At 49.6% G+C, this 142,205-nt stretch overlaps 4 protein-coding genes and 1 long non-coding RNA gene across 11 annotated transcripts in view; 3 read left to right on the top strand and 2 right to left on the bottom strand.

The window, feature by feature from the left end:
- Positions 1-1,290, bottom strand: part of Lyzl4 (lysozyme like 4) — a 13,187-nt gene extending 11,897 nt beyond the window's left edge. For 2 of the 3 annotated variants that reach the window (XM_085689063.2, XM_048424142.3), the window contains exon 1: positions 356-1,290. The gene's annotated coding sequence lies outside the window, so the exon portion shown is untranslated. Of the gene's footprint in view, positions 288-355 lie in introns of those variants that run through there. The other variant, XM_048424141.3, reaches the window with a different exon arrangement.
- A 58,256-nt stretch (positions 1,291-59,546) lies between these two features.
- Positions 59,547-90,610, top strand: Vipr1 (vasoactive intestinal peptide receptor 1). Its single transcript, XM_087905127.1, has 13 exons — positions 59,547-59,726; positions 70,655-70,760; positions 74,676-74,783; positions 76,924-77,030; positions 77,593-77,699; positions 78,056-78,188; positions 82,190-82,343; positions 82,792-82,852; positions 83,096-83,162; positions 83,436-83,527; positions 86,049-86,178; positions 86,341-86,382; positions 86,976-90,610. Exons 1-13 carry the CDS (start codon positions 59,649-59,651, stop codon positions 87,165-87,167), a joined length of 1,377 nt encoding a protein of 458 aa, XP_087761253.1. The 5' UTR covers positions 59,547-59,648; the 3' UTR covers positions 87,168-90,610.
- A 4,749-nt stretch (positions 90,611-95,359) lies between these two features.
- Sec22c (SEC22 homolog C, vesicle trafficking protein) lies at positions 95,360-126,044 on the bottom strand. 5 transcript variants are annotated; one of them, XR_015737644.1, is made up of 8 exons: positions 125,272-125,409; positions 118,097-118,305; positions 115,359-115,522; positions 111,780-111,959; positions 109,893-110,011; positions 100,572-100,637; positions 98,709-99,863; positions 95,360-98,658 (listed from the first exon to the last, which is right to left on the bottom strand). XR_015737644.1 is itself a non-coding variant. In XM_048423350.3 (8 exons), the coding sequence occupies exons 3-8, from the start codon at positions 118,276-118,278 to the stop codon at positions 99,663-99,665; spliced, it is 912 nt and encodes a 303-aa protein (XP_048279307.3). In that variant the 5' UTR covers positions 118,279-118,305; positions 119,460-119,642; positions 124,986-125,056; the 3' UTR covers positions 95,360-99,662. The 5 variants fall into 5 exon arrangements, 4 of the variants coding, with proteins under 4 accessions (XP_048279307.3, XP_085545192.2, XP_048279305.3 ...); XM_048423350.3 differs by lacking the exon at positions 125,272-125,409 and adding exons at positions 119,460-119,642; positions 124,986-125,056 and having other exon boundaries at positions 95,360-99,863; XM_085689066.2 differs by lacking the exon at positions 125,272-125,409 and adding an exon at positions 125,545-126,044 and having other exon boundaries at positions 95,360-99,863.
- On the top strand, positions 125,241-126,354 carry LOC125393158 (uncharacterized). The gene is made up of 2 exons (XR_007229716.2): positions 125,241-125,381; positions 126,038-126,354. It is a non-coding gene; the product is annotated as an uncharacterized LOC125393158 (long non-coding RNA).
- Positions 126,355-135,582: 9,228 nt separating this feature from the next.
- Ss18l2 (SS18 like 2) lies at positions 135,583-140,648 on the top strand. The gene is made up of 3 exons (XM_048423698.3): positions 135,583-135,741; positions 135,902-135,978; positions 138,661-140,648. Exons 1-3 carry the CDS (start codon positions 135,673-135,675, stop codon positions 138,746-138,748), a joined length of 234 nt encoding a protein of 77 aa, XP_048279655.1. The 5' UTR covers positions 135,583-135,672; the 3' UTR covers positions 138,749-140,648.
- Positions 140,649-142,205: the final 1,557 nt, after the last annotated feature.

Here is a 142,205-nt window from a genome sequence, read left to right as displayed (position 1 = left end):
CAAAAGAAAACAGAGGTTTTATACAGGACATGTGTGGGACCTCAGCTTGGGGCCTGGGGGGCATTTGTTGGCAAGGTTCTGTTCTTGCTCTTAAGAGCCCAGTCCAGGTGTTTAGGAACAAAATGTCACAACATCTGTGGTCAATTTTCAGAGGGTCTGTCTAGTGGTGCGGGTAGTAGGGGACTCAAAGCAGGAATGTTAAGTAAGCCCCAAGGCCTTTCCAGAAGTCAAGGACATAGAAACTAGACCTGGTTGCTGACCAAGCTGGGGATGAGGACCCAGCTCCAAATCCCCCAGCGACAGTTGCTGTTAGAGAGTAGAGGCCCCTTGGTGTGTCCCAGCACTGGGCACTCACCAGATATCTTCAGAATCTTCACTGGCAGATGGCCTGTATTGCTGAACTGATATTCTCAGGAACCACGGACTGTCATTATGGCTGTATCTGGGCTGATATCTGCATCCATATCTGTACAGTATCAACACAAGCCTGGAAAATGTCTAGGGAGTTAGCCAATCCCTCTCTGAGACAGAAGAGCACAGACGAAAATAAAGCAGAACATTCTGCGTTACCTGTTTGCAAAGTCATTTGCTTCTGTGACACACCCTTCACCGGAAGCTCATACCGCTGCTTTTCCCGTGACCCACGGCAAATGTATACCACACATGTAAAAAAGACTGTGACAGGCCTCAAGCCAGAACTCAGAGTTCCGAATCCTAAAGGAAGAAGGTTGGGCATACAGCTGAAACCATCTTAAATGAGCCCCGATGTTCAGTGTAGGACAAAGATCATGTCAAAGAAGATGGGACCTTCCCTTTGCTGGTGTCCAGACCTGCTCTGACAGGAGAATTGAGAAGAGCAGCCTTATGGGGCCTCCTCATGAGAGAGGCAAAGGAGGGGCCCCCTGCTAAGCCACCTTACTTCTTCCTTAAGCCTAACTGCTGCGGTGCTGATTGGGGAGGAAGGGCAGAGGGCAAAGGACAGCAACAGCCACATTGGAGTCTGACATCACTGGCCCCAGAGTCAATGCAGCAGCCACCACTTCCAGACTACGGCACACAAACCCCATTTGGCTGAAGGCTCCCAACAGCTCTGAGAGATTCGTGTGGCTGCCACATGCTCCTCTTCAAATAGAAATGTTCTTAGCCGTGGTGCTGTTTCTGAGCTGAGAATACCGAGCCAGCATCAGGACACCGCTGCTTCTTAGCACTCGTTAAGGGTTGTCTGCAGGAAAGCGTGTTCGCAGGCTGAAGAAAGGTAGAGGGAGGTGGACATGCCCTCTTTTATGAATACTCTTCTTGCTACCCATGTGGGGACAAAGCTTCCCTCAGCTCCCCACAATGCAGTGCGAGGATGGAGAAGGACCTCAGGCTGTGCCAAGAGAAATGCTGCCCAGGGAAGAGGCAGGAGACCTGGCACGATTTGGCATGGTGGGAGGTCGAAGTGTCATTCTGATCCCTTAAGCCTTGTAAGCCTACATCACAAAGGGGATGAGAAGAAAAACAAATGGCCACCTCACCTGGAGAGCCCTCCAAGGTGCATTGATCGGTACATTGGAAGGCGTGAGGAGTCGGGAAACAGGAAGACAGGACGTGCCTTGGTTGTGGTGTCTCTGAAAAGGAGTCCTGTATCCACATGAGATGGACTGGAGGTGGAGCCCTGACTCCTCAAATCTTACAGCCCTCTCATGGAAGAAATAAACGATAGGCAGGGAGTTTTCAATTTCCCATACGCCCTAAAACAGATGATGTATAAATGCATAAATGAATGAACTAGCTCTCGATGAGCAATGGCTTGACTCTTGTTTGTTTGGTTTTTGGATTTGGTTACTTTTTTGCCTCTTTGCTCTTGGGGGGCCTACCATCCAGCTCACAAATAAATCATACACAGAGGCTTTTTATTACATAAACGCCTGTCCTAAGCTTGGCTTGTTTCTTGCCAGTGTTTCTTAACTTAAATTATCCACCTACCTTTTGCCTCTGGGCTTTTACCTTTCTTTATTACTTTTTTCCTTTTTTTATTGTTTTTATTGAGCTATACAATTTTCTCACTCCCCTCCCTTCCTCTCCCCTCCCCTTCCATTATCTCCCCTGTTCCCCATGCCCCAAATTTACTCAGGAGATCTTGTCTTTTTCTCCTTCCTAGGGGGATCCATGTTTGTCTCTCTTAGGGTCCTCTTTGTTGTCTAGGTTCTCTGGGGTTGTGGGCTGTAGGCTGGTTATCCTTTGCCTTATGTCTAATATCCATTTATTAGTGAGTAATTCTATATTTGTCTTTCTGTGACTGGGTTACCTCACTCCATATGGTCTTTTCTAGTTCTGTCCAATTTGTATCCCTTTGATTTCCCTTTGCTGTCTCTGCTCTAGCTAGAACTTCAAGTGCTATATTGAAGCCATGTCTTGATCCTAATTTCAGTGAGATTGCTTTGAGTTTCTCTGATGTGGGATGTCCTTCTGTATATGTGTTGCTTTTATTGGCAAATGAATGAAACTGCTTTGGCCTATGACAGGGCAGAATGTAGCCAGGCTGGAAGTAATAGAGACAGAGAATAGGCCGAGTCAGGAGATACCAGGTAACTTCTGAAGGAGACAGATGCTGGGCCTTTACCAATAAGCCATGACCTCGTGTCAATATACAAATTAATAAAAATGGGTTAATTCAAGATGTAAGAACTAGATAAAAGGGGTACCTGAGTCATTGGCCAAGCAGTGTTGTAATTAATATAGTTTCCATGTGATTATTTGCATCTGGGTGGCCAGGAAATGAATGAACATTTCTCTCCATTTAGTTTGATGTTGGCTGTTGGCTTGCTGTATATTGCCTTTATTATGTTTGGGTGTGTTCCTTGTATCCCTGTTCTCCCCAAGACCTTGATCATGAAGGGATGTTGTGTTTTGTCAAAGACTTTTTCAGCATCTAATGAGATGATCATGTGGGATTTTTTCTGTCAGTTTGTTTATATGGTAGATTACATTGACAGATTTCCGTATGTTGAACCATGTCTGCATGCCTGGGTTGAAACCTACTTGGTCATGATAGATAATTTTTCTGATATATTCTTGGATTCTATTTGCCAGTATTTTATTGGGCATTTCTGCATTAATGTTCATGAGTGAGATTGGCCTGTAATTCTCTTTCCTAGTAGGTGTCTTTGTATGGTTTGGGTATCAGAGTAATTTGTAGTCTCATAAAAAGAGTTTGGCAATGCTCCTTCAGTTTCTAGTGTCTCTATTGTGTGGAACAATTTGAGGAGTATTGGTATTAGTTCTTCTTTGAAATTCTGGTAAAATTCTGCACTGAAACCACCTGATCCTGAACTTTTTTGGTTGGGAGACATTCAATGATCGTTTCTTTTTCCTTGGTGGTTATAGGTCTATTAAATTTGCTTATCTGGTCTTGATTTAATTTTGGTTTTGGTGTTTATCTGGAAAATTGTCCATTTCCTTTAAGTTTTTCAGTTTTGTGGAGTATAGGTTTTTGCCTTTCTCTATTTCTATATATCTTTTCTTTTCTTCTTATTCTGTGTCTGGCTGTGTGGCTGGGTGGTTGATTCTTTTCTCACCCCTTGATCTCCTTTTCTCTCTTTTTCTCCTCTTAGTCATTCTCCCTGCTGATCCTTTATTTTTTCTTACTATTGGTTGTTCAACTTTTTTATTAGACCAATAAGGTATTTTAGACAAGTAAAATAACACAGCTTCACAGAGTTAAACAAATGCAACATAAAAAATGCAGCACATCTTTGCATCATTAAGCAAATGTTCCACGCATAAACAATGCAATACATCTTAGAATAATATTCTACAACTCTTGACTTGACCTGATGTCTATATTCTAACAGAATCTTCCAATGACTAAAGCATAAATTCAGTTAACTGACCAACACATGAATCCAATACCTCCCATGGTGACACCCCACAAGAGGAAAGAAACCGCTGGCCATAAGGCCATGAGTCAAAAAAAGTCACATTTAGGACTGAGGAGATGGCTCAGTCAGTCCAGCACTTACCTTTCAAACATGAGGAAGGGAGTTTAAGGACAAAGAAGGTCAGGGCACACCTCTCATTCCAACTCTCCAAGGTGGGAGACACAGCTCTCTGGAAGCTCGTGGGCCAATGAGACTGGCTTACATGGTGAGGTCCAAGCCGATGAGAGACCTGTCTCAAGCAAGGGGTGGGAGGATCTTGAAGACCAACACCGAGATTGTCTTCTGATCTCTGTGTAAGCACCCACACCACTCAAATATAAAATAATTTTAGAAATCACATTTACACCATTTCATGTTTGCATCTTGGCATCTGAAAAGCTGATATCTCGGGGCATGCTGCACGGCACTGGGATGGTGACCATCTTTCCTGAGGGTCCTCCCTCTACCCTGTTTTATAGGGAACATAATACTTGCAGGATCCAGTCACCCACCCAGGTCACCCAGACAGCGGTGAGGCCTTCCTCCTGAACCCAGAGGGTATCCCCTTAAATACACACCTAGTGATGCTTTATGCTTACTCAGTAAAATGCTCATCTTGAAAACATGAGGACATGATTTGGGATCTCCAGTACTATGCAATAGCTGGGCATAGTATCACCTATCCAAAACCCCGTGCCAGAGATGAAGACGGGCAGTCCTAGAGCTCTCTGACTGAGCTGATGAGCTCCAGGATCAGTGACGGACCTTGTCTCAAAAAATAGTTAAGTTAATATCTCTCTCTCTCTCTCTCTCTCTCTCTCTCACACACACACACACACACACACACACACACACACACACACACACACACTTGCGAGCACACACGAATGATCAGAGTGATTTGTGTGCACACAGAATTCTAAGCAACCCTGGACGAGCCTTTGAGCCCTATAGATGAGGAAAAGGAGCAAAGTGCCAAGCCAGTTTTGGACCCTATTAAAATCCGCAGTGCAGGCTGAAGGGGAAATGAGGGGTGGCTGATTACCACCATGGATCAGGCATCACCTCATCTCCCAGCACATGCAAAGGGCATCGGTCTCCTCATGTTTCAACTTCCGTGCATCTCTGATTGTGGATGCTCAGGAAGTCGGAGGTTCAACCACCTGTGTTTACTCACCGGTCACCGCAGCAGCCAGACTGACATTATCTGGTGTCAACAGTGCCCACACTCTGGACCCTGGCTGGGGATTAGCAGGAAGATATCAGCCTGTACGAGGAGGCCTCAGAGTCACTGCGAGGAAGCAGCTCCCAAAGGGCCTTGCCTTGCCTACGGTGTGGCCAGAACAGGGCTGCCGGATAGGTGAGAACTGAGCCAGGAGCCAGGCAGACATGCAGCCCTTTGTGGTCAAATCAGGAAGCTGTGGGACACAGAGGGATGCTGACTCCACACTGTGTGGAGTTCTGGAGACCCTTAAGAACCAGCACAAATACAACCCTAGTGTGGTGGTACATGTCTATCCATAAGCCCAGCACTGAGCAGGTAGAGGCGGGGTTGGGGGTGGCATTTAAACAGCATATCCTACATTCTGTATGGAAAACACCAAGAATGATAATAGGAGATTTCAGTTTTGAGGAAAGTAATTTAGTTTACTCTCTCTGCCATTATCTCAGAACAAGCAGTTCCTTGGGTCGTGGCTCTGGATCTGCTGGAAGACACGGATCTTCTTTGGAGATGGATATGAATGTGAGAACCTGTGTCTTCACCCATTCCTTGATGAGACTGAGATGGAATTTTGTTGGCCTGGCTTCTCGTGGGCCCCTCATTCTTCCCCCGGTGACATAGCCATCATTTCTTCACAATTTGCCCTCTTTTAGCCTCTGTGCTCAAAGTTGGAGCATGTGACCTTGAGCTGAGCCACTCAGCACACTGCATTACCTTAGTTACAGGGGCTGGTTTTCAAACAGGGACACATCTACCTGGAACCAATAAGCCTCAGTGACAATTCCGTGAAAGCTCTCTGTTCTGCTCCTACCACCCTGTCATGCTATAGCTGTGGAATTAAGAAGTGGGACTTGCCATCTTGGGATGAGTCTGTGAGATTGTATTTAACACAAAATATAGGCAGAGACTACTCTTTCGTTTCCTGGCTGTCCAGACCTGAATAATAACACCGAAACTATATTAATTACAACACTGTTTGGCCAATAGCTTTGGCATATTCCTGGCTAACTCTTATATCTTAAATTAACCTACTTCTATCAATCTGTGTATTGCCATGAGACTGTGGCCTACCAGTAAGGTTCCTAAAGTTCCTGCATTCCTTCTCCTTTGGCAGCTACATGGTATCTCCTTGACTCCGCCAACTCTCTCTATATATATATCTCTGTTCGGATTTCCAGCCTGCCTTACCCTACCAGCCACCGGCCAAAACAGCCTCTTTAATAGCCATTGGTAATAAAACATATTCAAAGCATACAGAGGGGAATCCCACATCATATCAACAAAATAAGCAGAGCCCAGAAGTGAGAGGAACCAGGCCTGATAGTCTGGGAAGGTCTAGCTGCTGCTTTCAAGGATGTCTGACCACAGCTCCTTCAGCATCTCCCTGATGCATCTCCCATGATTTGATCTATAGCTTTAACTCTTTGGGTTTCACTGTGCTGGGCCCAGAGGACCTGCATTCAGCACTTTTTCTGTTGCTATGAGAGAATAGCCTGCAAAGGCATCGTAAGGAAGGAAGGGTCATGTGACTCACAGTTTGAGAAGTGGAGACCTGAGATGGTCATACTCATACCTTTCCTCATCCTTCCCCTCCCCTGCAATCCAGAACCCCAGCACAGAGAACAGTACTGCTCAATTTTAGGGTGAGCATTTCCACTTCAATTAACCCAGCTGGGAAAACCCCTCACAGGCAAGCCCAGAAGTTTCTCTCTTCCGTGACTCTAGAGACGGTAAAGTTGGCATTAACCACCGCAAGAACGCTATTGCCTGGTGCAATGGCCTGGCTTCACTGTCCATGTGAACCCGTTAAGAAGCATCTGTGGTGTTATGGATGAACACGAGAGGATTAACTGGGATGCAGTGGAGGATCCCAGGCTATGGGGTGGGGGTCCCTGCAAAGTAAAGGGAATAAGGAAGAGTGGAAGATACTGAGCTGAGCCCTGGCTCTCCCCTCTCAGCTGCGTTGTCTAACTAAGCTGCACCACACAGTCCAGCAGTCCAGTTACAAAGCCTCCAACACCTTCAATCTAATCGGGAGTCGTGTCTATGAGAAGAAATCACTGAAGAGCAGGATTTGATGATGTGGATGGAAGTCCTCTCCTTGCTGTGGATGCTAGCTGCCCCCAACAGGTTGATGGCAAACAATGATGTCACATACCAGCTATGGCTTTGATAAATTTATCACGAAATGCCCAGCAGAAGCCCAGCCCTGTGAGTGCTTGGGGCAACTGTGATCACAGCTGGAACTATGCTGAAGGTTCTGGGTTTAGGAACATCAATCACCTCAGAGATTGTATATGTGCATGTGTGTATATGTTGTATTGCATATGTGTGAAAACACATGTGTATGTGCATGTGTATCCTGTGTTTGTGCATGCACATGTATGTGTTTTGTGTGCATGTGTGTGCATGTGTTGGTACATGCAAGTGTATGTACATGTTTGTGTGCAGGCACTGTGTGTGTTTGTGCATGTGTGTATGTGTGTGTATGTGCACTGTTTGTGCATATGTATGTATGTATTTGTGCATGTGTGTATGTGTGCGCATGTGTATGTGTGTGTGCATATGTGTACATGACAGGGATAAAGAGTCAAACTCTTTACACAGTAGACTTTTTAGAAATAGGCCTTTCTAGGGACTGTGAGTTAACAAAACATCCCTTTTAAATTCTGCTTGTTTTTCCTCCCTACAGGCCCTGGGCACATTAGACAAGTCCACCAGACCCATCTTTGTGGATTTGCAGGCTACTAGTCAGGTTGTGGACAGACCTGTAATCCCAGACACCTGGGCACAGGAAGACAGAAAGTCCAAGGGCAGCCTGGGCAATTGAGTGTGACTATGTTTCAAAAATTTAAAAAAATAAAAACCTGAAAAGATGGCTGGGGTTACAGCTCAGTGACAACCAGCAGCCGGGCATGCACAAGGTCTTGGTTCAGTCCCCAGGAGTACTAAATAGACACACACACAGAGGCAGCAGGTAAGCGGGGAGAGAAAAAGCAAGAGAGGAGGGAGGGAAGAGGAGGGGTAGCTTCTAGCCCAGGCGTACACCGGGTATGGGTAACAGAGAAACCAGATCTCGGTTCTAGCCATAAGCCTCGACCCCAGAGGCAGCTGAGACATGACTTCCCTCTGCCAGCCTCTAGCTCTGTGGGCACTCCTCAAACACAGAAAGCATCTTTGATAATAAGTTGAAGGACTGGGAAGCCAGAAGTCACTGAGGACAGTCAGGGCTAGGCCCCTACTGTGCACGACTGTGGTGACTGACACGTTTGTGAGTTCAAGGCAGAGCTGTGGCAGAAAGAGGAAAATCCAGCTGTTAGGACAGATGCTCAGATCAGGTCCAAACTGTTAGGATAGATGCTCAGATGCAGGTCCTAGCTGTTAGGACAGATGCTCAGATCAGGTCCTAACTGTTAGGATAGATGCTCAGATGCAGGTTCCAGCTGTTAGGATAGATGTTCAGATGCTGCTGTGCAGGGTTGACAGGCATGCCCTTCTGCAACCTTCCTTGGTCTTGGCTTTCATGAACAGCAAGTCTTCACCACTCCTGACATCTGGGAATTGCAGTCCTGTGGCACAGGTCACGTGTTCACTAAGACAGCTCCTTTCAGGGGTGCAGGACACTAGCTTCCCTTGGGAATCTCTAAGAGTATATATACCAGAGGCTTGGGGAGATGGGTCAGTGGATTCCAGGCTTGTTCCAAATGCCTGAGGACCTGAATCCAGGTTCCTAGAACTCATCTAAAGCCAGACATAATCACACACACACACACACACACACACACACACACACACACACACACACACACCTGTAATCACAACATTCTCAGAGAAAGATGGGAGACAGAGAAACAGGCCAACTTGTCTGGTCCACACAGCAGTATCAACAAGATGGAAGATGAGGACCCAAATCTGAGACTGCTCTGACCACACATGCATACCATGGCACATGTGCACCCACAGAACACACATAAAGATGCACACACAGAGACACACACATACAGATACATCTGTTATTGTTGTTGTTGTTTAAAGAGCAGACATTGTCTTGCAGCTTCTTCCTTCAGCCCCTGTGACACTGACCGAGGTGACTTTCACAAAGCTCTGAACTGAAGGATGTAGAACCAGGAGTTCCTCACTACACCCTGCATGCTCTCCCTCCCCGAGCCTAACACCTAACCAAACACTGTTTCCACAGCCAGTGCACACCAAAGACCTCAGCATCTGACTGTACTCAGAGCAGGGGAAACAGCAGTGAGGGTCCATCAAGTCCAGAGAAGACCTGCACCCAGGCAAACACGGCAGGGCTCAGGCAGCTGCAGACTCTGGAGCAAAGCTCGGACGTGCTGCTCACGTGGCTTTTTAGTAGGATTTGCTCTGCTCTGACAGCCCTCGAGGCTCACGCCACGCCTCCAAACCCACTCTGGTCCCCAGACTGTGAGCTCCATGTTGGGGTGAACGTGGCAGGCAGAGTGTCATTGTTCTTTCCCAGTTCAACCTTACTGACTTGACGCTAAGCTAGCCCCTTCCCCCGCCCCACGCTCCCACCGCCTCCAGCGAAAGCGATCTTCCCAGAAAAATGCCTTCCATCTAGTTGAGATTTATGCTAATGGGTCTCGAGTCTCTCTGATTCAGTTCAGCTCTTTTTAAACGCCTTAATTAAATTTGGATTTTCCAAAAATGTCAGTGACTTTGAATCAGGAAGTGCAAATTCATCGCGAGTTTGCCAAGTGTGGGACGCTCCTCTCCGTCACTCCTTCACTTTCTTTCGTGACTAAGACCCATGTTTTGGACAAATTGGTACATTTTTAGCCTGATGGCTGAGGGGAAGCACTTGCCTCTCAGGCTCGAGGTACCTTGGAGGTGATGGCATCCTTGGGACTCTGCAGTCCCCTGACCATGTCTGCACAGACCAGGCTGTGAGTTCCAAGTTAACTCCGTAGCTGCTCCCTTAGGAAGATGCAGGCACATTGCAGCACAATTTACCAGAAGTGAGCCAGCTGGAGCAAAGCAAGCTTCCCAGCTCCAGCATCTCAGTCACATCTCAGTTCTGATCACCAGCATTTGGACGACAGACTGGGATTCTCCAATGCCCACACTTGGCATGGACAGGTGGAGCTGACAGGATGACAGGCCCCCTTCTGGGAAGCCAAGTTTCTGGCAGATGATGGAGGAGGGAGCCATGAGTGGTCCAGGTTCCCCCGTCCTTTGCAGTCTGACAGCGGTGACAAGCAATGCCCCAGTGGCCATGGAAACAAAGCTGGGACAGGAAGAAGGACGAGTGCTGGCGATGTTACAGAACTGTGCCGTGGGCAGCTGGGAAACATGCTGGGACATGTTTGGGACATTTTCTCCTCTATCTGAGTTCTCCCTCAGCTCCAACAGTTGGGAAACCCTGTGGAGAATCTGAACAGGACCAGGAGCCAAAGCCTGAGATGGAATAACTTTAATTAAATAATTTTGAATTATTTTATTCTGCCAGTATCTCATGAAGCCCAGGCTGGCCTCAAACTTGGTATGTAGCCAAGTAGGGTCTTAAATTTCTGATCCTCCCTAGTCTATCTCCCAAGCACTGAGATCAGAGATTTGTATCAGCACGCCCAGTTTTACTTGGTACTGAGGATCAAACCCAGGTGCTCCGTGTGTGCTAGGCAATCACTGAATCTATACTCAGAATCCCCAGCCTATACTTGCAGGATATGTCTGTAAGCAATAGAAAACCCCAGTTAGTGACTGAGACAGATGAATGTTTTAATTTTGAGGCAAGCCAGCCAGGGCTGATGTGCCAGCTCCAGAATGCCTCATCATTGCAAAGCAAGCTTCTACTAGGTTCACTGAAGCAATCCTTCCATTGGGCTTTTCATGGGTAGAGCCAGCAAAGGAATAAGCATGGCTTCTCAAGGATTCCTCAAAAAGCCAACTCGGGGACTGGAGATGTGGCCCAACTAACTGGTAGATAGCTTGCTTAACGCACACAGGGCCCCTGGGTTTGATCCTTAGTATGAAGTAAAATCAGGTGTGATGGCCCAAGTCTATCATCCCAGCATCCAAGAGCTAAAGCTGAGGATGAGGGGTTCAAGGTTTCAAGGTTATCTTTGGCTAATGTAAAAAGTTCGAAGGCCATCCTGGGCTCTGTGAGACTCTGTCTGAAAGAAGTAGGGAGGGAATGAAGGAGGGAGAGAGGGAGGAAGGGAGAGAGGGAGGAAGGGAGAGAGGGAGGAAGGGAGAGAGGGAGGAAGGGAGAGAGGGAGGGAGGGAGGGAAGGAGGGAAGGAGAAAAGGAGGGGGGAAGGAAGAAGGGAGGGAGGGAGGAAGGGAGAGAGGAAGGGAGGGGAGAAGGGAGGTGGTGTGGGAGAATTGTCTGTATTCTGTCAATCATGTTTTAAATAAATGCTGATTGGCCAGGCAGGAGGTGTAGGTGGGAAAAACGGACAGGAAGTGGAAATGAAGCAAAAAGAGCAGGAGAATTCTGGGGAGGAGGAAGTTGATTCCTCCCATTCCTGCCCAGATCACCGAAGCAGCAGGATGTGATCTGCCAGCTGGAAAAGGTACAGAGCCATATGGCTAAAATAGATCAGAAAAATGGGTTAATCAAGATATGAGAGTTAGCCAGTAAGAGGCTAGACCTAATGGGCCAATCAGCTTTATAACTTACGGAGTCCTTTGTGTGATTTTCTTTTTGAGGCTAAACAGCTGTGGGAACTGGGCAGGACAGAAAACACAAGCAAGCAGGCCCTTCATGTTACATATGGCACCCAGCGTGGATAACTGCATCCACATAAAGCCTGAGACAGCTTGGGAAGTAATTCTAGAACAAAATGACAGCATTGTGCATGGTTTCTTGGTAGCAGCACTCTCTTGGGTGGGCTCTGCTCACTAGAGGCAAGTGCTCTCATCTAAGAGAGGCTTCCTGACTCAGCTTTAGCTGCAAAACCTTGCAGCTCATTAAGAGGTCCTGCCACGAAACACTTAAATGGTGTTGGTGAAAAGCTGAATGCATGCTTTTCGGTTTTCAGCCATAGCAGGAAAAAAGCTGTGCTGTTTTAAAATGCCGGCTGTCCTGCCAGGGCAAACTCTGACTCTTTCAGGCAGGCAGTCGGACTGAGTGTGGTCTGTGAGCAGAATGCTGCAGCTTGCTTGCTGGCAAGGACCTTGAAACACCATAGAGTTGTGGCAGTGAACACAGCTCTGGCTGGTATCTCAGCCATGAGGCTGGAAAGCTAAGGAATGGCCTGGATCTAGCCGTCAAAGCCATGGCTCTCCATATTGCTTAGTAAATTAAAGGCTCATGTGGTCAGAAAAAGAGAGATATACAGTAAAGAGAGATTCAAAGAGGAAGAAAACCTCTAAATGGTTTACAATGTGTTAAAAATATATGCAGGTTAAAGGTTAAAGTCATTAAAAATAAAAAAGAAAGAAAGAGAGAAGTAGGGTGTGGTGGTACACACCTTTAATCCCAATGCCTGGGAGGCAGAGGTAGATTGACCTCTGAGACTTCAAGGGGCAGAGGTAGATTGACCTCTGTGACTTCAAGGTGTTGTAGCACACACCTTTAATCCCAGCACTAGGGTGGCAGAGACAGAAGGATCTCTGTGAGTTCAAGAACAGCCTGGTCTACGTAATTATTCCAAGACAAAGGTATACAGAGAAACTATCTCAAAAAGTAAAAGTAAAAATAAGAGAAATAGAGGTTAAAATAAAGCCACGTAAAGATGAAAAATACGTGGAGAATCTTGATACTGTATGCTATTATGTTCTCTTTGAATTGGTTGAATGCTGAGCAAGCAGTAATAGTTGCTAAAAGACTTTTGTTTATAAATGCTGCTGAACTAATCCAAGATAGGTATTTTGAAAATACCTTGGCTTTAAAACTGAAGTCAAAAGGTGTGATACTTCGGAGAATAGATTTTGCTTTTGCTTCCACAGAAAATGAGAGGCTGTGGATTCATTCTGAGTTAAGAAAAATCAGGTTCGATAAAGGAAGACCACCTGAGAAATCTCCGATAGGAACAGATGGCCCAGATGACAGAGTTCTTCATTCAGAACAGGTTCAAGACTGCTGCCTGAGATAATCGAGACTCACAGGATACTCCAGTCAGGACTTGACGATAATTCTAAATTTTCTTTAGGTCCCTATAAGATTATCAGCGCCCCAAACCAGCAGGAAGTAGCCTGAAATACTACGCCCACATTCCCAACAAATGGACTATGGGTATTTTCCTTTGTTTAAAAAATAAAGAGGGAAATGATGTGGGAGAATTGTCTGTATTCTGTCAATCATATTTTAATAAAACGTTGATTGGCCAGGCAGGAAGTATAGGCGGGAAAGCCAGACAGGAAGAGGGGTGGAGCAAAGAGACTGGGAATATTCTGGGAAGCAGGAAGCTCCCTCCGCCATTCCTGCCCAGACCACCAAAGAGGCAACATGTGAGCTGACAGCTGAAAAAGGTACCAAGCCGTATGGCTAACATAGATCAGAATAGTGGGTTAAGATAAGTCTTAAGAACTAATAAGTAGCCTGACCTAATAGACTAATCAGCTTTATAACTTATAGAGATCTCTGTGTGGTTGATTTTCTCTGGGACTTGCCGGTTGTGGGGTACCGGGCGGGACAGATACCCCAACAAGCCGGCCCCTCATGTTACAAGGAGGGGAGAAAGGGAGGGAGGAAAAAAGGAGGGAAGGAGGGAGTGGGGGGGGAGGGAGGAAGGGAGGGAGAGAAGAAGGGAGGGAGGAAGGAATGGAAGGAGAGAGGGAGAGAAGGAGGGAGGGAGGGATGGAGGGACGGAGGGTCGAAGGGAGAGGGATGTCAGGCACCCCGACAGGGAGGGAGGGAGACAGACAAAACAGTGGGAGGCTAAGGTTGAGGTATAGTTGAATTGTCAGGAGCCAGATGCCAAGTGCATGCCTCTAATCCCAGCAGGTAGGAATCTGAGGCAGGAGAATCTTGATTTTAAAAGTCTGAGTCAGTCTGAGTTATACAGTGAAAACCTTCTCGGGGAAGGGGGGCTGCAAATCTCCTTCCACCGCTTCTCCCCACTTTGAAGCAACTGCTAAATGATTTTTTGCATTTACTTATTGTGGGTGGGGACACAAGTGAGCCATGGCGCACACACAGACGTGGAGGCAACTTGCAGGGGTCTGGTTCTCTTCCACCACATACATCTGGGATTGAACTTGTGTTCTCAAGTTTGGGGACAAGTGCCTTTACCCAGTGGCCCATCGTGTGGCTTCTATCAGCATAGATTGGGTTTGCTGTGTTCTAGGACTACAAAGGAACGGTCCTCCCCCTCAGGGTTCAGTCCCTGTGCCTGCAGCCTGCTGCCTGTCGCCCCTAAGCCCCCATTTGCAGATCCCCTCATCCCCTGAGGGGTCCTGCGCCCTCTCCAACTCAGACTATTCTTGCGTGGTACCCATGGCTCTTCACCTCTCCTGTTGAAGTCACAACTAGAGCCACAGGACAGACAGACCCGAGTCATGAAGCACAGAGACGGTCAACTGTCTGCGTCATCGCAAAGCCATTTTCTAAAGTGGCTCTGCATTTCTCATCCCCAAAGGCGATACCCAGATGTGTCACTGCTCACATGGGGAGCTCTGGGATAGGCCTGTCCTCCTCTGGACCTGGGGGGCCCAGGCCTGGAAAGATGAGGAAGTGGAACTCCAGTCTATATGTGAAAGGCTCTGCGAGGTGGGGGAGCCCACGGGGTACCACTCAAGTTCTGGGTAGGAGCCCGCGGGTGGCACCATATCCTCCTATACCTGTTGGTCAACTTTACCCAACCCAGAATCACCTGGGAAGGAGCCTCCATTTAAAAAATTGCTTCCATTGGATTGTCTGTAGGGCATTTTCTTGATTAATGACTGGTGTGGAGGGCCCTGACTACTGTGGGCAGTATCACCCCTAGGCAGGTAGTCCTGGACTACATCTGAGAAGGAACCTGGGGGCGGGGTGGGAGGCGGGTGAGGGGAAATCCAGTAAGCATTCCTCTGTGGTTTCTTCTGCAAGCTCCTGCCTTGCGTTTCTACCTTGGTTTCACTGACAATGGACTGTAACCTATAGGCTAAGATAAACCCTTTCCTCTCCAGATTGCCTGGTTGCTTTGAGTCATGGTGTTTATCACAGAAACAGAAGAGAAAACGAGGCACATCTCCTGTGCCTCGAGAGACCAGGCCTTGGCAAGATCAGCGGCCTCAGAACCCGCAGAGATGCAGAGCAGTGTAGAACAGGCCCGGGTTGGGAAGTGCTGAAGATACCAGGACTCTGCACCTACACACAGCACTAGCTGACACCGGAGGCAGGAACACACCAGAAGGCACTACATTGTAGGCACTCAGTATGGGAACAAAGAGAAAAAATAACCTCAGAAGAGAGTCAACCATGCTGATCATAAGTCCTCATACCCCAGGACGAGAGGCAATAGGAACCCCCTCTGTCTGGAGTAGAAGTACCCTACAGAGGGGTAGGAACCACTTCTCCCAGGTGTAACCTGCAAGGGTGGAGGGAACCACTTCTCTCAGGTGTATCCTGCAGGGGTGGAGGGAGCCAGTTCTCTCAGGTGAAACCTGCAAGGGTGGAGGGAGCCAGTTTCCCCAAATGTACCCTGCAGCGGTGGAGGGAGCTAGTTCGCGCAGGTGTACCCTGCAGGGGTGATGGGAACAAGTTCTCCCAGGTGTAGCCTGCAGAAGTGATGGGAGCCACATCTCCCAGGTGTAGCCTACAGGGACGATGGCTACTAAGCATACCCTGCAGGGCGATGAGAGCCACTTTTCCCAGGTGCAAGACAGCAAGGTTTCACAGAAGCCTGCCTGTAGACATTAAATCTCTATGTCAGGGACTGTGGAAAGATGACAGCCTGTTTGTGGGGGGCCTGAGGAAGAAATATCTGTCCTTGTGTTTTTTCTGAATTTGTGGTCTTGTCCTCAGAAAGGGGCCTCTGCCATCGGTTGTTGCTAATGACATCAGCAGCCTGGAGACAGCGTCACTCCCATGGATGTCACCAATGCTTAGAAGAGAGGGGTTCTGAAGCCAGCCCACCTGATTCAAATTCCAGCTCTGCTTATCTGTGTGATGTTGAACATGGTTCTGAAATTCTCTGTGGCTCCGTCTCCCCATCTGGAATATTGGGATGATCACAAGAGCCGTTCACAGAGCTTTCTGAATTCAGTGTAAAGATTTTGGAGCAATTAAAAAATGTGCATATGTGTGGATACATATGTGTGTATAGGTGCTCATGTATGTGTGTGTGCACCCATGTGGAGGACAGAGGTCATGCTCGGGTGCTTGTGGGGAGCAGAGGAAGCCCTGAGTGAATGGGCACAGCCGTGACAAGAACATCAATGCTTCAGGCTCACGGGAAAAAACAAAGCCTTCCTCTGGGTGAGGCTCACTGACATGGAACAGCCTTCCCCTGGTCCAAGCGCAAGTGTTTACTAACATTTAACCAATGTGTAAAAATTAGCAAGTGCAGCTTTGCCCTCCCAGGACTACTGCAGCCCGAGACTGTTTCCTAGGAGAGACCTCAGAGACTAGCTAATCCATCCTTCTCAATAAATGCAATAAATGCACTGAGGTCCCAGGTGTTCTGTGTATTCTATAGGTGATACTGTGCACTGAGGTCCAGGGTGTTCTGTGATATTCTGTAGTGAGTGCTGTGCACTGAGGTCCCAGGTGTTCTGTGTATTCTATAGGTATGCTGCGCACTGAGGTCCTGGGTGTTCTGTGGTATCTGTAGTGGGTGCTGTGCACTGAGGTCCTGGGTGTTCTGTAGTGGGTGCTGTGCACTGAGGTCCTGGGTGTTCTGTAGTGTGTGCTGTGCACTGAGGACTGAGGTGTTCTGTAGTGGGTGCTGTGCACTGAGGTCCCAGGTGGTCTGTGGTACTCTGTAGTGGGTACTGTGCACTGAGGTCCTGGGTGTGCTGTGGTATCTGTAGTGGGTGCTGTGCACTGAGGTCCTGGGTGTGCTGTAGTGGGTGCTGTGCACTGAGGTCCCGGGTGTTCTGTGGTATCTGTAGTGGGTGCTGTGCACCAAGGTCCCAGGTGTTCTGTGTATTCTATAGGTGATACTGTGCACTGAGGTCCAGGGTGTTCTGTGGTATCTGTAATGGGTGCTGTGCACTGAGGTCCCGGATGTTCTGTGGTATTTTGTAGTGGGTGCTGTGCACTGAGGTCCCTGGTGTTCTGTAGTGGGTGCTGTGTACTGAGGTCCCGGGTGTTCCGTGGTACTCTGTAGTGGGTGCTGCTCCATCAAGACAGGCACGGCCCACTGATCCTAGCTTCTCTGCACACGTCTGTGCATTTGTCCTTTCTTCAGTTACTCATTACCCCTGGCAAGTTTCCAGGGCCAAGCTGTTCAGGACAAGGAAGGTGCTGTTCCACTGGAGCCACCGCCTTGTTTTATGAGACAGTCTCTCCCCGACCTGCCTGGCCCCAGCGCTGGGATTAAAAGTGTGCACCATCACACCCAGATTCTTATGTGGCTTCTGGGGGGTCAAACTCAGATCTTCATTGTTGGGTCTGAAAGAAGCCTGGGGCAAATGGCTAACTGTGGTGCCTATTAGCACACCAAAGAGCACGCTGGCCTCCAGGCTCACCCAGTACCCTGCCATTTTGGCCATGCATTCTGTTTTTGCGCTCTTTGCTCTCATGGTTCTGTACTCTTGGTCCTGTTTCTCTGGTCCACTTGCCCTCCTCTCTTGCCTCTCTCTTTCTGTCTTTTGCTCTCACTCCCCACCCCTCATGCCATGGCCCCGTTCTGTCTACCGGCCATGTTTTTTAGTCTACTACTTCCTCTCCCTGCTCTGAACTCTTTCAAATGCCTCTGGCTGTGCACATCCTCAACCATACCCTGGAGAGATTATGTCCTCATTCAGCCATGCTTCTGTGTCAAGTTCTTTACTGGCTGAGCTGTCTTCTGAGTCCTTAGTACAACCTAGACAGGCTGGAAAGGTGGCTCAGTGGTTAAAAACTCACATTGTCCTTGTAGAGGACCCCAGTTCAGTTTCCAGCATCCACACTGCGTGGCTCACAACCACCTGTAACTCCAGTTCTGTGTTATCCAACACTCTCCTCTGGACTCTTCGGGCATGGCTGCCACATGCACAAACCCACACACACATACACACAATTTAAAAATCTTTGGAATAAATCTAAACCATAACAAGCCCTCAATAAAGTATGAACCTGAATATGTAATTTATACACACACGTATATAAATATAATATACACATAATGTGTGTATCTACGTGAGCGAATGTGCACATGGGTGCAGATAATGTAAAGAGGAATATTAGGTGCTGAGAGGCGGCTGCAGGCGATGGGTACTTAGTCACAGAACACGATATGGAGCTAATGGTTTCCTAGTTTTAACTCTGCACTGGAATGTTCATTGTCTGGTTGTGGATAAGTGCAAAAGAACAGAATTGATAGCGGACACATGAAATACGACGACATGAAGCTCCATACCTCCCACACGGCCACTCTAACTTTCGAGGGAGTTGTTGACATATATAAAGTTTGGACCTGGCTGATCTTGCTGTGCGACATTTTTCCTTTGTAAGTTCTTAACAAAATCTTAATTTTAAAGAAATGTAAAGAAAAACACAATATGACCCCCAAGGGTACCAGGTGGTTTGGCTGCTATAGTGGTAACCCAATTAGTTTTGTATTTGGAGACCCACCAGAGACACAGCTCCATTGTACAGGAGGAAATCCACAACGCCAGTGCTTGCCCCAGGCCCAGAGTCACTGAGTGACCAAATAGTCAATAACACTCCCTGGTGGCTGAGAGCTTGGCTTTTCTGTGTTCAGATGAACCAGTGGAGTGGCTTCCTGGGGATTTAAGCAAGGTGACACTGCCACCTGGTGGGGATTTCGTCAAACAGCCCAGGGCTTCCAGTGCCTTGCAGAACACTGGACCACCATAGGACAGACACACTAAGAGAATGCCGAAAGTTCCCCAATCCTCTCTGGAAACCTTGTGCCCAGAGAGCTCAGAATGGTGTTCCCCTTAAAGAGAAGACCCTTGAGAGCAACATTTGCAAACTTTGTACATGTCGCAGGCCCATCAGCGTGTAGCTGTTCATCAAGAGCTCCCGTGTAGGAGCCGGGGATGAGACGCAGGACGGGCGAGTGTGGAGGAGATGGACCAGAGGGACTTGAGATACAGCGCCTGTATTAATCACTTTGTTCACGGTTGTGACAAAAATGCCTGGCAAAAACTGAAGGAAAGATGGGTTTGTTTGGCTCATGGTTGGGTGTAAAGTCTGTCTTGGTGGGGAAGCCACGGAGGCAGGCCTGTGAGGCAGCGGTCATACTGTGTCCACTGTTGGGAAGTGGACAGGTGAGCATTGGTATCCCGCCAGATTCTGCTTTTTACCCAGGCCCTTACCCAGGGATGGTGCCACCCACATACAGGATGAATCTCCTTTCTCAGCCAAACACCTTCATAAGACGCATCTCCTAGGTGAGTCCAAATCCAGCCCAGTTAGTAATGAAGAGTAGCTATGTCAGGGCACTGACGTGACAGCCCCTTTGTCATGTTGCCACCTCTGGCTCCTCTGTGCCAACCCTCCGACCCGTGATAAAGTGGGAGAGAGCTTGTAAGGGAGGACATGACCCTCTGGATCCTGCCACAGACTTAGACTCCTAGCTCCCATGCCCACCTCAGACTTAGGGCAGTGCCACACTGGGGGTGCATATTGTCGCTTGGTTTTCATCTCACAACCCTTTACCCTCTTCTTGTCCCTGTGGTACCTGCTACAGACAAGCTTCTAGTCCAGCCCGTGTATGGATGGCATCCCTGGGGCACGGCCTGCAGATGGCTGCTGGATGGTGCCCTGGAGGGTTGTACAACTCAGCAAAACACCTACTTTTTCATCTGTCACCACGTAATTGGCAGGTGGACCTGGCCTCCAGGCCAAAGTTGACAAGACTGATTTAGATTTAAAATTGCACACAGCTAATTAGTTTCCACCCTCCAGAGATGAAGCTGAATTAAACAATTTTAAGCCAGATGAGAAGGCTGATCATGTACAAGGTTCAGGATCAGGGTCATATCTGTGGGTGCCCTGGCCTGATCCCCTTGCAGGATGGGTGTGTCAATCCCCCAGGCTCTATGCTACTACGCCCAGGCTGCCCCTTCCCTGGAAAATCTACAGCACAGTCCCTTTCAGTCAACCCAGCTCTCACATGTTTTGTTCACTGTCACTGAGGGACCTAAAACCCGTCCTCAAGACAGCTCAGAAGCAATTCACACTCCACAGCCCCTCCACCAGCCCAAGGAAGAGCTGATGACAATAAATATTGGCCAGCACTTGACAGCCCTAGAATCAGCTGAGAGATAGTCTTCTGAGCATGCCCATGTTGGATTATCTAGACGAAGCTAGCCTCTGTGTGTGCCTGCGGGGATTATCGTGATTAGGTTAAGTGAGCTGGAAAGATTCAAAGTAACAGCGAGTGGTCCTATCCCCCGGGTCGGGACCCTGGGCTGTTGAGAAGGGGGATGCTGGGCAACTGTGGACATCATCATCCTCACCGAGTGTGGCCACAACGTGACCGCCCAGCCACCTCACAGTCCTGTCACCATGCCTCTCTCACGTGCAAGGCTGTGCTTTGAACTGTGCTGTTATTGGTTTTTTGTTGCCTTGACACAAACCTAGACACACCTTAAAAGAGAGACTTCAAGTGCGAAACTGCCTCCGTCAGGTTGGCCTGCAGGCATGTCTATGGGGCATTTTCTTAATTGCTAATTGAGAGGGTCCAGCCCACTATGTGTCCCCAGGAAGTCACACAATAAATGTGTGTAAGCTGTTACTCTGAATAGGAGTGAGGTAAAATGTGCAGAGCCAGGCACAGTAGGACAGTGGGGAGCAGAGTGTTGATTTTTCTGCCTTGGGTTGGACGGATGACTGAAAATGCTCAAGGAAGCACCGTGGCATTGCGAAACTGGCTGTCAGTGAAGGCTGACAGGTTCTTTGTGAATTGTCCGAGAGGACCTGAGACCTCCACTGCGGTCTCCACCCTGGCTAAGCCAGGTCACCTCCCCCATACACTCACAACGACTTCTCAGTCTCCCTGTGCCATGAGCCCTTCTTGGAACCAGGAAAGTCCCCAGGGCTGCTAGGGGTAATCAATGCATATGGCAAATAAGAGTGGAGTCCTAGTGTGTGTGTGGGGGGGGGGTGTGCGCGTGTGCATGTGCGTGTGTGTGTGTGTGTGTGTGTGTGTGTGTGTGTATGTATTTGGTTTTTGTATGTTTTGGTTTTGTCAACCTGACACAAGCTAGAGTTATCTGGGAAGAGGAACCTCAGTTGAGAAAATACCTTCATCAGATTACCCGTAGACAAATCTGTAGGAGTTTTCTTGAGTAAATGATTGGTGTGGGAGGGGCCCAGCCAACTTTGGGCAGGGTCTCCAGGTGGTCCTGGGGATAAAAAAACAAGTTGAACATGCCATGGATAGGTAGCAAGCCAGTAGCCATGGCCTGTTTCAGTTCCTGTTTCCGGGTTCCTGCCTTGAGCTCCTGCCCTGACTTCTCTGGATGATAAACAATGATTTGTAACTGTATCAGGAAATGTATGTATATGTATAAATATATATGTATATGATAAATATATGTATATGTAACTGTATCGGGAAAACCAAACCAAGCCCTTTTCGCCCCAGGTTGCCTTTGGTTATGATCACAGCAACAGAAGCCTTAGCTAAGACAGCGGTACACGTATGTACTGTCCATGTCAGCCAGGTCCAGGGCCGCAGCTCCTCTCCTGGGTACTGACGACATCTTGGGATAACAGCTAAGTACACGCATGGCGGCACCAGATCGGACAGCAAAGTCGGGCAAACGCACGAGGTAAAGTGATGCCCACTTCCTTGCCGAGGGCTGTGGCGGTGCTGCTTCTCCACCCAAGGCTGCTGCGTGCTTCCTTGTGTTTGACGGCGAGCTGGGCACAAACTGTCTTAGATGTGACTGGAGCTTGCCCTGGTGTACACAAACAAGTCACACAGAGGATGTTATAGACGCTGGGAACATGCCTCAGTCTGTATTTCTATGACTGTGTTAAACACTGTGACCATAAAGGCTGGGGAGGAAAGGGTTTTATATCACCACACAGCCTGTAGTCAATCCAGGGAAGTCGGGCAGGAACTCGGGCACTGAGGGAACCTGGAAGCAGGAGCTGATTACCTACTGGTCTGTTCCTCATGGCTTGCTCAGCCTGCTTTTTTAGAGCACCCAGGACCACCAGCCCATGGATGGCACCGCCCACAGAAAGCTAGGCCCTCCCCTGTCAGCCATCAATCAAGACAATCTGCGACAATCTGCCCACAAGCCAATCTGGTGGAGGCGGTTTGCTCCGTTGAGGTTCCCTGTTCCCAAACAACTCCAGCTTATGTCAAGCTGAACAGCATGCCAAGCAAGGGTCAGCTTTGCCCAAAGAGGGAGCTGGCCCTCTGTCTCCATCTTCTGGAAGGTTCCCTTGGAGACTTTGGAAGGTCCCGCCTGAGTGTCTTTGTTCCTGGGATCTTTCGATCGCCACATTGTCTGGCTCCCTAAGTGACTGATCCGGGAAGCCTTGGGTCACACAGTATCTGCTGGTTGAGTGGCTGAAACTTAAGTTGGTGACCAATGCTAGCTGCCACGCCATGGCGAGGCGGGTGGTCAGATTGCTTCTTGTGTGTTATTGTGGTAGTTGTAGGACAGCTTTGAGGATCCTCCCACCCAGTGATTGTGCTGGGAAGCTACCTGGTGGTGTAGCTTGATCACATCCACCTGTGACTCCCTCCACCCACTCCCCCCAACCTCAGCAAGCCTTCTCCTGCTGCCATTGCTCCTATTCATTCATTCATTTTGGTAACCCACGGAGTCCACTCAGTGCTGCCTGTCGGAATGCTCACTGGTCTTGCTGGCTTGCTTGTGTGCAGCTAACCACAGCTGCTGGTGAGTTCACGCGTGTGATAGCCATGTCAGGTCCAAAACACAGCAACTCACAGGCCTGCTCCCCATCCTCCAGCTCCTATGTTCTTTCTGCCCCACCTTCCACAGTGTGAGCTGAGCCTTGGAGGGGGTTCACCACCCTTTCTGACCAGTTCTGAGTCTCTGCTTTGAGGAGCTTCTCTTGCCAAGGTTGAGAAAGCTGCTTCGTTTGCAAACAGCTGCGCGGCTTTCTAATTCCACCTGATGGAGTTGTCATCGCCTCTCCAGGCTTTGATGCATTTAATTATATTCATGTGCATGGGTGTTTTGCCTGCGTGTTTGTCTGTGTACCACATGCATGCCTGGTATCCATGGAAGCCAGAAGAAGGGACTGGAGTTAGTTAGAGACAACCGTGGACCACCTTATGGATGCTGGGATCAAACTCAGGGTCCCTGGAAAAGCCCCCAGTGCTCTTAACTGCTGAGCCATCTCTCCAGCCCTGTAGTCTTCTCTTTAATGATAGAAAACCTGAACAGAAAACAAGACTAGGAAGAGCCCAGAAGGTGAACTTGAGGAACACACCCCCACAGTAAGCCCTCTGGTGCCTCTCATTGCCTTTTAGATCTCCTGGGCAGAGAACTACAGAAATTTCCAACCAAAGCTGTTAACAGGAACAGGCAGACAATTCTAAGAAAAGCCTGTCCCTGTGGCCTAAGGAGCAGGGGGCAAATGGCCTAACAACAGAGAACGTTAGCAACCTTCTTCTTACTCCAACCAAACACAGCCTGCCCTTGGCAGTTTCTGCAGAACCACTTAGTGTTGAGAGGAGCGCTCTACCCACCCTCTCCTTTCACAGAAGCCAGGCTCAGTCGGGTCATCGTGCCACGTGAGATTGGTAAGACGGAGCAGGGAGCTAGCAGTCCTCAGCTGCCACGCAGCCACAGCTTACCCCAGAGAGTTCTGCTTCCTCTTCTGATGTCAGCTGGGTGCAGAGGGGCACTGAACCTCCAGTCCCAGCCAGCATCACTGAAACCCAAAAAGGCATTGCAAGATGGGAGTAGTCACCATTCGGTTTCTCTTCCATCTCTGGTGAGAGTGAGGCCTCACTGAGAAAGGAATGTCCGCTTGTGCCTAGCAGCAATGAGACCACTGAGGCTGTGAGGAGAGCAAGTGAAGTATCTTGTCACTGTTGGCGTCATTGAGCCCAGTGAAGAGTGAGCTTCACCCTAATATCACCAGTGGGGTCAGGGTCTAGTTCAGTGCTAGGATGCCCATTTCACATTGTAAGGTCCTGGGTTCAACTGGGCTCCTTATAATCTCTTTTTTTATAATACTATAATAACCACACACATGCACGTGAACACGCACATGGTAATGAAGCATGAAGAGAGACAAGAGGAAGAGAGAGAAAATCGGCCTGTTCTGTTATCAATGGGGAGTTGAGCTCAAACTCTCACTCTGAGCTACACAGTGTGCCATGGCACCTGTACTGATTACTTAACTCTTGCTGGTGTAAAACACCATGACCAAGGCAACTTATAAAAAAGTGTCTGTTTCAGCTTTTGGTCCCGGGGGATAAGTAGTCATGACGGCCAGGTGAGGTGGCAGAGACATGGCAGCTGGAGCAGAATACTGAGAGCTCACATCCTGGAGGCAGAGGGAAAGCCATTGGGAATGGCGGGAATCTTTTAGCTCAGAAATCCTTTCCCTGGTGACAGGCTTCCTCCAGCAAGGCCACACCCAAATGTCCCCCGAGCTACACTCACTGTCTTGGTCACTGTGCTGTTGCTGTGACACCATGACCAAGGCAACTCGTGCCAAAGAAAGCATTTAACTGGGGGCTGGCTCACAGTTTCAGAGGGCTCGCCCGTTATCATCATGGTGGAAAACAGACATCCTGATCCTCAAGCAGGAGAGAGAGAGAGGAGAGAGGAAAGAGAAAGGAGAGAAGAGGAGAGGGGAGGAAAGGGGAGGGGAGGGGAGGGGAGAGGGAGAGAGAGAGGAGAGGGAAGAGAGAGATTGGGCCTGGCATAGGCTTTCAAACTCTCAAAGCCCAGTGACACACCTCCTCCAACAAGGCCACACCTCCTAATCCTTCCCAAAACCTTTCACTAACTGGGGACCATGTGTGCAAACATATGAGCCTATGGGATCCATTATCCTCCAAATCACCCCAAGTGCTAGTAACTGGGGACATGTTTAGATGCATGCGCCTCTGGAGGACAACACTCACTCAAATCACAACACCAAACCTTCTCTTGGCTAGGGGCCAGGGGCTAGTGTGGGGATGTGGTTCGCCTGTGTTTCCCCCAAAGATTTGTGTGACTCTCCATACAGTAATACCAAGGAAGTAGGGCACAGGGGATTGAGAAAGTTCTCTCAGGCCTGGGTTAGCTCTCACAAGACTGAGTTTATACAAAGGAAGGCCACTCACAGGCACCGACCCTCCTCCACACGGCTGTTTCCTCCTCACCCCCCTCCACGTTACACCAGATGCCAGTCCCAGGCTGTTTGGCTACTCCAGCCAACAAAATTATGAGCTAACTGAACTTCTTCTTTCATTATTGTGCAAAACAAAATCAACTACAACTCCATCTCTATATAAAAAGTCAGTGCTCTCCTGTTCCCAGGGGGGTACGCTGAGACCCAGCAGGAAGCTAAATAGACAAACTCATACAGGCTACATTCAAACACAGGAACTGCTGCTGAGAGACAGAGAGACCACAAACACACACACACACACACACACACACACACAGAGAGAGAGAGAGAGAGAGAGAGAGAGAGAGAGAGAGAGAGAGAGAGAATGCATGTATTCATAGTCTCAGGGCCAGACAGATGGCTCAGATATAAGCGCTTGCCACCAGATCTGAGTTCAGTAGGGGAGCTGGAGAGATGGCTCAGCAGTTACAAGCACCGGTTGCCCTAGCAGTGAGCCTGTCTTTGGCTTCCAGCATCCACACAGCAGTCCAGTTTGCTCTGAGCCAAAAAATGAGTGAGTGAAACCTGGGGATGCGCTCTAGGGCTGCCCAAAATGACAGGCACGGTTCAGCACAGAATGGATCGCACTGGCTTTTATAGTCACAGCACAAAAGTCGTAAATCACGGCATTTTAACAAATATGTCGGTGGGGACATGAAGTAAGTGAGCCACAGCACAGTGGGAAATGGTTCAGGTTTCAGATGAGGTCTGCTGGTGGCATTCTAAGCTTTGGGGTTGGTGACAGCCAGCTTCCTGCTAATATGTTCCAAAGGTTTTACATGGTAGTCAAGGGGATGTCAGGTTCCCACTGTCTTGTCTGCTGGGATTCTGGTTTGCAAAGTTAAAGTCTGAATGCTGGAAGACAGGTGCTCTCGGCTGTAGATCACCGATATACACTCCCTAACACTTAACGGAGCTCTAGACTGACTCCATCTGGTCCCAAAGCCTTGCTGACACTGACAATGACTTCGGGCTCTATATTATCTCTTTTTTATAATATTATAATGTTCACACACAAATACACACACACACACACACACACACACACACACACACACACACGCATGCATGGCGTAACTGTCCTAGCTGAAGGAAAGATAATCTAAGGAGAGATATGTGTGCCCCTGCCTTTGGCTACCAGACCTTTGAAGCAATGAACCCCAAGAAATTAATCTTCCCAAGAATCTCTTGCTGGGGGTAGAATAGGCCTGGGAACTGTGTGACGGCCAGAGAAGGGTGTGTCTCCCAGGAGAGACCTCACATGGTTCTGACGTCTGACAAACTCACCGAGATGGATCAGTGAGTGATGGGAACACACTCTGACCTGGTCTGAATTATGTTTGCCTTTTGCCTTCTACTTAAACATGAACCTTCTATCAGAACCTCAAAGATGGACTGTGGAGGATCATCCACTGGCCCTCGATGTGTTCCTCTTCTCAGTATGACCACACAAATATCCTCTGCTTTCACAGTTATCTGTCTAACTGGCCTGTTGAGGAAGGTGGCTGAGCCTGGCATGTTCAGGTTCCCAGGGTCCATGCTCTGATTCTGACATCTATGGTAACATCAGTGGTCCCATGATAGATACAACTGTGGAAATCAGAGCGGGGAGGCAGCCCCTGGAGATGCCTACAATAACATGCACAGCACAAATGCCCATGATCCAGCCCCAGTGGAAACCGGGCCCCAGGCCTGCCGGGTAGAAGGTGTCTTTCGACTGTGAGCTCTGGTTCTCTCCCGCAGTCCTTGAATAAAATCTTCCACCTGCTCTGGATCTGGCTGGTTGTTGGGAACTGTGTTGCAAACTCTGAGCTGCCTCAGACTCAGGAGTTCAACTGGGAATCTGGTCCATTAACTTGCTCCCCAACTCTCAGAACAGGGCTCGACCCTCTCTGCCCCTAGACAAACCACTGTCATCCTGTTTCTACAAGGAACCTGTTACAGGCGTCCGGGGCAGCCAGCCCCACCAGGCATCATCCTCTCTCCCATTGTGGAATACAAAGAGGCTGTTGACTCCTCCCTGGCAGTGAGGAGCATTCTGACCTTGGGAGCATTCTGCTCCTGGAGGGTAGGTCTACCTCTCCCTCCTCTCAGACAGGTCTTTGGCAGCAAGGCACCGTCCCTCATCCCATGACACACCTGAATCATACCAGCCAGCTCCCTCAGGCTCCAAGGAAAGTCCATTATGCAACACCAAGCATTGTGTTCTTATGTAGGTGACAAAGCTGGGACACTGATCAGCAAGGCCAAATATGGATGTCCTTTGTCCCCAACCCCAGAGGTGACGATCTGCGTCTGCCCCAACATGTCGTCCAGATGCCTAATTGTGGGATCCCAGGTGCCATGGGGACCCTCACCCTCTCACAGAGTCCAGCCCTCCTCCAGGGCCACAGGGTGGTGTGGGTGTGCCTCTAGCTGCAACTTAAGCAATGGTCTCTGTTAATGAGGCCTCGGCTACCAAGAAGACCCTCTGGCTTCTGCAGGGAGCATCTTCTAAGGAAGGCAGGGCTTGTGGGTTTGTCCTGGATCCCTGCACTTCTGAAGAGAACATCAGAAGTAGAGAAGGACCCCACATGCTAGCCTAGTCACACTCTAAGTATTGTCTGGCTCTGGAATCTCCTCAAGATTTGAAGATCTACGGAGGAGGGTTCCTCTTCCCAATGTGTTTACACAGAAGGAATCTCTCTCAGCTTTTGACTAGTACATTAACCAGCCTTTGGAGAATGAAAGGCTGGGCTTAATCGGGTTCCCAGAGCCCGGGCTCTGACCTAACCTATCACAGGGACTGGCTGTCTCTTGTTTTTAACTAGAATGTCAGCTGGTAGCTCCCACACATCGCCCCACTGCATCATCGGCATCCACCTCCACTAGGTACCCCAAGTCCCAGCCTGCCCCAAGCAGACACCTAGCAATTCCAGAAGGCGACTGAACTAAGGGCTGCCCCCACCCCAGCCCTTTCAGCTTCATCTCATTTCCCAAGGACGATGTAAAACCAGGAATCATACATTGCAGAACCTTAAGATGGCGATACAGCAGCACGAGAGAGAGGCAGACTCCGAGGACCATCTACCCCGTTTACCGTGTGACTTCCCCAGCTCCCTTGCTCTTCCAGACATGATTCCCCCTTCAACATGATGAGCACACGCGTGGGCCCAGCAGAGTCCAGACCTAACACCTGCTTGGGCCTGTCCCCTGCCTGCACGTCATTCTTCTGCCTTTTTTCCCTTACTGTCACACAGCAAGGAAGTCCCGGTCCACATCCCCTCCCTTCCTTCAGGGAAATCATGCTGTCTCATGTTAGATCTGTCTGTCCAGTCACCCCACTTCAGGCCCAGAGGCAGCCTAGCCAGTGGAGGCCCAGCCCAAGGGAACGGGATGCCTCCCTCTGGACCAAAAGGGAAGTGGGGCTGAGCAGCTGCAGATGGCAATTCCAGACTCTGAGTGGGAAAAGAAAACCCTGCTGTCGACGGTTGCTTCTTGGCACCCAGGAAAAACCATCCTGTCACAGAGAGAAGCAGGGCCTAGTCACTTGGATTCATTGTGGCTCCTAAAGCCCTGTGCCTGCTTCTGAAAACAAATTGATCATTCCTAACTGATGAACAAACAAACAAACAAACAAAAAAAACAAAAGAAAAGAAAACGAAAACAGTCCAGTTTGGACCCAGCAGGTAGTCAGAGTTCTGTTCTCCTGCCTAGACTCAAAGCAAGTGCTGACCTTGACCCAGAATTACCTGGCGCTGTGGAGGCTGGGATCCCATTGAGACAGAAGTGTTTATACAAACAGTGCTTTGTGGGGACAACAGAAGGAGGTGTCCTGTTATACAGACAGCTAAAGCTCTTTGGAGGGAGACGTTGACTTGGCAGACTGGGCTGCGCTGTTCATTTTAGTAACCCCAGAGCCCAACGCAGGACTGGGGTGCAACAAGCTCCAGAAGCGTGAGGGGCCATGCAAAATGGAACCTGAATGCTGAGCATGTAATCCCAGTACTGGGGAGGCTCGAGAGGACGGTCTAGCCCAGGCTACAAAGTAAGACAGTGTTTCCAAAACACAAAAAGAACAAAGAAGAGGATGAGGGGGGTAAGAAGGGAGGAGGAGATGGAAGAGAAGAGGGGAGAGGAGGGGAAGAAGAGGCAGAAAGAGAAACCAGAAGAAGAGGAAAAGGAAGAGGATGAAGAGAGAGGAGAAGGGGGAAGAAAATGAGGAGGAGAGAGAAGAGGAGGAAGAGGGGAGATCTTGGAACACAGAGAGCCTCCCAGGCAGAAATAGAGAGCTGGGGCAGTCACCCACCAGCCCTGCTACCTCGTGTGGCCCAACCCTTCAGTGTGATCTGAGCCCTCATTTGGTCCATCCTCCTGAGCTTGGGCAGTGTCTGCCCCTTGTTTCTGAGGAACAGGATACAGAAAGGTGAGCAGGTAAACGAGCGTGTGCAAAAGTGACTGTGTGCTTATTGTGCAAGACTGGTATCCTCCGGCTAGCGACTCCCGCCCTCCCTGGCCGTGAAGAAGCATGCAGCCATGTTGGGGAACCCCACATAGCAAGGAGCTCAGGAGCCCCCAGCTGTCAGTCTGCAGCTGGCACCAAAATGAGGCCCTGAGTTCTCAGCCACACAGAAATTAACCGCCTGCAGCCGTGGGAGCCCTGAGCCTGCCCTTCCCCAGGGGAGCTTCAGGCTGAGCTTGCTGGACACCTTAGTTCTCTGCCAAGGAGTAGAAAAAGTCTGTTGGCGTGGTGATGGGCTCCGAGCCGCAGGAACTGGTTCAGAATTTGGCATGGTGATGGGCTCCGAGCCGCAGGAACTGGTTCAGAATTTGGCATGGTGATGGGCTCTGAGCTGCAGGAACTGGTTCAGAATTTGGCGTGGTGATGGGCTCTGAGCTGCAGGAACTGGTTCAGAACAGACAACTGTTTCAGGCAGGAAAGTTCCAGGTCATTTGATTTGTTACCTAACCGTGGACAGACAATATAGGGTGCTGAGACGTTTTGATGGAACTTCGGGACACTGGAAATAGTTAAGGGTGCTTGTTAAGATGTCAAAATATTGGGCCCAGCTGGCAGAGGCAGGGTGCAGAGAGGGGAATGTCAAACAGACGCCGCTGTGTGTTGCCGGGCAATTACTAGGAGGGTGGATCGGTCTCCCAGTCTTTCCTGACCAATCTCTGAGGGGTAAAGAAGCACCATGCCAAGCACCCAATCACTGTGCTAAGCACCCTCCACAACTATCTCATTTAACCTTCAGTCACAAGGATTTGGAGGCTATTATTGCATTCTCTCCCCCTCCCCCTCCTCCTCCCCATCCTTCTCCCCATCTTGATTCCCTCCTCCCCATCCTCATCCTCTCCCTTCTCCTCCCCATCCTGATTACTCTCCTCTTTCTCCTCCGCCTCAGAGACAGGGTCTCATGTAGCACAGGCTGGCCTTAAATTCACTAAGTAGCCTAGGCTGACTTTGAACTATAGATTTTCCTGTCTCTAACTCCCAAATACTGAGATTGCCAATGTGAACCCCCACACTCAGATTTACTCCTATTTTATAGACAGGGAAACTGAGTACAGAGAAGCCCCTCACCCAAGGCCAGCCGGCCAGCAGGTGACGGCGCTGACACTGGGGCTGGAGTCCTCCCACCCTGCTCTGCCTCAGGCGCTGGAGGCGCCGTGGTCGTCAGCCCGTGGGGGGGGGGGGGCGCAGAGGGTGGCTCAGAGGCTGCGAGAGCCTGTGTGGTGCAGGGATCAGGAGAGATACCTGGGAGGCTGGGGAGGGCTCGATCAGCAGTGTGCTCAGTGTGCAGGCGTGAGGAATGGGGCTGAGTGAAGCAGTACCTGGGGAAGCTGCCAGACAACGCCTGAAGCTTGCTGGCCAGTCAGCTTCCCAAATCAGTGAGGCTCAGTGGAAGAACAAAAACCAAGCACGGAGTGATTGACACCTGATGTCAGCCCCTGGCCTCCGAGAATACACTACACATAGACACACATACCACATGCGCGCACACACACCACATGCACACCACACACATACACACACCACACACATGCACACACACACCATACACACACTACACACATACACATATACACACACCACACACACATGCATATGTACTATACATACAAATATACCACACATGCACATACCACATGCACACACATCACACACTACACACACACATACCACACACATATACACACTATACACACACATACCACACACACATACACACTATATACACACCACATACATAAACACACATGCACACACACCACACCACACACATACACACTATATATACACCACACATACACATGCACACACCACACACACACACACACACACTACACAAATACAACACACATACACACATGCACATACACCACATGCCCACATACTACAGACATGTACCACATATGCACACACAAACAACCCACATGTACACCGGCATGCATGCACACAACACCTATATGAATAAGCATCTCATAAGCTAGAGTTACATTAAAGTCATCTGATGTCTCCTTTCTGTCTCTGCACCGTAGCCCAGTGGTCTCCTCCTCCTCCTCCTCCTCCCCCAAGACACACTAGGGGCAATGGAGACTAAGCAGCCAGTCCGTTAACAGTTGGTTTTGCCCTCAGATCTTATTCTGTCCTCCAAACCCTGGAAGTGCACTCAGTAGTGAATGTGATTGGTTGTCTAGCACACAGGAACCAGGTGGGCACCGCCATGGTGAGAATCAAATCTTTAAGCTCTCAGGGCAGAACACGCCCCCCCCTGCTCTGCCAACCTTGAGGCTCAGGCTTGCCCAGGGTCCCACTAAGCCTGTCTGTAGTTTCCACACTCTCCAGCAGAATTAAACAAAGCCAGGCATTGAGCAGGATGAGCCAGGCTCAGGACAAACACTGCAATTAGGGTTTTTGGTGGTGGTGGTGATGGTGGTGATAGTGGTGATGGTGGTGATAGTGGTGATGGTGATGATGGTGGTGATGGTGGTGATGGTGGTGATGGCGGTGATGGTGATGGTGGCGGTGATGGCGGTGATGACAGTGATGGTGCTGATGGTGATGGTGGTGATGGTGGGGATGGTGATGGGATGATGGCCGTGATGGCGGTGATGGCGGTGATGGCGGTGATGGCGGTGATGGCGGTGATGGCAGTGATGGTGATGATGGCGATGATGATGATGGTGATGATGGTGGTGATGGTGATAGTGGTGATGGTGGTGATAGCGGTGATGGTGGTGATGGTGGTGCATTTTGTTTGTTTGTTTTTTGTTCTGGGGTGGTTTTCTCTTGGTTTTGGTTTTTCGAGACAGGGTTTCTCTGTGTAGCCCTAACTGTCCTGGAACTAATTCTATAGACCAGGCTGGCCTTGAACTCAGAACTCTGCCTGCCTCTGTCCCCTGAGTGCTAGGATTAAAGGCGTGTGCCACCACCACCAGGCTTGCAGTTAGGTTTTTATATCCGGTGACTTTCAAACCAGACTCTGAGCCTCAGAGCAGCTGACCCCACTTGAATAAAGTGAAGACCATGGCTTCTTGTTGGAGTGCCCGGCGGCTGGCTCACTTCTCACTAAGATGCCCCAGAGCCAGGACTGCTGGCTGGACTGGCTCTCCCGGTGGCCTCCACAAGAGCAAGGGCCTCATGCTTCAGGGGAGCAGTGCTAGGCCGAGCCAGCCTGCCCGAGCTTATGCCTCTGCTCCTGTCTCCGAGTCCTCCCTGACTGTGACCTCCTCTGCATTGTGCCCTACCTGGCTTGTCCAGACACAGGGCCTCCCTCTTCCTGTGCCACCCACGGGACATCCTCACTAACCTCCCTCATGCCAGTCAGCCGTGCATGTTACCGTAGTCCTGTCAGAGCCTGGTTCCCTTCTCTCCTGCTCTCCAGCACCTACAGAAGCTGCTCATAGCAGCTTGCCTCACTTTCCTTTCTTCGTTGACTGAACCACCTGTGTTCAGGGCCAAGTCCTGTACCTTGACCTCCCCACAAAGATGGACTTGTGGATCCTTCAAAAGTACAGGCATGGGAACACAGCAAGGGATCGCTGGCAGGTAATGAGGCTGTGCCCCCACCCCGGGTGCCTATGCACTCACCACGCCTATCAAGACAGCCCTGTAACTTTTTACTGCAAGCACCTTCACTTCTGTCCGAGGACTTTCTTGGCCCTGAGACAAGCAAACACCATGCACAGAACAGACCATGGAACTGGGGAGGCTCCCAGTTCATGAAAAGAAAACCCAGTTTCCTCGACCTGTACACGAGACAACACAGCCACGCTCTGGGCCATCTCCCAAAGGGAGTTCTCATGCCTAGAACAAGGAGTCCAAGGCATGGTGCTAGAACTTACCAGACCAGAGTGGATCTAAACATTTCAATAAAGCATTGAAACTGCAGGCGTCTGAGGAAGGGGCTCAGTGGATACGGCGCTTGCCACATATGCATGAGGACCTGAGTCTACAGCCCCAGATCCCACATAGAACCTGATGAGATGGCGCGCATCCATGGTCTTAGGGATCCAACAGAGAACTGGAAAGTGGAGGCAGGAGATTCCTAGGAGTCTGTGGGTCAGCTAGATTAGGGTGCTCAGCTGTCAACAACAGACCACGTCTCAAAGTGCAAGGTGACCAACATCAGAGTGTCATTGACCACCATTTGTGTACCGTGGCAGGCACTGTTGTGGCTCTCTGTGGTGCCTATTGGCATGTGAAAGTGCATACTGGCCTCCAGACCCCTTTAGTGCCACAAGTACCTACTGAATATTTCAAAGTGCATGCTGGCATCCTGGCCCTCCCCTACCCTGAACTTCTCCAGCTCATGAGCTTTCCTCCCTTGAGCTTAGAATTCTCCTTATAGCACCACTATTTTGGCTGTTATCTATCTATTCATCCATCTATTCATCCATCCATCTATCTATCTATCTATCTATCTATCTATCTATCTATCTATCTATCCATCTATCCATCTGTCTGCCCATCTATCTGTCCGTCTGTCTGTCTATCTATCCATCTACCCGTCCATCCATCCATCTATCTATCTATCTATCTATCTATCTATCTATCTATCTATCTATCTATCTATCTCTACCCCCCACTCTCCTCTTTCTCCCTCTTTCTCCCTCCCAGCTCCACTCCTGCCTCTCCCGTGGCTGGGTTCAGTCTGCTGGCCATGTCCAGCCTACCACTTTCTCCCTCTGCTCTGACTCTTCCAGATGCCTCCGGCTGTTCTCTCTCATAGAGCGGTGAGGTCATCATCGGTTTATACAGGTGTGAGCTGCCTTGCGGGTGCTAGACACTGAACCCAGGTCCTCTGGAAGATCAGCAAATGTGCTATTATCTCATATCAGCCTCCACTTATAGGCAGAGTTTCATGTAGCCCAGGCTGGCCTTGAACTCAAGGTGCATCCAAGGATAATCATTTATGCCTAACCTTCCTGCCTCCACCTACCCAGAGTTGGGATTACAAGCATGCACTTTTGTGCCCAGTTTATGCCGTGCCAAGGATCAAACCCAGGACTCCAAGCAGTCTGGGCAAGCACTCTGCCCACTGAGCCTCACCCCAGCCCCCAAGGGGCTGTTAATAGTCATAGCCATATGGGGGTTCCTGTGGGTAGTCCCTAAATCTCTGACTTTCAAATAGCAGTACCGCATCATTCCTGAAGATAAGAGTTCAGGACACCCTCCACGCCTGGCATCAGCCCTCAGAGATGTGATCCAGTCCACCACTGGCATCGGGCCTAGGAAACCACCAGGATTTCGTACTCTGCAGTCGGCAAAGGCCCAGAACCAACAGTGCAGGTTCTGGAAGTCGCGTCCTGTGAAGCTGAGGTAAGGGCCGGTCTTAGCAACTGAATGACATCTTCTCCTTTCCTCTTTCAAGTCATTGCCGGGCTGCCTAGGACTGCGGCAACAGGATAGGGCAAAGAGACCAAGAGGCTTCCCACGGGTGGCCTTGCGAAACTAGCCTACCAGGAAAGTAAGCTGACAATGAGAAAGGGTGGAACACCCCTACCCCCTCCTCTGAGAACAGTGTGGGAGCAGAGGCTGGGGCTTCAGCTGCAGCTACCTCTGGAGTGCTCTGAAAACCTGGACATCAGCTCCCATGTCCTACCTGGGTGACCCCACCTTCGGTCAGCACAACCCCTTCCGTTTTGTTCTCTACTTGGGGTGCAGAGCTTCTGCCAACCATTCTCAAGGCTTCCAGGGCAAGGTCACCACTCTCCATCTTTCAAGATAAGAGCCCTGCTGCAGGCAGAGTTAGAGAACTCCCAGTCCCTGCCTAGGAGACAGTCCCTCCCACCTCCACCCTGCCTTTCCCCTAAAGCCACAGTGCTCACGTGTTAAGGCTGGAGCCCTGTGTTTTTCTCCAACAACACAGAATGCATGTAGACCAACTCCGTGTGCTGGCAGGTCCTCAACCCTCTTGACTGGCAGGAGAAGGATCTGTCACCAGGACCATGAAGCCCGAGAAGGCAGAACCACTGTAGGGATAGAGTCCCGCAGATAAGATCTTAGGCCTGGGTCCACCAACTTCATGAAACACCCAGATAAGATGTAAGGGGTTCCTATATTTGAGTGAATTCCATTTTATTTAGCATTTCCTCCTACATGAGAGGAGATGACAGAGCAGAGGTCGTCAGACAGAGCTGCGACTTTGTCACCAATGGAGAGCTCTGAAGGCTTTACCTTGTCATTGTTGGTGAAGGCATCTGAGTCATTTGCTGTCACCCATAAACACATAAAGTACATCAATTTCATTGGCTGAAACTGACCGAGGAGTCCAGATTTCCCTCCATGGCTGGCCACTGGCAACCACGTTTTCTTTTGTTCCTGTCTTCGTTGCTAATGCAAGCTCTTAAATCATACCTTAACACAGTCTTAACACGTTTAGACTGCAAAATAACTACAGACGGGTTAAAGAGGCCTGTGGAGGCACGGTTGCAGGTTGCAGCAGGCAGTTGAACAAGAATGAGGAGCCCAGTGGGAGAGCTGAGAACAGCCAAGCTGCGGGGTTGAGCTGAGCAACAAAGTCACAAGGGCAGTTGGGAGTTCTCGGCCTGTTGGTCCTTGACATGCACACTGTGAGGTCAGATGGCCGGCCATGGGGCCATTCCCATCACAGAGGAGAGGCTCTGCAGTCCTGACGGTCTGGTGTGCCGGGTGAACCCTCAGGCTGCTTTCCTGGTATGGATCTAAGCCATCGCTGTGCTCACCACGTCCACTTTGATGGATTTGTGAGTGTCACCTTTTCATTGTTAGGAATAAGTTATCAGCCTGAGCCCCCTGGGTGCTGCTGCCCAGGTGGCGGTGTCAGCACGCACAGCAGGTGCAGAATCGTCTACTTCCCCCATGACACTCAACACCTGGTCCAGGGGAGTCACTGGAAACCAGCACGTCACACAACGTGGAATGACTTAGAGCCAGGCACAGCCCGATCTCCTCACACATTGACGGTAGAGTTTAATCTATAAATTAAGCACAGTAAGATATCAACCATACTAATAGAACGATGAGTTGCAATAAAATTATCTGACTCTGTCTATCGCCTGTCTATCTTCAGTCTATCATCTGTCTATTGCCTGTCTATCACCTGTCTATCGCCTGTCTATCACCTGTCTATCGCCTGTCTATCATCGGTCTATCGCCTGTCTATCATCTGTCTATCGCCTGTCTATCATCTGTCTATCACCTGTCTATCATCTGTCTATCGCCTGTCTATCATCTGTCTATCGCCTGTCTATCATCTGTCTATCGCCTGTCTATCGTCTGTATATCACCTGTCTATCGTCTGTCTATCGTCTGTCTATCGCCTGTCTATCGTCTGTATATCACCTGTCTATCGTCTGTCTATCGTCTGTCTATCGCCTGTCTATCGTCTGTCTATCGCCTGTCTATTGCCTGTCTATCACCTGTCTATCGTCTATCTATTGCCTGTCTATCATCTGTCTATCGCTTATCATCTGTCTATCGCCTGTCTATTGCCTATCACCTGTCTATCATCTGTCTATTGCCTGTCTATCACCTATCCTCTGTCTATCACCTGTCTATCTTCTGTCTGTCACCTGTCTATCACCTGTCTATCGCCTGTCTCTCGTCTGTCTATTGCCTGTCTATCACCTGTCTATTGCCTATCACCTGTCTATCATCTGTCTATCACCTGTCTATCATCTGTCTATCGCCTGTCTATCACCTGTTTATCATCTGTCTATCGTCTGTCTATCGTCTGTCTATCATCTGTCTATCACCTGTCTATCATCTGTCTATCGTCTGACTATCACCTGTCTATCACCTGTCTATCATCTGTCTATCGCCTGTCTATCACCTGTCTATCATCTGTCTATCGCCTGTCTATCACCTGTCTATCATCTGTCTGTCGCCTGTCTATTATCTGTCTATCGCCTGTCTATCACCTGTCTATCATCTGTCTATCACCTGTCTATCACCTGTCTATCATCTGTCTATCGCCTGTCTATCACCTGTCTATCATCTGTCTATCATCTGTCTATCACCTGACTATCATCTCTCTATCATCTGTCTATCGCCTGTCTATCGTCTGTTTATCATCTATCTCATTCCTCCATACTCTGGCTTTTTCTTCTCAGGTGGTGTGAGATAGCAATCTGCCTACGAAAAGGTAAAACCAGGTGATCAACCTGGACAATGTAGCATACATAGCCTTGAGCTGCTGCTGACCTGGGGCTAAGTCAGAAGAAGGGCCGCTGAGCCCGAGAACATGTAAAGCTGTTGAATGATGGAGGGGGGCCGCCCTGTTGGGAATCACGAGTGCTTAGCCTGCTGTGGATCCTGCTATGTGTCACATGGAAAAGAAATGTGTGTATGTGCACACGTGCGCGTGTGTGTCTGCGTGGTGTGTGTCTGTGTCTCTGTGTGTGTTCAGTTTTCTATTTTTTTTTAAACCTTGAGTCAATTTACTGCTACCTAAATGTGTGTACCGGGCTTTTACTTTTTTGGAGGGGGGCACAACCAGCTCCCAAATCATGACACGGAGACTTATTACTAGTTATAAACACTCAGCCTATCTTAGGCTAATTTCTGGCTAGCTCTTTTGACTTAAACTAACCTGTTTCTCTTTATCTACCATTGCCTGGGGCTTTTTACCTTTCTTTCTGTGTGTCCTACTCTGTCTGGTAGCTGGACCCAGGCTTCTCCCTCTCTTTCTCTCCTCTCTTTTCTCTCTCGTTCTTCTTGAGCCTAAATGCCTCCTCCTACTCATTCTCTCTGCCGGCCAGCCCCATATATCCTTTCTCTTTACCTAACTACTGGACATTCTGCTCTTTATGAGACCAATCAGGTACCTTAGTCAAGCAAGGTGAAACAGCAACACATCTTTTCATACTTAACTAAGTGCAGCAGAAACAAATGCAGCACATCTTTGCCTAGCTAATATGATATTCCACAACTTATATGTGTATGGGTGTAGGATTATATCCCTCTGAGTTCTACTATGTGGCCAATTTTGGAGAAAGTTCTATGGGCTGTTAGACTAATGTGTATTCTTTAATATTTGGGTGGAATGTTATATAGTGATTGAAAGAAAATGGCCCCCATAGGCTCATGTATTTGAATACTTGATCCCTAGTTGGTGGACCTGTTTGCGAAGGATTAGGTGTGACAATGCTGGGGGACTTGTGTCACTGGGGATGGGCTTTGAGGTTTCCAAAGACTCCTGAGAGTCCCAGTTCTCTCTCTCTCTCTCTCTGTCTCTTGGCAGGGGATCAAGATGTGAGCTCTCAGCTGTTAATTTTCTCTGGCATCATAAACTCTCTCTCTCTTGGATCACAACTATAAACCACATTAAATGCTTTCTTTTATACATTTCCTTGGCCATAGTGTTGTACCACAGCAATGGAAAAGTAACTAAGAGAGATGCCTGTTAGGTCCACCTGATTTATGATGTCATTTAACTCCAGTGTTTCTGTGCTTAGATTTTGTCCTGATGACCTGTCTACCAGTGAGAGTGGGGTATTGAACCCTGCCCCACGCTACCGTCTCGCCAGCAAGAACCACGCGGGACACTAGGATTCTTCTGCAGAAATAGCTTTAATGCCCCTTGGGAGAGACCCAGATATGAAGGAACCCATCCCTTATATAGGAAACAGTCCTTGCTTTGGACGTGTCACTCTTGGATTGGTCCTCTGCCCATAATCCCAGATGATGCCTCAGGAGTAGGCGGGGACTCAGTGGAAAGTTACCGCACACCTGTGCTTTGTTCACCTGGCGGTGAAACCGGGTGTCAGCGCCATCTTGTAATGGAATATGTGGCTGCGGTCCTCTACAGAACCCATCCACTATCACTGTGTTGGGGGCAATCTGGCGTGTGTTTTTATTTTTGACAGTGTCCTGTGTTGAAATTGGGTGTTTTTTTGTATATATATATATGTATGTATGTGTATATATATGTGTGTATATATATGTGTGTGTGTGTATTTATATACATGCTTAGGATTGTAGTATCCCACTGGGGGATTTTGTTTAGTGAGTGCAAAGTGAGCTTCCTTATCGTTTCTGACTAATTTGGGTTTGAGGTCTATTTTCTCAGATCTTAGAATAGCTCTGCCTGCCCGTTTTTTGGTTCCATTTGCCTGGAATGCCATTTCCCATTCTTTCTCTCTGTGGAGGTGTCCAGTCGGTCATGAGGTTGTGTGTTTCTTAGAGGCAGCAAACAGATGAATCTTGTTTTCTACTCCAACCTGCTAGTCTGTGTCTCTCTACCAGGGAATTGAGACTATTAACATTAAGTTATTGTTGAAATAGTCATACTAATTCCTATTGTTTTCTGATGTTTTTCTTAGATCTTCTTTGATCAACTCTTCTGGGCTTGTTCTCTATTCCCCATGACTTCTTTGATATGTTTATTCTTGTCTTCAGACTGAAGAAATTCCTATCAATATACTCTGGGCTGGACTAGTGGTTGCAAATTTCTTTAACCTATTTTTATCACAGAAAGTTTTAATTTCTCCTTCAATTTTAATAAATAGTTTTGCTGGGTATAATAGTCGGAGTTGATAGTTATGGTCTTCTAGAGCTTGGAACACATGTTTCCAGGCCCTTCTGGTTTTAAAAGTTTATGTCAAATAACCAAGTGTCAGTCTGATAGGACTGCCTTTATAAGTTCCTTGACCTTTCTCTCTTGAAATGCTTAAATTTGTATTTATTTATTTCATTTTATATGTGTAAATGTTGCCTGCATGTAAGTGCACCACACACACGCCATACCTGCAGAGGCCAGAAGAGGGTGTAGAATTCCCCTGGAATTGGTGTTAAAGACAATTGTGTGTGCCGTGCGGGTGCTGGGAATTATTCCCTGGTCTTCTTCAAGAGCAGCCAATGCTGTGAACTGCTGAGCCATTTCCCCAGCCCCTCCTCCTGTGACTTAAATACCCTTTCTTTATTCTGTGTTTTAATGTTTAGACTATGTTGTAGAGGGTTTCACTTCTGTCTTTTCTAGTAGTCATCACCATAGGCCTCTTATGCGTACGCACACACCTTTTTCTCTAGATTTGGGAAATGCCTTTGCTGTGTGCTCTTCTGTTGCTCCGCGTCCACAACCCAAAGCTTGTCCTGTATCATAGAGATCTCCCAGTTTCTGCTCATATTTCTGTAAATGCATGTTCTACGTATACTTAAGACTGGTCATTCACCTTTACTGAGTGGTCCAGTTCCACCCCTGCTTCTCTGTTTTCTGTGTGATCCATCCTGTTGGCGAGACTTTTCACTAAGGTTTTTATTTCTCCTGGTGAATTTCTCACTTTCAGTTTGGGTTTTCTTAAGCAAGTCTAAACCTTTGTTGGATTCTATTTTCAGATCTCAGATTATTATTTCATTACTCTTTATTCATTACTTATTTCGTTACTCTTTTCTTTCTTATTCTCTTGAAGTATGTTTTTATCTCCTTTGAGTTGCTTGACCGTGCTTATCATCCATCTTTGAATTCTTTATCTGACAGTTTTCCGGGTGATTTTCACTAGGTGTGGTTATTAGCTGTCTTAGTTAGGATTTCTGTGGCTGTGAAGAGACACCATGACCACGGCAACTCTTAAAAAAGAAAACATGTCATTGCAGCTGGCTTTCAGCTTCAGAGGTGCAGTCCATATCACCACGGCAGAGGGTATGGTGGCACGCAGGCAGGCGTGGTGCTGGAGAGGTAGCTGAGCGTTCTATATCTGATCCTAAGGCACCAGAAAGTGAACTGTGTCCCACACTGGGAATAGCTTGAGCATATATCTCAAGTCTTCCTTTGTGATCCAAATCCTGTCTTTTGTCAGTGAGGGCCTCCTTCCCGGGTTTGCAACTTTCTCTGTGGGTTGCGGAACTCTACATGCTGTGGGGCTTACCCAGTGTGGGCGCTGGCCCCCACCCTGTCTCTGCAGCTTCTGCTGAAGCTGTGCAGGAAGTGAAACCTGCACACACTTGCCCTGCCAGGCTCTGGGCAGCTCCACCCACGAAGTGGCTGTAAAGTGCCCCCTCTGCTCATGGGCTTAACCCAGACTAAATTCAGTCCCCACCTTGGGTCCACAGCTTCTTAAGAAGCCACTTTGGGGTACGGGACTCCCCAAGCACCCACTATGACCAAATTTTAATTTTAATTAATTTTGAGTTTAAAAAACTTTTATATTTTACATATGAGTGTTTCGCCTGCATGCATGTCTGCACACCACTTTGTTTACCAGTGCCCATGGAGGCCAGAAGAGGGCATCAGATCTCCTGGAACCAGGGTTGTAGATGTGCCACCATGTGGTTACTGGAAATTGAACTGGGTCCTCTACAAGAACAGCCAGTACTCTTAACTACTGAACTAACTCTCCAGCCAGTTTTTAAAGTGTTCAGTAGCTGTTTTTCAGCTCGTTTTGATAGGTATCTATAAGTCATTGCTATCCTTTGTGTCTGGTTTGTTGTGCATTTAAAATATACTGGGCTGGAGAAGCAGCTCAGCCACGGAGCACTTGCTGATGTGCATGAAGCCCTAAGCTTGATTCCAGACAGCAGAGATAATAAATAAATTCTAACATGAATCCATAAGCTTCAGAAGATCCATGTCTGCGAACAGATCAAACTTCTCCTTGGACAGACAACCCCCTTTCCTGGAAAGGGAAAGAGACACATCCTCACTCAGAGGTGCCTAGGGTTTGGCACAAGCCTGGGTGGACAACCTAGAAAAGGACTGTATTTCATTTTGTATTCTCGCTCATTTTTAAAAGCCTGTATATATGACTTCATGTTTCCTCTGTGTCCAGCACTCAGTTGAGCAGGAGAAGAGCTGCTGGCACGGGGTAGTAGGAAGGAGAGCTCAGTGGGTACCAACTGTCCCTCTCTCTAGATTGGGTCTGGTGGGGACCCCACAGCAGCTCTCAGTCTCCCAGGGGACCTCAGACGTGACAATTCTGGAAAGCCGCCATGTTGGCTGCCCTTAAGGCTGGCAAACAGGGTGCAGGATTGGCCTTTGGCGTCCACTAAAGTAAATTTATGGCACCTGCTCCAGAAAGGCAGGAGCTGACACATCTGGATCCCCATGCAGGTGGAGCAAAACTGGTCTGCTCTATGTCAGAGATGTCAGGTGGCAGCCAGTCTGACCTCTGCCCCTTCAGTGGCACAGCAGGTGCTTTGGGGTCCTCCTGCTGTGACAGCCACGGGCTGTGGAACATTTGTACATTCTTTTGGGGTCCTGCTGCAAGAGTACACCTCCCGTAGTCATCTGGCAGGGGTAGGCCGTGACTGGAAGAGGCCGGGAGGATGCTCTAGGGAGGAGTGTACATCTGAGGTTCGGAGCCCTTGCTGAACCTCTACCAGGCAGGACACACTCTCCGCGATTCCACCCTCCAGTCCTCTTATGCCCATTGCTAAATAAAGCATTCTAGTCCCTTGTCCCAACTTCTGCCCTCAGAGAAACCCAAGCAGGAGTGTGGACAACTTACCAGGGGCTACACAGCTGCGAACAGCATCGTTCCCTGCCACCACCGATTGCCTCTAACATCTCAGGGAGGAGCAGGGCCTTAAGAGCCTCCTCTTGATCCACGAGGGAACTTTGACAGGCCCAGTCTTGTTTAAATAGTCACAACCTTATGACTTCAAAAGTACAAGAGCACCGGGTGGTGGCGGCGGTGGCGCACACCTTTAATCCCAGCACTCGGGGCAGAGGCAGAAGGATCTCTGTGAGTTTGAGGCCAACCTGGTCTAAAGTGTGAGTTCCAGGACAGCCATGGCTGTTACAACACAGAGAAACCCTGTCTCAAAAGCAAACAACAACAAACAAATGAATGCAACAGTCGTGTCTTGCGCAGAAGGCTGTTCCACAAACTCACCCCTCTCTGGCTCTTACATGTCTTTCCACTGCCTTGAAGGGTGGTAAGCACGGCCACCCCGTTTATGGCTGAGCAGTCACTAGTTGCCAGTTCTCAGCAGTTTGACCAGTTATGTGTCCCTCCAGGAAGTGCTGTCCATTGAAACCAAGCTTCTCTGACCAAAGCTGACATCTCATCAACTCATGGGTGTGAGCGCAGGTGATTGGATCACCAACCCACGGGTGTGAACATAGGTGACTGGAAGGCAATTTGAAGGGAAATTACATCTATTTACTGAAACAGCAGTAGCTTTGCCAGTAGGGCTTGACTTCCTCAAGCAAGGGATTTTCAGTCCCTTTCAAAGGCTGTGTTTCCCCACTGTGATTTCAGCCACACACAGCCATGTGAGTCCTCACAGCAAGTGAGACATGGAAAGAGGCCACTATGAACTTCCAAGCCATCTTATTCCTAGGAAAAGGCATGTCCTCTTCTTTTCCCTGACCTCTTCCTCCTGACTGGAAAGCAGAAGTTTCGGAGGCCAACTCGGGCCAGGGGGACAAGAGTCTCCTGACATTCACACGCCTCCTCCCATGCTGTGGTGAGGGACCTGAGGCCCTCACTCTGCAGCCGAGTGAGTGAGTCACCTTCACCGTGGCTGCTCCACCCAGCCACGGCCGCAGAGGACCACGTCCACAGAGGCAGACAACAATCATCTGTTAAAACGATTCAATCTTGGGGTCAATTGTTTAATCAGACAATTATTGTGGGTTAGAATGTATTCTCCCAAAATTCATATATTGAAGTCTTGCCTGACCCCTCCCCCAGGACCTCAGAATGTGGTGGCATTTGGAAACAGTTTTTTTGTGAGGTAATCAAGATTAAATGAGATTATAGGGTGGGCCCCAATCCAATATAACCTCATAAAGAGCCCTGGACGAGGGAGACGACTCCACCAGTAAAGAGCTTGTTCTACAAAAATAAAGAGCTTATTTTAAGCCCTAGGACCCAGAGAAAACAGTCAAATGTGGTACCAAACACGGGGGACCCTAGTGATGGAGAGACAGACACAGGTCGCTCCTTGGGGCTTGCTACCCAGTCAGTCTGGCTAAATCAGTGGTGACAGATCCTGCCAGGAAAAAAAAAATGTAGACATCTCCTGAAGATCAACACTATGGTTGAACTCTGGCCTCTATGTGTGTGTACACGGGAGGAAGTTGGCCACAGCTATGAGATGCTAGGGAAACCCACATAACCATGAAAGAGGAGGTTGAGGTGCCATTTCTAGAAGCCAAGGAATAATGACAAAGATCGCCTGCCTGTCACCCAAAGTCAGTTAAGAAGCACAGGGGTCAGGCTGGAGAGATGGCTCAGCAGTCAAACTGCCTGACTTGCAAGCAAAAAGACCTGAGTTCAGATCCCCAGAACCCATGTAAATCCCTAGTGGGCATAGCAGCCCGCCTGTAATCCGAGCCTTGGGAGGCAGACATGTGTCTCCTGAGCAAGGCAGTGAGCAGTATCAGGGTTTGTTTGAGAATAAGGTAAAAGAACCTTTACAACATCCACATAGGACCTCCACACGTACCCATACCCATGTGCATACACACATAAACACAGAAGAAGAAAATGAAAACTCTTAAGCCAAGCAGGGGATGTTAGTGTCCACATGAACACTGTGAAGAAGTCAGCATCATAACTGCAATGCAGCCTCTGTCTGTTTGCCTGGGGACTCAGGTCCCTGGGGGACACACAGGGCAGTTTTAGATTAGGCATTTGTCAGAATGCGGCTTCAGCCACATGTCCAAAGAGACTAACAAGCACCTTATATAAAGGAAGAACTTTGTTTCTTATTCCTGAGCCAGCAGGGAGACTGCTGGTAGGTTGCTGAGGGTGCAGGGTGCTCCTATACCTGTACTCATGTCTCAGGGTGCTCCTGTCTCAGGGTGCTCCTATCCCGGTGCTCCTGTGTCAGGGTGCTCCTGTGTCAAGGTGCTCCTGTCTCAGGGTGCTCCTGTGTCAGGATGCTCCTGTGTTAGGGTGCTCCTGTGTTAGGGTGCTCCTATCCCAGTGCTCCTGTGTCAGGGTGCTCCTGTCTCGGGGTGCTCCTGTGTCAAGGTGCTCCGATGCCAGTGCTCCTGTGTCAGGGTGCTCCTGTGTCAAGGTGCTCCTGTCTCAGGGTGCTCCTGTGTCAGGATGCTCCTGTGTTAGGGTGCTCCTATCCCAATGCTCCTGTGTCAGGGTGCTCCTGTGTTAGGGTGCTCCTGTCTCAGGGTACCCCTGTCTTGGGGTGCTCCTGTTTCAGGGTGCTCCTGTCTCGGGGTGCTCCTGTCTCAGGTTGTTCTACCCCTTGGATGTCACCTGAATCAGTCATCACCATGACTGATTTCTAGGATTAGCATAATGAAGACCCACAAAGAGAGAGTTGAAACAACAGGAATTAATTTTCTGAGAACTAGACACTTGAGATCAAGGTCTTGGTAGAGTGGTTCTGATCAACTCTGAGAGAGGCCACTGTCCTGTCCTTCTGGGCCCTGTCCTGTTCCAGGCAAAAACAAGCTTCAGGGCAGGAACAGCTGGCAAGTGCCTTGGGCCTGGGGCACCATCCAGGTCAGGGAGGAAATGACAGAGGTGTGCGTAGACCGGGCTATTTTTACCAAGACCTGTGCAAACAGAGGTGCGGGCTGGTCCGGCTAGTTTCTCCCTCTCCTGGCATCTGGCCGACACGGCCATTACCAGGTAGGCAGAGCTCGCTTGGTTGGAGCCACAGAGGCAGAACAGATAACTGGAGAAAAAGGCAGTAAGAATTGCCCCTAGGTGCCCCGGGGGACTTGCCATCTGGAGGTGTTAGTGCCCTCTAGGCAAGGTGGGCTCAGGTTCAGTTACTGCCTGCCAGGAGCCAGTGAAGTCCTGGATCCTGTATCAGGCATGTGGGCTGGGCTGCAGTCAGGGTACGGGGGTCAGAAGTTAGGGTGCATAGAAGGATCACAGGCAGGTGTGGTTCTGGGATCATGGGTCAATGGGAACTGAAAGGCTGTCTCTTAGGATCAGGGGTCCAACTGAATTGGAGCCTGAAATCAGGTCAATGGTCAGGCTGGGGTCAGAAGTGAACTCAGAGTAGCGGGGTGGAGGCCTGGATTGGACCTGGGGATTAGCTGACAATCATGAAAAAGGGTTGGTCATGGGCCAGCCAGAGAGAGAGCAAAGCTGAGGAAAACTCCCAAGCTACCTCCTTCATGCTTCTTCTCTCTTATTGACCGTCCCTCTGGGCCTGTCATCCCCAATGGAAAGCCCTCAGTCTTCCTCAAGGTATGGCATGGATCCCGTTCAGAACCTCACAGGGCATTCTCCTCTAAATCGGTCTTCCTGGACCTGTCAGAGCCGAGTTAGGGTGAGAGAGAGAGCCCCCCACCCCGGGGGTTCCTGGTAAAAAGAGCACTGAAGACCAGAAGGAAGGGCTAGATGGGAGGGGTTCCCTGAGCTGGGGCAACACTAGAGACCTCAGAAAAAGGGAGGTCTTGAAAACAAAACACAATGAAAGAAATATGTTAAACAACACCACAGAGAGGCAGTCAGCCAACTTCCGACCGCTGGCGGTTGATGCCTAAGATAAAGAGAGAGCTTGTAAGGTGCCGTCAGAGAGAGGCAGGACTCTGCCTAATGCGCGGAGCTAATTTAAACAAACAATCCATGGGAAGGAGAAATAAAAATTAAATACTGACTGTAGATGGAAAGTCGTGAAGCAATCGCAGCATGTCGCCTGGGGCGGCTTGGTGGGGCATGACTTGGTTGGAGACACAGAGGCAGAACAGAGCTCCCGAAGCGGTGAGTCGTGCCCCACACAGGTCACAGAGCGGACTGCGGTGGGTCGACAGTTATGTGTCAAACACTGCAGAGACCAAACACGATTTCAGAATCAAATGTGTCATGAATCCGAGGTGTGTCTGGCTCACACGTTGCTTGAAGTGATTTCTCTGCAGCCTTGATTCTGAACACACACACACACACACACACACGAATCAATAGGAATACTCAATCCAGTATTGTGATTGCAAACTGGAGCACCAGGAAGGAGCCCAAGGTTCTTAGAATGTAGAGGTGCAGATAAGGGAGATAAAGGGAAAGCCAGGCAGGACACAGAGCAGAAAGAAGGTGTCAGAGAAGTCAGCCCCTTGCTCCCTTGCTTCAGCATCCAACTTCCTCCTCCCTCCCTGATGCCTGTTTCTTCTTGTCCCTCCCAAGTTTCCAGCCTCTGCTTAGCCTCTTCCTTCCCAGCACTACTTCTCATCTTCCTTCCTCTGCCTCCAGGCACCTTCCAGGCCTGACTCCCAGTCCCTGGCAGGTAACCCTACCCAACAGCATGATTGCCAGGCAGCTGCAGTGTGAGACCTCTGACGCCCACCACTCCAGGCCCCTGGACCTTCTCTCTCCTTGCTGCAGGTAGTACCCCTTCAGAGCAGCCTAAGGAGAGTCGGGGATGTCGGGTGGCTCGTAGGGCCCAGCTTTGCGGCAGCAGGTGATGGCTCCTGTCTTGGATAGACGATTGGCTACCGCAGGGGAAGACCGCGACTGGAAAGAGGCAGAAGTGGCTCACAACATTTCCTGCCCAGGCAACTGTTTTGGAGTGCCAAGCCTAGGGGTGGTGGGCGGCTTCGCTGCGATCCCCAGATTGTCTCCCTGGAGCAGCAGCGGCCCCTCAGGAAGTCAGCGGCAGGAGGACCTAGCCCTCAACCTCCCCATGGTTCTCTGGCCTAGTGCCCATCTCTGTTCCTGCTAGGACCTTACTGCTGGGCTAAAACAGGTCTTGACACCAGCCATGGAAAGGACAGATGGAAGGGTTTCCCTTCCCAATGCAAACCACCCAGGGACTAAAAAAGGCTGAAGTTGGGTTTTTTTGTTTGTTTTTTTTTTGTTGTTGTTGTTTTGTTTTTGTTTTTGTTTTTGTTTTGGTAATGTAATGAGTGGATGAAGTTAAAATGAACTTGAACTCTAGAAAAAGAAGACAAGCCCTGTTCTCACATTCACTCTGTGGAGCAACACACTCCCCCCTGTCCCCATGAAGGAAAGACAGGAGGGAGACTGCGGGCTTGGGCTATGTCAAAGTCTGGTTCCTACTGACCATGTCATCCTGAGAACTGCTCAACCTACCTGAGGAGGCTAGCCAGGATGATGCCACTCTCCAGGGGACCTTGGGATCCCCTGGTCTCCAGCAAGGGTGGCCCCATGCTCCCAGGACAGAGTACTGGGATCAGCAGGAAGTCAGATCATGAGACAGGAAGACAGAATACTTCACTGGGGCCACATTCAGGCCACAGGACCCCAGAGGCCATTAGGAAGTTCCTCGTGGCTAGGGTGGAGGACAAAGGGTCAGGAGATGGGCTCTCTTATACACCAGTGATACTACGCCCACATTCCCAACAAATGGACTATGGGTATTTTTCTTTGTTTAAAAAAAAAAAAAAGAGGGAAATGGTGTGGGAGAATTGTCTGTATTCTGTCAATCATATTTTAATAAAATGCTGATTGGCCAGGCAGGCAGTATAGGCAGGAAAGCCAGACAGGAAGTAGGGGTGGAGCAATGAGAACAGGAGAATTCTGGGAAGCAGGGAAGTTCCTCTGCCACTCCTGGGCAGACCACCGAAGAGGCAACATGCAAGCTGTCACATTGAGAAAGGTACTGAGCCCATGTGGCTAACATAGATAAGAATAATGGGTTAAGATAAGTCATAAGAATTAATAAGTAGCCTGACCTAATGGGCCAATCAGTTTATAACCTTATGGAGTCTTGTGTGTGATTTTCTTTGGGGCCTGCCTGCTGTGGGGTACTGGGTGGGACAGATACCCCAACAAGCCGGCCCCCTCACACTACACACCAGGGCTGTGCTGACTGTCAATCTTCAAACTACAGGCCTGGTCCATCTCAGAGCCCAACTCAGTATTGGGAGAACACAGGGGTCACTTACTTAGTACAAATCTGAACCCTTTCTATGGCCCATTTTGTGAATCCTTGTTCCACAGCTGGTGATGTGTGTGTGTGTGTGTGTGTGTGTGTGTGTGTGTGTGTGTTCATGTGTGCATGTACGTTTGAGTGAGTGCATATATACATATTGGCATGAGCATAAAGGCTAGAACCCAAGGTGGGTTGGTATCTTCCTCAATTTTTTTATTGGTGTATGTGTGCACATAGGCATGAGTGTATGTGCATGCATATGTACAGAAGTATGAGTGCATGCATGTATGTGTTCATGTGTGCATGTATGTGGGAATGAGTGCACATATACATGGACATGAACATAGAAGCTAGAAATCAAGGTTGAATGGTGTCTTCCTTGATTTATTATGTGTGTGTGTGCATGCACACACATGCATATGTGTGTGTATTTGTGCATGTGTGCATGAATGTGTGCATGCATACATGTGTGTGTATTCGGGGTGAGATGGGGTGAAGGCCAATGCATGCCAGGATTCATGAGTAGAGGTCAGAGAACAATTTTGGGGAGTCAGTTCTTTCCTCTACTGCAGGATTTTCCAGGAATTGAACACAGGCTGGAAGGCTTGTGTGGATGGGATCACACTTTTTCTTTCTATTTGACACAGTCTTGCTGTATAGCCTAGACTAGCTTTAAGCTGACCACCTTCCTGCCACAACCTCCAAAGCACTGGACTGGAGGCCTTCCAACACACCTGGTTTCTTGCTTTGATATAAGCATTATAGCACCTTGCAGAGTATGCCAGGAAATGCTGCTGGCTCATAGCTTCTCTGGAGTTTGGTTTGATAACAATTACCTGTGCAGCTGCTGGTGCCACCCGCCTTTAATCCCAGCACTCGGGAAGCAGAGGCAGGCGGATCTCTGTGAGTTCATAGCTACACAGAGAAACCCTGTCTTTAAAAACAGAGAGAGAGAGAGAGAGAGAGAGAGAGAGAGAGAGAATTATCTGTGAAGGGTTATAAAGTTCTCTATAAAGCGACCTGAGCCCAGTGTCTTTTTCAGAAGTAACCTTAATCATTCACATTTCTCTGTAAGTGTGTGCTTCACCTAGACATGTGGGTGACAGCCGCATTAACACACTCTCTCTTCCTGGGACTGCGTCCTGTGCTTGTTGGCTTCGGTTCTTATTGTCGTCCGACTCTAACCGTCTCTGATCAAGAGGAAAGAGCGTTCATTTGTATTGTCCCTGCTTCTCCTCACTTTCTGTTTGATCTTTCACTAACTCCTTCTCTCTTCCTTTGTGTTTAATTTGCTGTTTCTTATCTAGTGGTTTTAGTTGTGAATTAATCTATTCTTGCTGCGGCTGGCAGAGTTCTCAGGTAGCACCAAGATTCCTGCCCACAATTCCCTGCTCTGTGTTATCTTCTCCCTTTGGGCATGGGTGTCCTGACTTCATCAGGTGAGATTTTCTTGGTTTTCTTGATTGTTTTGAGGGGGTGGGGGGATGGAGATGGGAGTCTCCTGAAACCCAGACTGGCCCCAAATTCCCTACATACCTTGAGGTCTTGATTCTCCTCATTCCATCTGCCACGTGCTAGGATTGCATGCCTGTCCCTCCATGCCATGTTTACCTGGTGGGGATCAAACCTAGGATATCATGCATGCTAGTCGGGTACTTTAGCAATTGAGCTACATAGCCAGCCCCAGAGGAACCTGTTTTACAGAGGTTCTAGAGTGAGAGGCGGAGGGTTTAAAGCTGCCACAGTTGTGTTACTAGCCTGGTTTAAATATATATATACATATATGTGTGTATATATTTACATATATACATGTATGTATATACATACATACATATATAAAGCAAACATCGAGAACTGCAATCTATCACTTAGGAGTTCAGACAGAATGGTTGAGAGTTTAAGACCAGTCTGAGCTATATAGAGAGACCGTGACTCAAACAGCAACCTAATAAAAAAAGTAAATTCTATGGAGCAGGCCAGGCTAAGACCTGAAGTCAGTCCCTAGCACCTCATAATGAACCTAGCCGGTGGCCATCAGACAAAGGGAGGCAAGGGCTGGAGAGACGGTTTGGTGAGTAAGAGCACAGAATGCTCTTACAGAGGGTGGAGGGTGGCTTCCAGCACCCACATCAGGCTACTGGTAACTGCCTGCAGCTCCAGCTGCAGGGGAATCTGACCCATCTGGCCTCCATGGGCACCTAAACTCACATCACATACCAACACACAGACATATATGCAACCACACATAACTAATAATGACCCAGATCTTTTTAAAAGAGAGTCACACAGAGGCAGATAATGGAGTTCTGCCAACAGCATGGGTGAACTTGGGAGAAGACTCCAGTCCTGTAGAACAGCTCTGTCTGACCCCTTGGCTGATTCAGCAACGCTGCGTGTGAACCTCTCTGACTATAGACAATGTCGGAGACTCGGTGGGTATTGTTGCAACTGCTACATTGCTACATTCCTGTCACGTCTCACCAACCAATTGAAACCTAATGCACCCATTCTTCACATGACTTGGGTGTTTACTATTCTGGAATGTAGTCAGAATTTTCTTTGGGCTGCCAATCAGCTCCCAGATAAAGACATGGAGACTTATTATTAATTAAGAATACTTGGCTTTAGCCTAGGCTTGTCCCGCTAGCTCTTTTAACTTAATTTAACCTGTTTCTATTCATCTAGGTTTTGCCTCAGGGCTTTACGTTCTTTCATTCTGTGTGTCCTACTTCCCAGTTCTGTGCCTGCCTGTTCTTCCCCTGAACCTAAATTCCTCTTCCCACTTTTCCTCCCTACCCAGAAGTCCTGCCTATACCCCTCCCTCACTACTGGCTATTCAGCTTTTTATTAGACAAATCAGGTACCTTAGGCAGGCAAGGTAAACAGCAACACATCTTCACATAGTTAAACAAATGTCCCACAATACCGGGACACTTTTTATACCTTGCTACACACATTTATGTGTCTGTCAGAGTTGGGTTTATGTTGATTATGTTGAGGTTTATATTTTGCCTCAGGAACTTTCTCTGCCTCCTACCTTGGCTGCCAAACAGCGTATTTTCATTAGATATAACTCGACTTATGAATGTGACTTTGACTCACTTACTTTGCTTGCCGAATAGTATGCTGAGTGAAAATTCCCAGGTCTTTCCATAATTTCCATAATTATAGATTGACAGTTTGTTCGGCCATTTTACATATCTCTGTGCTATTGGATAGATGTCTAGGGTTATTACACCTACTTGATAGACTGAATGTTCTAACAATACGAATTTTTCTTGTGATGGTTAATTCTAATTGCCCATCACCTAGGAGACTCGCCTCTGGGTATGTTTGTGAGGGTGTTTCCAGAAAGGACTGACGTGAGGAGAGAGGCATCTTGGAACAGGCAGCTCAGAGCTGTGAAGCAGGTAGTGTCCCTGAGCAAGCACATCTCCTGTGGCTGCCTCCCTCCTCCTCCACTGACATCAGGGTTCAGCTTCCAGACTTCAACCTGTAGCGACTGTCCGGGGAGCCCTTGGACTTTCAGCACTGGACAGGGACACTGAGCCTCTGGGATGAGAGGCTACAGTTCTTAACCTCGGCAGCTCAGAGCCCGCCATTGTTAGATGATCCAGCCCCTATAACGTAAGCCATTCTAGTAAAGCACCTCTTATAAAATATAACCACCTTTTATTGATTGTGTTCCCCTCAGAGCCCTATCTACTGGAGTCCTCTTTGTGCTTTTTAAAATCGCTTTTCCATCTTAGGTTCTCAGTCTTAGGTTCATTGTCTGTGCTGATTAAAACTCAAAACCATCCCTAATCTCTGCTAGCATGCTGCTGTAGACAGTGTAGTCCTGGTTAACCCTCCCATAATGTCTCTATTGGACTGCTGGAGTCAACTAGCTTCTTTCTCTCCTCATCTGCTTTCTTCTCCTCCTTTCTCTCTTCTTCCCTCTCCCCTTCCTGCTCCCTCCCCCTCCTCTTCTTCCTCCTCATCCTCTCTCTCCTCTTCCCCTTCCTCTTGACTATTTAGGAATCACATGGGAATTTCCATTTCCCCAGTGGACAACTACAAATTTTTAACAGTCATTAATCTCTGGTGCCATTGATTATGCTGCTGAAACTCCATGCATGTTTTGTCCCATCCCCTTCCAGAATCTCTGCCCAAGGTCACCTGTACAACAGCTCACAGGAACTCAGGGCTGGGAAAGGGTGTGTGTGTGTGTGTGTGACTCTGAGTTCTTCTGGGGTAGGAACTGAGCTGAGAGACAACCTGGCACTGCCTGTTGTCCTGGTCACCTGCCCCAACCCCAGATCATGGTGTTTCCTCAATCAATAGTCACCCTATGGACACTGCAGGCGGACACATATACTTGTGTGTACAGACTTACACTGCAGAACATTTCACTATGTAAAGATGGGTTGCATCTGTTTGACTATGTAAAGATGTGTTTCATTTGTTTAATTATATAAAGATGTGTTGCTGTTTACCTTGCCTGCCCAAGGCACCTGATTGGTCTAATAAAAAGCTGAATGACCAATAGCAGGGGAGGAGTATAGGCGGGACATCTGGGCAGGGAGAGTAAATAGGAGGAATTTAGGCTACCACTGGAGAGTGACTGTGAGGGGCAGCCCCTCCCTCCAGACTCCCCATACTTCTACACCAAGAACCCCATGCCCAGGGGTCTGAGGAAGAACTGGGGACTCCTGAGTTTGGGGAAAAGGAGTTCTCAAGCTGTACCTCTGTTCAGAGAGGGCCAGGGTCTCCCACTTCCTGCATCCATTCCCACGCTTAGTGCTCTCTCTGTGGACCTAGAAGCACATTGTTTGGACTTCCTGCAGGAAGAGCCTGTAGGACTGGGGTGAAGCCTAATGAGTAGGGTGCTTATCCAGCATGCACACTGCTCTGGGCTCAGTCACCAGCACCCATAATCCAGGCCTGCCCATGGTGCCAGGACCCATAATCCAGGCCTGCCCGTAGTCCCAGCACCCATAATCCAGGCCTGCCTGTAGTCCCAGCACCCATAATCCAGGCCTGCCCATAGTCCCAGCACCCATAATCCAGGCCTGCCCATAGTGCCAGCACCCATAATCCAGGCCTGCCCGTAGTCCCAGCACCCATAATCCAGGCCTGCCCATAGTGCCAGCACCCATAATCCAGGCCTGCCCGTAGTCCCAGCACCCATAATCCAGGCCTGCCTGTAGTCCCAGCACCCATAATCCAGGCCTGCCCATAGTGCCAGCACCCATAATCCAGGCCTGCCCGTAGTCCCAGCACCCATAATCCAGGCCTGCCCGTAGTGCCAGCACCCATAATCCAGGCCTGCCCGTAGTCCCAGCACCCATAATCCAGGCCTGCCTGTAGTCCCAGCACCCATAATCCAGGCCTGCCCATAGTGCCAGCACCCATAATCCAGGCCTGCCCGTAGTCCCAGCACCCATAATCCAGGCCTGCCTGTAGTCCCAGCACCCATAATCCAGGCCTGCCCATAGTCCCAGCACCCATAATCCAGGCCTGCCCATAGTGCCAGCACCCATAATCCAGGTCTGCCTGTAGTCCCAGCACCCATAATCCAGGCCACCCATGATCCCAGCACACATATCCCTGCCTGCCTGTAATCCCAACATCCATAATCCAGGCCTGTCCATAGTCCCAGCACCCATAATTCCAGCATGCCCATAATCCTAGCACTCATACTCCCAGCTCTCAGGACGTGGAAGGAGAAGTATCAGAAGTCAAAGGCACCCTCAGCTACATAGCAAGTTCAAGGCCAGCCTGGGCTTCATGAGACCCTGTCGAGGGTGCAGAGTGGAGAGGAAGCCTTTGAGCTTCATCTCTCTAGCAGGGCCTGAAGATCTCACCCTGCCTTCCTCGAACCCTGCATTCAGTGAACTTCCACTCTCCAACCTCCATCTCAGTATTTGCTCCCTCAACCACCTAAGATGACGCACATGGTGGAGCCAGACCTCCCCAGAGCTCTGCGCCACAGGCTTCAGGATCAGGAGTGACTATTTCAGGCTGGGCCCCAGGCTTCATTGCTACACCCACCAGTCATTACCAGGATTCTCCTATCCTGAGTTTCATTAGCTTTGCTTCTAGGTGGGGCTTCAGGGCCTCTCCAAGATCCCCTGTCCTCTGCTGAAGCAATGCTAGGGTCCTCAGAAGGCACAATGCATGTTTTCATCAGTGACAAGCCTCATCACAGAGCCAGGCAAGGTGCATGAGAGGTGAGTGAATGAATGAATAAACAAATAAATGAATGAATGAATGGACATCCATGCTGTTACAGAAAGCACACAAGGAATGCCCTTTAAACATCTGCTCACAGGTCTCTCTGCCCCACTCCGAGCTAAACATGGAATTGAAAGGTCCAGCTCCCCAAAGAAGGGGTACACCGAGGAGGTGGGAGCAGCTGCCAGCACCCTCCACTGATACAGACCTGAAGCCATTTGTCCCTTTCAGGGAAGGTAAAGTGGCCTCCATCCAAATAACAATGTGGGTGGATCTGCTGGTGAACCCAGGAGCAGCTGCTCCCCAGGCTGTGTTTGTCGCTGGCCTTGATTTGGCCCCCATCAAGCGGGTCAAGGATGCTCCATGTTTCACGGCTGTCCTCACCATTCACCAGAACCTCCTTCCCACTGACTCACCAGCCAAGGCACAAGGCACTGACTAAGGCATCCTGAGAGGTGGCTGCCGGCCTGGAGGAGGCGAGGGTGGCACACGCCACAGGGATGCATCGGGCTGCAAGCCAGACAGGCTCTGATGAGTAACTGTACATTCTTTCTGCTGAGCTTGTTGTCACGGGGAATGGCAAGTGACTGTCTCCCTTCTCCCCCCTCCCTGAATCTGCTGTACCCCTGTGATTGTGGCAACTAGAAGGGGGAGGGGGTAAGGGGCTGAGCCAAAATCTGGGAACAGGTTGCAGGGATCCAGAACGGATCTGCCTAGCGAGAGCTTCAGGAATGGGAACAGACCATGGTCCAGGCACGCTTGTGCAACTGTTCCAACCTAGATTCGTGAAGCAAAGGCAGACAATATATACAGGGACTCCTCAGGCCATGGTGGGGAAGGTAATTACACCCACCACCACAGGTGCCTGCTTCCTCAGCCTCAGGGGTCTGCTCCTCGGCATCAGGGGTCTGCTCCTCGGCCTCAGGGGTCTGCTCCCTGGCCTCAGGGCTCTGCTCCCCAGCCTCAGGGCTCTGCTCCCCAGCCTCAGGGGTCTGCTCCCCAGCCTCAGGGCTCTGCTCCCCAGCCTCAGGGGTCTGCTCCCCAGCCTCAGGTCTCTGCTTCCCAGCCTCAGGGCTCTGCTCACCAGCCTCAGGGCTCTGCTCCCCAGCCTCAGGCCTCTGCTCCCTCAGCCTCAGGAGGTTCATCTGCCTCCACCTCTGCTTCTACAGTCCCCTTCCCACCCGAAACCTTTCTATTGCCAAGAGAAACAACAGGTGCCCTCCTCAAATTCCACAAGGCTCCCCAAGAGTAAGCCCATGGTTGACCTCCCAATGTCTCGGGACATGGGATTTGACAGCCAGAAGTTGGCACATGGTTTTGTAGCCTGAGAGGAGTTTTAGTTAGGAGTAGAGTGGTTAATAGCCTAAATTGAGGTTTTTAAGGCCCTGTGTTTTGCTCCTTTTATTTCTGAATGTGTCTTGTGTCCTTCAATGGTAAGGAAGGATGAATTCCCCCCAGGGAACAATCCAGAAAGAACCAAGAGCCACTTTCCTCTCCCGGGAGTTGGGCTGGGATGACATCAGGAGATCCTGCCTTCCCTCTCAGCTGCGGCCTGGCATCAGCCCTCCAACCCCTACCCTAAGAGGGATCAGTGTGGGTAGCCATTACCACTGGGGCCCTCCCCTTCCACCCACTTGCCTCACCTATCTGGTGAGGGTCACAGGGCAAAATGGGGTCTGGTTCCCTCCCACCTTCCAGTCCCCACTCCCCTCCAGGTACCCTAAAGCCCCCAACATCCTTGTCCACAGAGAGGAAAAAAAAATGCTAGCAGGCCCATAAGGTGAAGTGTTGCAACATTTTGCTCAGGCTGTCCTGAAATCTGCAATTCTTCCCCCTCTCAGCCTCCAGAGAGCTGGTACATGCTCCACAGGCATGTACCGGATATCAGCATCCTGCAGCTGCCTAGGTGGCATGTGGGGATGGGCAGGGCCGAGAAACAAAGCTCCACAGGCTTAACATTCATATCTAAGATTTGAGAATACCACCTCAAGAGCTGATAAGACTCCACTGCCCCGTTAGGGGCCCAAGGCCTGAGAGGAAGGCACTGGGGGCCACAAGAAGAGGCAAACCTAATTCCGAGCTCACAGTGTTTCCCGAAGTCCTGACGCTGAAGCTTGGAACTGCTTACTGAACAGCTCCCTCCTCTGACACCCCCACATCTGGAGAACGAACGGCCTGTGTCCAGGCAGCCCATTCTCTATCAGTAATCAGAAACTGCAGGCAACGCCCCCTGCTTCCTCTTATCTCTAGGTGTAAAAGAGGCCTGGCTCAGAATCAGGGACTCATAAAGTAGCGGGAAAGAGCAAGGGAGGCGCTGTGGACAAATGTAGGGGAGGCGGGGAAGAAGGGAGGGTAAAGCTCCACCCAGTCACCAGAAATGGGGGAAGGCCAGGGGTCGCTTCCAGACTTTTCTGTAACCAACCTCAAGGCCACGCCCACAGCCCTAGTTTCCCACGTTACAGGTTGGGAAGGCCAGCGCGTCCTCGGGAAATTCCCGCGCCCCTGCTGGCCAGAAAGCGCCAGGAGACGGACCTCCTTCAAGCGGAGCGCACACTCCTCTTGGAGTGCAGGGACACGCGTCTCTCTCCAACTCGGCACCGAGCTCCATCCCTCCTCCCTCCTTCTATCCCACCGCGCCATCAATCCCCCTCCACACACACACCACCACCACCATCACCTTCTCACTGTCACCACTCGAGCTCTCCGAAAGGAGACCAGCCGTCTGCACTGGTTCCCTAATAAGTCGCGCGCAGAGAGCTCCGAGCCCTATGCATCCGAGCTCGAAAGACAAGCGTAGGAGGGAGTACAGTCTCAGATCACTCGCCGCCGGCCGGCGCGATCTTGGAGAAGCAGTGTGGGGCATTAACACCCTGGTCCTAGTTCCTGGGGACCCCAGACTCGGGAAAAGGGGTCCATGGGCAGTCTGGCCCCGCAAACAGGTACAAGTTTCGGTCCTGGAACCTCGACTCCGCGTTCCTCTCGAGCAGCGCGGGCCGAAACGAATCCACCCTTGAGTGCGCCCTGTGAAGGGCCACAACGCCCTGCCTGGCCCTAGGAGGCATGGATGAACCCCGAGTCAGGGCTCCCCGACTCTGGCTGAGCTCCCCTCGGCTTCTCCCTTGTCACAGACGGCTCCAGCAGCGTGATCCGCCGGACCCCACTGGAACCCAGTGTGTAGCCCCGGAAAGCTGCGGCCCTTATCGGCCAGGAATCTGGGCTGCGCGCGGGCGTGGGAACCAGGGAGGCGGCCGCTCCCCTCCACCCCCACCCCCTGGAGCAAACGACCGGAGGAGCACGCTGCCGGGGGCGGGGGTGGGGGGCCGAGGGTGGGGCCTGTGTTAGGAGAGAAGGTGCAGGCGCGGGGAACGCTGGGCGGTATCAAGCCCAGCGTCCCCGCAACGGAGCCGCTAGGACTAGAAGAGCTACAGCTCCCTACGACGTACACCACTAGCGGGACTCCGCGTTCACGCCCCGGGGCGCCCAGGCTCCGCCCCCTACCTGCGCCGAGGCCCCGCCTCCACCGCGCCATTGGGTAACCCTGCCGCCCGTCAGACGAGCCCCCGCCGCCCTCCCCGGGCCCGGAGCTGCTCCTCTTAGCGCCGGGGCCGCCGGCCCGCGCCACTCTACCGTGCTGAACCGGCCCCAGACCCCGCAGCCGCTCCGGCCGCCTGCGGCGGGCTCAGGGCAAACCATGCGCCCTTCGAGCGCACCGCCTGCCCGCTGGCTCTGCGTGCTGGCAGGAGCCCTCGCCTGCGTCCTCGGACCCGCGGTGAGTGTGCGCCCCTCCACCGGGAGCCCTGGGTAAAAGGGAGCTGCCGGGACGGAGGATCTGGGGCCATCTGACCATCGGGGGGCAGCAAGAGCGCGGTTCTCATCTTCTCTCTTCACCCGGGACCGGATCTAGCCCAGAGGCGTGGGAGCTCGATGGCACCGGGTCCCTCCCAGAGCAGCCTAGAGCGCTCAACTCGAGGCCATCCCAGGCAGCGGTGGAGAGGCTGAGGGAGAGAGGGAGCCCCAGACTTGCTTTGCTTTGTGAGGAGTGCCTGTGGGGGTGCGTGGGGGAGGAGAACTGTGGGCGGCGGGATCAGGTGAGATGGGAGATCCGGTAGACTGTGAGGTGGGAAGGAGGCTGTGAGTGTCTGGAAGCGCCTCTGGGCATTTTGTGAACTTGTGGGATATGAAGACAGAACAGCAAATGCACCGTCCATGCCTATGGCCTAGGAAATGGGCGTTGGAATCTTAGGGGTGGCAGGACTCTCCTTCCGCTCTACCTCCTCTAACTAAAGGAAGGTGGGAGTTGGTGGCAGGGACAGGCATGTGCCTTGCTCTGCCTCTGACCTCCTGTTCCTCCCACACAGATATGTGGGTGGGTGTGATCCCGTGGTTGTGGGCCTCGGGGCAGATGCTGGGTCACCTCCTCTGAGAGTAAGGAAGACCTCAAGACTCAGTCTGCCCATTTTACAGCAGGACAAAGTGAGGCCACAGGAGCCATACCAGCCCTTGCCAGCCATACTTGGTTAGAGGTGATTGCCTTCCTCCCTTTGTTCCCTGCCTGTGGACAGTCTTTTCCCAGGTGAATTCTGGTCTGGAAACAGCAGGCGGCTTGGAGGAGGGTGGGGAATCTTGGTCACCTAGTGGGTTCTATCCCATGGTTACCTCCTTTTCCGTCACCTCCAGATTAAGGATGAGTCTGTTTCCACCCCACCAGTGTCTGGCACACCCTAACCTGGGAAAGTTCATGCCCTGGCTGAAGTGTAGCCCTCTGAGAATTGGCAAGCATCGCCCCCTTCCTCCAGCTCACATTCCCACTTCCCAGACGCCAAGCTCCATCTAACTCTGGTCCTCAGTGTCACCATCTGCAGACCACACACCAGCAGTTCTCCAGCTCTCCCAGCCCTGGCTCCCTGCTTCTCCACTTCATTTTGGATAAGCCAGGGGTCCTTGGACCGCTGGAGGTCTCCAGGTGCCCTCCATCTAGCCATAGCTTGAGCCCAGCCCTCCAATACCTTCCTTCCCATCTTCTCAGGTCTTATTCATTCAGCACCAACTCCAATCCCTCCTCCTGTTTGCTTCTGATGGGGTCCCACACTGACCCCATCCTTTGGGTCCACTATGGGTCCACTAGCCTCCCCTCCTGAGCTGTTCTGCCCCTTGTGTGGCATCAGACTTACTGTCCTCTTAGGCCAGGTCAAGCCATGACCCACAAAAGCAGGGGAAGGAGCTTAGCCTGGCCTGGAGGAGGGTCCAGTTTCTGCCTTGTTGTCCTTACTTGCTCCCTCCTGGAATGGGCACCCAGTGTTCCTGCTCCAGCCGGACTTGGGGGGGATATGTTATCAGAGCCATAAAATGGCAGCTGCAGAGTTCACATTGAAGGCACAGAGCCTTATCACGTTGTTTATGGGGCCCTGCCTTGGCCTGGGAAGGGAAATCTTTGAACGGGGAAGCCAAAAAAAAAAAAAAAAAAAAAAAAAGGAAAGAAAAGAAAACCTCCAGTGTGTCCCCGAAGAGGAAGTGAAGTATGTCCCAAGGCCTTCCTTCCATAGCTCCTGCCCCCTTGGGGCAGCAGGCAGACACCCAGTGCCAGGCCAGTGGGGACACTCAGACTAGAGACAGTCTGAGGTCCTACCTGTAAGAGTCTCCACTACAGGAGCATGGCACAACCAGAGACCTGCACAGTGACCTGCATGGCACTGCCTCTTAGAACTGAGGGACAGGGCTGCTGTGACAGACAGATGGATGGGGAAACCCCCTTGGAAGAAGCACAGCAATGCCCTGAAGTTTGGCTCCATGGCCGACCTTCTTCAGCTGCAAACACTGAACACAGGCTTTGCTAGCCCGGCCCCGGAAGGTAGAGAGCACCCCAGTCCCCACTTTTCATTAGAACCTGAACGGCCAGGACGAAGGGCAAGGCTGGCTCCTTTGAGCGTTCCGCAGACAGGTGGAAGCCACCTGCTTCCGAAGGTCACACCTCACCAGAGGAGTCCTATTGGTGGAAAGAATTCCCACAGCACTGAGTCCTTCTTGGCCACTACTACCAACCTTTCCAGGGTCTTCCCACTACTGCCCAGGCCTCTGGCCTCAGCAGATCGTACTATGAACTTCGGGAAATATGGTGGCTACTGGGCCAGGCTACCTTGAGGAATAGAGATACAACCTCAGTTATGCCTGCTCAGGACCCCCAGGGCCACACTGAAAGACAGAATTTGCTAGAGGTTTATGCCTCTGCATCCTAGAGTCTGGAAACCTAGCCTCCTCTGAGGCTTCTGTAACTTGCATGGGGGTCACAGCTTAGGACAAGAGCCTTAGACTCTGCCCTACCCCCACTGCCATGGCTGGTTGGCTTGGGAAACATCTTTAATCTCCACAGAAGGACATGGTTTCCTCATCCCTGAAGAGAAAAGAGAACCCTTGGCCTAGTGTGGAGGAGAATTGGAAGGGCCAGGCTGGGCTGGAGCTAGCCCCACTCTCTAGCTGGGGCCTGATCTTCTCTGAGCCACAGGTCTTAGGTGAGAGAAGGGCTGGGTGTCCAGACAGCCCTGTGTGAACTCTGAAGGGAGAAAATGTATAGTCAAGATGTTGTGTGGCCCATGTGACAGATAGGTCATCCCTGCTTCTTGATCTCTGAACTTGGACCTTTATCCAACAAAGGCAGGCAAGATCTGTGGAGTGGGTGGCGTGTCCTCATGAGGTGTCTTCGGGAGGTGACAAGGCCTCTCAGAGGAGGCGGGACATCTCACAGTGAGGGAAGCCTTGATGGCAATCCGATTTGTGTTACTATACCAGCACAGGGCCTCTCCCCGGCCACCCTCCCGCCATTAGCGACCCCTTCAGTGTGGCTGCTTGGGTCATGGGTGAGGATTGGAGGCTGGGGACTGAAATGAGCCTTTGCCTTTCTCAGCCTCTCAGACTTTGCCCTCCCCTTTGCAGTCCCAGCATTGTACGCGGGAGAGCCACAAGGCATGGAAACTGTCTCCTGCTTCTCAGCAGGGCCTGAAGAGAAGAGTTTTATCTATCCACTACATGGATAGATTTTGGTGGTTTTTTTGTTTGTTTGTTTTTCTTTTACTGTAAAATGATTCAGACATAAACAAGTAGAAAGACTATTATAGTAAAGCAGTAAGTGGTGGCCCATGCCTGTAATTCCAGCACTCAAGAGGCCGAGGCAGGAGGGCTGAGGTCAAGAGCAGTCTAGGTGAGAACTTGCCTCAAATAAGTAAATAAACAAATAAATGCATGAACGCACAAATGAATGAATGTAAGAATAGCACAATAAGGGACTGGAGAAATGGCTCCGTTGTAGCGTGTAGCGTGGCGCGGTGTGTGGGTTCGTGCAGGTCTGTGTAATGAAGAGAAGACTCAGAGACACTGAGAATGAACTTAGCTTTTGTGGGTGCAGGGGCTCAGTCTCAGTGGACCGAGTCGCTTTCCCTTTGCCTCCCGGCATTTTTATTTTCCCCTGTGTTTACACTTCAGCTGGTTGATTTCTGAAATATCTCTAAAGAAACTGAATGAAGCTCCCAAAAATACAATACCAAGTGCAAATACCTGGTATTTTCGGGTTTCCTTGAACCAAGTTTCAGTCAAGGTTCACATAGGGCAACAAAAGGTGTCTGTAGCACAAAGGATGGACTAGGGGCTGGGTGCTGACTCAGAGCCAGGCCAGGTGTGGCCCAGCAGGGGTTCATGGCTAGCAAGGGTTCCTTGGTAACCCTCTGGAGGAGGACTGCTCCTCAGCAGGACCCTCAGCAGGACTCTCTGTTGCACTCAGTGGCTAAGAGCAGTACACCGGTTTGCTGCAGAGGACCCGTATTGGTACACTCACAGCCACCCATAGCTCCAGTTTCAGGGCATCCAACACCCTCTTGTCCCCTCCTTGGGCACTTACAGATATGTGATGCACATTCAGATGCTAAGATATACACACACATACACATAAAAAATTAGAATCTTTGTAAAAGGATAGTATAATGAACATACAAATATTCTCCAGGTTTGCAATGGGTCACTTTAATGTTTAATTTTTACATCACTTGTTTATTTTGGCTAAAGTATATTTAAGTCAATTAGAAGAATATTGACCTTCAACCCTGGTTCCAAATGCATCTCTAAACTCAAAGACCACTTTCCTGTATAACAATGATGTTCTGGTCACACCTAACACAATATGCATACTAGTCTCCCTCAAATCCAATACTTAAATGTTCTCCAACCACACTTAAGCACAATGAAGTGAACAGTGACATTCTCAGAGGCTTGTCCTATTGCAGTGGCTCCTCTGTCTGACTGATGGGGTCAGACAGTCAGCTGGCAGGCATTTGGGGTAAGAGTGAGGTTCCTTGGCAGTGAGCACGGGCAGGACCGCCCTCTATGCAGTCTGTCTTACATGGTTGAAGGTACTAAGATCCACATCTCTCAGGAAGAAGCGCCTCCTCCTAGCCACCTTCAAAACAAGTTCTTCCTGCAAAACAGGGCACTGGAGGAGGGGAAGATTCCACAGGCTGCCATCTGTAAGTTGAAGACTTGCAGCCTCAGGCTCCTTGAGTAGCTGGTGTTCAGCATTCTGCAGGGAGCATTGATACCAGCAGCACCCGCAGACCCGGGGTCCTCTTCCCTAGGTGTGTCCAGGACAAACAAGAGACAGCCTCGTGTGTGTGTGTGTGTGTGTGTGTGTGTGTGTGTGTGTGTGTGTGAGAGAGAGAGAGAGAGAGAGAGAGAGAGAGAGAGAGAGTTTAAAATGATAAAATGAGCTGGGTATGGTGACACATACTTAGAATCTTAGCACTCAGGAGGTTGAGGCAGGAGGATTGCCAGGAATACAGTTTCCAGTTTGGGGCAATTGTAACTAAGTGGCCATATACATTGACAGAAAAGTTTGTGTGGAGTAGATATTTTGTTTTCTTGGGTAAATACCTAGACTAGCTAGCCAGATGTACACCGCTGTACGAGGTGGCTTTTACGTGGGTGCTGAGCATCCAAACTTGGGTCCTCATGCTTCCCCCACAAATACTTCACTGATGGGGACATCCCTACAACCTCCTGGAACCCCCAAAATGCAACTCTGCACCCTGATATCTCATTTTTCTCCTCCTCCTCTTCCTCCTCTACCTCCTCCTCCTTGTGTCTCCCTCTTTCCCTCCCTCCCTCCATTTTTCACTTTGAGAGCGCAGCTGTCCTGCAGAGGAGCCATGATTCATAAAATGTGGGTTAGCCGAGAGGAAAGGTTCACGTTCCTGAGAAAGAGGCATGAAAATACGAGGAAGGGGAAAGAAATCAGACATGCATTGTGCCAGGAGCAGGCCCAGCCTGGCGTGGGGTCGGGGCTAGGACTTTCCTAATAACTGCCCCGCTTTCTACAGTCCCCTGCTGTGAGGGTGGTGTCCTTGGCCTGTGAAGCCCGATGTGATATGCTGTGCCATTGGGAACAAGAGTCTTCCGCTGGGGGCACTGGGAGGTAGACTGAGTCAGGAGAAGTGTGAACTTAATGCCTTTGTTATACTCCTTGTGCAGATATGCTTGGGTAAATCACCCAGTCACCCACCCAAGTATCTTGTTGTCTTCACAAGGCTCCACCACCTCCTCACCCCTGCTTCTTCCTGGGGCTGTGGCTGTGCCGCGCTCTGCCCAATACCTGCAAATATTTTTTTAATTAGAAAAATGTACAGCTCTGAAGTGGCAGTTCATCACATGGGGGGGGGTGTATCTGTGTGTCTGTGTCTGTGTATCTGTGAGTCTGTGTGTGTCTCTGTGTGTGTCTGTGTGTGTTGGTGTAGCAACCACACAGCTCAGCTTGCTGCACCCTCCTATTGGGGTTTCTCATGCCGTCACCAGTGAGATGAGCTCTTTAGTCCTCTACAGAGCGTCTCCTCTCCCCAGGTCCTCAGTTTCCCTCCACAGCTGCCATCATGTGATCGGGTCTTAGTATGTGTGATGGGTTTTGTCTAGGGCTAATGCAATAGGGAAGATATTAAATGGGACCCCTCAGACTGCCCTACCAACTGCTGCTGATTCCTTCCCTCTTCTGATGGTCCCCGATTCTGGAACAAGTCACAGCGGCATGAGTCATCCATAGTGATTCCTCGTGCTTAGAATTCTGCAGACAGCACACTCCTTCTGACTCCGTCCACCTCGTAACTCCCTCAGCAGTCACCTGTCTCCCAAAACACTCTTGTTCCCCAGTATCCAGCCACCAATAATATGACAGGTCTTTGCAAAGTGTGTGTCCCCTACCCTCATCCTCCTGAACCACATCTTTGAGGGTCTCCATAGCCTGGGAGTCAAACTCATACTTCAGAACTGGCATTGAAGGCCCTTCCCAAGTCTATCCCTGCCTCCCTTCCATGACTCCTCACAGTAGCTACCCAAGGCTTCCTGCAGCCTCAAACTTGGTGGTGCTTTTACTTCTCATGGCCTGTGTGTACCCTGGGATGCTGACTCCACCCCTGATTGTCAACTCTTTCTTCATTATGTATAAACTCTCTCTGTGACCCACCCTGATACCCACTGTCCACCTAGATCCCACCCTGGAGCTTGTCCAGTGATCAGCAAACTTGGCTGTATTTGTCTAGGGAATTTTCCAATGTCCACTATATGTCTAGAGTCCAGAAGGATAAAGAGGATGTTTAGAAAAAGGAAACAAATGAGAGAGGAAGTCCAAGGTCTGCCTGAATTCCTCAGCGATAAGGGCCAAAGGGAACTGCCCTGGCTCTGTCCTCCCAAGGGCCGTGGTTGACCAGATGACCAAAGGCCAATCTCTGGCAAAGGATTGATGCTACACAGACTAGGGTCAAAGACTTTGGATGTGACTTACTGGGTGACCTCAGGTCCCTCTCTGGGTCACTATTTCCTCTACATTCTTCCAGACACTGGTGTTTTATTCAACTAAATTTTGGCAAAGACAGTTTAGCTACTGGATACATACCTCTTCATGGTTCACAGCTGTCCAGGATTCCAGATTACCCTGGGGAATCCTGGATCCATGCTCTCTCCTCTCTCTGACTCAAAACCGTGCTCGGAGGCAGTACTTCTGGAGTGGCAGTTGCATGGTGTCAGCCAAAATTTTATTAAAGAGTAGCAGGCAGAAGTGGCTAAGAACTAGGTGTCCCACAGTGACTCAAAAAGGAACGAATATCTGGAGGTGGTTGTTGGTAACCTGTTTGCCTCAGAATATCGGAAGAGATGGTTGTTGGTAACCTGTTTATCTTGTAAGCATAAATACTTGAGTTAGATCGCTGGAACTGATGCTGAAAATAAAGGAAGAAACAGAGGGAATTAAAAAAAGGAAGGGAGAGGGGGAAGGAGGAAGGGAGAGGGGGAGGGAGGAAGGGAGAGGGGGAGGGAGGGAGGGAGAGGGGGAGGGAGGGAGGGAGAGGGGGAGGGAGGGAGGGAGGGAGGGAGGGAGGGAGGGAGGGAGGGAGGGAGGGAGGGAGAAGAAATGGGTGGCTGGCAGGAACTTGAAATCTCAGTGCTGGGGGGTTGGAGACAGGTGAATTTCTGGGGCTTGCAAGCCAGCCAGTCCAGTTTCTTTGGCACATTCTAGGCCAGCGAGAGCCCTGTTTCAAAAAATAAGGTGGATAATACCTGAGGAACAGCACCTTGGGTTATCTCTGGCCTCTATGAACACATTTATATATTTGTACATGTGCCCATACGCATGCATGTGCATGCACACACACACACACAAATATGGAACACCACTTAGAAATCTGTTTGGCTATTACTCTGGCTTAAGAAGACCCCAAAAGTGAGGGACAGCCACTTTTCTGTCCTCAGCCTGCAAGAATGGGCACTTTGGGTTCCTGAGATGGGAAAATTAACCAGCTTCAACCATAAACAAAACTATTAGCTCTTGTTGTGGGAAGATCTGGTTTCAAATATAGCCTGCCTTCACTCCAGGCACCTCTGGATTTTCTCTGTCTCCATCCTGCCACTCCCCTCGGTGGTCTCATCTTCACATTCTGTTCGTCAACAAGATTACCACAGAAGCCCCAGCCTCTGCTCCTTTGAGGTTTTTCCAATTCAGTGGGGGAAAAGTAAACCCATTTGCTTCCTAGCTTAATCCAAACTCCCAGGAGTGTGAGCCTTCTGGCTCAGAGAAGCCTGGCTTGGGCCAGGTGCCAGGCACTGAGGCGGGAATGCTGGTTGTCTTAAGTCTTGGTCACTCCAGTCCTCTGCAAGAGGGTTCACCAGGAGCAGTGATGGGGCCGGGGTTCTCTAATGAGAACCTGGCACCAGAGGAAGGGAAAGTGATGGGGGATTCCCCTCTGTATGCTGTGAATACCATTGATTAATAAAGAAACTGTCTCGGGCCTGCACAGGGAAGAGAGGTAGGTGGGGAAAACTAAACTGATTGCTGGGAGATAGGAGGCAGAGTCAGGAGAAGCCATGGAGGCACTGCCAGAGACAGACATATGAAACTTTGCTGGTTTCACAACCTGATGGTGATGCACAGATTAATGGAGATGGGTTAAATTAAGATGTAAGAGTTAGCAAATAAGAAACTAGAGCTGATGGGCCAAACAGTGATTTAAGTAATATAGTTTTTGTGTGATTATTTCGGGGCTGGGCAGCCAGGAAACGAACAAGCGGCCTCCTCATTATAACAAATTGGCACCCAACGTCGGACCCAAACCCACGACCCTGAGATTAAGAGTCTAATGCTCTGCTCTACCAACTGAGCTAGCTGGGCACCAACCAGCAGCCTCCTTCAACAGGAAAGCTTGTGAGTAGGCTCGTACACAGACACAGCAGGCAGCCACCTGTCCCCATCCTGCCTTCATGTCACAGCTCAGTGGATGAGGCCAAAACTCCAAAGGCACCCAGCTGTTGGTAGACTGGGCCTGGGAGGGTACCAAGGAGAAGCTGTGTGCTCCTATGCAAGCAAGGTGGCTGGCCCGTCCCGACTTCCTGACTACCCCACTCCCCACACCTGAGGATGGATCCCTAAGCCTTATCACTACAAGCTTTCTGGCTGAAAGAGGTGACGCTCACGATCCCTAAGGGGACACAGCTGCTGGGTCTCCCTGGAGCTGCCTTTTCTTTCAATGGTGCTGGCGAACGATGCTCCATGACAGCCCCGTGCTCCTTGTCAAGTTGAAAGGGACTTAGCAACTGTGTCTGGACTCCAGCTGACTGGGTACCTTTGTTCGGTATGTGAGGTCTGGATGGCAGGGACATGCGGAGGACGAGGAGGAGGAGGAGGAGGAGGAGGAGGAGGAGGTCTTCCCATGGACCTGGACTAGGACAAACAATGCTGGCTGGACCGTTGGTGGCCTGGGAAATGATGACGCTCACAGCTCACAGGAATGAGAAACCTGCTGGGGTGGGAGGGACACAGTGGCCAAGCCTCAGCTTAGACCTCTCTCTTGATGGTAGTGGAGAGTGCCCAGCTGTCTGCTGGTATTGACTCATTTAGACCACTGTTGGAGTTCTGTGTACTTGGATGCTACAGGCTAAGGGTTCCCCTTGGAGGGATGAAGTAAATGAAGGTCCCATGTCTATGTTGTTTTGCTAGGCTTCTGTCAACAGGGCTGAGTCGGGGGTGGAGTGGGGACTGACTGATGTCGATTTTCCATGCAGAGACTGAGACGGTAAGAACGATGAAAGGGAGACCCGGCAACCAACTGTGAGGTCCCCCTCCGGAGCTTTTCCCGGGCCCTCGTGGAGACTGGATTGCCAGGCGTGGTGGTCACTTCCTAAAGACAGAGGCAGACCCAAGCTGTCCTGTTGGGTTGCTTACCCACAGAGACTTTCATCTTCTACATACCCACAAACCCCCAAGGCCTGCCGCTTTCCCCGTGACCCCAGGCAGCTACCACCCAAGCCCATATCTACCCCAGTGCCATGCATGTACTGCCTTGTGCCTGTCACTCAACCCTGATCCTGAGCCAGGACATGCTGGCATCCAGGAGAAAAGCAAGGGCTTCTCCAATCCCTCTCTGACTTCCTAGAGGATCAGGGGGCTGGTGGGGCCTTGGGACTTCTTGTGGGGTGTCACTTACTTACTCACACCTCCCTGGTCCTCGTGGAATCTGCCTTAGCTTTTTCTGTGGTGAAGGAGATGGTGAGGTCTGGGAGAAAAGGGTCAGTATTCCTGTCCCAACTGCATGAGCAGGAATGAACAGAGGATCTGCAGACGGAGGAGATACTGCAGCCAGACTCCTTCGTTCTGCCTGGGCTTGGCCACAGGAGCTCAGGGCTGGTGTCCAGCATCCTCTAACAGGGAATCACTAGCGTGGCATTATCCACGCAAGGGTGACGGAGGCAGGGACAGAGTCGCAGACCTTAGTTAGTGATCAGCAGAGAGTCTAGCGAAGGCTCTTTGACCTCTGCCTGGGGCTGTGTCTCACCCAGAGTTGGGGTGCTTAGAGCAGCAGCATGGCTCAGGAGCAGAGGCCTGAGAGGGTCCTCAAGGCAGAACCTGGGGGTCGGTGAGAAAATTTTAGGCACACAGGACAGGATCAGGTACTGTCTGGGGCTGTTGTGAGGTACAAACTGGAGCTGGGATAAGGGCTCGTCTGGACCTAGCATGGGTTAGAGACTGAGGTTGGAGTGGGGGTTCAGTCTGGGGCTACGGTGAAGATCCGGTGTGGAGCTCAGATCCTTGGGAGGAGAGCTAGCTCAGCCTTGGCTGGCCCCGATCTGGCCCCTGCTCCTCAAGTCTGCAGATGAGGCTGACATCTCTGTCTGCTTTGTCCTCAGGGCAGCCGGGCAGCCAGCCCGCAGCAGGAGTGTGAGTACCTGCAGATGATTGAGACAGAGCGCAGGCAGTGCCTGGAGGAGGCCCAGCTGGAGAACGAAACCACAGGTGAGTCGTGTTGTGGCAGCAGAGGAGTCCCATGGAGTCCCGGGTTCCCTCGTGTCCTGAGCCCAGTCCAAAGCATGAGCCTTCCACAACGGGCAGTCGGGTTGGGATCTAGGCCCGAGAAGTCAGGGATCACACAGCAGAAGGGCCACAAGGCCTCCATGCTTTCCTGACCTCACCCAGGTCTGGGAACAACGTGGTAAACCACGGCTTTGAAAGTACAGACTGGTCTGCCCTTAAGGGTCCAGCCATGGCTGCTGGGCCACTTAAGGTGGGAGATCTAGGGTACTCAATGGTAGAGACTTTCCAAGATGAGTCGGGTGGGTTCCAAGAGTGCTCCCTTGCCTCTCCCCACCTGCCATGGGAGCACTCCCAAATAACTTCTTTGACCCCTAACTTACCTAGAGTGTAGATGAGACCAACTGGTGAGACACTGCAGAGGCCATCAGGACAAACGGGGTCTCTGTCTACTTGGCGTGGTTGCCCAGGGTTGGGCAAATGTGGAAAGGTGGGTAGGTTGAGGGAAGCAGGGGGGCTGAGAAGGTGGGAGGCTCAAGGCTCACTGTGTTGGGAGAGAGCCAGCATGGTGGGGCAGAGGCAGAAAGTCAGCTGGGCCGCCATCCTGGGTCATCTCCCCAGGCTGTGCTCACTGTTACATAATGGGAGCAGGGGCACCTGTCCAGCTTGCTGGCTCCTGGCTCCTGGCACCATTCTGAGGCTGTTTTGTAATCTTTTTGGGTCCCTCCTTAACCCTGGTGCAAAGGCCTCCTGTGCTCATGAGTGTATGTGGTTATGTAGTCTCATAGATGGGCCTGGCCTGGGCCACACTTGATGGCGGGATGGCCCCTGACTCCTGTGGCCCTGAGACTGAAGCCTGGGTCAGTGGGTGACTCGACCCACCTACTGTCTATGTGCCCCACACTATGCTGCCAACTGCAGGCTGGTCTGGGCAGGCCTCAAGATGGCGGAGGAAACCCAGGAAGCCCAGACTCCAGAGCTCACCCCACTGCAACTCCTCTCCAGACCTGTCCCCAGAATGGGAACTGGCCACCCTCATGAATTCAATGAGGTCACCGCTGGCACAGGGTGCCTGTGCAGTGCCAACGCCCTGTACACAGCAATCATCCCGGGATCTGGAAGAAGGCAGGCATAGGTTACAGATTTCAGGTCTGCCCTGGCAGCTACTGAGGCTCTGTACACATTGGCGTGGGCACAGGTGGGCACCTCTGGCCCATGTCTGTCTGAGGCTGCGCCTGCCCCTCCAGTCTGCCACTCTGCCTGCTTCTAAGTGCATCAGCGTGTGTTCGGTCTGTACACTGTGTCTCTCCATGTCTGCTCACGTGGTGGCCTTCCCATGCCCATTCATGTATGTTTGCATGTATGTCTGGGGACAGTATGCCTGGAAGTACATGTATGTGTCATTATGGATGGAAAATTTTATAAAATTGACTTACTGGGGGCTTTGTGCCTGCCTGCCTTCTCAGCCTCTTAGTTGGTTTTCCTATTGGGGTCTTAGCCCTGAATGGGCACACATCTCTCAGACAGTCATTTCTAGAAACCAAGTGTTTTCATGACTGTCACTTATCCATGCTTCCCAGCCCAGTAACCCCAGCAAACCAGTGCTGAGCTGCCCTCTGCAAGGAGCTTCCTAACCAGCACCCCGTAAGTCTTCCTCAGGTCCCTTGTCTGCTTGATGACCTGGGCCCGGTACCAGTTCACAGCATTTGATGCCAAATGCAGAGTGCCCACAAAGCATAGCCCAGTGCCCTTCTGTTCTGTCTCACCTCTGGTGAAGCTGAGCACAGGGCCCAGCACCCCTGCCCCAGCCCCCGCCCCCGCCCCCGCCCCCAGCTCAGGCTGGCAACTCTGAAAGCCAGGTCTGGCAGGGACCCAGACACAATAGCTGGTCTGCAAAACAGGGTGTGCCCAGCACTGTCAGCCTGGGTACAGAAAGTCCAGCAGCGGCCAGTTTCCCAGAGAAATGCTACCAAGCCCTGAAAACCAGGAGAGGAATGTGTGAACAGGCAAGCGGCTCGGCCACACCTCATCCTGCCGCCTTGCCTCCATTTCCTCATCTGTGAAATGGACCGGTTATATAAGCTATTTATGTAGAGACTGGAACAATGTTGGCACATTCCAGACCTAGAGCTTGCTGATGTTCATTGAAACAGGTTCTAAATCATGAGCAGGTTTTCCCAGCCTGGGGGGTTGCTGTACGTCCTCCTAGGAGCCCAAGATGAACCATCAGCCAAAGCAGCAAACCATGGGGCTCAGGATAGATAAGGGACATGTTAAAGTGGCCGGCCCCCAGGAAGACTTCCTTAGCTTTCACTGCAGGTACCGCTGCAGCACCAGGAGGTCCCCCCACCCCCCACTCCCCTCCTTGACTGCCACATGATCACAGCCCTGAGAGTCCAGAGGCTCTTCTCCCAGGTGGGTACATCCCTCCACCTCCTCTTCCCAGGCCCCCTTCTTGGGAACTTGTGAACCTTCGGACCTGGGCTGGTCTGGGCTTGGCCCGGATGGCATTGACTTTGACTCTGGGGTTGGGTTTCCTGAGCAAATCATTGGGGCTGGCAGCATTGCAAAAGACAGCCTCCTTCAGGAGAGGTGTCCAGAGGAGCTGTCTTACCCCAGGGATACCTAGTTTTGTAGATCCCCCGGAGGTGCCCCTTGGCATGCTCACCAGCCAGATCACAGTGCATTGCATGCAAGCTCTGTGAAGAGCCGGTGCGCTCCACTGTACCCGGCGTCTCACGGGAACATCTCCGCTGCTGCATTTACTAGTATAGAACACAATTCAGAAGACGCATACTTGTGTTTTTAAACAATGATGGTCTCTAACAGAGCCTCTTGGGATGGAGCTTGCTGTTTGAATGTGGGTGAATAGCCTTGTTTGTGTTGAGGAGGCAGGCTCGAACTGTGGGGTTGAATTGCTTGAAACAGCTGCCGGTAATTTGGTAATAGAAGATTTTGAAATCTAAATGTCTGTTTTCTCACAAACCATAAGAATGAAGGCCGCTCATTGTGCTGCCAGAAATATACGGCGCTCTATAAAAGAAAAAACAGAAAGGAGGGTGACGTATCAAGTGCTGTGTGCGTGTGCAGGCGTGATGGCTGTAAACCATAGAGGAGACAGTCTGAAGGTTGTGCCTATAAATATAAGCTCTGGGAACGAGAGAGCTGTAAACGTGGATTGGAGTATACAGCTGTGCTCGACACTGACTCAGATAGCCCGGCGGTAGGTGACATGACCGTCTCACACTTTGACCAACTCTCGGTTAAGTTCAGAACACAGTGCAAACAGGCTTTGCTCCCTTTTCCCAGGGTCGGCTTTCCCAGAACGCTCCACAGAATCAAAGCCACTGCTCTGGAGCCCTCGGATGCCAAAACCTCAGCTCTCGCCACTCAAAAAGATTGACACCTATACAAGTGCCCAGTAGCTCATCCAGGATGAGAGACAGTATGCCATGGAGCAGAACCAGCTAGGCTACCTGCCTGGCATCTCTGGTGCTTGTCTCTCAAATGTGGATGTAGCTTGGTTGGCGGTTAGCAAGCACAACAAGCCCTGGGTTTGATCCCTAGCATTGTATAAATGGGGTATAGTAGCGCACACCTGTAGCTCCAACAACACTCAGGAGCTAGAGACAGGAGGACCAGAAACCCAGGATCTTCCACAGGTCCAACCGGGGCTACCCAAGGCCCTGTCTAAAATAAGTAAATGATGCCGTGTGGGGAAGGAAGCTCCATCCCTTATGGGGAGAGGACCCTCTTTTCCTTCCCATCAGAAAAGGACCTCTGCAGCATGGACAGACATGACCTCCACTCGACAGGAGACCCTCTAAGAGAAAGAGGAGGAAGAGTGTGCTCACGGTGCCCATTTGTTGACAGTGTGTCCTCTCTGCTTTCACCCCACAGGCTGCAGCAAGATGTGGGACAACCTCACCTGTTGGCCAAGTACTCCGCGGGGCCAGGTGGTGGTCCTGAGCTGCCCTCTCATCTTCCAGCTCTTCTCCTCGATTCACGGTAAAGAGCCTGGGCTGAAGGCCCGAGTGAGTGGGGCCAGCGAGGGGGCTTCACGGCCAGGAATGGCATCCAGAGGACTCGCGGGATTTGATTAGCTCTTCACATGGAGATAAGCATGTGGGAAGGGCTCGCTAAATATTTGCCCAGCAATTGATAACTGATTGACTGGCAGGTCAGATTGAGTTATGCCTCCCATGTTCTGTTGTCTTGGTTATGACTCAGTCTGTAACAACCTGGGACAGATGACTTTTAGCGCCCTAGGAAACCGCCACACGGCTTTGTTTACGTACCTTGTCATGCTCTGTTTGATCAAATGTTCACATGTAAGACAGAAAGGGAAAGGAGGCCCCCTTAGGACCCCCAGCCCACGATCAGTCCACAGATGAGGGTACCTCCCATCACTCCATGCCCCGTGCTACACCGTGGGAAGGGACATTGGAAACTGCTGCCTGCCTGGCCTCTGGGAGCCACGGTGCTACGGTCACACCTTTAAGTGAGACCGTAAACAGATGTGTAGTAAATGGGCAGAGGTTCTGAGAGGGAGGAAGAGGTGGGAGCCCTAGTGTTGAGGATCTGAGGGGATGTGAATGAGCTACCATTCCGTAGGCACAGCCCTCACCTCAGAGCGCACCTGATATGAAGATTTCAGCCCCCAGGACCCAGCAGCCAAATGACCTTGTGAGGTGAACAGCCTATGCAGCCAAACTTTTTATTATCTATTAAAATAATAAAACTATTCTTATTATTAATCTGTTAATAATACAATACTCAGTTAAAATTACTGTAGTTCTGGAGCAGATGGAGAGAACTGGGAGACTCTGGCTAGTGACCGGAGAGAGTGTGGATGAAAGGGTGTAAGCCGTCGGCCTTCGGTCCCAAGGGGGCATTTGCAAGAGTGGGTGAAGGGTGATGCCAACCCCCACTCCTGTCCTTTGGGGTGACAGGGCTGAGGAAAGCATGCCCGCTACAAGGAGTGTCGGTTCTTACAGAAGCTAAACATAAGAGGGGTTAGAAGGAAGTCTTCTACTGTGGCTGGATACAATACTTGCGGGAGGGCTGGGGAGACGCCTCTGGGGAAAACTCTGGCTGTGCAAACGTGAACACTTCAGTGCGGTTTCCCAGCACCCTTGTAAATACAGACATGTGGAGGGCGTCTGCAGTCCCGGCATTCTCAACACAGAGACGCATTAAAGGCAGAGTTGGCAGAGATGGAAAAAAATAAATCAGGTGGTTAAACGAGTCAGTAAAGTCCCAGGTGGCAGATTACAGACACAGTGCCCAGTCTGGCAAAGGTACGGAACCATTGAGGCAAGACATAAGACCAGGTACGGTTGGATGGACAGACAGACAAGTAGATGAATGGACAGGTGGACAGAATTCAAGTGGGCCATGCCAAGCCGTGGAAAACATGCTGAGCTCCAGCCTCGGGGACAGTGAGGCATTTTCTGTGCCTTGGCGCGCACACACTGGGTGTTCAGATAACAGGTCGGTGGGGCCACCCTCATGTTAGGTGTCCTGCTCCTTATGGGGTCCAGGTGAGGGAGGTTTTTGAACTCTTCCTTGGTCTGGGTGTGTTTGGCCATTTATTGCCTGGTTCTTCTGACATGGCCTTGCTCTCTCCGTGGGCCCACATGTTCTTAAATGTGCTCTTGTACATAGAGAGCATGATACCTTTCTGTGTGTGACTATGTCACTCATCCGTCTGCGCCTTTGGGTTGGTGCTGCACAGGTGGCCGTGACTGTGTACACAAACCAGAGTCTTCCTGCCTCTGTGTTTGCACAAAAAAAAAAGAAGGATCTAAATTCCATTTTGTAAAATGAAGGCATGGTAATGTCTGCACTGAGCCTGTCATGGGGCCCCCAGATGCCCTGTGGGAACTTCTCACCTCAGGGGAACCCCGAGGGCCTGGGTCTGGGAGCTGGAACCCAGTAGCACCAGGGCATGGTGTGAGCAAGACTAAGTTCTGTGCCCTGTGCCCTGCACCCTGCGCCCTGTGCCCTGCACTCTGCACCCTGCGCCCTGTGCCCTGCACCCTGCGCCCTGTGCCCTGCACCCTGTGCCCAGCACCCTGAGCCCTGCTTCCTGCCTCCTGGCTCTAAGCGCCACCATATCTTTTCTCTGCCCATCACCTGCTTCCAGGACGCAACGTCAGCCGCAGCTGCTCTGAAGAAGGTTGGTCACAGCTGGAGCCCAGCTCCTACTACATTGCCTGTGGAATGGAAGATGGTGCATCTAGTGTGGTTGAGGTGAGGGAGCCTTGGGCCTCTGTCCACCCTGAGGTCCACCTTCCTCAGGCTCACACTCCCAAGGCCTTGCCCCCTGGCTTCCCCAACAGGGTACACACAGGACTTTCATAGGCTCACACCCAAGTGGGGGACTGTCCTCAGAGCAGCCAAAATTGCAATAGAAACCCCCATGCTGGTTTGCCTCTCTATATCTGTAATCCCAGCACTTGAGAGGCTGGGGCAAAAAGATCATGAGTTTGAGGCTAGCCTGGGTTATACAGGGAGATTCCCAAACGTCTGTTTTTTAAAAAAATAAGTGAGTGGGTGACAAGCGGGAGGAAGTTTTAAGTTCTGCTCGTTCCCATGCTGACATCCAGCGTGCACAGCAGAAAGAAGGACCCACTGTGGACACTCTGGGCACACGGTCCATGCATTTATAAAAACCGGGGCTTAGCTGCTCTTGGGAGTCCTGAGGACATCTTCCTTGTGTGAGGCAGGGGCATCAGGAGAGTCTATAAGCCAGCCTATCCTCCACCAACAATCTCCCAACTCCGACCCAAAATCCTTGCCTGCCTCCCCCCAGCAACAACAGACGGAGTTCTACAGCGCGGTGAAGACTGGCTACACCATCGGCTACGGCCTGTCCCTCGCCAGCCTCCTGATTGCCATGACTATCCTGAGCCTGTTCAGGTGAGGTAGAGCCCCAGTGTGCCCCTCCATTGTTTAACCCTCAGACAGCTCCCAATCCCCGCCCTTGCCTCCGCCAGGCTAACCATCCCAGCCTCAACAGCAGGTGGCCAAGATGTAGCCTCTAGAGTGGTCTTGTTCCCTTTCCTCTATACAAGACACCTGAGGGAAAGCCTGCCAAAACACTCTTGATGCCCAGGAAGTTGGGACTGAGGGTTGTCACCTTGGAGGAAGGGCCTGTAACACAGGGTTGGGGGCCACACATCTTCCCACCACCTACCTGATCTACCAGTATGGCACCAATCAGGGTGGGGTGGTCCAAGGCCCCTGCTCATCTCAGATGGATCTGCCCCTTGCAGGAAGCTACACTGTACCCGAAACTACATCCATATGCATCTCTTTATGTCCTTCATCCTGAGGGCCACTGCTGTCTTCATCAAAGACATGACTCTCTTCAACAGCGGAGAGACGGACCACTGCTCCCAGGGCTCGGTGAGGACCCGACTGAATCCCCTGCCCCTGCTCCACATCCTCCTATGCTTCTGTTCCTCAGCCTGCTCCTCCTTCTCTTTCTCCTCTCTGTCTCTGCCCCTCCTCACTCCTTAAGGATGGAACCACAAACACTGACCATTCCTCAAATCCACTCCTTTCTCAGCAGCAGCAGCAGCAGCAGGTTGCTGAGCCTTCTGGAAATTCACATATCTGCCTTTGTTAGTAAGAAATGCATGTGGGTACCTCGTGATGAGGGCCCAGATCCCCACACCTCAGAGTCAGGGCCCAGATCCCCACACCTCACGGTCAGGGCCCAGATCCCCTCACACCTCAGAGTCAGGACCCAGATCCCCTCACACCTCAGAGTCAGGGCCCAGATCCCCACACCTCACATTCAGGGCCCAGATCCCCCCACACCTCTCAGTCAGGGCCCAGATCACCCCCACAGTTAGGGCCCAGATCCCCCCCACACCTCGCAGTCAGGGCCCAGATCCCTCCACACCTCACGGTCAGGGCCCAGATCCCCTCACACCTCAGAGTCAGGACCCAGATCCCCTCACACCTCAGAGTCAGGGCCCAGATCCCCACACCTCACATTCAGGGCCCAGATCCCCCCACACCTCTCAGTCAGGGCCCAGATCACCCCCACAGTCAGGGCCCAGATCCCCCCACACCTCGCAGTCAGGGCCCAGATCCCCCCACACCTCGCAGTCAGGGCCCGATCCTCCTACACCTCACAGTCAGGGCCCAGATCCCCACACCTCACAGTCAGGGCCCAGATCCCCCCACACCTCACAGTCAGGGCCCAGGAATCAGAGCTCCCATCCTACCTCATCGCTGGTTTCTGATCTGACCTCAGGCAACTCCCTGCCTCAGTTTCCCCATCTATGTAACTGCTTCCCCACATCCCTTCTAGCTCAACCCTCTGCTCTCTATACCAAGGTGCTGGTCCCACACCACTGTCCTTCCCTCCAGGATCTTGCTAACTGCCCCCCTCAGCCCAGTCCTAGGTGTTCCTGGGGTCAGGAGTCTCAGGGAACCCCTGAGGAATTCATCGTCCAGGCTCTGGAGAGTCTATCTCTGGAGTTGTTACTCTTTTTTCATTGCTATGACAAAAAACTCAGTGTGAGGAAAGAAAGGTATGTTTGGTGTGGAGGTATAGTCCAACATGGCGGGAAGGCATGGAGGTTGGCGTGCAGGGCAGCTGGTCACATGACCCACCGTCAGGAAGCAGAGAGATGAATGCCAATGCTCACTTTCTCCTGTTTATTCCGTCTGGGACCCCAGCTCCCAGAATGGTCCTGCCTGCCTCCCAGTTAACGCCCTCTTGTTGGGCGTGGTGGCACACACCTTTAACCCCAGCACTTGGGAGGCAGAGGCAGGCGGATCTCTTAGAGTTCGAGGCCAGCCTGGTCTATAGAGTGAGTTCCAGGACAGGCCCCAAAGCTACAGAGAAACCCTGTCTGGAAAAAACAAAACAAACAAAAACTCCCCCTCTCTCAGATATGCCTAGGGTCCTCTAGCTTCTGTCAAGCTGATGCTATTAACCATCATAGCCCTCAAGTGACTCAGAGGACCCCACCCTAGACAGTGCTTGAAGCAGCCAGGATTCCTTTCTGTGCTGTGTTCTGAGGAACTGTAGCTCCCGAGTGAGACCAGAGAGGCAGCACACTTTATCCGGATCAGCAATGCCAGCTTCCACTGGTGGTGAACTCCCAAGAGGGTGGAAAACCCTAGGGTAACTCCACAAGCTAGGGCCAACCAAGCGCAGGGCTAGGGAGAGGTCGGCAGCCTCCAGAGAGCTTGTCCAGCAGCATGGCTGGATCTGGTTTCCTAACCCATGTCCTCCTAAGGTTGGTGAGGCACTCCGGCAGCTGGAGAAACAAGAGTGTGACCCAGGAAAGGACTTTCCAGTCATAGGGAGGGGAGGGAAGGCTGCTCCGGGAGGGTGCTCACAGCCAGAGGTCTGAGAGGGAGGGGAGATAACCCAGCTTCTGTGTGTAGGGGATGGAAGATGGAGGGTGCCCCCCCTGGGAGGGCGGCTTGAAGGAGTGGAATGAGCGAGTGGATCTGAGAGGAGACGGAGGCCCAGGAGTCCTTCATTCAGGTCCAGCCAGGTCACCCAGAGTTCTCCAGCACCCTGCTCCATGTCTCCCCACCGCCTGGTGTCCTTTCCTGCCCGGGCCATTTTCCCACCAGTTCCTGTGGCTTCCGGGAGGAAGATCCCCCCCTTTCTCCTTTTCCTCACCTCTGCCTCTCTTCCTTTCTTAGTTTTCTATGACTGTGGTAAACACTGTGACCAGATGCAACTTGGGGAGGAGAGGGTCTATCTCTTGTTACAGCTTCTAGTCTATCATGAAGATGCTCAAGGCAGGAACCTGGAGGCAGGAACTGAAGAGGCCATGGAGGGGTGCTGCTTACTGGTCTGCTCCTCACGCCTTGCTCAGCCTCTTTCTTAGAGTCCCCTTGACCATCTGCCCAAGGATGGCACGCCCATCATGAGCTGAGCCTTCCCACACCAATCATCAATCAAGAAAATGCCCCAAGGCCCTACTCTCGGGCCACACTGGTGGGGACACTTGTCAGCCAAGGTTTCCTCTTCCACACCAGATTGTGTTACACTAACAGAAAACTAACCAGTACCTCTGTTCTACCCTCCTGTCAGCCTGCACTACACTGTCTCTGAGCTCCCCCCCCCCCCGCCCCAAAGCCTCAACTACAGTCTATGGTCAGGGAACTCCTGAGGTCTTTAGCAAGGATTCACCCTCAGGGCCCCACTTCCTCCAATCCCCACTGGAGGAAGCAGAGAGCAGTGGGCTGGCTGTGGGAAGGATAAAGAGGTGAGGGGCTGGGGGAAAACTAAGCTGGGCGGGCAGAGAGCAAATCGGAGAGAGGAAGGAAGACAGGGAGGGAGCAGGTAGGTGAATATATACACAGGGCTGCATGAGTCCTGGGCCGGCTCAAAAAAAGCGGGGCTGCTATATGAGTGGAGTGGTTAACAAGTGGAGAGAAAGCTGGGTGGGTGGAGAGATAGCTAGGTGAGTGGGTGGAGGGACAGCTAGGTGGATGGGTGGAGGAACAGCTAGGTGGCTGGGTGGAGGGACAGCTAGGTAGGTGGGTGGAGGGACAGCTAGGTAGGTGGGTGGAGGGACAGCTAGGTGGCTGGGTGGCTGGGTGGAGGGACAGCTAGGTGGCTGGGTGGAGAGACAGACAGCTAGGTGGGTGGGTGCGTTGAGGGATGAGCAGATGAACAGTTGATGAATGGTTGTCTGGATGGTAGATGGATAGATGGCTGAGTTCTCATGAGTCAGGGGGTCAATAAATGGATAAATGGCCAGGCATGGTGACTCGCACCTATGATCCCAGCATGCAGAAGGCTGTGAGTTGGAAGGCGGCCAGGGATACATAGTGAGTTCTAGACCGACCTGGTTACAGTGTGAGATTGACTGAAAGCGCACACAAGCATGCATAATGTGCACACATAGACAGACAATTTTCTGGCGAATGGGTAAATGGGTAGGCGCATGGACACACTTCCTGTATGTCTTCCTGTCCGTCTATTATCCAATTTTTGGACATTGCAACACCATGTTTTTACTGATCAAGCTCAGACTGGAGAACCTTAAGATAGAGTTACCAAAAATATGACCAGAAAAAAAAATCTCCTAACATCTTAAACTGTTTTACCGTTTTGTGTTGGACCTCATCCATGGTTTATTCTCGGCCACATGCAGCCAGCCACAGGCTGAGGACTGAGCATGCCCAGAGGATGTACAGAAGACACATTGACAGACGGATGATTTAAATTACCAGCTTGGCCCAAAGTGCCCAAGAATATAAAGTCGAGATCATAGGAGGATCCACTGTGTACGTCTCAAGAGTCTGATTGGGAACTGACAATAATGAAGTTAGCTGGGCCACAACCATGTCTGTCCCCACAACCAGAGGTTCAGCGGCCAAGGACCTGCCGTCCCTGAACCTCCCTTTGCTCCTCCCCGCAGGTAGGCTGCAAGGCAGCCGTGGTTTTCTTCCAGTACTGCATCATGGCCAACTTCTTCTGGCTGCTGGTAGAGGGTCTCTACCTGCACACGCTGCTGGCCGTCTCCTTCTTCTCCGAGCGGAAGTACTTCTGGGGGTACATACTCATCGGCTGGGGTACGGTACCAGGGAGGGGGCAAGGCTGGGAAAGCTCACTGGGAGGTGGGAGGGTGCAACCCTAGCCTGCTTATGACAGTGACGAATGTCCCCAGAATGTGTGACCTTGAGGCATCCCGCATCCCAGTCTCCCACAGCTATGTAATGGCACAGGGCCTGAACAAAAACATCCATTTCCCCATTCTGATCCTGACACACAGGACCACTGCAAATATAGAAGGGTTTAAAATCAGAAAAGAAAAGAATAAAACTGCCTAGGTGGTCACAGACCCTCGAGCTACCACTCTTGGAGGGTTTTCACCCAGCAAGCAACCTGTGTGACCGTGGGTAGCAGCCCTAAGCATCCACCCTCTTTTCTCCCTCCTTCTCTCTGGTTCCTTCTCCAAATACTCTCCCTGTGTTCTCCGCCCGCATTTCCTTCTCTTCTATTCTTCTTTGGCCCTCACAGGGGTGCCCAGTGTATTCACCATGGTATGGACCATTGTCAGGATCCATTTTGAGGATTTTGGGTGAGCTGTTGTTCCATCCCCTCCCTCTGGCCACTGTCATTTGGGGACAGAGTCCCTGGGAACAGTGATACTGCCCAGGCTTGGCAGGTAGAAAGACCACAGAACCGAGCCCAAAGCAAGAGGCTGGAGGGAGATGTGGGGAGTATGACACTCTGGGCATGGGGACAGAGCCACAGGCACCTGGGGGATGGCTGATTCTCAGGCGGAGAACTTCTCTCCCCCAAACCTCTGTGGTCTGTTCAGGTGCTGGGACACCATCAACTCCTCACTGTGGTGGATCATAAAGGCCCCAATCCTCACCTCCATCTTGGTAAGCCCTCCTCTCCCCACTGAGCCCAGAGTAGACAACCAAACACAGAACACATAGGAAATAGGTCAGAAGGGAACCATGACCCTCCCATGCCTTCAGTGCTCCCTCCAGAGCAGGTAAATTGGAGGGCGGGTCCTCAGGAGAGTCCCCAGACGAAAGTCCTCCTCCAAAGAAAGGGGCTGCTAAGAAGTACTATAGAGGGGTATCCAAGCACTGGGGGAGACAGCCCAGCATCCTCTAAGTGGCCAACACTGGTGGTCCCTCGTTCAACAGGTGAACTTCATCCTGTTTATCTGCATCATCCGAATCCTGGTTCAGAAACTACGGCCACCCGACATCGGGAAGAATGACAGCAGCCCCTACTCGTAAGTGTGGGCCCGGCACCCCAGCTCCAGACTTCCATCCTGGACCCTCAGATCGTCCCCTACACCTCACCCCACTCCTCTAGAACGATCCAAAGCCAGACATTGCTCTTATCCATGGCCAGGCTCAGCAGCCACTGCCTGTTGTCGGGCCGCCCCGCCTCTGAACCCCACATCCACTAGTCTCATACTCACCCAGTGTCCTTGACGCTCACACCTGCTGCTCCCCAGGGAAAAGGAGAGGAATGAAAGCTCTGCACCTCTTCACACACTGTGCCCAGTCCCTGACCTGTACCTGGTAGAGAAAGGGGATGCAATAGATACCTATAGGGCGGTGATGCTCCCAAGAGCGCCCACCATGAGGGCACCACGTTCAGTGCTCCTCAGTGATAACCATCGTACTTATAGATTTCATGCCAGGCACCAGCCAAGAGGTCTCCATGCATCAGCCCATGTCACACTCAGAGTCCCCTATAAAACGTTCCCCACTTTGAACAAAAGGCAGATGCACACTTCCTCACCCGCCGAGGTCTGGGGTCTACCACTATGCACAGGAAGAGAAGTAGTGTTCACTTTTCCTTGTGGCTGCAACAAAGGACCTGACCAGCAATTTCTGGAAGGAAAGGTCTGTCTGTTTTTGCTCCTAGTTCAAGGGTGCAGTCCATCATGGAAGAGACATGGCTGCCGAGTATAAGGCAGCTTGTCACATGGCATCCACAGTCTTGAACGCTGGTGCTCAGCTCACTTTCTCCTTATTCCGTCTGGGGCCCCATCCCATGGGATGGTGCCACCAGTAGTCAGGGCAGGTCTCCCCTCCTCAACCCTATCTAGAAATCCCCTCTCAGACACGCTCAGGGGATTGCTCCTTCTGTGATGCTGAATCCTGTCAAGTTGACAGTTGGTGTTAACGGTCACAGAGGGCCACAGTGTCCATGGAACAGTGATTGAGCTCATTCCTTAGAAAGAGGGCCATTCCCTATGCTGGGCACTAGGAAGACTGGCAAGTTCCTATGGGAATTGGAACTTATGGGCAAGGGAAAGAAACACAAAATATGACCAGGGCACCATAGGACCTTCACATTCACCGTGGCCGTGGAGAACAGAGGCCCACCATGCAGCCCAGATCAGCCTGGCAGTCCCACAAGGGCCCTCCAGTCCCGGGATCCTAGGTGTCCTTAAACTGGCCTCTGTTAGGGGAATCTCAGTGGTGGTTGGAAGACTGTCTGCTGGAGAATCACGAGCTGCTGGATTTGGGATTCTATTCTGGAATCCTATGGCTGTCAGGCCTGAGCCGAGGCTTTCTCCCATTCCCGATGTGACAGCATTCTGTACCCAGCAGACTGTGTGGGCAGAACAGCGCTCTCCTTTCCAGAAGGAAACTTGTGAGTCTTACCCACTGCCGTCCTACACACACTGGTGTCCTTTACCCAAGCAGCCTCATTTCCCAAGAGTCCAGCTGCAATGGGCTAGAATATGGAGGGCAGGACCCGAACTGGCCGCGGCCAGGTCTGTGTGGGTGAGACAGAAAGGAACAGCTGTCACTGGCAGAAGGGGGAGCAGGAGCTGGCAATTCCTGAGGAGGGGCTGTCAGTTCCCTCTTCAATTTAAAGAAAGCCTCCATCTGTCAGCCTCTGAGTGTGGGATGGGTTCATGGCCAAAGAGGTATGACTGGGTGCCAGGCCCAAGAAGGAGGGGAAGGACGAGGGTGCATCTGCATAGAGCTTGGGGTGAGAATCTCAGCACTAAGGCAGGAGAGGCACGGTGGGGGCACATGTGTCCCCATCGCACCCACATCTCCCTGGACCTAGTCTCTGCCAGGAATTAGGAAACCATAGCCCTCACTTCTTGGACCAGCTATCAGGTCAGCTGAGTGTACACATGGAGGGACAGCTGAGTGCCTGGAGAGAGTGCTGACTCTGCTGGCACCAAGGTGGCAGAAAGACAAGCTGATCCTGTGGAGCAGGACTCTGGAGGAGGGGGTGCAGGCTCAGGGACAGTGGCAACTGCCAGAGATAGGGCCACAGCGGAAGAGAGGGGGCCACAAGTCTGTGTTCATCACCCTCCTGCACTGTGGGCGCATGTGGTCAGCCTTTCTGCAGGGGAGACTTCATTCCTCGGCGTTCTCGTCCTCCAAAGGAGCTAGTGTCCATGGATATACCCAAAGTCCTTCGAGGAGACAGCATCTCTGATATGGCTGTGTTGAGCATGCATTACCCCACTCTTCAGGCAGGGGAGACTGACCAGGAGGAGGGAGACTGGGAAGTCTCGCCTCTTACTGTTCTATCCTCAGTGGTCTTCCTCCAGAAGACAGGAACAGAGGGAGTTTAATTCTCTCATGTGTTCCCCCAGGCAAGGAGGTAGGGGACAAAAGAGCAGGAACATTGACAGACAGAGGCCAGGAATGATGTGGGTATGACATGGGGATGGGGGAGCCACTGTTCATCCTCACACAATCTGGTCATCTGGTATACCCATCTACACGTGTAAATGCACACACCCACAGCCTGCCTCTCCCTGTCTACAGGAGGCTGGCCAAGTCCACGCTTCTGCTGATTCCCCTGTTTGGAGTTCACTATGTCATGTTCGCCTTCTTCCCTGACAACTTTAAGGCCGAGGTGAAAATGGTCTTCGAACTTGTCGTGGGGTCTTTCCAGGTACGGATTCCAGTCTTTTCCTTGTCATAAGTGCCTGCTCCCTATTCATTGTCTTCCTTAACCAGGGGAATAAGGGGCTGTGGGGAGCCGGGGATGGGTTGGGTGGGGCTGGGAGAGCCTGGGGTCTCTTTGCCTCACCTCTCTTGTCCCCATCTTCCTCAGGGTTTTGTGGTGGCGGTCCTCTATTGTTTCCTCAATGGCGAGGTAAGTGCCTCCCAGATCTTGGTGGCCCTGGACCAGAACTCCCAGGCTCTCCCAGGCCTGCTGGGATCATTGAGAGCAAGGGCAGTTTAAAGCTTGCCTCTCTCCAGAGTGGTTCTCTTGAGCCCCTGGTGCCCTAGTTGCCTAGAATCTCACTTTAAAATACAGCGGAGGACACAGCCTGCACTAACAACCCTGGGTGGGGTTAGGAGCCAGGCTTCTGCATGTATCAGAGGTGGAGACTATCTCCAGCTTAGCGGGTGTGGGCTGAGATAGGGGTGAGACAATGAGGAAAGGTGTAGCTGCAGCCACAAAAATGTGCTCAAGTGGGTGCCTGGATGAAGATTTGGGGTACATTCTCCAGGCAGTACCCCTCGGCTTCCTTGCACTGCGTCTTGTACCCTTCTTCATCCCACCCTCCCTCCCACTCTCCTGAGTTGACTCACTGACTCCCAAACCCTGTCCCAGCTTTGCTCCCCTCCCAAGATAACATCGACACCTCTCAATTTAAGCTAGGGATTTATCTATGGTTAGCTTATCAAGGCTGTGCTGGAACTCCGCAGTATGGTGCCTAACCACCACCCTTTCCGCCTTAGGTGCAGGCGGAGCTGCGGCGGAAGTGGCGGCGTTGGCATCTTCAGGGCGTCCTGGGCTGGAGCTCCAAATCTCAGCACCCGTGGGGAGGCAGCAACGGCGCCACGTGCAGCACACAGGTGTCCATGCTGACCCGTGTCAGCCCCAGCGCGCGCCGCTCCTCCAGCTTCCAAGCCGAGGTCTCTCTAGTCTGACCGCCAGAGGCCGCCAGGCCCCTTTGCACCCTCCCCTCGCCGGGCCCTGGAGAGGTCTGCAGCGGCGTCGCCACTAGCTCCAACCTTGGGTCTGGAAGTTTTCCTTTGCTGCAACGGGCACCAAATCCATTCAAGTTGGAGATCAAAGAGGTCCAACACTGGAGGAAGCAGAGAGGGACCAGCATCAGACTCCGCCTCCAAAGGTCCCTCGGCCATTCATGCCGGCAAAATCTGCATATGCCTCCTGGAAAGCAGCCGCCTGTCCTTAAAGCTTCAGAACTTTTGAGGGCAAAAAGGTTCTGCCCTGTTCGTGCCTAGAATTTCACTGTGGCCCTCAAGTCGCTTTGGGTTAAGTGTTGCCAATGAGACTCCTCTCCGAGGATGCAATGCAGTCCCCTCCCCGAGTGTCCTGCTTTTATCTGCCAGCTCCTCTGGGTGGGTGAGTTCCTCTACCTCAGACAGATATGGTTGTGACCTGGAGTTTCGGTTTGAGGACCACAGCTGTGCTGTGACCCTCGCTCAGGATGGAACTGTCCCAGCGTCGGTATACTATCGGACCTGGGAACTCAGGGACCAACCTTTGGGAAGGGAGAAGATAGCCCCTGCCAATGCTCACCAAGTGGCTTTGTCCATCAGATAGGATCTGTCACACCAGCCTTATGCACAACCAAAGCAATAGCAAGCTGCCCACTCTGGGTGCTCTCCTACCAACTATACCAACTCCTTCAGCAAGGGCCAGAGACGTGAGCCCACAGACGTGATGCAGCAGGTAGGGAAACAATCTTAGAGAGAGCAGGTATCTCTTCCTGTCACTAATGCCAACATAAAGACTACCTTTTTACATATTGTGACCTGCTGGATTCTGTTGGGGTTGTATTACCAGCGATGTTACTACCCTCATCCCCTTGTTCCTTTGCCTCCTTAGAGAGTGGTTCAGTGTGGCACTAACGTCAGGGGTCAGGACATCTTATGTTCCCTCCACCCTTATAGTCACATAGCTTCTAACCCAAGCTGGTGTCAGCAGGTCCCCTCAGAACTGCACCAGGCTCGTATGGCAATAAATATTAGCTCTAGCAGGCTTAGTTCCCCTGGCCACTGTGGGTCTCCTGCTTCCTCTCAGCAAGTGTGTTATCCCTGCTCCAGTGAGAGGTGTTCACTGAAGCTACCGCCCTTCTGACTTTGGACAGGAGCCCCCATTTCCGTGTGAGTATCTATCCCCAGAGTCTTTGACTCACACCTGAGTGTGAAGAGGTTATAACTGGCCCCACTGTAACCTTCACCCCCTAAATCCAGCTGGAAGGGACAGATTCTGCCTTGAACCAAATCAAAACAGCCAATAGAACAACCAGGAACAGCAAGGTTTCATGGGCATTCCTGGAAACACGGCAAACAGAGAACACAAGGACTGGGTCGCTGTTGCCAAGGAACCAACCAAGAGGGTTAGATCAGTGCAGATGGCCCAGTCCAAGTCAGTAAGGAGAGGCTGTGTGACTAACGGTAAGGTTTAGACACAGTAGTGTGGCAAAGCAGGTGTCATCGGCAGGGCAGCGAGATGCAGCTTCCAAGGGTCTGGTTCCACTTTGTAGGCATGTGGGGTGCAAAGAGGCCAGGGTGGCTAACAGAGGCTCGAGTCTGCCTACAAGGCCCCTTCAAAGGCTGCTGCCTCTTGGTACCATCCCAGCACAGATCAGAAGTATCTTCTGGAGTATGTGAAGGTCAGAACAGACCCCATGCCTAAATGAATAGGCCCGAAATCTCCCAACAGTACCGTGTTGTGGCGTGGGGTAAGTCGTGGAGCCCTGGGTGCGGAGCAGTTCCTAGTCAAGAGGGCAGAGTGAGTAGAAGCAAGACCCAAGATGTGTTCGTGAAAGGAAGGGGAGAGTCGGGGATAAAAAGACTGGAATCCTTGATTGGGGGTGGGGGACTAAGGAAACTTGGGCCAGTATCCTAGGTTAGTGACAGCCATGGGGTAGGAGTGTCTGCAGGCAGAACTATCCCAGTCTCTTCCCCAGGTGGCTCGGTCCCTGCTACACACCTGTCAAACCAGACCAACTCATCTCTAGTGCCATCTGGTGGACACTTCGAAGACTTCACCTACTTTGACCACCTTATTAGATCTTTCACCACCAAGAGTGAGACAGAAGGTGTGGTGAGGATTGTACCCAGGCCAGCCCCCACACCTCCCTCACATCAAACTACTGGCCTCATGTTAGTCCTGCCTTGACCCAAAAGAACTTAATGGAACCCAGACTCTGGTGGTTCCTTAAAATTGAACCCTACCTACAGTCTCTAAGAAGGGCAAAGGCCAGTTATTTCAGTACCATCTGAACCCAGGGAGGCTCTGTCCACTCTGTAGGAAAGACCTATTTGCAGGTAGTCTTCTCATTCTGGGGCACGGCCTGTCCATGGAGGCTCATCCACCTGCTAGCAGAACATCACTGAGGTGTTTGGGGCCTAGGAGAGGTCTCAGGATTCCAAGAGAGCATGCTTAGGTGTCACAGAGATGTGAATCCAGCCGAGTAGGTGTTGGGGTGCTTACCAGTAAAGACAAAGAGAGACAAAGAGAAGGCCTATCAGGTTGAGAGATGGTTGGGGGTTGATGCCGAGAAGGACCCAGGGTGTATGTCTGGAAAGGATGCTAGGCCATCAGTAGGAAAGGGAGGAGGTCAGCTGGGGAGACAATGCCCTGGTTTGGGACATGTTGAATGTAATATGTGCAGGGTGTATGAGGAGAGACCCTCTAAGGCTACTGGAAATATGACATAAAGGGACAGAAGATGGGAGAACCAAGGCAGCCCTTTGGAAGAAACAGTGAATAGAAGGGCAAGACCCCAGGCACCCCATGGGGCGTGCTGGGCACAGTGGGGTGAGGACTCTGACTCAGCCCCTCCATCCTAGCTGCCACACAAGGTCTTGTTTTAATGAGCAGTGGCGAGCTCCCCCCCCCCCCCCCAATGTGGGAACAGGAACAGCTCATATCTCTGGGGGAAGGGGAAGGGGTGGGGACACAGCTGGCAGTTACTAAACACCCTGCTCCAGCCAGGGATGGCCAAGATATTAATAGCCCTGGGAGTCTATGACTCTGAAGACACAGACTCCCAGGAAAAGGGACAAAGTAACCTCAGCAGGCCAGAGGGATGCGTCAGGAGGCCATCTTAGTAATGCCCCAGCCTCCACAAAAGACAGATGGGATAACCAAAATCCAGAGAAGGGAAGTCATTGTAGAGGTTGATGTTGAACACAGCTCTCCAAATCCCATAGCTGTGCCTCAGATTTTCTAGATATTGTCAAAGATGGGATCACTTGGCTGTGCCCTATCTGGGAACGCGAGAAGGATCAGGCCAGTTAGTAATCCTGATTCTGTCTTGATATATTGTTCATCCTGTATTTTTGCATTAACTTTGATATTTTAAAATACTGTATTAAAATATTATTTACCTTGATCCCCGGACTGCTGTTTTGTTTGCCTGTTTCGATCCCACACTCTCAGCAACTGCCTCTTTGGGTCACCCCAGTCCTCGTCTCAACCCCAGGAGTCCCAGCACCCCTGAGTTCCAGGATGCCACCATGGGAGAAACATTGAGGGGCTCCAGGCTGTCCTGTGTGGTTTCCACATTGGACGTTGCCAGGCTGACCCAGCAGCTCTCATCAGGATAGACCCCGGTGTTCATACTGATCTCTTCAGTTACTGTCTCTAGACTGTAAGATGCCCGTCAGTGTCCTAAGGGCTCTGTTCTCAGAAGCCCATCCACGGGAATGAAGGATATGCCTTATCAGGAAATATAATCCATCTAGGACTTACCTTCTGCAGATCACAAGGATGAGGAGGAGAGGTCATGAGGCCATCTTGTCAATGCCCCAGCCTCCACACAGGACAGGAAGGAGAGTGAATATCAAGAGAAGGGATTCAACTTGACACAAACTAGAGACACCTGGGAGGAGAGAGAACCTGAGTTGAGGAATGGCCTCCATCAGACTGAACTACAGGAATGTGTCTGTGGGGTGTTTCCTTGGTTGTTAACTGATGGAGGAGGGTCTAGCCCAGTGTGGGCAGTGCCACCCCTGGGCAGGTGGGCCTGAGTTATATACAGAAGGTCGCTGAGCAGACACAGGGAACAAGCCGGTAAGCATCGTTCCTCCGTGGTCTCTGTTTCAGTTCCTGCCTCCAAGTTCCTGCTTGAGTTCCTGCCTTGGCTTCCCTTCCCTTCTCTCAAATCCTCTTCTAGTCGATATGTAGCTTCATTTGCCCCTGAAGGCTGCCTAGGAGTCGGGGGAGGGGCTCCTGTTTCAGTAGCGAGTGGGGGCCACATTTCTTTTTTATCAGTTTTCGTTCCTCCCCCAAGATGTTCCAGCAATGAGACATGGCCTCCTGTGTCAGAGTTCCCTTCCCTGCCCGGCAGTTCTGCAGTGTCTCCTCCCCACCTCCTCTGGAAATGGAAGACTTTTCCCCACCTTTTCCAGGGACAGAAAAGATCAGTGGCTCCCAGGAGTGGAATCCCCGCTCTTTGTTGCTTTCATGCTGCTACTCACTTAGGAGGGTTTCTTGTCAACTGTGTTTCTCATTGCTGTGCCAAAATAGCAAAAGCAACTTAAGGGAGAGGTTGTTTGTCTGCTGGCATTAGGGGATACAGTTTGTCACGGCAGGGAGGTCCTGGAAGGAAGCGTGCAGTGCCGTCAGACACAAAGCTGGTGTCCACAGTCAGGAAACAGAGACGATTGCTGGTGTTCAACTTGCTTTCTCCTTTTTTACCCAGCCTGAGACCCCAGCCCCTGGGATGGAGACACCCACATTCGGGGTGGACTCCCCTATCTCAGTCAAACCTTTCTGGAAATGTTCTCACAGACATACCCAAAGGCCCATCTTCTACGTAATTCCATATACTCTCATCGCCATGAAGAATTAACTGTTACATTTGCACACCACTTGCCCTGTGCAAATCTAAGATACTGAGGATGGGGCGAGGCTAAGACTATCCCAGAATTGATACTTGTGGAAATAACTGAGAATGGTCACAGGTAGTGGGGCAGAGTCAGGTCTCTGTGGCCAGGTAGGGTACTCCCAAGGCCTCCCCTAGGCACTGACGGCAAGATAGGGCCAGGCTATTTATAATAAACCATGTGTTTCATGGTCACATAAATCAGAACTGGGGGCCCAAAAACCTCAAGGTCAAGTCAAATCAGACTTTCCAGTCCCCTTCTTCAGTAGAAGCATCCTGAACAGTGTCTGGAGAAAGAGGGCTGGGGTAAGGTGAGGGTCTCAGAGTGATCTCCTCACAGGCACTCAGATACAGCTCCTGGGAAAAGGACAAGCTTTTTCTGAGAACCTCCTTTGTAGCGACCGAGGGCCACAGGCTCCGCTAATGTATGTCCACCAAGAGGTCCCCTACCCCAAGTTCAACATCCTCTGTGCCAAGTGGCAGAGAGCGGGCAGCTCTCGAGAAGACTAATATTTACTCTTCAAACAGGAGCTAGCATGGCTGTTTCCTGTGGCTGGCGTCTGGTTCGCCCCAGGATGGACACAACAGGAGGTGCTCTGGGAGACAAGCAGATGTCCCCTCGGATAACAGCAATGAGATAAGACAACGCCTGGGAGATGGGAACAGCCTGTGCTGAGGTCCCCTTGCACCCGGCCCCTTGGCTCGCACACCTCCAGGACAGTGAGCTCCCGGCCTTGGTGAGGCCTGCTGGACAGTCCCGTGAGAAAGTTCACTCTGACTGGCCCCACGTTCCTTGCCTCTGGCCCTTGTGCTGATCCCTGGGGCCTTGGAAAAGCGCCTGGAACAAGCCCCCAGGGCCATGGTGGTCCTGGTCCGCTTCACCAAACCCCCACCAGCCTGGCTTCACTTCCCCAGGCGCACACTCTGGGCTCAGGCTATTTCTGGGGTAGGAGGGAAGGCTGGCTTTGGGGCACCTCTGTCCCCCTGCAGCTGTCCCTTGTCCTCATGAGAGCCTTTCAGCAGAGGCCTGCTGTGGGAAAGCCTCAGTCGGGCGGCCTGGATCTGGGGAGGACAGCCCCTGGGGGGTCAGACTAATGCCCACTGCTTCTCCCTTGGAGAACTCATCTTTTCTGCCCCCACGTTTCCCATCCCTCATGGCCCCAGAAACACACCCTTGCTACTTCAGGCCCTAGCCTCTGCTTTGGCTCCCCCCTGGTTCCAGAAGCAACTATAGACACTTTCATTGTTTTGACACAGGGTCTCAAGTGACCGTGACTGGCCCTGAACCCCCTCTATACCAAGGATGACCTTGAACTTCTGACCCTCCTGCCTCTTCTTCCTGGATGCTGGGACTGCAGTCTTCCCTGGTTTATGTGGTGCTGGGGACTGAACCCAGGGCTTCACAAATACTAGTCACTCTCTCTATCGACTCAGCCACACCCCAGCCCTACCCTGTTTTGCTAAGTTCATGGCATCAGGTGGTGTCTTCCTGTCGTTTTAGTCCGTGCCCATGGTCCTAACGGTCATCTCCTCTATTGATTACTCACGAACATTGCCAACTTTGTCTTCGTTTTTTACAATTGGGATCGCCATTTCTTGCCGATCCATACAAGCTGCTCCTATGCTACCCTTACCACTTCCAGCTCTGCGGCCACACCCTCCCGTCTTTTCCACTGTTCCCGGAATCTCCTATCATCAAACTCGTCAATCTTTTTAAAATTTTTTACTTATCTATTTTTTATATCTGTGGGGGTTTTCTAAGCATTTATGTCTGTGCCCCACATGTGTGCCTGGAGCCTGCAGAGGCCAGGAGGCATCAAATCCCCTGGAACTGGAGTTACAGGCAGCTATAAGCTGCCATGTGAATGCAGGTCCTCTGGAAGAGCAGTCAGTGCCCCAAACTGCTGAGCCGTCTCTCCACCCCCAAGCTTACCAATCTGTTTGTTTACGGGATGTGCCTATGACTTTAAGTATCATCCCCATCAGATCAGAGGGTCTTCTTTTTGGCACTGAGCACACTCCACAGACTTTGCCTCGTCCATCCATTTGACTCTCTGTCTGAGGCCTGGTTCACAGAGTCTCTGCCAGGTCCTTCTCCTTAGTCTACCATCCTCTGGTGCTGAGAAATCATGCCTGGCCTGGTGCTCTGCAATCAAGCATGCCTGGCTTGGTGCTCTGCAAGCATGCCTGGCCCTGTGCTCTGCAGGCATGCCTGGCCTGGTGCTCTGCAAGCATGCCTGGCCCGGTGCTCTGCAATCAAGCATGCCTGGCCCGGTGCTCAGCAGGCATGCCTGGCCCGGTGCTCAGCAGGCATGCCTGGCCCGGTGCTCAGCAGGCATGCCTGGCCCGGTGCTCAGCAGGCATGCCTGGCCCGGTGCTCTGCAGGCATGCCTGGCCCTGTGCTCTGCTGGCATGCCTGGCCTGGTGCTCTGCAAGCATGCCTGGCCCGGTGCTCTGCGATCAAGCATGCCTGGCCCGGTGCTCTGCAATCAAGCATGCCTGGCCCGGTGCTCTGCAAGCATGCCTGGCAGCTGTCATCAAGGCCCCTGCATGGGAAAGACTCAAGGAAAAAGCAGAGACTCATCAGCCCAAACTCTCCCCCAGTCCTCCTGGTGCAGAAGAAGCATCTTCATGGCCCAGACTGCTATTTATTATCTGTGAGTGCTACCAGAAGGGGACGGCCCTCCCTTCCGGGCCAGGAGACAATTCTTTGACTGGCTCTCTAGGCCAGGCCACAGCTTTCACACCTGAGCAAAAGGACTTGTCTACCTTCAAATCCCAACAACTCAAATGAGTATCTTGGAAAGTGGCTTTGGCCTCTTCCTACAGCTGAGGCTCAGGACAGACAAGGAAACATGCTGGGAACACATGCTCACAGCTTAGGAGGTTGATCCAAAGTGTTTGCATCAAACCCCTTCCTGGGAATTTTGTCAGCTAAGCTTAGCGTTCCAAGCAGCTAAGGATAGAGTCCCCGGGCTGGGACGAGGTGATGTGGCCGACTGCTACACCCCCTGGTGGCCACTCGCCTTGTCCACAAAAGCCCAGAACTCTGAGGCACACAGCAAGGTGGCAGCTACAGAGCCTGCAGGCTGCCCAGCCCACAGAGCATTTCACCCCTGCTGCTTTGGTTAGGGACCTACACTAAAGCCTGCATCCTCAGACCTGTTCAGACCAGATGTCACTTCTCCCGCAGACCACCTCAGACCAACAATAGGCCCTGATGCAGAACTGCTCACACACATAGACACACGTGCATTAGTAAACACTTCAGTTTATTCTCCACACACTTCTGAAGCCACCTCATGTCACTTTACACAGTATACAAACAGATGTACAAGATCAGTATGTCATCACGTGTTTCAGTTGACGAGTATGTGAAAGTTAAAATGTGCCCATCGGGTACTCAAAATAGATCTTTGTTATCAACTGAGAAGTAGCTAACAATATGGGCAGCAGACCCTGGGGATGAGTGTGCAGAATAAATGGTCTGGCCTACATTAGCAAATTCTTTTATGTTCTTAGAAAAACCCACTAAGCCAAACCAAATCCTAGGGGCTGAGTCGTACAAAGTTTTCATTGGGTAACATTTCTGAAGCAATCTAAGAATCCTATCAATATAAGGGTTAAAGGTCACACATACTGCAGCAGACATGGGTCAAAGGGAAAGAGAATGGGGTGTATTTAAGGCAATTGTGGGCCACAGCCCTGCCCACCTTGTCCCATGGTGGGCATCTCCCTAGCCCACTATTACCTGCCCCTCCACAGCTGTCCTGCTGATGTCTCCCCAGCAACATGAGAGGATGGGGGCTCTCCTTGTTGAGACTGGGGATGGATATTGAAGTTTGACCCAATCTACTACTAGATTCCTGGGATCCTAGAGCAGGTCTGGCAATAGTGGCTGACCATGCCCAGGACCAAGAGGCAGGTCCAGGGGAAGAGAGGAGCCAGTTAGATGGTAGCAGGATCAAATGCCACCTTGTGAATGCTAGAGCACAGGTGAGGTCTGCGGCCTGCTGCACACTCCCAGCGACCTTGTGTACGACAGTCCCCTGTGGCCACCTGCAATCCTCACAGGAGCGTACAGGGACTGCAAGCTGGTGTTCCTGTCCTCTTGCGGGGAAGACGCTGAGGATGGCAGGCAGGGACTTCCACTGTGACACAGACTGAGTCAAAGAGCTAAGCTGACCTCCAGGTGACTGGGTTGGCTGACCCTACCTCGTCTCTCAAGGGCACACCCGGTTTCTCTTCCACAGCCATTCTTGGCTCTCACAGCACACAGGTAGGATAACCATGACCCCAGACCCGAGAAGGGCATCTAGGCATGAGCAGTAGCTCAGCAAGGGTTTGCTGGACACGGCTAACAGCAGTGCGCACTCCTGACCATGCCGTGTCTCTCACGTGTACACACCTGGACATGTCCTGCCTCTCTCATGTGCACATGCCTCAACATGCCCTGCCTCTCTCATGTGTACACGCCTGGACATGCCCTGCCTCTCTCATGTGCACATGCCTCGACATGCCCTGCCTCTCTCATGTGCACATGCCTGGACAAGCCCTGCTTCTCTCATGTGCGGACTCCTGGACATGCTCAGCCTCTTTCATATGTTACTCATTGTCAAGTATATAGAAGAGACTGGATGGTGGCTGTGTTGGTGTCACAGTGGGCAGGCAGTTCCTTCAAGGAGCAACTCAGTACAGGTGTGAACACAAGTTCCGCCCTGATGCCATTTCCTAGGCTCCGGTCACCTCACTGGGTCTGCCGGCTACTGCTCTAGCCCCCAGCGGAGATAACAGGAGAAGACAATCAAGGTGCTTGTTCTCCCGGGTGCTGAGTTGAGGTGGGGCAGAGGGTCAGGCTTCAAAGTCGGTTCCCTCTCCATCATGGTTCCTGTCTCTCCGGACTCTAACCTGCATCTCTCTCTGGAGTCAGAAATGTAGGAGGCAGAGTGAAAACAGGCAGGGGAAAGGGGACACATGGTGGCTAGGGAAGAAAGGGGCTCAAGGAAAAAGCCCACAATGCATGTCAACAGGGCTCACGGTCAGCAAGAACCACAGCCATGGGGTCAATGAGGTGTCCGGGACTGAGATGGTCCAGCTCTTCCTACCCAGAAAAAGGGAAGTCAGGTACAGTTCCCATCAAAAGAAGGCTCACTGAGCAAGTCACCTGAATCATATGCTTTCTGCCCGAGTGCCGGGCCCCACCCAGTACCCGCAGACAACACAGCATTTGCAGAAGTCCGTCCGCAGTCTGTGAGCGTCTGAACAGGAAAGCACCTGGAGGCCATCTCAACACCATGTTATGTGAGCCAGCTAGGCAACAGCACCTAGCTATTCATCCAAAGATGCACAGGAGCAGCAAGTGCGTGGCAGACAGAGGAGCACTCCTGCCTTGGAATCAGGTTCCGGGCATCAAAGATCCCACAAGGGATACCAACATCCAGGCCTGAACCAAGTTACCCCAAACCTGGGGTTTCCTGGGAACTTATTTCCCGTCAGCACCCTCTTCCAGAGAGGTGAGCCTGCTTGGCTGGATTCTAGTTAAATGTTTCTCTGTTTTCTGTTTCCCTTGTAGCATCTTTTCCTTCCATTTATGACAGTCTGGAACCCTGTCTAGATGATTACTCATAAGCCGTGTCAACCAACTGTGGACAACACCCTCGCTAGCATCTATGGGGTATGAAGTGTCTCTAGCAAGGGCTCACCCTCAGGGACCACTCACCAAAAGTCATGGCTCGTAGACTGACGACCACAGGCTTGACCCCTAGAGTGTGTGGGGTCTCCAGACAGGGGCAACACAATACCACAGAGGCTTACAAGGAAAACAGTGTATTTTTAGGCTGATTTTTTTAAACTTACTTAAAAAATGTTTTGAGTGTATGCTTTGAAGGAAAAGAATTTTCTCTTCCCTCTGGCTTTTCTATGGCCACTTTAAAATTCTCTCTCGGGAAGAATGGCATTTGCCTGCGCAGTATATACAGAATTACACAGTGTGAGATCAACAAAGACACAAGGTTCACGTTCACGTCCAAGGATGTTGCCAATATGACATTCATACCCAGACATTGTAGATTTGATTAAAAATAGAAAATTCTCCTCTAAGGAAACAAAATCAGACAGCAATGCTTTCCCAACTCAGTTCTGGGTCACAGACGCTCAAGACCCCGGTGGCTTGCCAACATGCGGTACCAGTGACAGCTGAGCAAGAGAACTGTTTATCCCACACACTTGTCTTCCCCGCTACTCAGGAACTTTGGGGATGGCTTTCTCCTTTAGAAACGATCATAATGGGATTGATCACTTACGAAGCCCTATGGTTCAACCCACACAGTTGTGGGGGCACTACTCCAAGACGAGCCAGAGGGGTGAAACCCAACATGGTTTCTTGAGTTTGAGTGCCACCAGTTACCCACACTGGAGATGCAGGGGGCTCTTATTCAGAAGCACACCTTATCAGCTTTGCACCACGGGCGTCAGTCACACGAAGCTAACACCCACTCAACGTCTGCCCGTAAAACAACGAGGCCCTCGGTCTAACCAAGATGCTCAGGCTCGGCCTCTCCAGGAGGCACGCAAGACCACGCCTCCAGGAGGCACGCAAGACCACGCCTCCAGGAGGCACGCAAGACCACGCCTCCAGGAGGCACGCAAGACCACGCCTCCAGCAATGTTACCTTGACGGGCACTGGGCTGCCACCCAAAGGCTGATGACAGAAGCCTCTCTCCCCAATTCTGCCAAGCACACTGAACCCCAGCATTTCCACTCCACTCTGCCCCATGAAAAGAACCCTGGGACGCTCACATCTGCTCTCGTCCATGTGCTCATGACCCAGTGATATTGGTTATTAGTTTAACGATCTTCAGATAGACCCTGTGAAGAGATACAGACAACATCCGTATCCACACAGTCCCGCCACCATAAACCGTCTCTGTAAATTAAATAAACTCAGATTTACTTAGCATTTCCCCAGCCTAAGTTTGCCTTCATTCTAAATGAGCTTCAATTTATATCCAAAATATATTTAAATATTCCAAAAGTATATCGAACCCAAGTTATCAAAAATGTAAACAAAATTTACCTAGCTTACCTTTATGAGCCATATTTTCAAGCTTTTAATTTACCCTGAACTGACACTCTAGGGAAAACTGACCGAGGTTACACTGGGACTGCAAACTGGTTTAACTTTAAAGAGTCTCCTTGCAGACCATTTCCTGGCAGGCCAATGACAAAGCTACCATCATGGAACCTAGTGGTGTGCAGCATCGCTCTAGGTAGGAGACCAACACATGGTCACTCTGATCACCAGAGATGCTCTCCCAGCAAACTCTGGCTTCAGCTGCCTGTCCTGTGCTTGGCTGGCTGTTATCCACAAACGCTCCACACAGACCGAGATGCAACCAGCCACCCTGTGTCCTCCATGACACCTGCCAGAATCTGTGATCTCGGGAGCTTCATGGATGGAGATCTGAGGTGGAGTTAAGAAGCAGGAGCAGAAACAGACTGGCCTTCCAGGGCCGGAGAGGGGAAGTCAAAGGCTCCATTCACTGCATGATGCTGTCCTCACACTCCGCAGTCAGACTGCCTCTCCTGCAGCTGTCTGGTTAGGGTCTGATACGAAGACAGGAGAGCCACTCCTATGTGGAAAAGGATTTGCCAGGTGTTCCTCAGCCCGTGCAGGTACACGTTGCCCAGACAGATGAAGGCCAGCATCAGCACCACCTTCAGAGTCCTGGCTGAACTATAGAACAGGTACAGGTAACACTGAAATGAGACCACAATATAACCAGTCAGAGAGAAGCAGACAGTCTCAAGTCAGATGCAGACACAAACAGCTGCATGCATGTTCCTATTCGCTGACGCCTGCATGCATGTGCCTATTCACTGACACCTGCATGTGCCTATTTGCTGATGCCTGCATGCATGCGCCTATCCGCTGATGCCTACATACATGCGCCTATCCGCTGACGCCTACATACAGGCACTTATCTGCTGACTCCCGCTTGCAGGCACCTATGTGCTCATGCCCACATGCAGGCGCCTAGTCACTGGCACCTGCATGCACCTAGTCACTGATGCCTGCATGCATGCGCCTATTCACTGAATTCACTAGAGCAAAGCTGGGACCCATGGCTGCTAACCACCAAGTGAACAGGAGGAGATTCAAAAACAATGAAACAGGTGTCCCAGGAGGAAGGATGCTAGCGACACACAGGCACATGTCCAGCCTGGGGATGCAGGAAGAGAGAGATACAGCACAGGGGGGCAGACCAGACCACAAGCCCCCCCCCCCAAGACTGCGTGGCCTCCCTGTGAAGTCCCCCTCAGGGGCCTGAGAGCTGAATAAGCTATGAGGAAAAGCCACGCGTTCACACTGTGGTTCCTCCTGAGTCACAGCCACACTAGGTGTCACCGTTCCCTCAGGCAGCTGCCTGCAGTCTCCAAAAGCACCCAGTCAGGGACTGCACCCACCTGGACGATGCAGGCCACAGAAGGGATGAAGAAGGCCAGGATGTTTCCAACTTCCTCCTGGGCGATCTGAAACAGATCCAGGGCACACAGAAGAAAGGTTTGGCTGAAAGGAACCACCATGGCACGAGGCTCGTTATTCCCATTTTCCTGGTGTGACTGAGTGCAAAGATGCCTAGCCAGACTCAGGCCTGGCACGTGACCGACCACACACACTCCTGTCTCGGGCATCATGCTACATCCTCAACACGCAACGAGCTCCCACCCCCTCAGCTCTCCCAACCCTTCTCATCTGTTAATGCTGAGCTGCTTCTAGGACCTCCTGCCCCAGGCACTGCCGCCTCGATGCTGTCCCTGCACGATGCCAAGAGACCCTCAAGGCAACCCACCAGGCACCAGTTCTACTACACACAGTTGGCAACTAACCGGCCTGAGGGTTTACACAGCTCGGGCTCTAACACAGGCCCAATGCTGCTCTTCAAAGGGCCCAGTCCACACCAGCCTTCTGGGCTCAATACCCACGAACCACCATCCCTTACAGTCAACACCTAACACTACCATGAGCACTATGGCTTTATCTTTTGTTTTGTTTTGTTTTTTTTAATTGAAAATTCATATGATATATTCTGATCACGGTTTCCTCTCCCTACCCCCTCTCAGACCCTCCCCACCCCACCTCCATCCAACCAACTCCATGCTTTCTTTCTCTCTTAAAAAAAAAGGCAAAAATAATAGTAAAAATAATAAAAGAAAAAAAAGAAAAGAAAATGAAAAATGCAGTAAACACACACACACACACAAATCCATAAAAACACAAAATCAGAAACCATAACATACAATCAAAAGGCCAGTAAGAAAAAAAAAAGCCCAAACAAAGAAATATCAGACAAAAATCTATAAAAACACTATGGCTCTATCTTTAAAAATAGCAGATACCTGCTTATGCTAATAATAGTTCTAGTCCTTTGACAAGCATTCGAAAACTTCCAAAAATATTTTTTAAGAAATATTTGAAGAGGCTGAGAAGTTCTATCCAGAGAGGTGAGTGGGTGCTCGCCTGGGCTCTCTGTCCCAGAGGAGAGCACAGCCCCTCTCCCCTCAGCTTCTGCAGCAGGGTCTTCAGTGTTCCACAGGACCCTTCCCTGCCCCCACTGCTGCCGCCCTTTTGTCTCCTGGGTCCTGGAAATACCAGCTATCCCTGCTGCAGTGCTGAGGAGTTCTATCCAGAGAGTGCTGAGGAGTTCTAGCCAGAAAGTGCTGAGGAGTTTCATCCAGAGAGGAGGAGATGGGCAGGCGCCAATGCAAGAATTCCTCCAACATCAGGTTCGTCTTCTTATTTAGCTTCTCTAGGATCACGAATAATAGGCTCAAAGACCTTTAACTATGGTTAGAATCCACTTATGAGTGAATACATACCATATTCCTCTTTTTGGGTCTGGCTTACCTCACTCAGTAAAGCGTTTTCTATGTCCATCCATTTGTATGCAAAATTCAAATGGAAACTCTTTATAATTTAATAAAATTACTTTCAAAAAAAATAATAAAAGTATGTATTGGAAAAAAAAAAAAAAAGAATTCCTCCAACAACCTGAAAGGCAACATGACATCTCCAGAATCCAGGGATCACGAAACTAGAAGAATTGAACACCCTACTCCAGAAGAAATAGAAGAAATCGACTCTAAGCGGATCTTTATGAAAATAATAGAGGAACTTAAACAGGAGGTGAAAATCTGCCGTAAAGAAATGGAAGATAAGTATAACAAAAAAATTGAGGAAATGAGTAAAGAAATGGAAGAGAAATATACCAAAAAGTTTGAAGAAATGAGTAAATCCGTAAATGAAATTCTGGGAAATCAAGAAAAAACAATCAAACAGGTAATGAAAAGAGTTCAAGATTTGAAAACTGAAATGGAGTCAATGAAGAAATCACAAGCCGAGGACCGGCTGGCTATGGAAAATCTAGGTAAACGAACAGAGACTTCAGAAACAAGCATAACCAACAGAATACAAGAGATAGAAGAAAGAATCTCAGACTCTGAGGACACCATAGAGAAATTAAACGTTCTGACCAAAGAAAACAGCAAATCCAACAAATTCTCATCACGAAACATTCAGGAAATGTGGGACACAATAAAAAAACCAAATCTAAGAATAATAGGGGTAGAAGAAGGAGAAGAATTGCAGATCAAAGGTCCAGAAAATATATTCAACAAAATTATAGAAGAAAACTTCCCCAACCTCAAGAACGATATCCCTATGAAGGTTCAAGAAGCATACAGAACACCGAATAGGCTGGATCAAAAAAAAAAAAAAACATCCCGTCGCCATATAATAATCAAAACACAAAACATTCAGATTAAAGAGAGAATATTAAGAGCTGCAAAGGAAAAAGATCAAGTAACTTATAAAGGTAAACCTATCAGACTTATACCAGACTTCTCTATGGAAACCATGAAAGCCAGAAGGTCCTGGATAGAGGTACTGCAGAAACTAAGAGACCATGGATGCAAACCCAGACTACTATACCTAGCCAAGCTATCATTCACTATCAACGGAGAAAACAAAATATTCCAGGATAAAAACAAACTTAAACAATACATTGCTACAAATCCAGCCTTACAAAAAGTATTAGAAAGCAAATCACAACCCAAGGAATCCAACATTCCTAACACCGCCTACAATAACTCAGGCATCTAGCGAACCTTCACAAGCAGAACTCAAAGAAGGGAAAAACATACACTCCACTACCCCCAAAAAAAAATAAAAATAAAAATAACCGGAGTCAACAACCACTGGTCATTAATATCACTTAATATCAATGGATTCAATTCACCTATAAAAAGGCACAGACTTAGAGATTGGCTACGAAAACAGGATCCAACATTCTGCTGTTTACAAGAAACACACCTCAACCACAAAGACAGACATCTACTCAGAGTAAAGGGCTGGGAAAAGGTTTTCCAACCAAACGGACCTAAGAAACAAGCAGGTGTGGCCATTCTAATATCTAACAAAATTGACTTCAAACTAAAATCTATTAGAAGAGATAGAGATGGACATTTCATACTCATAACAGGAACAATTCATCAGGAGGAAGTCTCAATCCTGAATATCTATGCCCCTAATATAAAGGTACCCACTTATGTAAAAGAAACACTTCTAGAACTCAAGGCAGTCATCAAACCACACGCACTAATAGTAGGAGACTTCAACACACCTCTCTCACCAATGAACAGATCAATCAGACAGAAACCCAACAGAGAAATAAGAGAATTATTGGAGGTATTGAATCAAATGGACTTAACAGATATCTATAGAACATTCCACCCAAATAGGAAAGAATATACCTTCTTCTCAGCTGCCCATGGAACCTTCTCAAAAATTGACCACATACTTGGTAACAAAGCAAACTTCCACAGATACAAAAAAATATTAGTAACCACCTGTGTCTTGTCAGATCACCATGGATTAAAGTTAGAATTCAACAACAATGCTACACCCAGGAAGCCAACAAACTCATGGAAGTTGAACTGTCAACTATTAAATCACCCCTGGGTCAAGGAAGAAATAAAGAAAGAAATTAAAGTCTTCCTTGAATTTAATGAAAATAAAGACACAACATACTCAAACCTATGGGACACTATGAAAGCAGTGCTAAGAGGAAAGTTCATAGCACTAAGTGCCCAATTAAAGAAAACAGAGAAAGCACACATTGGAGACTTAACAGCACACTTGAAAGCACTAGAAAAAAAAGAAGCTGATTCAACCAGGAGGAGTAGAAGACTGGAAATAATCAAACTGAGGGCTGAAATCAACAAAATAGAAACACAGAAAACAATCCAAAGAATCAATGAAACAAAAAGCTGGTTCTTGGAGAAAATCAACAAGATCGACAAACCCCTATCCAAACTAATCAAACGGCAGAGAGAGAACATGCAAATTAATAAGATCAGAAATGAAAAGGGGGACATAACCACAGACACAGAGGAAATTCAGAGAATCATCAGATCTTACTATGAAAGCTTATATGCCACAAAGTTGGAAAATGTAAAACAAATGGACATTTTTTTAGGTAAGTACCATATACCAAAGTTGAACCAAGAACAGGTGAACAATCTAAATAGACCTGTTAGTCGTGAAGAATTAGAAGCTGTTATCAAAAATCTCCCTACCAAAAAAAGCCCAGGACCAGATGGTTTCAATGCAGAATTCTACCAGAACTTTCAGGAAGAGCTAATACCTATACTCCTTAATGTATTCCACAATATAGAAACAGAAGAGTCATTGCCAAACTCCTTTTATGAAGCTACAGTTACCCTGATACCAAAACCACACAAAGACACAACCAAGAAAGAGAATTACAGGCCAATCTCACTCATGAACATCGACGTGAAAATTCTCAATAAAGTACTGGCAAACCGAATCCAAGAACACATTAGAAAAATTATCCATTATGATCAAGTAGGCTTCATCCCAGAGATGCAGGGCTGGTTCAACATACGCAAATCTATCAATGTACTCCATCATATAAATAAACTGAAAGAAAAAAACCATATGATCATTTCATTGGATGCTGAAAAAGCATTTGACAAAATTCAACACCCATTTATGATAAAGGTGTTGGAGAGACTGGGGATACAAGGATCATACCTAAATATAATAAAAGCAATATACAGCAAGCCGACAGCTAACATCAAATTGAATGGAGAGAAACTCAAAGCCTTTCCACTAAAATCAGGAACACGACAAGGCTGGCCACTCTCTCCATACCTCTTCAATATAGTGCTTGAAGTTCTAGCAATAGCAATAAGACAACATAAGGAGATCAAGGGGATTCGAAATGGAAAGGATGAAATTAAACTTTCATTATTTGCTGACTATATGATAGTGTACATAAGCGACCCCAAAAACTCTACCAAAGAACTCCTACAGCTGATAAACACCTTTAGTAATGTGGCAGGATACAAGATCAACTCCAAAAAATCAGTTGCCCTCCTATACACAAAGGATAAAGAAGCAGAGAGAGAAATCAGAGAAACATCACCTTTCACGATAGCCACAAATAGCATAAAATATCTTGGGGTTACTCTAACCAAGGAAGTGAAAGACCTATTTGACAAGAACTTTAAGTCCTTGAAGAAAGAAATTAAGGAGGATACCAGAAAATGGAAAGACCTCCCCTGCTCTTGGATTGGGAGAATCAACATAGTAAAAATGGCAATTCTACCAAAGGCAATCTATAGATTCAATGCAATCCCCATCAAAATCCCATCAAACTTCTTCACAGACCTTGAGAAAACAATAATCAAGTTTATATGGCAAAAGAAAAAACCCAGGAGAGCCAAAACAATCTTATACAATAAAGGAACTTCTGGAGGCATTACCATCCCTGACTTCAAACTCTATTACAGAGTTACAGTATTGAAAACAGCTTGGTATTGGCATAAGAACAGAGAAGTCGACCTATGGAATCGAATAGAAGACCCGGATATTAACCCACAAACCTATGAACACCTAATTTTCGACAAGGGAGCTAAAGGTATACAACGGAAGAAGGAAAGCATCTTCAACAAATGGTGCTGGCATAACTGGATGTCAACCTGTAGAAGAATGAAAGTAGATCCATATCTATCATCATGCACAAAACTCAAGTCCAAATGGATTAAAGATCTCAATATCAATCTGAACACACTGAACCAGATAGAAGAGAAAGTGGGAAGTAGTCTACAAGATATAGGCACAGGAGACCACTTCCTAAGCAGAACCCCAGTAGCACAGACAATAAGAGAAACAATGAATAAATGGGACCTACTGAAACTGAGAAGCTTCTGTAAAGCAAAGGACACTGTCAGTAAGACAAAAAGGCTGCCTTCTGACTGGGAGAAGATCTTCACCAACCCCTCATCAGACAAAGGTCTGATCTCCAAAATATACAATGAACTCAAGAAACTAGACACTAAAACTCTAATTAACCCAATTAAAAAATGGGGTACTGAACTGAAAAGAGAATTCACAACAGATGAACTTCGAATGGCCAGAAGACACTTAAGGTCATGCTCAACCTCCTTAGCAATCAGGGAAATGCAAATCAAAACAACTTTGAGATACCATCTTACACCTGTCAGAATAGCTAAAGTCAAAAACACCAACGATAGCCTATGCTGGAGAGGATGTGGAGTGAGGGGAACACTCATTCATTGTTGGTGGGAATGCAAACTTGTGCAGCCACTTTGGAAATCAGTGTGGCGGTTTCTCAGGAAACTGGGAGTCAACCTCCCTCAGGACCCAGCAATTCGACTCTTGGGAATATACCCAAGAGATGCCCTATCATACTACAAAAGTATTTGTTCAACTATGTTCATAGCTGCACTATTTGTAATAGTCAGAACATGGAAACAACCTAGGTGCCCCTCAATAGAAGAATGGTTAAAGAAGGTGTGGAACATATATACATTAGAGTTTTACTCAGCGGTAAAAAACAATGACATCTTGAATTTTGCATGCAAATGGATGGAAATAGAAAACGCTTTACTGAGTGAGGTAACCCAGACCCAAAAAGAGGAATATGGTATGTACTCACTCATAAGTGGATTCTAGCCATAGTTAAAGGTCTTTGAGTCTATAATTTGTGATCCTAGAGAAGCTAAATAAGAAGGTGAACCTGAAGAAAATCATATAGTTATCCTCCTGGATAGTGGAACTAGGCAAGATTGCCAGGCAAACTCGGGTGCATGGGGGGTGGGGGGGTGGAAGTAAGGGAAGATGGTCAGGGAGAGGGGAAAGGGGGAGGATTGGGGAAGGCTTGGGGGAATGGGAGGGGGGAGGGAGGAAGGATGGTTGGGGGAGCAGGGAGGTTTACATCTCAGCTAAGGGAGCCATTTTAGGGTTTGCAAGAGACTTGATTCTGGAGAGGTTCCCAGTAAAAATTAAATAAAAAAATAAAAAAAATTTAAAAAAAATAATAAAAAAAAAGAAAACGTTTTACTGAGTCAGGTAAGCCAGACCCAAAAAGAGGAATATGGTATGTATTCACTCATAAATGGATTCTAGCCATAATTAAAGGTCTTTGAGCCTACTATTCATGATCCTAGAGAAGCTGGATAGGAGGGTGAACCTGAAGAAAATTCAGGTAGTTTTCCTCCTGGAGATTGGAAATAGACAAGAGTCCCAGGTAACCTCGGGTGCATGGGGGGGTAGGAGGGTTGTTGGAAGGGGAGAGGGTTAGAGAGAAGGGAGCAGGGGAGGAATGGGGAATGCTCAGGGGACTGGGAGGGGGGGAGGGAGGAAGGATAGATATGGGATCAGGGAAGAATATATCTCAACTAAGGGAGTCAGTTTAGGGTTTACTAGAGACTTGATTATAAATGGGATCCCAGGTCCAAGGAGAGATCCCCAGATTGTTCTCTGGACAGAGGAGAGGGTGCCTGAACTGGCCTTGGCCCATAACCATGCTGATGAATATTTTGCTTATCACCATAGATCCTTCACCTGGCGATGGATGGAGATGGAGACGGAGACCCACATTGGAACACTGGACTTAACTCCCTAGGTTCAAACAAGAAGCAGAAGGAAAGAGAACGTGAGCAAGGAAGGCAAGATCAGAGGGAACCTTCATCCGACGATGGATGGCGATACAGACGGAGACCCACATTGGAGCACCGGACGGAGTCCCCCAAGGTCCAAATGAGGAGCAGAAGGAGGAAGAACATGAAAAAGGAAATCAGGACCGCGAGGGGTGTGATCACCCACTGATACAAGGGGACTGATCTAATGAGAGTTCACCAAGGCCAGTTGACTGGGACTGAGCGAGCACGTGATCCAGCCAGATTCTCTGAATGAGGCCGGATTCTCTGAATGTGGCTGGCCCGGAGTCTTTCTGAAAAGCCATTGGCAATTACACTGGGACTTGTTTCCTCTGCATATACTGGATTTCTGGGATCCAGTCTGTTTGGATGCTCACCTTCCTGAACCGGGAGGGAGTGGGGAGGAGCTTGAACTACCCACAGGGTGGGAGACCCTGACTGCTCTTGGGGATGGAGAGGGAGGAGGTGAGGGAGTGGGGGGAGGAGGTGAGGGAGTGGGGGGTTGGGAGGAGGGGCGGAAATGGAGACTTTTGCATTTTAATAAACTTTGAGAAAAAAAATTTTAAAAAAATAAATAAAAAAAAGAGGGAATGATGCGGGAGAATTGTCTGTATTCTGTCAATCATATTTTAATAAGACGTTGATTGGCCAGGCAGGCAGTATAGGCGGGAAAACCAGACAGGAAGTAGAGGTGATGCAATGAGAACAGGAGAATTCTGGGAAGCAGGGAGGTTCCTCTGCCACTCCTGCACAGACCACTGAAGAGGCAGCATGTAAACTGACAGCTGAAAAAGGTACCAAGCCATATGGCTAACATAGATCAGAATAATGGGTTAAGATAAGTCATAAGAACTAATAAGTAGCCTGAGCTAATGGGCCAATCAGCTTTATAACTTAAAAAAAAAGAAAAAAAAGAAATATTTGAAGAAAGCATTGAAAGAGAAAGTTGCTTCACCACCAGTGGCCAACAAAAAAAAATGCTCACTTCATCCCAGGGATGTGGGTCTCTGACAAGAGAAGAGAAGAGGCCCATGAGGGCCACATACCACAGGGTGGGGACAGCTCTTCCCAGAGCCTGTCAGTGCGAGACTCTACCCTGCATCTTGTTGACAACGGAACCTTGGTTCCCAAGGACTAGGAGGCAGCCCAAAGTCCCCTGGGCAAGTTGTCTACTTCACAGCAACATCCCAGAACCCCCAAGGTCAGTCACAAAGGGTCCTTCAAATTTGGTCAGCTCACTACAAAGAGCAGTTTTTTGTTTTGGATTCTTTTATTTTATACTCAGCCCTAAGCTGGCCAGAACTATCTCATGTGGCTGAAGACTGGGTGCCGGTTTCTGATCTTCCTGCCTCCACCTCTCCAGTGTTGGGACTGTGGGGTGCATCGCCATATCCAGATTATGGATTAAAAGTTCTAAAATGTTTTATTTGAATTTTTGATATTCGTAAAATTTAACTGTGCCGGATGGTGGCGGCACATACTTTTGATCCCAGCACTGGGAAGGCAGAGGCAGGAGGATCTCTGTGAGTTTGAGGCCAGCCTGAACTGGGACAGACCCATAGCTACACAGAGAAACCCTGTCTCAAAAAAACCTAAACAGCAAAAACAACCACAAACAAACAAAAATCCTAACTGCACAGGGATCTGACAGACAGACTGCCTCCCATCGTCAGTTTCTGTCACTTGTCTTTCCTGTGGACCGTGAAGCGGGGCTGGGATGCAGCATGCTGAGGCCGTCACCTGTAAGGAGTGCTCTGCAAGGTGGACTCCACGGATGAGGTTCAGGGCAGCGCACATGATGTTGAGCACGAGGGAGAGGACACCCAGCGCTGTCACCGGCTCCATCCGGAGATTCAGGGCTTCACAAAGGAGAGAGAGGAGAGGCCGGTGAGAGGACAGGACACCAACGAGACCTCTGCTAACAGACCCAGGATGCTAAGCACAGAGCCACAAGCGCGCATCTAAAAAGCAACAGAAGTTAGTGGGGCAAGCCAGAAATGAACGCCAGAATGGATCTCAGAAACGGAGGTGAACTTCTTCCAGGAAAAAAAAAAAAAAGCTCTTTTTCACGTCAGACACAAACCTGTAAGCACTCAGTTGCCTTTTTATTTTAAGCAGGGGTGGCTTGCCCCCAGAGGGGTGTCCAGAGACACCTGTAATTGTCACCAGGACAGGCCAATGCCAGCGACACTGCTAAGCATCCTGCAGGACATGGGATGCCTCAACACAGAGTCACCCAAAACGGCATGCCCAAAGGGCAGGCTGAGATGCTGGGGCAGGAGTGTCCAGACTCGAGAAGCATTTCCTCCACTCTGTTCCCAATAAGGACGATGTTCAGTGTCATGTGGGCATCCAGAGAAGTCCACAGCAGACATCTCAGTAATTCTAGGATACCCAGCAAGAGGAGGTGTTCCGTCTAGAACAGTGTGCTGTCTGGGCTCTCACTGTAGCCAGGATGACAACAGGAACATGGACCTGCTCTCTCTCTATGGTCCAGTTCCTTCTGCCAGGCTCCTTCCTAAGTATCCTTTCTGGTCCTGACAGTTCCACCACAAATAACGCACAAACACACACCCTGGAAGCCACAGCCCAGCTAAGACCAGTGTTAGTGTGTTAGTTCCCACAGAGAAATCCGAGTTCCCATTAGAACAGAACATGCTACCTGTGAGGACTCTAGCCTTGGGACACTTAGGTGAGGCAGTAAAATGTCCTACACAGGTGGGTAACTTGGCGCTCTGGGGATTTGCTCCTCTTTTCTAAGTGCTTAAAAAAAAAAAAAAAAAAAAAAAAAAAAAAAAAAAAAAAACCATACATTACAAAGGGGCCCCTGTGGTCACTCGTGGCAAGGGGGGAGCTTGGGCTCGATTACCCAGCCTCCTTCTTCAAATTCTCCCAATATTAAACAGGAACAGCTTGCTGACTGGCAGGTGAGCCAACCTGGGAATCTATTGGTTTAAATTCATTAAGCCCAAACCAAATATACTTAATACGTCACTTAAATTTCAAGTCAGGAACTTAGTACGGAAATTTTTTAGATTGTTACAATGTAGACAGCTCTTCCAGGGGACACACCATGGCATGAGTGCAGAGGTCAGAGGGTAGAGGTCAGAAGACAATGAAGGGAGCTCCTCCTACCATGTGGTCTTCAGACATCACACTCAGGTGCCCAGGGTGGAGGCAATCCTTTACCCCAGAGCCACCCCACTGGCCCCCACTGTAGAATTTTTAGATGGCACATAGATTCTGTCCCTACACCCTTCTCCAATAAGAGGGTTGTGGCTTCCCAGCACAGGCTTCCAGTGCTTTAGTAGTGTGGTAAGTCACAGAGTTCCACGAGGGGCTGTAATTCTCACAGCATGTGAACCTGTAAACTTCACCTTGATGAACAACCTGCCAAGACGGTCTGGAAACTCCAGAATGTTATCAGACTGCTTCCTTGAAGCAAGCCACGACCACAACAGTAAGGTTTTGTTTTTGTTTTTATAACAACTATGTGGAAAAAGGATTCATCTATATTCTTCCAAAGATATTTAACATGCTACCACCAAACCAGACCATTTTTCCAGTAGGGGAAATTCTACCTGACCCGTGTCCTTTCGTCTCCACCAGAGAACAGCAGGCACTTACCAGACTCAGCGTGCACCGGGGTGTGGCCGTTCAGCACGCCATTGGCCACGTCTGTGCCCTCCAGGGACAGAACTGCTGGAGGCTGGAGCTCAAGCTCCTCCTGAATCTTCTCGAAGCCACTCTTCATCTGGGAGGAGCTCATGTGGTTAAAATGCCACTTTGTTTTCTGAATGACACTGTCTGCAGAGAGAGAGAGGCCCAAGGTGAGCATCATCAGGATGGGCGCTCCAAGACAGCATGTGGGGAGCGAAGCACCCGTTGCTAAGCAACTGGCAAGTCAGCCAGATTCCAAACTGAGTCAGTTATGGGAGGTCAGGTGACCGCTACGCACTAACACTGGTCTGATCCATTTCTTCCAAGCATAATAACTAAGCGTGGCTGCAGAAAGTCCACCAACCTCAGCACCCCGGAGGGGCCAGAGACACCGGTCTGAACTTGGACATGGGGATAAGACTCCCTGACAATCTCAGGGCAAGAGCTTTCTGAAGATAACACGGCTCTACAGTACAAGCTGGGAGGCCACGCTGGGAGGTGTGCGGGTTGTGTTGGCCAATTCGGCACAAGCTGGAGCCATCTGGGAAGAGGAACCTTTCCAGATGAGAAACTGTCTCCATTAACACTGGCCTATGATGGCAAACCTGTGATGCGGGAGGGCAGGAGCCAGCTGCGGGCAGAGCGACCCCTGGGAATGTGGGTCTGGGCTGTACAAAAATGCAGACTGAACATGTTGGCCATGGGGGGGGGCGCAAGCCTGTAAGCAGCATCTCTCCATGGCCTCTGCTTCAGTTCCTACTGCAGGTCCCCTCCTTGAATTCCTGCCCTGACTTCCCTTCATGAGATGTGTATGTGAGAGAGAGAGAGAGAGAGAGAGAGATGTGTGTGTGTGTGTGTGTGTGTGTGTAGAGACAGAGATACACACATCTCATGACGTATATACGTATATATGTACATATATATGTGCACACACACACGCACACACACACACACACACTGTAAACCAAATAACCCTTTTCTTCTCAGGGTGCTTTGGGTTGGTCACAGTGTTTATCACAGCAATAGAAAACAAACTAGGAAAGGAATATTGGCTTTGAATCTTTTAGTTATATTACTATTAACCCATTTCAACAAACGACATGGCTTTTATCTGTTTGCTTGGTTTTTTTTTTTTTTTTAAGCCAAGGGTTCATACAGTCCAAGCTGGCCTCAAACTTGCTAATAGCCAAGAATGGCCTTGAACTCCTGATAGGACCAACTGTTAGGATCACAGGTGTGCACCACCATGCCTGACTGACAAGTTTTTAAAGTTTTCCTCACGTGCATTAAGAAGCCCCAATCACACACATGTGTGGTTCTAACACCACTATTCTCTGACTCATGCTCCCACACACTAAGGAGTCATGACGGTGCTATCATGTGGGAAGTCCTTCTGTTTATGTGTTGCTTTTATTGGTTAATGAAAAGAAGAAGCTGCTTGGGCCTACGTTGGGGCAGAATAGACCTAGGCAGGAAAACTAAACTGAATGCTAGAAGAAAGTAGATGGAGTCAGAGAGATGCCATGTAGCTGCTGAAGGAGAAAGATGCCAGAACCTGGTAAGCCACAGCCTCATGGTGATACACAGAATAATAGAAATGGGTTCATTTAAGATGTAAGAGTTAGTTAATAAGAAGTCTGAGCTAATAGGCCAAACTGTTTTAATTACTACAGTTTCTGTGTGATTATTTCAGGTCCCGACGGCCGGGAACGAACAAGCAGCCTGACCACAGTGCTAGGGAAGGTCTCCGGTCAGACTCAGCTTGCTGCTTTCCTAGGAAGGCACATACAGAGACAAGGGGGAAAGAATGCAGCTCCACTTCTCTCCAAATTAACTGATGCCAAGGGAGCCACAGCTGTGGTCTGCCTGGAGACGGACACACCCTCCTGACAGGAAGAGAAGCCAATGAAGGCAACTTCATGAGAGCCTCCCAGAGCACCCTCAGTCTGCCACAGTAAAGGCGGGACACCCAGAAGGTGCTGCTCCCGTCCACTCCCAGTTGCTGTGGGATATCTGTGCACTGTGTGAGGATGCACTGCTGTGATTGGTGTAGTAAAGAGCTGAGTGGCCAATAGGCAGACAGGAGAGGATAGGCGGGATTTCCAGCAGAGAGAAGGGAAGTCAGGGGGATGAAACTAGGCATGCAGAAGATACCAATGGGTTATGGAACAAGTCAGACAGGACAGAGGAAAGGTAACCGAGACATGTGATAGAACGTTGATAAATAAAAACAGGTAAAGTTGTAAGAGCTAGTTAGAAAAAAGCCTAGGTTAAGGCCAAGCTTTTATAATTAATAATAAGTCTCTGAGTCGTTATTTGTGAGTTGTGGTCACAAAAGAAAAAGCTGACTACACTCAATGGCCAAGCAGGAGGCCACTGAGGGAGAGTAAGGACTCGGGCAGTCAGAGCCAGATGGTCTAAGTGCTGGCCTCACGCCTGGCTGCCTATACCAAACACTTTGGATCCCTGCACAAGTCCATCCCAGAGACTGAACATCCAACACCCCTCTCTGACTTCCTAGACCAGCCTAGACCAGTGGTCCTCACCCTTCCTACGCTACGACCCTTTATCTGAGTTCCTCATGTTGTGGTGACTCCCTACCATAAAATTATTTCATTGCTACTTCATAACTGCAATTTGACTACTGTTATGAATTATAATGTAAATATCTGTGTTTTTAGATGGTTTAGGTGACCCCGTGAATGGGTCCTGGACCTCCCTAAAAGGGTCATGACCCACAAGTTGAGAAACCCTGTCCTAGAACTCAAAAATGAACCATTCTTGGCAAACACTGTGTGACTATCAGGCTGTGTCCTGTAGACTTAGGAACCACACAGGCCCCTCTGGCTGAGCCTGGAACAAACACGTCTTCTGCCAAAGCAGGCCTTGTCAACCTGCTGAAGGAAGGACCAAACTGTCTCATTTGCAAACTGCCACAGCCAAATGCTTTGACAAAATGCAGGAAAAAAAATATTGCAGGATTGTGACATCATCACAGGAGTTAGAAACATTTCTTCCACTTCCGGACTTACCATGGAGGAAAACTCCCCAGGTAGCTCAGCCCCAGGACTGGTGTCAACAGAACTGTCTCCAGGTGTAAGACAGTAAACACTTCAGGATGCTAGGCACATCCTATCTCAGGAAAAGCATCCGTAGACAGATATCTACAGATATCTATTATCCACAGATAACAGCTCTGATTCATACAGCATAGCTCTGAATTATACAGACTATGGTTTGTTCAGAAGCCCATGGAGAATCTTCCTCACCTCCCCACAGGCTCTAACGGAAGCCCATGGAGAACCTTCCCCCATCTCCCCACAGGCTCTGACAGAAGCCCATGGAGAACCTTCCTCACTTCCTCACGGGCTCTGAAGACATAGAAAGCCACCGTGGTGAGCTGTAAGACCACTTTAATTCCTATGAAATCAGGACATATGGTAGAACCTCCTGTGGTTTTCCCAGATGGTTACGGCCAAACCTAGACTTCAGTTTCTATAGACATAACATCATATGAGAAAGAAAAGGACGAAGACAGTTACAAACCAAACTCAAGAAAAGCGTAGGGCCGGGAGGCCAGGCCGATGCATGTGGCGTCATAGGAAGCTATGAAGTCCCACCACAGAGTCTCCAGGAAGCAGAAGGCCATGGCTGCTGGGCACTGGCGTGAGCAGATGGCCATGCAGGCCACGTCCCCCGATGATGAGAAACTGAAAGAGAAGGTGACATCTGAGCTGCCAGGAGACAGAATAAATCCCCACCTCATATATATATTTTTCTTTGCTCTGCTTTAAAGATAAGATCTCTCTGTCGCTCTGGCTGGCTTCAAATTATATAGCCGAGGCTGGCTTCAAATTATGTAGCCGAGGTTAGCCTTTAACTGATGAGCCTCCTGCCTCAGCCTCCTGAATACTAGGATTACAGGTACAGACTTGGTGCAACATATACATTCAGGCAAAACAGTCATACGCATAAAATTAAGCAAATAAATCTAAATTTTAGAAAAATTTAAGAAAAGACTAAGGCTGACAAAGATGGGTCAGCAAACAATGGTGCGTGCTGCTGAGACTGCTGACCGAGTTAAACCCCAGAAACCACATTTAAAAGCTGCATGTGGAGACATGTATCTGTAACCCAAGCACTCGCAGGACAAAATGGGAACTGGAGACAGAATTGTTTAGAAGCTTGCAGGTCAGCTAGCCTGCAACAAGGGAGGCCTGACTTTAACACAGTGGGGGACGGACCTCCCTGTACATGTATGACCTGACCTTAACAAGGTGGGGAATGGACCTCCCTGTGCATGTATGACCTGACCTTAACACAGTGGGGGACGGACCTCCCTGTACATATATGACCTGACCCTAACACGGTGGGGGATGGACCTCCCTGTGCATGTATGACCTGACCTTAACAAGGTGGGGAATGGACCTCCCTGTGCATGTATGACCTGACCTTAACAAGGTGGGGAATGGACCTCCCTGTGCATGTATGACCTGACCTTAACAAGGTGGGGAATGGACCTCCCTGTGCATGTATGACCCGACCTTAACAAGGTGGGGGACGGACCTCCCTGTGAACGCTATGGCATCTGAATAACCACATTTCTGTGTACACAAATGTATGCACACATGCATACACATGACATAAAAATAACAAGTCAATTTTAAAAAAGAAATGATTGCCAGGCAGTGGAGGTGCATACATGTAATCCCAGCACTCGGGAGGCAGAGGCTGGCAATCTCTGAGTTTGAAGCCAGTCTGGTCTACATGGTAAGTTCTAGGACAGCCAAGGATCCACAGAGAAACAGTCTTGAGAGATTAAAAAAAAAGAAGAAAAGAAGAAGAAAGAAGAAAATATGTCTAAACTGCCTTTGTGACAACAAGGGTGGACATTTAATTCAGAAGATGAAGAAGCAGGTGAGTTGGGGTAACTGACCTAATGTGCACAGGAGTTGGGGTCAACCCCGGCACCATAAAACAAGCAAAATAAGAAAAAGCAAGAACAGAACATTTTATAGTCCTGTTTTTAGAAGTTACCAAGGCAGCCCAGATTTAATTATGAGATCATAGACGTCTTCAGGAAAAGGGAGTCCTGTCTGATGCACAGCTTCCTGAGCGCATGCAGACGGCAGGGAGGAGGCAGCAGAGTCAGCAACTCCAGGAATCTGCTCCACAAGGTGGCAGCTCAGGCCTCCAGCCACCGTCCTTCCTGCCTACTACCACCCTTCCGCCTGCCCTCAGGCCAGGCTGGCACTTGCCTTCTGCTTTTATGATTCTGAGGCCAAACAGACCTAAAAGGATGCCAACATCTATGACCAGTTTTAAGTATCACAAAGGAGGAAGAAAAAGGACTTGGCAAGCAAAGACCTAGGTGATAAAACTGCAGGCAGGTGTGCAGTCTGTAACAAGCCATGTGGCTATTTCCAAGCCTGCTTTGCTCCTCAACACAAGAAAGGACCGAACACACAAGCGGCAAACCTGGGGCCCAACAGGCTGCTTTCAAATCCTGGCCCCACCACTCACTAGCTGAAGCTTCCTTAAGTCGCTTGACCTCAATTCCACCTCGGCAAAGCATGTGACCCTGCCAAGGGCCTCATAAGCCCCTGGAAGCACAGGAACGTCGTGAGGATACAAAGCATCCACAGATCCTGCCGTCATCATCACTGGTACCCACCGTGGGCTTTCCCTACTGTACTAACCCCATATCTATGTCTTCCCTCACGAGACTTTAAGTTCTTTGAAAGGAGAGGCTCACCCTCACTCACTTTCATTACCCCCTCCCTCCGTTCCCATCATGAAACAGCCAAAGGAAAATCTGGGCTGGGATGAGGCTTGGTTGGCAGAGTGCTTGCACACCGCAAGTGTGGCAGCGCAAGCTGTGGTCCCACATCCTCAGCTGCCCTCTAAGGACGTGGCTTGGGGAACTCTTGTGTCTGGGCTCCTCTACATTTCCCTCCCCGGCGTTTTAATATAGCTTCTCATCTTCTTCCTTCTGCTGTAGCTAAGTAAAAAACAAAATGACTAAAGGGGTGCCCGCTGGGGAGGAGCCAGGTTTCCCCACATCCAAGGATGCTCTACGGACAGCAGATGATCAAGGGCACTGAATGGCGGCTCTGAGCATGGACATCCACTCCTTCCCGACTGTGGCAAGCGTACACCACCTGACTGCTGGGACCATACCTTTAACCTTCAACCCACGCAGCCTTCGATGGTGTTACCTCAGCCTATGGGTAAAATGACCCCAACTTTGCTGACATCCTGGAGAAGCGAGTGTGTTCACTTACTAGATATGGAAGTCACGGCTTTCTGCAGAACCTCGGCCTGGATGCTGAGCCAGCCTCTGGGCTAAGGCCTTGAGCTGCCTCCTGCATTCCAGAAACTCCTGGGCGTAGTAGAAGTCAGTGGAGGCCGAGAGGGGCAGCCCATCCCTCACCCGTACTATGCTGGCAAAAACGATCATAGGCATGGTCCGCCAGAGAAGTCATGAGGACACCTGAGGGAAGCAAGGTCGCCTGTCAGTGAGGCAGGTGATGGCGCCAGGGACCCCAACACTGGGACAGCAAATTATCTCCCCACGCCATTCCCGGTTCTCCCCACTTTGCTTTCTTCCCTCCTCCTCCTCTCTATTGAAGCCTTCTCTTCCCAGAACTAAGCCAACTGGGATGAAGCACAGTGGGATGGAGGAAGAGGCGGGGCCACCAGGACTGGGGCAACAGCAGCAACAGCAGGAAGTAGGCTGCAGAGTTCAAGGTTTCAAGGTCCTAAAGGGACAGAAGTGCCTGACCCAAGCGGCACTTGTCAGGCTACCCAGGGAAGGAAGTCCTGAGCAGTGCATCTACCACACAAGAAAATGGGGGGACGTGGGGGCGTCTGGGCACGGCACTGGCGGTGACAGGGAGGGGCAGAAGCAGCTGGGAGCTGAGAGCACAGCCTCCAGGACTTCTGCTGTGTGATACAGAGCCGGTCTTCAAGGCGATGAGTCCCTGCAGGTGGCTGAAGGGAATCGGGGAGCGAACTGCATCATGGGAAGATATTAAATATTTGGTCATGCTATGTGAAGAACACATTGAGAAACAAAAGGAAATAGATCTGGGCCTTGTGGTGCCTTTGGCAAATGAGGAAAAGGTACCTCTGAGGCTGGAAGGAAGCCGGTATTGGCACAGCCACACAGCACAGCCACACAGCCCAGCAGGGGCTGGTCTACTGGTTGACCCCACTGGACATCTGCACGGGACACAGTCAGCACACCTGTGTAGGATTCAGCCCTGCAACCAGGACTGACTGACAAGGTGGCCAAAACAGCTTCAGCTGGTCTTTCCGTGCTACATGTCCCTCTCTGTCCCCTGCCTGTCGGGCCCTCCAAGTAGTGGGCATTGGGGGGTATGTAGGTGGTACAGCCCCAGGGAGACAGCCTTACTTCAACACTGCTCCGGGCTATTCACCTGTGCCTTTCTCAGAGCCAGGTAAGCGCTCGCTCTCGCTCTCGCTCTCTCTCTCTCTCTCTCTCTCTCTCTCTCCCCCCCAAGGGAGATCTCAACCCCATTATATCCCCAAGCCTTCCAGGCTTGCCAGGCTGGACTGACTTCCGCCCTTTCTCTAGCACATCCCCTATCCCCTACGGTAGGTTGTTAAAAACAAAAGCTGTACCTCAAATTTCCTGCAACCACCAGGGGGCACTGTGGGCTTTGTAGCCTTACAAGGTCGATGTTGATCCAGGGAAGAGCTTGAGTGAGCATGGAGGTCAACACTGAGTGCAGGAGGTCAACAGTACTGCCTACTACTTTTGCATTTGCAAGACTGACTTCTAAAAACATTTTGGCAAAGTCCTAACTGAGACAGAGAAGAACAAAAGATCAGTTTGAGAGCAAAACAGGCCTGGGGTTCAAAACACTAACTCCAAACAAGGGCCTCCTATGGTCAGTATGACCTTTTCTGACATGAAGAAAAAAATGAAATGAAATGAAAAAAAGACAATGAATCAAAAATATGCCAGAAGAGTTAAGACAAGCCCCAAGCACCACAAGGTAAAACATCTACCAGCTGGGCAGTGGTGGCACATACCTTTAATCCCAGCACTCGGGAGGCAGAAGCAGGTGGATCTCTGTGAGTTTAAGGCTACAGAGCGAGTTCCAGAGAAACTGTCTTGAAAAATAAGAAAAATACAAAAAACAAAAACTACAATATGTGAATTGTCTGCTAAGGCTGCAAGGAGGAAACAGGTGTCATTTCCAGGGGACAGTAATGCTGAGAACCAGTTTGGCCGCTCCCAGAAGGACTCAGAAGTCACCAGAAGACATTTACTGACCAAACCTGCTTTTCCTCCATAAGGTAAATAAAAGTTCTAACTGACTTCAGCTCTGTCCAGTTCTATGAGAGCTGTCAGAAACTGAACCTTTAAATGCTTCAAAATATCTGATGCCTGAACAAAGGTGGCATTAGGAATATGTCACCTTCTGCTGCTTGTCTGAGGTGACAGTCGCCTGGGGGGAGGGGCTGAGGGACTTAACATCCAGCTAAGGAAGAATTTAAAATATGGAGACAGCGCTTTCCACACTGTTTTCCTTTAGTAACACGCACCTTGGGGTGGGAAGGCGTAGTTCAGTGGTAGAACATTGGTCTCCTTGTAAGCACAAAGCCCCTGGCTGCAAACACTTCAAAAGACGGAAAGAGTCCTGTAATACAGGGAGGGCTGACCTCTGCAGCATTCACGTTTGTGAACTTGGGGCCATGAGCTATCACGAGACACTCTATACCTGAATAAGAGGGCATGCCGGGAGTTGTCCTTGCACTCCGGTGGCTGAAGGAGGAGGAGCCTAAGTTCAAACCCTGCGTGGGCTGCAAAGTGAGACCCTGCCTCCCAAACGCAGAATAGAAAAGAGGAGATCAAGGGGAGACGTGGCTGGACTGCTCGGGAAGTACCGAGTAGGGTTTTCCCAGGCCCTACTAAGTGGAAATGAAACCCCGGGCCTCCGCTGTAGAACAGTCATAAAGAGGTTTTAAAAAGGAGGCAAGAAAGCCAAGGCAGGGTCATGGGACCCTCATCTCAGACCTGGTATCGGAAGAACCAGCAACTCCGAGCAGCCAATGAGGAGGAAGCACAGGTAACACAATCCCATCACCACTACAGCAAAACCTGCTTCCTTTACTTAATTAGAATCAGCCTCGAAAGCCAGGAAAGCCTCGCACTAAAAACTAGTCTGGAGGCCGGAGAGATGTCTTGTGCTTAGAGCACTGACTGCTCCAACCGAGGACCCAGGTTCAATCCCCAGAGCCACAGGAAAGTTTCTACAATTAACCTGAAATAATAGTGTGCTTTTATCAGGAGACTGTGACAATTTCTCTCTCCCCTCTCTCTGTCTAAATACACACGTGGACACATACACTGGTAAATGCCTGTTCAGAGCTCAACTAAAGGAAAAAAGCCATAAAAGATAAACACAGAAAATGGATAGATTAAAAACCATATGGGCATTGATAGCTTACACTTTTAATTTTATCACTCAGGGGCAAGGGTATCTCCATGAGTTCAAGGCCATCCTGGTCTACAAAGCAAGTTTCAAGATATCCATGGATAGATATATAGTGAGACACTACCTCAAAAAAATTAAATTAAAAATAAATTTTAAAAAATCCAGCAGGCCAAGCAATGGTGGCACATGCCTTTAATCCCAGCAGAGGCAGGTGGATCTCTGTGAGTTCAAGGCCAGCATGGTCTACAAGAGCTAGTTTCAGGATAGGATCCAAAGCTACAGAGAAACCCTGACTCAAGAAACCAAACAAACAAACAAAAAAGTCCAGGCAGAAGGAAGAATAGAATAGAATAGGAACCAATGTAATTAAGTTAGAAAAAGAAATGACAAATTACTCTTGTTAAGAATAAAATATGGGAGCCGGGCGGTGGTGGCGCACGCCTTTAATCCCAGCACTTGGGAGGCAGAGACAGGTGGATCTCTGTGAGTTCAAGTCCAGCCTGGTCTACAAGAGCTAGTTCCAGGACAGCTAGGGCTGTTACACAGAGAAACCCTGTCTTGAAAAACCAAAACCAAAACCAAAAAAAAAAAAAGAATAAAATATGGATACCACTACAATGCCACTCCTGGAACTTAACCCAGAGGAGAAGGAGAGCTAAACAGGACTGGGTACAGCCTTGTTTGCACTAACCGAGAATTAGAATTGAACACAGCCTACAGACGGTAACAGGTAAACATGCCACACGGCACTCACACCACAACACACTGCTAGACAAAAAAGGGAGCAATAAATCAGGTGTGGTGGCCCATACCTTTAATCCCAACACCCAGGAGGCAGAGGTGGGTGGATCTCTAGTTCCAGGACAGCCAGGGCTACACAGAGAAACCAGAGAAACCCTGTTTGTGCGGGAGGGGGGATGGGGTGGGAGGGAGAGTTGGTATCAAAAGGTCACATACTGGGCTGGAGTTCAGTGGAATAGCTGAACAGCGTGGCTGAGGCCTTAAATTTGAGCTTCACAACTGCCAACATCACCATAAAGAAAGAAAAAAGGGGCTACGTACTGTGTGAATACCTCTGCATAACGTGCTCAGGGCCAGCTTGAGCTACACAGTGCGACCTTGTCTCAAAAATAAAAGAGCTAGGGATGCAGGTCAGAATTAGAGCTTTTGCCTAGCATGCACATGGCCTCGGTTCAATCCCTACTGCCTCTAAATAAATAAATAATAAATCGATTAATTAATTAGATGAACCAGGTGAAGGGTCCATGGTATTTCTCTGTGTTATCCTTGCAACTTCCTGTGACTGTAAGAAAAAAATACTGAAAGAAAAAAAGGAATTAACATCAGGTTTTCATGGAGGACTTCTTTCTTACAAGAGTCATATTTAAATATGGCCGCCAACACGAGAGCCCCCCTGCTCCCTGTGAGAGCCGGAGAAGCCTCTCCCCCACCGGCTCCACATTCGCAGGGCATTTTTAAATTGGAGATGCGATGAAGATGATCAGGGCTCACCAGGCAAAGCTGCTCCGAGCCAGCTAGCGTTCAATTTAAAACAGGGAGTAAACTGGGCTAGATGACGCTGGAGGCTGAGGCGGGAGGACCACAAGTTGGGGTCAATCCCTGGGGTCAATCCCTGGGACCTATGTCATAGAGGGTGCGACCTGACTCCTGCAAAGTATGCTGGTTTCCACAAATGTGTCATGAAACACGCACACACATACACACACGCGTGTGCACGCACACATGTATACACACACATACACACACATGCACTGCACACACATGTACATACACACACACAAAAGTATTTTATCTGGGCAGTGGTACATGGACAATAGTGAGTTCCAGGATAGCCAGGGCTACACAGAGCAACCTTCTTTCAAAAAAACTAATCAATAAATAAATATTTTTAAAAGAACGGCTGAGAAGATGAAGAACTGAGTTGTCTATTTAAGTTCACGGAAATGAGAATGTAGGTTTGCAGCGTCTCTCCACACCTCTGGACCACATTTGAGCACTCGCGCACAATAATCCTCTTGGAGGGAGAACAAGGAAGGCTTTTACAAACAACATTCTGTGTGAGCAGAAGCATGGGTGATGAGCAAACGGTCCATGCTCATATGTTTTCTAGAACACATTTTTTTTTTCAAGACAGGGTTTCTCTGTGTAGCCCTGGCTGTCCTGGAACTCACTCTATAGACCAGGCTGACCTCGAACTCACAGAGATCCACCTGCCTCAGCCTCCAGAATGCTGGGATTAAAGGCGTGCGCCACAACCGCCCAGTTTATATAGCACATCTTAATCCACTTTCCCAAAACTCTCTTTACCATTGTTGGCAACTGCCAACCATCAGGTTCTCCCTGCTCTACCCACAAACTCTGCCTACACAGGAAGCCATCTTCACTGTCACTTCCTCTCCGGTTTACTCTTTACCGTCCCCCAAATCCCCCTAACATGCTGGCATGTGGGGGGGGGGGTGCAAAATACAAACTTCAAGTAGCAAAACAAGCCAAATTTAGCACGCAAACACTTAGTCAATCCTAAGCACCCATCATAGGCACACTTCTGAGTGAGGCATGCTCCCGTGATGGATTCACACTCAGCCACAGGATCTGAGACCTGATTACCTAACGTGGGATCCTCTAGGCTCCACGTTGCTTGCGGATGGGGTAAGAGGGACAAAGAGGTCAACTAAATCATCTTTAAGGGAACTGAAAATATGTTTGTTTTGGGTTTTGGAGACAGGGTTTCTCTATGCAACCCTGGCTGTCGTGGAACTCGCTCTGTAGACCAGGCTGGTCTCGAACTCACAATGATCCGCCTGCCTCTGCTTCCAGAATGCTAGGATTAAAGGTGTGCGCCACCACCGCCCGGCTTGATCTGAAATTCTTTATGGGACCTCAAGATGTCCTCTCTGTTGCCCGTAAAACATTAAGTAGCATTTACATTAAGTGGTACAACCGTCTTCCTGAGGAAGCTGCGGTGCAGCGGAACCTGCTTATCAGAGTCAGACCACTTAAAGTCGTCTTCATCTGCATTTCCCTAGCGTTCTTCACCTGGAGAAACTTTCTGCAGACGTTTACAGGCATTAGCCCTACCCACTGGGTCTGTTTTGCCTGCTGCTTTTGTTTTCCTGATCTTATTACCAATTACACCAACCGAGTTGGGCATGGGAGTCACACACCTGTGACCCCAGAACTTGGGAGCTGGAGGCAGGCGGATCCCAAGCTCAAGGCCAAACTCGGGTTACAGGGAACCCTGTCTCACAAAACCACAAACTGGACCAACTCCTTTCATCAGTGGCAACTCTCTTCCTTCCGCGGCTTTGGCTTTGTGCAAGCTTGACGCCCGCCCAGCTCTGTAGGTTCTTTGTCCTGGGGATAGTACCCAAGTCCAGGAAAGTTAGTGCAGGGGTGACCAGGCCTCGAAGAAACCAAGTCGTGCAAGACCAGCAGGCTAAGGAAACTTTGCTATGGAAAGCCAGAGCCAGGGCTAGAACACAGCTTACCAAAGGAGAACCGCCGCCCCGCCCCTCCCGAGACACGCCCCGGCCCCGCCCCGGGCATACAGCGGGCTGCGCATCCCGGCAGGTACGCGCGGTGCAGGGGCCCGGCCTCCCCGGATCCCATGGCCCCGAGCTGCAGCCTGGTGGCCTGAGCCCCGGCCCCGCCTCTCCACGCCCTCTTGTCCCGCCAGCCTCACCTCGCCCCGCGGCCGACCTCCGCCTCGGCCACCGCAGCCCACCCGGCCGGGTGCAGGTCGCCGGCGGCCGGGCTGCAGGAGGTAGGATGCGGTACGCGTGCGCACACCTTGAACTCTCATTCGCTGCTGCTAAGCGACGCTCACACCCAAACAGACCAATCGTGGCGCGTCTCCTCGGTCAGGTTGTTGAGACTCCGGAATTGCGTGAATCTTAAAGGGCTGGCACCCGCTTGCTCCCCAACAACCCTCGCGCCTGCTGGACTGGAGGCCCACGCGCGAGTCTCACCTCGAGCGATGTGAAGAGACTCCAATGTCCCCTCGATGCCTGGCCCGCGGCGGACAGGACTGTCCTCCAGAGACGCCAGGCCCCGCTGACTGGAGTGACACTCCCTGGGCGTGAGTTCTTCCAGGCAGCGCGGCTGGGCAAGAGGCCCGAGATAGGGGATCCGAAGAGCACGGCCTCCTGCCAGCCTGGCGGAGGTGCCAAAGTCCGATCCCCGAGTGACACACCCTCTCTGTGAGGCTGGAAGGGGAATAGGGTAGCAGAGTTAGACCCTACCTGTTTTGACACGTGCTGAGCACCGCCGTGTATGCCAGTCAGGGTGAACACAGCAAGGCACTCCTGACTGCAGAGACCATGTCGAGAGGAGAGGGTCGGGTCGAGCACCAGGCAGGAAAGCGGGGTCTAAACACGAGTCGTGCTTCTCAAGAGAGTTTACAGGAGCGTTTGGCTTGGACTTGGGACTCAAGGAAAGCTTCCCGGAGTAGCAGTAGGGTGGGCAACGGAGAGCTGGTGTGTTTCAGAGACGCTCACTTGTGCACAGTACTCCGTATGGCTGACAGTGTAGCTCTGTTGATTGAATGCTTCAACTACAAACCCCCGGATCAGCCCTGCCTTCTCTCCAGTCCTTGGCATCGGAATTCCAAGCTCTCCTGCGTTTTGGTCTTAGACCTTGAATCAGTGACTCCCCAGTTCCTGGTTCTCAGTACCTCAGCTTCTTGCTGTTTTACCATCAGCTTCACTGATACTTCATTTTTATTTTATGAGACAGGGTCTGACGTATCCCAAGATACCCTTGAACTCACCAAGCTGACCTTGAACTCAGTATGTGTCCAACGGTGACTCTGAGCTGGAACCTCCTGCATCCATTTCCTGTGTGCTGGGACTACCGATGAGTGTCTCCACGACTGGTCTGTGTGCCGCCAGAGCTAGACAAGAGCTCTGTCTACTGGGCCACATCCCCAGTCCTGGCTTTCCTGATTCTGAGGCCAGGTGCAAGACAGTGAACCCCAGAAGTGGTGCTCCTGGTTCTCAGACTCCATCACCACAAGAACGCATTCTCCCAATAAATCCTCATATAGACAGAAACAGCCTTAATAGCTCTGTCTTTAGGGGGAAGCCTAATGCAGGTACAAACACAGCAGCTGGATAGACAGGTTGCAGTTCGGTGGAGAGAGCTGCACTGAGTGAAGACTTCTAAAAGGCATTTTTCTTGTGGGTGGAAATGGAAACTGGGCTTACGTAACCCCAGACAAATTACAAAATGAACACAAGAAGGCTTGTGGTAGTCTAAGATAGCCTCTGGGCATTCCTGGTATTTGAGTCCTGCCATAGTCCCCTCCCACACTGAGTCAGGGCTGGTCTGTAACAAGCATTGGCAAGCCTAGGTCATAGCATTCACGGAGGAAAACTTGTAGAGAAAGGATGCTGGTGACCTGTCTGCTGTGTGCTGTCTAGATGGAGAAATTTCCTTGCTTGGCCTCTGAAATTCTGGATTTAGCCAGTGTAGTGGCTACACCTGTATTGTCTGTATTCGGGAGGTTGGTACAGAAGCATTGTCATGAGTTTGAGTCTAGTTGTGGTGAAATAGTGAATTCTAGACCAGCTCGACTACAATCTGAGACCCTAGCTTAAAAAAAAAATTCAAGAATGGGGTTGAAGAATTGGCTCAGGAGTTCAGAGCACGAATTACCCCTGAGGAGGACCTGGGCTTGACTCCCAGTTACCCACAGTAGCAAGCTTTCTTTTGGGCTACCAACCAGTTCCTAAATCATGACACAGACAATTTTTTTCTTCTTTTTGGTTTTTCAAGATGGGGTTTCTCTGTGTAACAGCCCAGGCTGTCCTGGAACTCGCTTTGTAGACCAGGCTGTCCTCGAACCACAGAAATCAACCTGATACAGAGACTTAGTAGTTATGAATGCTCAGCCTTCTCTGATGCTTGTCCCATTAGCTCTTCAACTTATTTTAACCTGTTTCTCTTCCCCTACGTTTTGCCTCAGGGCTTTTTACCTTTCTTTCATTCCGTTTGTCCTACTCCGTGTCTGGCTGGCTGGAGGCTGCCTGGGTAACTGGCCCTGGACATCTCCCTCTCTTTCTCCATGGTTCTCTCTCCTCTACTCTCTTGAGCCTAGATTCCTCCTCCTACTTATTCCCTCTGCCTACCAACCCCACCTATCACTCTACTGCCTATCCACCTTTCAACTTTTTATTAGACTAATCAGGTGCCTTAGGCAGGCAAGGTGAAACAGCAACACATCTTTACATAATTAAAGAAATGCGTCATAAACAAATGTTACAGATCTTTGCCTATTAAAGTAATATTTCACAACATTTCCCCCATTTTTGTCTAAATAAAGAGAAAGATTTTAACTTTAACATAGTAAGACTATATACAATAGGAATAATTATCAAGTAAAAATTACATTTACAATATCCAGTCCATTTTTATTTAGCAAATTCAGAGAAATCACTTTATTATCCAATCTATCTTAATGAGTCCAAAGCTCTGCACCTAATTTACCTTTTATCATAACTAAAGAAAATTGTTGGGTGGTGGCGCATACCTTTAATCCCAGCATTTGGGAGACAGAGACAGGTAGATCTCTGTGAGTTCGAGGCCAGCCTGGTCTACAAGAGCAAGTTCCAGGACAGCTAGGGCTGTTACACAAAGAAACCCTGTCTCGAAAAACTAAACAACAAAATAAAAAAAAAATCTGGCTTGAAGCCATTTTCCCAGGCTAATTTGATCGTGTCTGGTACCCTAGGTCCTTGTGTCAACTGCAAAAGGGCCATCAATAGCACACAAAATTCCTGCATCATCCACATGTGCTCTGACTAGGAAGGTATACCCACAGGCAAAAAAGAAAGAAAGAAAAAGAAAATTATAACTATAACTACCTAGTCTTCAACTCCATCAAGGATCCCAGAAGGCTATAGCATTACCTGAGTAAACAGGAAGTGCAGAGCAAATATCTTCCAAAACTGTAGAAAGGTCAGAAACATCTCACTGCCTGGACAATCACCCAAGCTTCCCCTGCAATGCTGGGGCATCTATCATTGGCCTACAGGCCTAGGACATTTGGCAGACCTTTCTGTGAAGTAGCAATTTTGAAGGGCTGTCACACTTTGTCTTGGCAAAGTTCAGCAGTCACTTTCCTTTGTGTCCTGCTTGTCCAGTCTAGACAGCATACTGTCAGCAGTCAAGGCAAAGGCAGGGGCTAGCTTTGCCGCAATGAAAGCAAACTCCATATGGAGGTTCTTCAATGTCCATCGTCCTTTTATGAAGTAGATTGGTGCTACTGGGAGCAGACATGTCTCACAGTCAGGAGAAGCCTTAGGTTAATAAACATCTTAAATGCCATGTTCTGTGGGTCTCTGAAGCATTTGGAGCACATGTATCTATCTAAAATACATCTGTTTAACCTTGAAAACACACTAATATGACTGCAAGCTTAATTATTATAGATGACTAACTACCAACCTGTCTTTCTTAGTTATACATTTCATTTTTCAATGAGCTGCATGCATAAGCACAATATCCTACACAAGAGTAGACATGTACACACAATATAACAAAATAAATTTGTATCAATATACCAAAATCCACACCAATGAATAATATGTGAAGTTAATGGTTATCTTTTTACCCTATATTTCTATATGCCCCCCAAGTGATGACAAACATCCATAAGCCACCAAATGACCAAAAACTACACATCCTGCCTCCTGGGAATGTGGGTATTGTATTCTCCAGGCTGCTTCCTGTTGTCTGACGCAATGACATTTTTAGCAAACCTTGAGAAGGTTGAGACAATGGCCAAGTCCTGGAAAAACTAGTTGTAACATTTGTTGTCTGGTCTCAGAACAGTTCCCATAGTAGAGGGATCAGAATATCTGTCACCTGTCTTGTAGTCTTTTTTGGTTTATTTCTTCATGTCTGTAGCCAAGATTTTCAGGTCTCCCCCAATCAAACCTGATCTCTATTAACCCTGAAGGAATCCACAACCTTTCATTTCCTGTGGAAACAAAAGCATAACCTCTCCCTTATCACCATACATTTTCTGACTTCTGTTTTAAAGTTAAGACATCCCTAAAGTATCTAGGCTGGTTTAACTCAGCAGTCCCTTGTACAACCCAGTGTCTCTCAGTGGCTGTCATTCACTCATAAACAGTCAAAAGATTCAAAGTCAACATAACACCCTATGGGATCCACCTCCCTGTGCATTTCCCATCTTTGTGGGCCTTCCCCCTTTATATCACTTCACTCTCTCTTTAAAGACTTTACTATTTTAAACTATTTTTCCCATTACTGGCTACACTCATTTTTTTCTTTCTTAAGCCAATGTACATTTTTAAGCATACTGTATCCTTTTCCCCATCTGGACCTGTCTTACTGCCTGTCTCTAGCCTTTCCTGACCTGTGAGCCAGATCTTAAACTACTAACCAGCTTTGCACTGATGGCTGGCTTTACCCCACTTGGGTCATGAAGCCAAGCTTTAGGCCCTGAGGGCCTGGCCAAGAGGTTCCTTCAATTGAGAGCTGCATCTAACTGGGAGCTGCATCAAAACCCCCACCCCCACACCCCCACACCCCTGCAAACTCCCAGAAGTTGGTGTTTTTTACTTAGCTTTTTGTTTCTACCTAACTTGCTGGGCTACTCAAGTGCTTCCTGTACAGCAAGCAGAGCCTCTTAAAGGAGCCTTGTCCATTTTCTTTTCTTTTTTTTTTCAACTTTCTCAGGCCCTATGTGGAAATTTAGGCCCCATGATGGAACACCAAATGTATCAAACTTTCTTTTGGACCTCCAACCAGCTCCCAAATCATGACTTATTATTTGCTATGAATGCTCAGCCTTATCTTACACGTGTCCCACTAGCTCTCATAACTTAGTTTAACCTGTCTCTCTTCATCTGCATTTTGCCTCGGGGATTTTTTTCCTTTCTTTCACTCTATGTCCTACTCCTTGTTCGGCTGGTGGCTGCCAGGCCCCTCTCTCTCTCTCTCTCTCTCTCTCTCTCTCTCTCTCTCTCTCTCCCTTGTTCTTCTTTCTCTTTTCTCTCAATCCTAAATTCCTCCTCCTTCCTATTCTCTGTCAGCCTGCCTATCCCTCTACTGCCTAGCTATTGGTCATTCGGCTTTTTATGAGACTAACTAGGTGCCTTCGGTAGGCAAAACAACACATCTTTACATAGTTAAACAAATGCAGCATAAAAAAGGCAACACACCTTTACATAATTAAAAAAATATCCCACAACACACAACCATCTGTGACTCCAAAGGATTCAATATCCTCTCTTGACATCCACAGGCATCATACAGGCATTGGTGCATGTACATGTATGCAGACAGGCATGTGGTACATGTACACAATCTAGATAGGCATGTGGTGCGCATACACATATGCAAACAAGCATGTGGTGAGCGTATACGTATACAGACAGGCATGTGGAGAATGTACACATATGTAGACAGGCATGTGGTATGCATACACATATGCAGATAGGCATGTGGCACACATACACATATTCAGACAGGCATGTGGTGCATGTACATATATGCAGACAGGCATGTACTGTGTGTACATATATTCAGACAGGCATGTGGTGCGTGTACATATACTAATACAGACATGTGGTGCACATACACATATACACACAGGCATGTGGTGCATGTACACATATGCAGACAGGTATGTGGTACATGTACACATATGCAGGCAAAGCATTCATACATGTAACATGAGGGCCGGCTTGTTGGGGTATCTGTCCCGCCCAGTACCCCACAACCGGCAAACCCCAAAGAAAATCACACACAGGACTCCATAGGATTATAAACTGATTGGCCCATTAGGTCAGGCTACTTATTAGCTCTTATAACTTATGTTACCCCATTATCCTTATCTACGTTAGCCACATGGCTCAGTACCTTTTCCAGCGGGGTAGCTTACATTTTTCCTCTCCTGTGGTCTGGGCAGAACTGGCAGAGGGAGCTTCCTGCTTCCCAGAATATTCCTGTTCTCATCACCCCACCTCTACTTCCTGTCTGGTTGACCCACCTATACTTCCTGCCTGGCCAATCAGCATTTTATTAAAATATGATTAACAGAATACAGACAATTCTCCCACATCATTTCCCTCTTTTTTTTTTAACAAAAGAAAATACCCATAGTCCATTTGTTGGAAATGTGGGCATAGTATTTCAGGCTACTTCCTGCTGATTGGGGGCACTGATAATCTTATGGGGACCTAAAGAAAATTTAGAGTTATAATCAAGTCCTGACTGGAGTATCCTGTGAGTCTTGATCATCTCAGGCAGCAGTCTTGAACCTGTTCTGGATGAAGAACTCTGTCATCTGGGCCATCTGTTCCTATCAGAGATTTCTCAGGTGGTCTTCCTTTATCGAACCTGATTTTTCTTAACTCAGAATGAATCCACAGCCTCTCATTTTCTGTGGAAACAAAAGCAAAATCTCTTCTCCAAAGTAACATACCTTTTGACTTCAGTTTTGAAGCCAAGGTATTTTCAAAATATCTATCTTGGATTAATTCAGCAGCATTTATAAGCAAATATCTTTTAGCAGCTGTTGCTTCTTCCTCAGCATTCAAACAATTCAAAGAGAGCATAATAGCATACAGTATCAAGATTCTCTGCGCATTTTCCATCTTTATGTGGTTTTACTTTAACCTCTATTTCTTATATTTTTACTTTGACTTTCAGAGACAGGTTCTCTGTATATCTTTGTCCTGGAATAACTCTGTAGACCAGGCTGTCCTTGAACTCACAGAGATCCAGCTGTCTGTGCCTCCCCAGTGCTGGGCTCAAAGGTGTTTGCTACCACACCTTGAACTCACAGAGACCTGTCTTCTCTGCCTTCCAGGCATTGGGATTAAAGGTGTGTACTACCAGACCCAACTACTCTCTTTCTTTCTTTTTAACTTTAAGAACTTTAACTTTTATCCTGCATATATTTTTAACACATAGTAAACCATTTAGAGGTTTTCTTCATCTTTGAATCTCTCTTCACTGTATATCTTTCTTTTTCTAATCACATGAGTCTTTATGGAGAGGATAAAATCGTGGCTTTGATGGCTAGATCCAGCCCATTCCTTAGCTTTTCAGCCTCGTGGCAGAGGTACCGGTTGTAGCCACCAGAGGTACCGGCTGTAGCCACGTTTATCTCCTCAACTCTATGACGTTTCAAGGTCCTTGACAGCAAGCAAGCTGCAGCATTCTGCTCACAGACCACACTCAGTCAGACTGCCTGCCTGAAAGACTCAGAGTTTGCCCTGGCAGGACTGCTCAGAAAGCCGGCATTTTAAAACAGTGCAGCTTTTTTCCTGCTACGGCTGAAAACCAAAAAGCATGCATTCAGCTTTTCATCAACACCATTTAAGTTTTTCGTGGCAAGACCTCTTAATGAGCTGCAGGGTTTTGCAGCTAAAGCTGAGTCAGGAAGCCTCTCTTAGATGAGAGCACTTGCTTGCCTCTAGCAAGCAGAGCAGACCCGAGAAATTGCTGTGACCAAGAAAACCTGCTTTACTCTATTCTTTCCCGAACTTTCTCAAGCTTTCTGTGGATTCAGTTATCCACGTCTGGGCACCATATGTAGCACAAGGCCCAGCTGGCGCCATCTCTGGGCAGAACTGGCAGAGGGAGCTTCCTGCTTCCCAGAATATTCCTGTTCTCATTGCCCCGCCTCTACTTCCTGTCTGGTTGACCCGCCTCCACTTCCTGCCTGGCCAATTAGCGTTTTATTAAAATACATGATTGACAGAATACAGACAGTTCTCCCGCATCACATACACATAAAATAAGTCTTTAAAAAATGGGTTTTTTGGTTGTTTTATTTTTGTTTTGTTTTTTGCTTTTTGAGACAGAGTTTCTCTGTAATTTTGGATCCTGTCCTGGAACTCACTCTGTAGACCAGGCTGGCCTCGAACTCACAGAATCCACCTGTCTCTGCCTCCCAAGTGCTGGGATTAAAGACATGAGCCACCACCACCACCTGGATTTTAAAAAATAAAAGTAGAGAGGGCATGGTGGCAGATGCCTTTAATTCCAGCACTTGGGAGGCAGAGGCAGGTGTATCTTTGAGTTCAAGGCCAGCCTGGTCTACAGAGTGAGTTACAGGACAACCAGGGCTTTGTTACACAGAGAAACCTAGTCTTGAAAAACAAAAACAAATACTAAACGTAGAAAAATCCAAGCTGGAGTGTGGCTGGTGAGAGAGCATCTGCCTGGAATGCATACCTGAAGCCTTGGGCTCCACCTGAGCGCCATGTAAACACCTGCAGAGCCAGCACTCTAGAGAACCAAGCTCACGACCATCCCTGGTAAGATGGAAGCCGACCTGGGCTATCTGAGACGCTGTCTTAAAACCAAAACCAAATCAACAAAATGAGATCTTTTCAAATGTGGATGGAGTCTTGGGATATTAGTATTTGAGATGCGAGTGATTTGGATAGAGTTCCTTCCGTCTGGTCTACCTGGTGAGTCTCAGGCACTACTGTAGAATGGACTGAGAAGTGGGTAAGATGTGCTACCCATAATCCCAGCCCTCATCTCCCATCACTGACCACTCATGACCACTTCGTCTTCAGAGACTTTCCATTCCCAGCCTCTTCGGCTCACCCCCACAATCTCTATATCCCCACGGACAGCTTCCATGACTAGGTAGTTATAACTTTAGACATTTGATATCTGTCCTCTCCTCCGGCTCTTCTGCCTCCCTCTTGAACTGCTCTGGGGAAATTTCTAGTCCAGTGTCCCTCTCCTTTGTTCTGTTCATTAATTCCCCTAAACTTCCTTCCATATAAGTTGGGGGTCCTGGGGCGATCACATGTATCACACTCTTTCTAACATACTGACACCCGTGCAAGGCATCCTTCTGCCCCACCTACCATCGATCTCCTGGACTGTATGTTCTCCTGCAGCACAGAGCTGTGCTACACACATTGCCAACCTCAGCCAGGTCGTTGATGCCATCCAGCAGGTGCCGAGTTCAGAGCTGAGTCCTGACCATCTTCAGGCTGAGATGTCTCCTCCCCTGGAGGGTTTGTCCTCAATGGCTAGATCAATGTCTGTCCCCTGCACCTGCCCATCTCCTGCTAAGTCATTCCTCCACTGTCTTCACAGGAATTGTTGAGGGAAGAGTGGTGTTAAGCAAGGCCGCCATCCTGCTATTCATGGCTTTACTTCTGCCCCTTCTATCTTCTACAGGATCTCTGGGAAATTCCTATGGGGAGAGAACCTGATGAGAAAACTTGAGAAGCAAGGAGCTCTGAGTCCTGACTCCACTCAGGCAGGTCATCCCAGCTTCTCTCATTGCATCCCCATGCTGGAAAATAAGGTGGAAACTGATGCTTTACAAGCCTGAAGGGGGCTGGGGGTGGGAGGGGTGGGGAATTGGGGCGTGGGGAGGACCTGTTCTAGGGCAGAGAAACGAAGCTGTAGGAACATCTCCACATTAAATGAAGTTCTAAAGCCACATTGCCGAGGCTCAGAGTCTGACAGTCATTTGACCAGTAAGATTCTATAAAATGCATCTATTTTTTTTGTCTGTAAAATGGAGAAAATATTAGTATATTTTAGGGTTGCAAAAAGCAATTAGAACAGTTTCATAACAAAGGTTTACTCATGTGCACGTATGTGTCTGCCACCTATGTGTGGGTGCCCAGGCAGGTCAGAAGAGAGCGTTAGATTTCGTAGAGCTGAAGTTACAGGTGGTTGCGAGCCACCCGACAGGCGTGCTTGGAATCTTGTCCTCTGTAAGAGCAGAGTTTCTTGTTTTTTTTTTTTTTTTTTTTTTTTTTTTGATTTTTCGAGACAGGGTTTCTCTGTAGTTTTTGGTGCCTGTCCTGGAACTAGCTCTTGTAGACCAGGCTGGCCTCGAACTCACAGGGATTCGCCTGCCTCTGCCTCCCGAGTGCTGGGATTAAAGGCGTGCGCCACCACCGCCCGGCTAAGAGCAGAGTTTCTTAACCACTGGTCCCTAATATGCAATCTCTTCTTGTCCAGAGAGAATCTAGGCACATTCAAGTATTTTCCAGGCTAAGAGGAAAATTAATATTAGGCTTTCTGGTTTGATCTGGCTGGCAGCAACACCCACAGTTCACGTTGAAACAAGAGTTTCTTCAGAAAGATCTTTGGAGCCAGGCTGCAGGAGAGGCGGGTCAACCCGCGGCCATCAATCGTCATCCAAGTCCCGCCCTCAGAATAGCGTCACAGTTTGTATGTCCAATCATAAGTGACTCCCCGCCCCGAGGCGAATGATCGTCATTTTATAGCCCCGCCTCCCTGGGGGCGGGACGGACCCAGCGGCGTCAGCTCACGTCAGTAGCACGCGACGTCAGTAGCTCGCGACGGTGCCGCTCCCGGCTCGGGATTTCGAGCTTACTCGCAGCATGTCGGTCATCTTCGCCCCTGACTGGCTTCGCGGCAAGGCTAAGGTCAACCAGGAGACCATCCAGCGGGTGAGCGTCCCCGAGGAGGGGTCCTGGTGCAGGCGTTTCCTGCAGGGGCCGGACCGCGGTGGAAACAACCTGGATGTGGGGTCGGGATGGGAGCTGGGTCAGATCGGCGTCTGCTCGGGGCCCCCACCTGATGGCACCCTACACTTCGCCCGCCTTTCAGCTCCTGGAGGAGAATGACCAGCTGATCCGCTGTATCGTGGAGTATCAGAACAAGGGCCGAGCGAACGAGTGCGTCCAGTAAGTGCCACCGGGGACGTGCGGCAGTCTGGGTGATGGATCGCCTGTGAGAAAAGGGAGGTGCGGAAGAGGTTACTTCGCCTTGGTGGCGCTGCATGGCCACAAGAGTAAGGCCAGCTGAGACTACATAGCCAGACTCTGTGCCCCCTTGCCCTCTGTACGTTATTCACTATTTACTTGCTACTCAAGAACACAGAGATAGCTTATGGTAGAACCTGGACTTATTCAGGCTTTCACATGAGCCCTGCCAGCTGATGACAGGGAAGTTAGGCTCAGATAAGTGTCGTGATCTCTTGATTCTTGGATTTCATGTCCATTCCCAATAAGTAAGTCAGGGCATTTGAGTAACTGGAAGTCAGTCTGTGAGAGATACACATGACCAGCAAAGGAATTTCTATGTTAAACCAAAGGTTAATTCAGTTCGGGCAGAGGTGGCTGGCATGCCTTTAATCCCAGCACTCAGGAGGCAGAGGTAGGCGGGTATAAGAGCTAGTTCCAAAACAGGTTCCAAAGCTACAGAGAATCCCTGTCTCGAAAAAACAAAACAAAACAAAAGTTAATTCAAGATAGAATTAATGTGATTTCTATGGCGAATCAGAATAGGACCCTTTTTCAATTTGGTCCAAGAACTAGCCACCTGCAACCCTCTTTAAGTACCTCAGTGGGACAGCAGAATTTCTATTTTGAGGTGTTTTTGTTTGACTCCAACAAAACAGATGGTTTGATGTTTTACAGTGTTACCCTTTCTCATTTTTAGAAAATTCCTGCCGGCCGCACATTTTTCTTTACTACATTGACTCTTATTCAGTGAAAAGAAAGCAAATCTCCTATCCTGCTTTTTCACATAGTAGAGGCTGCACTTCCCAAGTCTGATTCTTCCCGAATGGCAAGCAATTGAGAATTGCTACAGTCATATGCTCAGCTTGATCATGGAAGGGGCTCCTCTCTCCCTCTCTCTTTCTCTTTCTGTCTGTCTGTCTGTCTATCTGTCTGTCTCTGTCTCTCTCGGCAAGGTTTCTATAGGCCAGGCTGACATCGAACTCAGAGATTCACCTGCCTCTGCCTACCGAGTGTTGGGTGTACAACAGACTTGGAATCGGTGTTTGCTATACTGGGGAGTAAGAAGCACAAAAGATTCCAAATCTCTTGTGGAGCTGACGTTCTAGAGTCTAGAATCCAAAGGGAGGGATGAAAAGTTGGCTCAGAGGTTAAGAGCACTTGTTGCTCTTGCAGAGGACCCAGGTTCAATTCCCAGTAGTAGTGGATCACAACTATCTGTAACTACAGTTGCGGGGGATCTGATGCCCTGTGCACCAGGCATGTATGTGGTGCCATACATACATGCAGGCAAAAGACACACAGAATCCAGAGGGAAGACATGTAATCATAAGTGCTTTGAATGGAATGAAGTAGGGGTATAGTAGAGCACCTTGCCTGTCTGCACAGGAGATTCAGAATTCAGTTTCCAGCAGCGCAGAAATCAAAACAGCATACGTGGGGGGGGGGGGGGGTTCAGAGTGCCTCTAATAAGTAGTATTGAGTGAAGCCCTGAGCCCCAGAGGTAGGTAAGGGAGAGTAAAGGTGCTGAGTAACCGCAGGGTATGTCTAGGAGGCCCTGTGTTCAGAACTTAGCAAAGGGAAGACCATAGGAAATGAGCACACAGAAGTGACTGGAGAGCCCCATCACCTAAGACCTCGTAGGAAGGAGATGGCATCTTTAGAGGGGTTTAGAACAGTTATGAAATTCTGCTGTGATCCTTCCAACTCTGGGGAATAAAGCAGGGTTTTGGCCGGGCAGTGGTAGTGCACACCTTTAATCCCAGCACTCGGGAGGCAGAGGCAGTGTGATCTGCAGAGCGAGTTCCAGGACAGGTAGACCATGGCTGAGGAAACTATTGTGTTGTAGTCCCAACAAAGAAGTCATGGTGGCTTGAACTAGAGGGCATCTGTGTGAGTGAAGGAGAATGGATGAGAGTCTAAGGTAAACGAGAAGGTTGCTGAAATGAGGTGTTGTTGGGGAATATTATGTTAAGGTGTGTTACTTTTGTTTATGTTGCATTTGTTTAATTCTGTGAACCTGTGGTGTTACTTGTCTAAAACTTTTGATGATCTAATAAAGAGCTGAACTGTCAATAGTGAGGCAGGAGAAAGGATAGGCGAGCTGGCAGGCAGAGAAATAAATATAGAAGGAGAAATCTTAGAGGAAAGGACGAAGGAGCAAGATACAACAAGAAGAGGAGGATATCAGGGGCCAGCCATCCAGCTGCACAGCCAGATACAGAGTAAGAAGGAAGGAAAAGATATACAGGAATAGAGAAAGATAAAAACCCCAAGGCCAATGATAGATGGGATAATTAGTTAAGAAAAGCTGACAGGAAGCAAGCCAAGCTAAGGCTGGGCATTTGTAACTAAGAATAAGCTTCCATGTGTGATTTATTTGGGAGCTGGGTGGTGGGCCCCCCAAGAGAGCTCAAAATAGTAAAGAGTAAAAAGTAACAAGGTGTGTTGATGGACTTGGGAAGGCAGAGGCAGGTGGGTCAAAAGTAAAATAAATAAATAATAAAAAGAGGGTTTGTGACCTGTGTCATTCAGGGGAATACCATTCCAGCACAGTGAGCCAGGTCTCTTCCAGCTGGTATGGTGAGTAGACATGAGCCTCTAATTCTTGTCTTTCACTCACAGGTACCAGCATGTGTTGCACAGAAACCTCATTTACCTAGCGACCATCGCAGATGCCAACACAAGCAGCCTCACGAAGGCAGTGGAGTAACTCCAGAAGGCTGTTGCCAGGACCGACTGAAGGGGACACATCTTCTGTGAAATAGAGACACAGTTGTCAGGAACTGACCTGCTTAGAACACGGGCGAAACGGCTGTGATTCGTTTGGACTCTGAAGAAAGTTGCTACTAACTCTTCTATATCTTAGTGTAAATATTTTAGTAATAAAACAGATCCCAGGGTAGAACAGAACGGAGGTGATGTGGCAACAGGGCCATTGTCATGGTCAGCAAAATCAATAATCTTAATTCTCTGGTATCGAATGATAACCAGTCTTTCTCTGTCCCACCGCCAGCTCTCAGATGACGACACAGAGACCTGTTAGCTGTGAGAGCTTGGTCTTGGCTGAGGCTTGCTCTTCGCTAGCTCTGCTAACTTAATACGTTTCTATTAATCCTCCTTCTGTCACATGCTGCCCATCCTGCTTCTTCCATGTCCCCTGGCATCTCTTGTGCACCTCATCCTGCTTCCTCCTCTCTGCTGGAAAGTCCTGCCTCTTCCTCCTGCCCAGCTATTACACCAGTCACAGAAATATACCTTCACACGGTGTACAAATATTCCACAACAATGACATTCACTTCTCTTTGTGACATATCCCACATCAGCTGAGGCTGTCTCACAGTCCTATTTTCACATTTAAGTTTCTTTTCAGGGAGAGAGGTTGAAGCAAAAATCCCTGCTTAAGGCTGAATTACACATTAACGAGAATCAAGCAAAGGGTACATTCAGAGCTGAGAAGCAAATAATAATAATAATCATATAATAATTTAATAACCAGCACCAGGCACATCTGGGAAATAGAGGCAGGAGGTCGAGGTCAGCCTGGGCCACATGAGATTCTGAAAAAGGGAAAATGTATTTGTTAGCATATAAAAAATAGGTTTAACAATGACATTTTCTTTCTTTTTGTTTGATTTTCAAGACAGGGTTTCTCTCTAGCATCTGCTGTCCTGGAACTCTCTGTAGACTAGGCTGGCCTTGAACTCACAGAGCGATGACATTTTCATAGTTACACATAATGTATTTTGATCCTATTCACTTCTATTACTCTTGTTTGACCCCTTGCTACTTAAAGTGTGATCTACAACATGGATGCAATTGAAAGCTATTTTGCTTTTGTGCTGTGAAACAGCCATGAAGGACAGACAGCAAATGTATCAGTTTGCCCTCTGTTGCAGTGATACAACACCGTGACAAAAAGCAGCTTGTGGAGGAAAGAGTTTATTTGGTTTAAACATCCCAGTCACAGTCCATCGTGAAGAGAAGTGAGGGTGAGAATCTGAGGGCAGGAACTGAAGCAGAGCCTCTAGAAGGCGGGTTTACTGGCTTACTCTCTTGTTGGAAAGACTGAAAATCTGTTAGTTGCTCAGCCCCAGAAGCTGACTATCTCAGCAATCCCAATCACACACTGGAGACCTGGAAGATTCCTTGACAGCTGCTGGTCTTATCTATGTTGGAATCCCAAATAAATTGGTTTAATATCAGCTAGCAAAGGACAGATGAACTTACCAAAGACAGTGTAAGCAAGCAAAAGTCAAAGTCTCCTTCTATCTGGAAACAGAAAAGTATGACTCAGATTTGGGATGAATCTTCTTTTGAATAATCCAATCAAATCCCTCAACGGAGTGCCCAGCGGCTTGGATTTTGGTTGGTTCCGGTTGCAATCAAGTTGATAACCAAAGCAGACCATCAGATGATTCTACAGTCAGGAGAGACTATCAGTCACCAGACTGACAATGTAGAATAGAGGCGTCCAGAGTAGGGGTGAAGGGAGGAGGGAGAAGGTAACATGGCTACACCATAAGGTGAATTACTTCATACCACTGAACTGTACTTACAAATGTTAATAATATAACAGGCTTTTACAATTTTATAAAACAGTTTCATAAGAATGACGGTGTGTCACTGGTAATCATGTGTTGTCATAAAGCCAAGTAATTACGGTTGAAAAAGTTTTCAACAAATGGCCATGGAACACAGACCTCCAAGATTTGAGTCCCACCCTACCTAACACAGGAAGACTGGATTAATTTATTACGTAATATTTTTATTGATTATTTGTAAGTTTCATGTAATCTGAGCACATTCACATCCAACCCTCCCAGGTCTGTCCCTAAACCTTGTGACTGTCCCCAAAACAGAAGAAGAAGAAAAAAAAAAGTTCAATTTTGTGTTGCTCATATACTCGCTGGAGCATGGTCAAACTCTCAGTGGCCAGCCCTTTAAGGAAGACTACGTCCTTGCCCACCCACCCCCTCCAGAAGCCATCAGCTGTGAAGAGCTACACTTCAGCATCTTTACCACAATTTTTAATGGTTCTCTGAAGACTGAATTGAAACATAAAAGGAGAAACTTAAATTCGCAGATGACAACAGGAGAAAGTTTTCATGAATTTGAAACCAATATATCCATTTTTTCCTTCTCTCCATTTCTCTGTCCTCTCTCCCTCCTCGCTTCCCTACTCCCTTCCATGTTGTAAATGGAACCCAGTATGTCACACACTCTAAGCAAGTTCTGTACCACTGAGCTATATCCCCAGCCTCCGGGAACTCCTGAGTGCAGAAGCTCAAACTGGAAGGAAACCAGGGATCACCTGAGCATCATAATAAACTCTAGCAGAGGCATCCTTCAGGGTCTGGCCCTCATAAATGCAGTTCTTAGTGCTCCACAAGGAAGCCTCCCTTTGCAACAAGTAGAGACTGGCAGAAAACCACAACCCTTCAAAATGCAGAATCCAACCTCAAAATACCTACAAAACAACTCCCACACCTGATGCTCAGGGAACGTTGCCCAAGAGAGGAGAGACTAAAAGAGAATCAAATGGAGTTTGTTGTGAGATTGTCTCCTAATAATGTCAGAAGCTACACCCATAGATCTCACCAACAAGACTGCTTAGACATGAGCTGAACAGGGACAACAGCAGAATGCCAAGCTGGACAGGGGACAGCCCATGAGTCCTCAGCCCCACACAAAGCTACAGGTAACTAAGGAATGCTGGGTGGGAGAAATCGGCTTCCTCAGGGAAGAACACACTAAACCAAGTGGTCATCCAATGCCAAATGGTCAGCCCTGAAAACATACATGCAAGTAACATACAGACTGAGCAGGCTGTATTTAAGGATATATATGTACATTCATATACATACATATATTTAGCAGCAGTTAATGGAAAAAGAAGTCATGAATTTGGTGAGAACAAAGGCTATATGGAAGGGCTTGGAGGGAGGAAAGAAGTTGAATGTGGTATAAACTATAGTTCCCCCAAATAAAAGAAATAATTTTTAAAATGTTATATATATATATATAAATGTATACAATATTCTGTTGTGTGTATGCCTTCAGGCCAGAAGAGTGCACCAGACCTCATTACAGATGGTTGTGAGCCACCATGTGGTTGCTGGGAATTGAACTCAGGACCTTTGGAAGAACAGGCAATGCTCTTAACCTCT

This window comes from Myodes glareolus, chromosome 4 (genome assembly GCF_982192425.1).
Source record: "Myodes glareolus chromosome 4, mMyoGla1.1, whole genome shotgun sequence".
NCBI classification, from domain to species: Eukaryota; Metazoa; Chordata; class Mammalia; order Rodentia; family Cricetidae; genus Myodes; species Myodes glareolus.
This window is presented reverse-complemented; position numbering and strand designations above follow the sequence as displayed.

Excerpts from the sequence above, each read along its gene's own strand:
- Sec22c (XM_085689066.2), bottom strand. The coding sequence starts at position 118,278 with ATGCCTATGATCGTTTTTGCCAGCATAGTACGGGTGAGGGATGGGCTG. Across the intron at positions 115,523-118,096 it reads AGCCGTGACTTCCATATCTA|TTTCTCATCATCGGGGGACG; the intron begins GTAAGTGAACAC and ends CTTCTCTTTCAG. Across the intron at positions 110,012-111,779 it reads CCCGGTGCACGCTGAGTCTG|CCCTGAATCTCCGGATGGAG; the intron begins GTAAGTGCCTGC and ends TCCTTTGTGAAG.
- Ss18l2 (XM_048423698.3), top strand. The coding sequence starts at position 135,673 with ATGTCGGTCATCTTCGCCCCTGACTGGCTTCGCGGCAAGGCTAAGGTC. Across the intron at positions 135,742-135,901 it reads ACCAGGAGACCATCCAGCGG|CTCCTGGAGGAGAATGACCA; the intron begins GTGAGCGTCCCC and ends CCCGCCTTTCAG. Across the intron at positions 135,979-138,660 it reads CGAGCGAACGAGTGCGTCCA|GTACCAGCATGTGTTGCACA; the intron begins GTAAGTGCCACC and ends TTTCACTCACAG.
- Vipr1 (XM_087905127.1), top strand. The coding sequence starts at position 59,649 with ATGCGCCCTTCGAGCGCACCGCCTGCCCGCTGGCTCTGCGTGCTGGCA. Across the intron at positions 70,761-74,675 it reads GCTGGAGAACGAAACCACAG|GCTGCAGCAAGATGTGGGAC; the intron begins GTGAGTCGTGTT and ends TTCACCCCACAG. Across the intron at positions 83,528-86,048 it reads AATGACAGCAGCCCCTACTC|GAGGCTGGCCAAGTCCACGC; the intron begins GTAAGTGTGGGC and ends CCCTGTCTACAG.